Source organism: Nuphar pumila, chromosome 10, assembly GCF_984573655.1.
Source record: "Nuphar pumila chromosome 10, dmNupPumi1.hap1.1, whole genome shotgun sequence".
Taxonomy (NCBI): Eukaryota; Viridiplantae; Streptophyta; class Magnoliopsida; order Nymphaeales; family Nymphaeaceae; genus Nuphar; species Nuphar pumila.
This window is the reverse complement of record NC_143258.1, coordinates 109,992,597-110,134,039: the sequence shown is the minus strand read 5'-3', so window position 1 is coordinate 110,134,039 and position 141,443 is coordinate 109,992,597. Positions and strand designations below refer to the sequence as shown.

The following is a 141,443-nucleotide window of genomic DNA, read 5'->3' as shown; positions in this document are numbered from 1 at the left end:
GTCTACATTTTTCAAGATTCGGGATTTGAACCCGCCACCCCTAAAACAAAAGGTACAAGCAACAAAAGCTATATAATACTTTACAGCTGGATTGCCCAATTGTTAAAATAGTTAGTCACGGGATTTGATCCTTCTACCTTTTGGTAAAAGGGCACAATCATGCCCATTAAGGTAAAGATACTTTTTCCTCACATAACAAACCAATATATACATACTATATACTACCTGAAAGAGCTTAATAGAGCTTCTTGAACTTAATCGAGTTCAACAATTTGATCAAGCTCGACTTGTTTAACTAAGTCGAGCCTAGTCTTATGTTCAAGCTCGAGCTAGCTCGTCTCCTTGTGAACCTTAATTGTGATTTACTCAAATTTGCTATGCCGTTTGTATGTAACGAATTGTTGCAAATCTATCATCGTAAAGCTTATGAATGAATGAACAATCATGATCCAAAGTTCACTTTTCATGAATGAATGAACAATCATAAATCTATCATAGTTTGTATGCCTCAATTTTGTATAAAAAAATTTCAAGAATTTTTTATTTTAAAACACAATGCAATACCATAAGTGAAAACTGATACATCTTTAGGTGGGTTACTATAAAACAACCACACACATTGTGTTTAAAGCACTTAATTAAAAGAATTAACACACTGCAACCCTTAATTAAAATGAGAGTTTATACTACATATAAAAATTCAACTCAAGCAAAACATTCTAAAAGAAAGCTGGACTTCCTCGAGAAAGAAGAAAGATGATGATCCATCTGGCGTCATCGAGCAACTAACCATCACTCCAATTTATGCATTATCTATAAAATATTAAAGTAGAGGTATTAATCCACAATCTCAATAGGTTACACCAAAACGCATAAACACATATAATTCAATCACAAAAGATAAGCATTCACATTTTCATATGAACGACTAAATTATGCAACACACTATATCGAAATAAACATAATCTAAAATTACACAATCAATCATGCTTTCATTCAGATTTTCAAAACATATATGCAACAATGCATCATTCCAAAGTAACAACAATTCATGCACAAACTAAAATAATGCAATGATTACATTCTTGATCTTTTGTTTCTCTTTTCCTATCTTGAAGGTACACTCTCAGGTTCCTAATTTCGATTCAATCAATCTAATGAGGTATCTGTTATACCATATATTTTATTAGCCTCATCAATTGAAAGAATCTACAAATTTCTATGAAGTTTTCACTGAAGTGGTCCATGATCGAGAGAATCTCCTAGTGATCTATATGAAATCAATTCTCACTTTACAAAGATTTGGAACATACCACCTAGGCTACACGGTAGTCTAGCCCCCTTACGTTCGAAGGTTGGGAACCAACGGAGATCCCTCGCTCTCCAAAAGCAACAATGGTTAATTGTAAACCACTACCCTCTCCAAAGTGACCCAGGTTTAAATGAGTCACGAGTGTTATTTAATTATTAAGCTCATAAATTAATTTCATGTGCTCTCAGCACACGCACACGAGCTTACTAGCCTAATCTCTATACGAGGAGATTCTATAACACAAGGTTGTTCTAACCCATTCAAACAGCTCGTAGTTCACAATCCATCACTGGGTGACCTTGAGCACGGCTTCTTCGAGGCAATTATATGATTATGTGCATAGATATTCAATCTTTTCTTTCCTTGGTGCTCCACAGACACTCATAGGTTTTACCAAACCTAAGCTCACTCCTGAGCTGTATTTGCTCATATCACATATTCATTATCATCACACATACACCATATCATATGCTCACATGTATACATAAAGGTTGCACACACAATATAATCATGATCATGCTTAAATAAGCAAAACAACATGTGTAACTATTTATTTTTTCACTGACAATGCCTTATGATGCATAATGCTCATTAACATAGATGTCGTAGGTAGCTAGAGTTCCTCAAGGATTATAAATTTACCATCGCTTACCATTCGGGTAAAGCGAATGTGGTGGCTGATACACTTAATAGAAAGACTTTGGTTTCGGTTGCCAGCTTGATTGGGTGAAGTTGGGATTTACTTGAGGAATTTGTCAAGTGGTAGCCGTTTTCAGATGAAACCTGACACATCCATTGTACAGGAATGAAAGTGCGACCCGAGATCATAGATCACACTCAGGCATTATATTAAAATGATTCAGACTTTGAGAAGTTGTGTGAGAATGTTCGGAAGATGAATGCATAGTTTCATCATGAGGAATATTGTACTATTATGTTTGATAATAGATGGTGGGTTTTGAAGGCTCTTCAAGAGGAGTTGATGAGTGAGGCCCACAGATCAAAGTATTTCGTTCATCCTGGTAGCTCCAAGGTGTTCAAAAACTTATAGCAGACTTACTAGTAGAATATGATGAAACAAGACATGACAACGTTTGTGTCTCGTTGTCTTACTTGCCAGCAAGTTAAGATCGAGCACTAGAGGCCTGGTGGATTGCTGCAGCCGTTGCACATCCTCGAGTAGAAGTGGAACGACATATCGATGGACTTCATAGTGGGATTACTGAGGACCCATCATCAGCATGATGCTATCTGGGTGATAGTGGACTGACTAATGAAGTGTGCACACTTTCTACCGATTAAGGTGAGTCAAACCTTGAAAAGCTTGGTTGATTTGTATATCGATGAGACCGCCAGGTTACACAGAGTACCACTTTCAATTATGTCAAATGAAGATTCTTGTTTTACATCACATTTTTTGCGCCAGTTGTAGAAAGCTTTGGGTACCAAATTGAAGTTCAACACATTTTTTTCATCCGCAGATCGATAGACATCGAACATATGATCCAAACTCTTGAGGACACGCTGAGAGCATACACGCTGAGAGCATACACGCTGGTTGGGCAGGAGACTAGGATACGCATGTGAAGCTTGCAGAGTTTTCATACAACAATATCTATCACTCTAGTATTAGTATGGCCCTGTATAAAAATTTGTGTGGTAGACCTAACAGATCCCCGATATGTTGGGATGAGGTTGGCATTAGATCAATTGAATCTCCAAAGGCGATCCAACACTATTCAGATTAGGTACGGATGATTTGCCAGTAGTTGATTGTTGCACAAAGCTGACAGTAGAGACACACCGATCAGTGATGCAGAAAGCTCAATTTTATAATGGGTGAGCATGTGTTTGTTCGGATATCACCGACGAAGAGAATTTTCATGTTCAGAAAAAGGGAAACCTTAGTATTCGGTACGTGAGACCTTTTGAGATTTTTGAGCAGATTGGTGAGTTGGTGTATCGAGTGACACTTTCGCCTTAGTTTTCCTAGATCAACAATGTTCTCTATGTTTTAATGTTGAGAATGTATATACCAGACCCCTCACATGTTATCCAATATATGGCAGTCGAAGTGCAACCTGACTTGATGACGAAGGAGAGACTAATGAAGATTGTGGATCGTTAGGATTGAGTACTTTAGAGCAAGATGATTATGTTCGTGAAAGTGCGGTGGCAACATCACGGACTAGACGAGTGCACCTAGGAGCCTAAAAATGATATGCGTGAGCAATACCCATATTTATTTGGTACATTATAATTTTGTGAACGAAATTCTTTTAAGAGAGTAAGGATGTAATATCTCACACTTTTTCATTATTTTTAAATTTAATAAATAAAATTTTTACTTAAATAATGATATTTTTTATGTCAAAAAATAAAACAATATATAATATATATTAATAAATAGTGGTTGACGTTAATTAGATCTTGATATGAATCTTGGGCCTGTTGCCAAGATCCATAATCCAGTTATAATATGGATCTTGGACCCGTTATCAAGATCCATGATCTATTTGTAATATGGATCTTAGACTCATGGCCAAGATCCATAATCCATTTATGACAAAGTAAATTAATTTTCTTTTTAAAAACTAAATTATATTAATGATAGAATAATAACTATATATATAGGAGTCTTGGTTTAGAAAGACTTCTATTTTCTTATAGGTTTTCTATTCCAAAACAAGATGAGATGTCCCCTCTAAGGAGTCCCTCTTGCTTTATAAAACCCATATCAGCCCTCTCTCAATACCGATTTTGAGAGAGAGGGAGAGGGTTGAACTGAAAAAAAAAAAGCGGAGAACCGTGAGAGAGAGAGGTGAGACGTTGCAGCAAGCTTCTTCTCTGCCTCCTCCTTGAGGGTCTCTTCCTTTTTTAATCACACAAGGTACGAGATTCTCTCTAATAATTTGATAGATGAGAATGGTGCATGGGCCAAATCCAACATGGGTTTAAGAGAATAGGGACTTGAAACCCAAATCTGCATTTGAATGAAAGGCTATGCCATTTGAAATTTCAAAATTTTTGTTGGTTACATCAAGAGTAGATCCATGCATATTTTATTTTCTTTGGATTTAATAACATGTCCAGATCTATGTGACATGATCTGAGCACTCGGTATGTGTATGGTGACACAGCAAGCACGAGCAGATTTGTGATTGGTTGTTGAATCCTGATATTTATAGTATATTGAGACTTATTAACATGTACGAAAATTCTTAGGAGTGGATTTTGTCCAGATAATTTTTATGGCGTGTTATCGTGCCTCGTTTTCTTTTTGTTGATATTTTATATGTATCAGTTCAGATGAAGGATAAGTGAACATTTTTTTTTGCAGGTATCCTTAGAATAGTTGTTGATGTATCGTATGATGTTCACACATACTAATTTTGATATTGAACTTTTGCCCATGTGTTTGTTTTGTGTGATAAAAAGGTATTAATACAATATGATTTTCTTTACTAGTGTTAGTTTTAATAAAAGATCTCAGTTTTTCCTTATTTGGTTGGTAAAATCTGGAATTTGATTTAATAACATCTGGATTTGTTATTGATTTAAAAAAAAAAGAAAGAGAAACGGTAAGACTGGTGTGTTGGGTGTTCAGTTGGACTAACATCTGAACCAGTTCGAGGGCTCGAGTTGGACTGAACCTCAAATCAGTTTGGAGGGTACAGGTCAGCCTGCAACATTTTCAATTAAAAAGAAAAAATGAGCAATGTGCCCAATTGAGTTTTTTTAGTAAATTTAACAAGTTTTTAGAAAAGAGCTTTTGAAAAAGGGTGTCTTTTGAAATTTTATGAAAATTGAGGAGTCTTTTAGAATTTTTTCATAAAATAGTTTAACCCTAATAATTTTTATAAATAGAGGCATTAAAAGAGATGGGGGCCGTCTTTCTCATATTGGATCTCATGCACCCCCCCCCCCCCCCATATCTCTATCTCACCTCTCTCTTCCCTCTCTCCCTGTCAGTTTCTTTCCCTCCTCTCTTCTACCTTCTTCTTCCTTCTCGTCTTTCTTCTATCTGTTTTCTTCGCTAGCATCTTCTTTCTCTTTTGTCAGGGAGGTGTAACGTGATGAGCACACATTGAAAGGTTGCTCTTTTCTCAACTCGTTCGTCGGAGACGGACCCGTAGGTACGTCTCTTCCTCCCCCTTCTCTTTACATACGATTGCATGCAGCAGTTTTCGTTGTTTTTGTTTTTATTTTTATTTTTTGCTGCATAATAAAATCCTTGCTCAGCTTAATTTTCTTTAGTATAGGTAGTTTGCTTTCAGTTGTTTAAATCGAAAAGAAAAAAAATATATTATGCCAGATACATGTTTGATCGTTGGATTGGCCGATCTGATCATTTAATCAGATTGACCAGATCTGGTCAAATCAACTACTAGTAGCAGGCGAACTAACTTGCATACATTCGGCTAGGGTAACTCTGTTGCCAGTCTGCGTTAACAAGGTTCAGATCCAACCTGATTCGATCAGCTGGACCAATCAGGTTGGACTCACTCGGTTTGCCCCAGTTAATCAACGGTGCAGACGTGCTGACAACCGAGTCCAGGTCTATGGCAATTTTCAATTAAATTTTTGGCAATACCCGGCCAGCCGAGTAGCTTGAGGTTGACAGTCTGTTGTTGGACAACAAGTGCAAACTACCCAGGTCAACGCAGACTTCATCATAACATGTGTGATCAAAGTTTTGAGCGAATCTTCTTTTAGGCCCCGCCTGCACGTGTGAGTTCCAACACTTCATCCAGATCACGTTGATCGACTTTCAATCTTGCACAGATCATGTTTTTTCATGTTAACCATTTAAATTAGGCTGCACTATTTTAGATTGGTTAGTTAGAATAGTTTAGAGTCTGAGTGTAGTTAATTAGTTGATTGAGTAGTGCATCATTAGTGATTAAATTTGTTTTGCTTTTGATTCTTTTCAGTTAGTAGGTTAGATCAGAATTTTATCTTGCTTCATGTTATTAATTAGATAAATTGATTTCTGTTTATTTTGTTAGTTGTTAAGTTAGAATTACATAGTTAAATTGTTAGAGTGAGTATTAAATTTGTTTATAATTAGTTAGGTTCCTCTAGATTGTCTGATAGTGTTATTATTGTTGCATAGTTATTAAATTAGGTGTTATGTCATTTTTTATGTTATAGGATAGTGATGCATTTTAACGATTTTTCCATAGTTAGCAGTTAAGGTTTTAAAATTCATTAGTAGATCTGATTTGTTCTTTTAGTTTAAATTAGTTAGCTTGAGTTGGTTTTGATGTGTGAGTAGTTAGAATCGTTTAGTTGATCACATTATAGTTAGTTTGTTAAATCTTGTTTGTTAGTTAGTTTCAATTTAGTTAAATTTTAATTCTTGTTCTTGTTTATTTATGTATAACTAACATTTCTTTTTAGAAATTGTGCCGTGCAATTCATTTTCTTTGTTTTGTGTTTTGCAGGAGGGCTCACATTGAAGGATAAAGTGTGCTAGAGAAGGGTCGTGCATGCTTTACAAAATGAAAGCTAGATTGTAAGGAAAAGAAGCCCTACAATTTTTCTTTGCTTTATTTTTATATTTATTTATTTATTTTGCCAGAGGGCCATTTAATTAAGTTAAATTTGTAATAAGGCCTTTTATTTGTTTGATCCCTCTTTAGAGGGTAACTCTTTAATTAGTTAATTATTCTTTTTATTTAATTGAAGGCAATAAATATTGTAATTGTTTAGGGTACAAAAGTTGATAAACTCATTTCCTGAGTTTGACCCAAACTTCATCACTTATGTGAGCCAATTTTTATAATTTGATGCATGGTTTACATAAGCAATTTTATTAAAAATTATCTTTTAAAAATACTCTATTGAAAAAGTTACATAAACTCTTGAAGACGTTCTGGGGAAGGTGGAGGACTTCTACTTTCCCGTTGACTTCATCATATTGAATATGGAGGGAGTGGATGATGTGAGGCAAACACCCATCATATTCGACCCTTCTTAGTTACGTCCAATGTGTGCATCAATTGCAGCATAGGTATGATGGATGTTTCGTTTGGCAATAGAAAGATGTGGTTTAACATTTTTAACGTTGTGATGGGGCCTACAGGTGAGGATGCTTCCTTCCAGGTTGATTTAATTATGGACCTTGTCGGAGCAGAGTCGATATAGACGTTGAGTGATCCACCTCAGGAAGAGGATGATGAATAACTCGAGGGAGGTAGTCTTGGATTGATTGATATACGGTCAAGTGAACTAAATTAGACCTGGCACTTCGAGCTCATCCCAGATTTGGCAGACCAGCTTGCCAAACCTTCTATTGAGAGCTTTCCTGAACTTGAGCTAAAGCCTTTCCCAACTTTGCTCAAGTACGCTTTCTTAGGAAATGATCAAACTCTATATGTCATCATTTCAATAGACCTGATTGGCACTCAGGAGTGCCATCTTCTGCAGGTTTTGCATGAGCATAGGGAGGCGATCGGTTGGCTTGTGGCGGATCTCAAGGTGATCGACTCTTTCTTTTTGCATGCCTCAGATCATCATGAAAGAGGGCGCCAAACCCTCTAGAGAAATGCAAAGGAGGCTGAATCCCCACATGAAAGAGGTAGTGAAGAAGTTGGTAGTCAAGTGGCTGGACGCAGTGATCATCTATCCCATCTTCGACAGTCAGTGGGTGAGTCCCACACAGGTTGTTCCCAAGAAGTTTGGGCTCACCATTACGGTTAATGAGAAAGGAGAGAGTGTCACCATGAGGGCTACCACGGGGTGGCAAGTATGCATTGGTTATCAGAAGTTGAACAATGCAACATGAAAGGATCACTTCTCGTTGTCGTTTATTGATTAGATTTTAGAGAGACTCGCAGACCATCATTATTTTTGTTTCCTAGATGGTTATTCAGGATATAATCAAGTGGTTGTTCACCCTTTTTGTTTAGGAGAATGTCGTTCGAGCTCTGTAATGCCCCAACATTATTTCAGAGGTACATGATGGTGATTTTCTCCCATATGATAGATGACGTCCTTGAGATCTTCATAGACAACTGCTTAAACAATGTATGAAGACAAATCTTATACTTAGCTGAGAAAAGAGTCATTTTATGGTGCAACAGAGGATTGTTCTTGGACATATAGTGTTCGAGAAGGGGATTGAGGTCGACAAGACTAAAGTGGAGTCCATAGCTAAACTTTCTCTACTGACCTCAATATGACAGATGCGTTTATTCTTAGGGCATGCGGGTTTCTATCGACGGTTCATCAAAGATTTCAACAAAATCTCTAGACCGTTATGTAACTTACTCTCTAAAGATCAGTCATTTTGTTTTAATGATGCCTGTCTGAAGGCATTCTTATCTCTGAAGGAGACCCTGACCACAACTTCTATTCATCGATCTCTCAATTGGTCAGTACCCTTCGAAATCATGTGTGATGCTTTGATTACGCGGTATGAGTCATTCTTGGCCAAAAGATTGAGGAAAGATCTCACATCATTTACTATGCTAGCAGCACTTTTTCTGAGGCCCAAATGAATTATACTACTATTGAGAAGGAGTTGTTAGCTGTAGTGTTTGCTTTAGAGAAGCTTTATTCATATTTGTTGGGCTCCAAGGTTATCGTTTATTCGGATCATGTCGCTCTGTGGTATCTGATGAGTAAAATGGATACCAAACCGTGTCTCATTCATTGAATTCTTCTGTTACAAGAATTTGATCTTGAGATTCGAGATAAGAGTGGATGTGAGAACCTTGTAGCTGATCATTTGTCTAGACTAACTGTGGAGTTATCCACTGATCAGGGACAGATTGATGATTCATTCACGGATGACCAGCTTCTCCATGTGAAGCATCTGCCCTGGTTCGTGGACATTATCAATTACCTGGTGACTGGAAGGTTCCCTATGCATTGGAACAAGAATGAGAGATCGTTTTGTGGCACAGATGAAACACTACTTCTGAGAGGATCAAAAGTTGTTTAGGTTATGTCCCAACTAGATGATTTGGAGGTGTATCCTCGAAGAGGAGTTCGAGTCCATTTTAGATTTATGTCATTCCTTGGCATGTGAAAGCCACTTTTCTAGTCAAAAGACCATTGCGAAGGTCCTCCAATCTGGATTCTGGTGGCCGACATTGCATCGAGATTCTCATGAGTTTTGTAGGAGATGCTTATGTTGTCAGTAAACGGGGAGTATTTTCAAGTGCAATATGACACTGCCAATCCATATTCTTGTAGCTGAGATTTTTTTACGTTTGGGGCATCGATTTTATGGGTCCCTTCTTGCCATCGTTCGGTTATGTTTATATTTTGGTGGCGGTCAATTATGTGTCTAAGTGGGTCAAGGTCATGGCCACCCAAACCAATAATCACAGAGAGGTTCTCAGATTTATCAAGCACAACATATTTAGTAGGTTTGGTGTCCTGAGATCCATGATTAGTGATGGAGATAAGCACTTCAAGAATGTGCATGTTGATTCCTTACTCAAGAAGTATTCTATACATCATCAGATTGCTACGCCATATCATCCACATGCGAGTTGTCAGGTCGAGGTCTCCAACAGGGAGATCAAACGGATTCTTGAAAAGATAGTCCGACCAGATCAAAATGGTTGGTCCCAGCACCTAGACGATGCATTATGGGCATATAAGACTGCTTTCAAGACTCTTATTGGCATGTTTCATTATCAATTGGTTTTTAGAAAGCCATGTCATCTCCTTGTTGAATTGAAACATAGAGTGTATTGGGCGATTAAGAAGTTTAATTTTGATATGGCTCAAGATGGCGCAGAGCACAAACTGCAATTAAGTGAACTTGAGGATCTACGAAACGATGCGTATGAGAATGCCAAAATCTACAAGGCTCGAACTAAGCATTTTCATGACAAGCAAATTTTGAGGAAACGGTTCGAGTCTGGTCAGAAAGTTTGGCTTTTCAATTCGCGACTCCAGCTATTTCCAGAGAAGTTGAAGTCTAGATGGGATGGCCCGTTTATAGTTCAGGAGGTATTCCCGCATGATGTTGTTGATATTTTGGACCCACGAATGGACAATAATTTCAAGGTCAATGGGCAATGGCTGAAGCCCTACATTTCTGACGTTGTTACTAGTCAAGACATCGAGGTTATTAACCTCGTAGATGTGTGAGGCAGTGCACAGTGTATGTATGGTGTATCATTACTAGTCAGCTTTAGTTATTTCATAGTTTTCGTAGTTGTTGCATTTTTCTTTCTTTTTGGTTCATGTGCATGAAAGATAGATCATGTATGCATTGAATTTTTGTGAATTATTATGAGTTGCAGACAGAAATACAAGTTGAAAACTTTGTAGAGCCAGTACAATGTTATATCAGGTGAGATTCCACAACATAGATAAGGTGATTTCTACTCCTTCTCTTGTCTGTCTTTTGTTCTATATTGTACATCCATTTAGTTTCATGTAAGCATGGGAGAGTGTCACTCAGGACAGTGTCATTCAAGCATGGGGGAGGGTGTAGTTTGCACACCCAAATTTTTTTGTTCATGTATCTGTATGATGATGAAAAGTCATAAAAAATTAGGCTTTAAAGGAATGAGTTTGACCTTATATGAATGCCTTATAATTAACATTTTAGAAAATTTTTTAATCCCCATAATTTTTTTTATCTGACACTAATCGAGAAAAATGTGGTCATTTATGTAGATTTCAAGGAAATGAGGATAGATGCATGTTAGAGTTTTATTTTGAATCATAAGTATGAATATGCACAGTTTATTTTAGAAAAAACTAAGCAAATGAACAACATAAAAAATAAGAGCTCAAAAGTGAAAAAGAACATACATTTAGTAGTTTGATCTCTTTGTATTTCCTAGTAGCAGGGCTCAGACACAGGTTAAAGTGTTTGATTCCCATGTCAAACAGGATAACGAAGGAAATTACTTCTTTGTCTAAGTCAATATCTGTGACCTATTTTGTTCAAGAATGTAGAGCCGGAGGGGTGTTTACATATTGTGCCCTAAAGCCATCTGGTTTGGGAGCCACTGGCCCGAAAGTCTGTTACATGGACTTTAAAGAGACCCTAATAGATGTTGACGTTGCATATAACAAAAAGCAAGCTATATGTAAAACTATGAAAATTAAAGGTCTAGTGACTCGAGCAATTAAGTCCAAGGGATGCTTTGTATCTACTGACCTAAGATCGTCTGGCCTGGAAGTCACTGGCCCAAAGCTCGTTACACAGGTCACAAAAACCTAAAAATTTGATATAGTGATTAACTAAAAAAATAAGAAAAAATGTGAAAAAGAAAAAGAAAGAAAATCAAGAGCATAAAGATAAAGTTCACTGCTTAGGAATAATTTTTGAGAAACCTGTACAGAAAACATATAAGTGAGGAGAAATTAGCAATGACATATGTGTCTAATTTTTTGAGAATAAAGCATAAATGATTAAGATTTTTTGAGAATAAAGCATAAATGATTAAGATTTTTAGAGAAAGGAAAAAGTTTTACTTTGTAGTGGCATGTCAAGACTCTAATTATGTTTTGAAAGTGTACTGACATGAAATATTTGTTTGGACAACCTCCTTAAATGCCTAATGCTTCTTGAATTTGAATCTTATGCATACATAATAGAGATGTTTATGGGTAGCATCACTGCAAACCCTCACGAGACCTTACTTGTCCACTAGGGTAACACGAGGATTTAATTGTTGCATATGCTAAATGCAACCGTGATTCTTACGAAAGTAAGTTAATTTTTTTTTTGTTAGGGACGGTTTGTTTGAGGACTAGCAAACGATCAGCAAGGGAGAATTTGATCATGCATAATTTTATGCATATTCTTTACATGTTTATGTGTATGATTAAGTTTGAAAAGCGACTAATAATGCTTGTTTGTTAAGAGATTTATTGATTTCAATTAAAAAGAAAAAAATGAGCAAATTTGTGCCCAATTGAGTTTTTTTAGTAAAGTTTAGCAAGTTTTTAGAAAAGAGCTTTTGAAAAAGGGTGCCTTTTGAAGTTTCTTGAAATTTGAGGAGTCTTTTAGAAAATTTTCATAAAATAGTTTAACCCTATTAATTTTTATAAATAGAGGCATTAGAAGAGATGGTGGGTGTCTTTCTTATATTGGATCTCACCCCCACCCGCCCTTCTCTTTATCTCTCTTCTCTCTCTCTCTTTCCTCTCTCCTTGCGGGTTTCTTTCCCTCCTCTCTTCTACTTTCTTCCTCATCTTCTTTCTTCTTGTTTTTTTCTTCATCGACATCTTCTTCCTCTTTCGTCAAGGAGGTGTAACGTGACAAGCACACATTGAAATGCCGCTCTTTTTCTCAACTCGTTCGTCAGAGACGGACCCATAGGTATGTCTCTTCCTCCCCCTTCTCTTTACGTACGATTGCATGCAATAGTTTTTGTTGTTTTTATTTTTATTTTTTTGCTGCATAATGAAATCCTTGCTCAATTTAATTTTCGTTAGTATAGGTAGTTTGCTTTCAGTTGTTTAAATAGAAAAGAAATATATATAGTGTATCGGATGCGTGTTTGATCGTTGGATTGGATGATCTGATCATTTAATCAGATTGACCAGATCTAGTCAAATCAACTATTGGTAGCAGGCGAACTAGCTTGCATACGTTCATCTAGGGTAACTCAATTGTCAGTCTGCGTTAACAAGGTTCAGATCCAACTTGATTCGATTAGCTAGACCAATCAGGTTGGACTCACTTGGTTTGCCCCCACTTAATCAACGGCGAAGACATGCTGACAGCCGAGTTTGGGTTTGTGGTGATTTTCAATTAAATTTTTGGCAGTACACGGCCATTCGAGTAGCCTGAGTTGAACAGTCTGCGGTTGGACAACAACTGCGAAATACCCAGGTCAGTGCAGACTGCATCATAACGTGCGTGATCGAAGTTTTGAGCAAATCTTCTTTTAGGCCACACCTACACGTGTGAGTTCTGACACTTCAGCCAAATCACGTTGATCGACTTTCAAGCCTCCACAGATCAAATGTCTTGCGTCAGTTAGTTAGTACATGTTAAACTTTTATCATGCTAATCATTTAAATTAGGCTGCACTGTTTTAGATTAGTTAGATAGAATAGTTTGGAGTCTGAGTGTAGTTAATTATTTGATTGAGTAGTGTATCATTAGTGATTAAATTTGCTTTGCTTTTGATTCTTTCCAGTTAGTAGATTAGATCAAAATTTTGTCTTACTTCATTTTATCAATTAGATAGATTCATTTTCATTTGTTTTGTTAGTTGTTAACTCAAAATTGCATAGTTAAACTGTTAGAGTGAGTATTGATTTTGTTTATAATCAGTTAGGTTCCTCTAGATTGTCTGGCAGTGTTATTCTTGTTGCATAGTTATTAAATTAGGTGTTATGTCACTGTTTTATGTTATAGGATAGTGATGCATTTTAACAATTTTCCATAATTATTTGTTAATATTTTAGAATTCATTAGTATATCTGATTTGTTCTTTTAGTTTAAATTAGTTAGCTTGAGTTGGTTTTGATGTGTGAGTAGTAAGAATCGTTTAGTTGATCACATTATAGTTAGTTTGTTAAATCATGTTAGTTAGTTAGTTTCAATTTAGTTAATTTTTAATTCTTGTTCTTGTTTATTTATGTATAACTAACATTTGTTTTTAGAAATTGTGTTTTGCAGTTTGTTTTCTTTGTTTTGTGTTTTGCAGGAGGGCTCACATTGATGGATAATGAAGGGCTATGCACACTTTACGAAAAGAAAGTTAGATCATGAGAAAAAGAAGCCCTGCTATTTTTCTTATTTTTCTTTTTCTTTTTATTTTTTTGGGGTCAGAGGGCTGTTTAATTAAGTTAAATTTATAATAAGGCCTTTTTATTCTTTGAGCCCTCTTCAGAGGGTAACTCTTTAATTAGTTAATTACTCTTTTTACTTAATTGAAGGCAATAAAGATTATAATTGTTTGGGGTACAAAAGTTGATAAACTTTTTCTCTGAGTTCGACCCGAACTTCACCACTTGTGTGAGCCAGTTTTTATAATTTGATGCATGATTTACACAAGCAATTTTTTCGAAAATTATCTTTTAAAAATACTTTAATGAAAAAGTTGCATCAAGTGGCTTGGGTGGCTCCATCTTCATTATGGGTGTTAGTAGTCATGCTCTCATGTCATACGAGGTTTTAAAGGCTCAACAGCCTCATACTCCCCTCAAGGTAGTATGTCATAACAAGGTCTATGCCCAGCTCAAATGGCGTGCTCCTTCGAAAAGCACCTTATGAGTGGCGACGATAACATCATATTTAATGTGTGGGATTTAGTACAAGTAGTGAGACTTCATCTCACGGGGTGCAGTCACCCAGCTCTCACCAGAGCACTTATTGCTATTTATAATTATTTCATTTCACACACATGTCAGATGCTCATCATGCCTTAACACATCAATAATTAGCATACTTAGTTAAGTGTACAACATTTGAAAAGGCATCATGTATGAAAGTATGAACATCAATATCATTGACCTATATGCAATATGTGCTACTTGTGCATTTCATTTGTCATGTACACCTTTTCTTGCCTAACCCTTTTATGTTTGTAGGCATCATACATTATCACATGATATTTGGCTTTAATCATGTAATTCAAGCATAAGTTGTATGCCTAAGCCAATGCACATTCATCATATTTATAAGCACACGTATGTATTTTTCACATGCAACTTTGTTGTACTATTGTCTAGCCATTGGCTTGAGTTCATAGTGTATCTTTGCATATGTGAACTTTCAACATTCGGCTATAGTCTAAGTATAGACAAACCTAGTATTCTCAAGGCAACAATATTTGTGAATCGTATGGCGATTGAAATTGTGATAGCTTAAATATTGGATTTAAGCTTCTTGGTAGCCTCAATTCTTTGAGTATAACACCCTCAATGTGCATGGTATCACATCGAATCCATTCTAAGGATTTGCATAAGACTTATATTACCACAAGATTTCTTTGATAGAATATTTTTGATATTTTCCTAAGGTGTGGTTAGGTGAATATGAATTCTTTGAAATTCGTTATGTAATTGTCAATTTACAAAGCTTCTATTAAATGAATCCAAGTTCATTTGAGTTGATTCAAATTCAAGATCCAATTGAGAGGATCCAAAGCTATTTGGGTAAAACCAAATCCTTTTGAGAAAATTCATATCCTATTTGAGTTTAACCAAATCCAAGATCCAATTGAGATGATCCAAAACAAGATCCATCTAAATCTAAGATCCATTTAAGAAAATCCAAATCCATTTCTATAAGGATCCGAATCTGAGATCCATTTGAGAAAATCCAAATCCAAATCAATTTGGGGTTGAACCAAATCCAAGATCCAATTGAGAAAATCTAAATCTAAATCCATTTTAGAAGGATCCAAGATCCAATTGATAAAATCCAAATCCATTTGAGAAGGATCCAAGATCCATTTGAGAAAATCCAAATTCAAATTTATTTTAAGAAGGATCCAAATTCATTTTGAGAATTATCAATATCCAAGATCCATTTTTTGAAAATCCAATTAGAAAAGAAACCCAATTTAGGGAGAACTCAATTAGATGAAACAATTATGGAGACTTCAATTAGAAAAAAAACAATTCGAAACAATTACAGAGAATTCAATTTAGAGAAAATTCATTTAGAGAGAATTCAATTAGTGAAAACTAATTAGAAAGAATTCAATTAAAAAAAAATCCAAATTCAACAATCTAATTAGAGAAAATCCAAATCCAAGAATCTATTTGTTCAAAAACCCTATATTCATTCCAAAATCTGATTTTTTTTATTAGAAGAGATAAAAAATCTTCTTTTTAATTAGATGAACCATAACTATCTGAATTACTTTGCTTTGGGCATGATTCTAGAGTTCATGGTTGCACAAATTTCTCAAAAATTGATTTGAATACCATACAAATTTTGAGCATTCATTCTCCCATACTCACATGATTCAAATTCAAGAATTCAAGTAGGATCAAGACATATCCTTTCACACAAATTTTTAAGAGTATAATTTTCCCCTTGTTATTAGCATATGGATTTCAAAAATCTTTTAAATTTTGAATAAAACATGGCTTGCATGATTCTAAAATGCATGAATGCATATATCAAGAAATTTCTTCTTAATACCAATTAAACATTTCCATGGTAATGAACTATCATTAGGACATAAAATTCATTTTTTTCACATGAACATAATAAAGAAAATCGTGTATCTTGAAAAGGGATAAAAACAAAATGAAAAGTATAATGACAACTCATTTCCTAACATGTGTTATGAAAATATTTGCCTATATGGATGAGAATAGGGATTATGAGAGATAATAGAAATTGAATAATATCAATATGCATAACAGATAACTTCACTTACCTTAACTTGGGACCTAGACTTGGACTTCTTTTTGCTTGGATTCTTTCAAGGCACTAAGAGAAAGAGTTCCTAGAGAGGCACCCTTCACTATTCTTAAGTGAAGAAAGAAGGAAAACTCAAAAATTAAAATGAGAGAATAAAACAAGAAAGAGAATGAAGCGAGAAGCTCTTGGATGCTTGAAACTCTCAATTTGATGAGATATTTATAGGGAGAGAGTAATGATTACTTTCTAAATGGGGGGTTGAGATGAATTATAAGGAATAAAGGGTTGAGATTAAACCATCTCAATTCTTCAACATTTTTCTTCCAAACATAACCCTTGACCCTATTAGGAAGACCTATTAAGCTAGATATTTTAGCTCTTTAGAAGATATTTTTAGAGTTAATACATATTTTATATATTTTATTGGATTTAAAAAATCCAATCTAATCATTAGGCAAAATCGCCCACCTCTAGTGTACTTGCCTCTAGTTTGAATCAAATTGATAATTTCTACCTAATGTGTACTTTTTAGTTAATTTATTTTTTTTATTATTTTTTTAATTAGATTCTAACTATTTAGTTGATTTTTCTATTTATGTTAACTATGTACTTTTTATTTCTTAGAATATTCTTATTCACTTTATGAAAATCTCATATTGAATCTTGCATTTTCTAAAATACAATTACAATGCTATACTTTCAAAAATTCATTTACAAGGTTATATTTTTCAAAATTCATATACAAGGTTATATTTTTTCAAAATTTAAATACAAGCTTATATTTTTCCAAAATTCAAATATAAGGCTATGTTTTTTCAAAATTCATATACATGGTTATATTTTTTTTAAAATTCAAATACATGGTTATATTTTTTCAAAATTCAAATACAAGGTTATATTTTTTCAAAATTCAAATACAAGGTTATATTTTTCCAAATTTTAAATACAAGGTTATATTTTTTCAAATTTTAAATATAATGTTATATTTTTTTAAATTCAAATACAAGGTTACATTTTTCAAAAATTTATTTATGACTAATTATTCTAGGTTTAATTAATTCTACTAATTTCTTATTCTAGATTTTAGAAATATAAATCATAAATAAGATGGATATAAGAAAAATACCTAAAAATTTTGTGGGTCTTACATGTAGGCTATGATCAGTATGCATGAGCATACTTTGGAGTTTAGAGGCTGATATTAGAGCCTCATATCAGTTCTAAAGTTGTTACGATGGATATGGGTTTTGATGTCTCAAATACCTGAAATCGATTTTGAGAAAAACCATGTTTTTGTTAAAAAGATAAGGTTTTTCCCAAAAACAATTTTGAAAAAAAATAGTATACTTAATTTTATCAGTCATAAACCTCATTTATTTGAACCATATTAGTCCTTACGATCTTAGGACAAATCAATTCATGAAATATATATATATATATATATATATATATATATATATATATATATATATATATATATGCTTTCAATGTAAATTTTTGGATAGGGCATTTTTTTGGAACGTGTTTGCGAAACTAACTTGAGAGACTGATCCACAAGTGGATCAATCATGCATATTTTTTGGGAATGGTCCATATCAGTCCCTAACTGAGCAAGGACTGGTCAGTTTTAAAAATAATAATAATTTGGGTGCGATAAGAAGTCGTATATGCACTAGATATAGAAATTGAGCCTATGCAATTAGTCATTTTTTTTGGAATCGGATGTGAGTAGGATCAATGGCTATTATGCTCATAGATCAGATTTTATCAGACTCCATGTACGGACCAAATCAGTCCTAAGATGGGTTGGGTCGGTTCTCTTACGAAGAAAATTTATGTGTGTTCTTTGTGTGTGGAAAAAGGAAAAGAAAAGAATTTGAAAATGTCGTCAATGTGTAATCGGGTATAGGTATTTGGCATTGTTTGTGTTTATGGTTATGATGCAAGGGGCTAGACCATTCTTAGGTTAGTCATAAGCACTTCCTTGATATGAACCAGACAAGACCAACCCTCCCTAGTTCATGTTAGGATTCATTCATTTCAAATATATATATATATATATATATATATATATATATATATATATATATATATATATATATATAAACTCTTGTGCGCATGAAAAATAAAGTAGATAACGATGCATGTTTCTTACCAAACTTGTGTGTGTGATGAACATAGTTTTGTTCTATGATAGAGGGATGAACCCCTTGTGGTTCAGTCATGTTTGAGTTCTTTATGCATTCAAATATGTTGTTCACGCTTTATCATGTTTTGTTTGATTTGTATTCGGTAATGTAAATTAGTTTGTTTTGAAATGCCTAATATTGCATGCATTGTAAATCCTGATCATGCACTGCTTTTGATAATTTTTTTACATAAAGGTAGTGCATATATGATGTTATATCAGTAAAGGACTTTCTATTATATTGGTAATGGCTGAAGAAAAATAGAACTATGCCTAATGCATGACACGGTCTGACTCTTTCACCTGCTCGAGCAAACCTGTCATTATGTTTTGTTACTAACCACTACTCGGTAAGGCATTCATATCTCCCTCGTCCGGAGCAATTTTTGCTAACTGTTTATAACATAAAAAAGCTGATAAAATTTTATATGTTTTGTAGAAAATTGAGCTATGTTCTTTGTCTATGTAAAGAACAGTGATTGTCAGAACAACAAAGCAGATTCTTGCCTTACCGGGTCCTAAACCAAGGATAGACCGACTAAGTTGTGCAAAGTGTTAATTCTATATATGAATACATGTATATAAATGTGCATACAACATGAGTTGTGAACATGTGCATATGTATGCCTTAAAGTTTGAATGAGCATGACATATGATGAATCATCTTGCATGTTTATGATCAAAGAGACACTACTATTGAATTGCATGTGCATGTGCATGTGTAGTATAATGTAGCATGTGATTATGTATGGATGAATATTATTAATAATGTTCAATGCCTATGAATGAATGCATATGTGGAAAGAGAATATATTATAATTATCATGCATGACATGAAAGTGTTGTTGGCATTGAATCATGCATCTCTATGCCCAAACTGGAGGCCCGAATCTTATTGACAGATTTAAAAACAATAGAGTTAATGTAATTGAAAGATTATGTTGTGAACATTAATTCTATTGAGGCTTACAATTTGAGGGTAAGCAGTACTCTAAACTTCGTGGAACCAAGTTTTTTATCATGAAAGTTTGTTCATCCTCAACCACGGAGATAGAGGAAGCTTCTACATTGGCCGCAAGGTGGCAGGTTAAGAAACTCATGAGTGAAGTCTGATGCATCAGGATAGAGGTGTTGGAAGATCTCTCTCAATTAGGTCATCTCTCACTCGGGACCAGTGAAAGGTGAACGAGCAGGGTTAAGTCATAACTTGTTTAAATATACTCCTCTTGTGTCATGATCCTGATCCAAGTTAATTCTGTGTAGTACCCACAAAGCTAAAAAGCGAAACACTAAATATTGTGCATCTATATAGTCATGGCATGCATCACATAAAAGTACTTAAATAAAGGCAATTAAAGTCATTCATGCATGAAAGAACAATTATTCTTCAAGGGTAAGTGCATGCATTATCTATCTGCCCATACATAAAGTTGGTATTTGCCTATGAATTGATTTGTGCTATTCAAGTGTGATCATGCATTAATTTAGTATTTATTTCTAAATCAATTTGTGATATACAATGTGTTGAAAGTATGTGTAAAATGATTGTCTGCCTAAATGATTGGTTGTAAAGTGAATGAAGCATGTTTAGGTATATTGATTTGGTTTACCTGCATTGGTATTCTCTACCAAGCTTTCATGAGTCTAATTCATTTTATGGATTTCCAAGTGAAGTATGTTGTATAATTGCAGAGCGGATGTGGGATGCTGAGGCGGAGTCAAGCACTAGTCTTTTCCTTTGTCGGGGATATTTTTGAAAAAATATTTATTGTTATTTTAGACTAAAAACACTCTGATATGAATTTTAAATTATTAGGACTGAATTAAATTTTAATAGCGAATGTTATTTGTATTTTAATTTAGTTATGATGATTTTTTTTTATAACCTACCCAGAATGTTTAACTCAAAGAAAAAGGTTGTTTTCGCTGATTTTAAAAAAATATGATTTTTTTAAGTTAAAATTTTGGGGTGTTACATATATATTTTTGCGATTAAGTGAAATATATGTGAAAGAGTAGGATATTTGTGATTTTAGTGGTTTCAGACTTATCGAGATTTCACAAATAAATTTATGTGAGTTCATGAGGTCTAAATTCGCATAAAAAAACTTGTGATTCCATATTTAAGTGGGTGTTGGATATATTCGATGAACGGTATACTTTTATTGCAAAAAAAACTAAATTCATAGTTGTGAAGGGTAAAAGTTCCCTAACAATGTCATATATTTGTGATTTTAGTCATCAGGAGAATATCAAAAATTACGGGATTCTTAGAAAATCGAGTCAAATTACCCGTATAGTACGGTTATTTTTCATTTACTTAAAGAAGGTTTGCATGATATCTGCGCAAGGGTCGTGATGTCTACAAATATGTGACACAAACCTATTGAGCTCGAATTAGAAAAACATGTGAAGTTTAGGGACATTCGCAATACAGATTCGTGAAATTGGACATATGTTTTGACTTTAAGCAAGTTTTTAGTTAAGAAGTTCGCATAACGTCTGCATGAATGTATGAAGCGAACTTGCTAAGCAAAAACATTTCAATTCTAGAAGGTTCACAAAGGCTTGCGAACCTCAGAACATGCACACATTTGATATGTGAAATTCTTTTGTTGGGATTCAACTTGTTTAGGTTTGCAAATTTTTTATGCAAATTTCATCAAGTCCATGAAATGTTCATGCAAATCTTTTTTTTATTGAGATATTGCGAATTTCGGATGACGTACATATCTATCGCACGAACATCAACAGCTTCGCTTGTTTGAAAGGTAAAAATATCCTACAAAAGTTGAGAATCAAACATTTTAAACATGGGGAGTATTTTAGCAAATTGTGAAGCATTTCAGATAACAGGCTATTTTACAAGGACAGTACAATCATTTTCCATTATTATAAGAACTCATATATGGTTTATGAAATTTTATACCAGACGACTTAACAACACTTTCGATTGTCTCTCTCAAAAAAAACAATATTTTCAATTGCGAACCACATCATTGCAATTTAAGAAGTATAAACGAATTAATAGTTTTTTGCAAAGTAGTTCCCATCTTATCAGCAATTTGCAAAAACATTCCCACCTTATCTCATTTTGCAACAACCTACTTTGTTCAAGGTTAGCGCAAAGAGGTCCTTTGTGTTAGGAGCGTGTTAAGTTAGTTATGGTTAGATAGCAATCGTGGTCTGGAGGCAATGTAAACTGATTGTTTTGTCCTTGTCAATTAAAATTAATGTAACTTGATGTTTTGCAAAAAACCCTTTTAACGAGTAACATGACCATTTTACAAGTATACAAAGTTGCTACATGCGGAAGCGATTTTATGTGTTACATGTGTCTCTAATACTTTTGTAAAGTACTCAAGCCGATCACCTAACCACACCTCGCTTAATAATTACACAACTGCACTCATGGGTATTGAAATCATGACGACAACGTCTTAGCACATGGAATGTTCACAATCCCCTCCAACCGTATGAGCAGAGCCCTAGTGGGGTAGCTAACGTCGTCGGCGTGGCTGCACGTAGAGCCAGTGAACAGGAGAATGATTTCCTTGCACCCACATAACTGATGAGGAAATCCAATTGAGCTCTCTGACAGTATTCAGCCAACTATTCGGAGAATGTTTTTCTGCTAAACAAACGCTGCTATACACACACCCTCACCCCTTCTTCAGGTTTTGTGAACCAACAACACGGATCCCATTCATGAAAATCTCAGCAAGGAAATCTCCAATAAATTGAAAAACCTGTTTTTCAAGGAAATCTTGGGGAAGTAATGGCACATAAAATTATTAGAAATGCTTAAACTGATGTTTTAAAATTGATACTATTTTGAAATATCACATTTTTCAGGATTTATCACCTTAAGAAACTATCACAATAAGATTGCATGGAACATGGTTGTGAACAATGGCGTAGTCATTTAGAAAATTACTGCGAAGTGTGGTATGACAAAATCTTAGGTGCTCATGGAAAACTTCGACAGATTATTGAACATGTGAGCGCAGAAGGTGCCTGCAATGGAAGAACATATTAGCCAGCCCAAACAAAAGCAGATTTTGTGTTGCCTTAAGCCTATTATGAGAGATTTCTTCCTATAAAGAAAAAACCTAGTAGAGTTCATATTCTCAACTATACTTGGATTTCCTATCCCATAAAGATCCAAACAGCTTCAGCTTGATAACTAACTTATTCAAGTCAAGGATTAAACCGCATCACAAACTAATGAAATGTCATCAACAGAAAACTCAGTTCATGAAAATATTCATGGTGCGAGCAAAATCTAACAGTATTAGACAAAGAATGAATGAGGTCTAAAACTCCATTGGCAAATATCCACATCTAGTTTTCTTGAATTATTTGCCAGTTGTTGACATTAAGATTGTAACAAGAAATCCTTGTATTGGAATCAAGCAGTAAAGCCAGATTGCTGAATGACACCAGCTAACATCATCCTTTACCCCAGGCTACAAAATGCCTGGGGCAGGATGAACAACCTTTAACAAAGGGCCAGCCCCTACAAACTGAGTTTCAATTAGCGCAGAATCAAACATGAGCTGATTAACCATATACATGACACAGCCTAAATACCTAACTGTCAAGAGCACCCAGTGCCTTCATGTCTTCTAAGAATGCCATGTAGGAGTCATCAATGCTCTGCACTTTAGGCCCAGCCTTGCCAGACTGAACTTGGACTGATGACTCAGTCTTTGCAGGTGCTAACAATGGGCTTGGGGTCGCTGAAACACTAGAAGCTTTTGGTTTTGGTTTCTGGATGATCTCCCTCCTCACTCGAACTGAAGCTGGAACCTACATAGTTTGCAATAAAGTTACAAGCATCGATCAGTTACAGTATAAAACACTTTCTTCTTACAGGTTTTTAATGTTTCTGAAGAGAAACTAATGCTTGATTAACGTGTTCATGCAGACTTGTTGATCTGTGTACCTGGTCGAATCTGATAAGGACACTTTTGGAAAGTGGGAAAATGATTTTTCATATCACAATGAATCGCTTTCTCATGTAACAAGTTTACATCAAACATGGCAGTTATTATCCAAAAGTCATCACAATGAATCACTTTCACAGGACACCCTCCCCATATGGCTTCAGTTACCACAAAAACAGTGCTAACCCATAAAATGTAACTAGGTCGGACATAAAATTATCAAAATCAACCTAATCGAATCTATACAAAATAAAACCTTGATTTGGATTTGATATTGGGTCAAATACTTATTCATTGAAATACAATTAATTTTGCATCTAACACATTTAAATTTAGATTTTACCATGAACCATACCTAAATGAATAATATTAGATCCAACCCATTTGGATATGAATCAAATCCAATTCAAAAGATTAGTTGAACCTGAAACTGATTATAGCATAAAACAAACATGACAAACTGAACACAATTCATATAGGTCAGAACCAGTGTTGTTAAAATCGCGCCTCAAGGCGCAAAAAGTGCACCTCGCCTTGAGGCACATGTCTGAGGCGTAAATGACAAAAAAATTAAAAAAAATGCATTTTCAAAACATAAAAATGTATTATTTACTATTATTTTAATAAAATGCATTTTTTAACATTAAAATAACAAAAAAATAGTTTTTTATTAATTAAAAACTTCAAAAAAATTGTGTCCTCATATCTTATTTTTCAAAACATTTTCAAACTTACAAGTCGAACCTGCTCATGCGTCCTCATGTTGACGCGTCTTTCTGACATACATTGAGATGGATGGTCATCAGCAGTGGAGCTGTATGCTAAGCGAATCTGAGTCCAATCTGAATGCATGTTTGGATCTTACTTGAATGATGCAAATATGGAAATAATATGCCAGACTTGGATTGGATATTTGACAGTATCAGATCCATTTGGTAAGTCTAAAACCAAACTAGCATTGATGGTAGAGAAGATAGTTAGGGTAATGAATATCCTGTGTAGTTTTTCTCGTGGAACTCATTTAGAAAATAAAAACCAATAATTTTTTGTATAATTATGTGTTAGGAAAAAGTAATTATGTATAATAATTTTTTTGGTATTTATTTGAGATTTTATATCTTATTGGTTGTTCTTTTATCAATAAAGCAATTTTTAATTTGTATTTTTAGATATTTTTTAAAGTATTTTTTAAGTTTTCAAAAAAAAAATTGAGGCTTACGCTTTACGCCTCGAGGGCTATGCCTCGCCTCAGTTTTTGGTGGAGCGCTTCACTACGCCTCAATGCTTTTCACAACATTGGCCAGAACAAACATAAGAAGCTGATACACAGCTTCACAAAAATGAAATGATTCATTTTCATGTGATTTACTTTCATATGTGAAAATAAATTCCTTTTTACTAATGCCCTAAAGGATGGTAACATCTTAATTAGCAGTATATGGATATTGAAAACATCTTCATTTTTTCACACAAAATGGCACTACATAGTTTTTGTCAGATCATGCCGGGAGACTTGAGAAAAAAATTGCAAAAACAATTGACAAATGTTTAGAATTTAAAACATTACTTAGAGGGACTTGTGGATCTTGGGTAGAGAGGTGGAGTTGTTTTTTAATTATTCTGAAAAGCATGCACACATGAACACATTCATTCATGAAGACATGCATATACACTCAAGAAAGGAGGAGGGAAGGATGGAAGGAAAAAAACAGAGGCCAAAACCACATTCCAGAATACCATAGCAATCCCACTTATGTGTAACATGCTGTAACCAGATTATTATAGGGTAGCATGAAATGGAGCCTAATCAGCAAATACAGGTTGTGCAACCTTACCATAGCTGTAAGTTCAGGAGTATGTTGTGCAAGAGGCCTTTTCACCACAGTGGACACTGCTGATTTAACATAGGAAGGTTTTGGAGGAACAGGAGGCCTGGCAGAAGAGTGATCATCTTCTTGAAGAGGAGGTGCTGCAACCATGAGTGGTGGTCTCAACATAGTAGGTGGGGCAAAAGGCATCTGAGGAAACGGAGGGGGTGGTCCAGGTGGCATCATTCCAGGAACAGCAGCTCGAATAGGTAGTGGAGAAGGCAATGTTGGCCTCAAATCTGGCGGTGGTGGCGGTGGTGGGAAGTGTGACACACCAGGTGGCAAAACATCAGTTTGCATGGGATGGAGTAGAGGCAGGCGTGGTGGAGGTGGTGGTGGTGGAAGCTTCCTAGAAAGATCTTTTACTCCAGCAATATTGGCTTCAGAACCAGGGGTTGCACCTAATGTTTGAGGTTTTGCGACTGTTGGTGGCAATCCAGGTGGGGGTGGGGGTGGGGGTGGAGGAAGTACAGCTGCAGCCTGCAATAGTGAAAGCCACTATGAGATGACCATACATCAACATGTTCCATAAACAATGAGTACTTCATATTAAAATGGTCTAAAGAGAAATTTATGAAAATTTCTAAAACATACTTTATGAAAAATGAACAGAACCATGAATGAAACTACAAGATAAACCTGTATGACTAGTGAATTGATTTATTTCATGGCTACCTTTCACAGCATTGAGTGAAATTCAAGTAGCCAGACATAACAACAAAAATATAAGACAAAAAAGCTATTAATCCAAAACAGGAATTATACTAAGTAGATCTTCCAACAAAACTAAAATTCTTTTCCTATTCGCAGGAAATACACAACCAGCCTAGTGACAACAGAGACTTGCTACAAACGCCAGTTAGCAAAGACTGTGACATGGATGGCTGTAAAATAAAAAACTTAAAAAATACATAAAATAAAACTAAAGGCAAGGAAAGCAGCTTTGAGTAGCACAGGTATAACAAGAGAAGCCTGTATGTTTAGCAGGACAAAGTACAACAAATCCCCAAAGGATTCCTGAAAACAACTATACTAAAATATCAGTAGAAGTTAATAAAAAACAAGTTGAAGAAAATGAGAGGGATTACGTGAAAATACCAGGTTGACAAGGAAAAAGGAAAAAAAATCATACCAGAGAAAAAATTAAATCGCAGTGTAACATCACAAAAATGACAATCATGTGAACATTGTACATATGAAAAAGTGCCACATAGAATCACTTATAACTGCACAAAAATAACAAAACATGGTCATATATGAAACACATACTGACCCGATCAGACTCTTTGGCATTTCGGCCATCTGATAGGGAATTTTGATCTTTCTCCTTGACATTTTCTACAGTTCCTGGTGGAGGTGGTTGTGTAGGTCTAGGTGGTGGTGGTGGTGGTGGTGGTGGTGGCGGCGGTGGCAGTAGCATGGTGCAGACAGGAAGTGGATCTTTGGGTGGGGGCCCTGGTGGAGGTGGTGGTGGAAGCAATACTGGACCCGAATCACCAATTGGCTTTGGTGGAGCTGGGGGATGCGGGGGTAAAGGTAGTGAGGCAGGAAGAGAAGCATCTTCAGTGGGGGCTGCTTCACCAACATTTGGCAATCGAGGTGATGGTGGAGGTGGAACAGAAGGAACATCCAAAACAGGATCTTCCAACTCCGATTTTGATGTTGATGCTTCTCCACTTGATGAACCTGACAAGGGAATCCTGGGACCTGCAATTGACAAGAAACATGATGACAAACTCATCAGTTTTGAGAGAGAGAGATTATGAATGGCACAAACACCAAAGCATACCTATTGATGATTTGTACATTGGAGGTTTTCCAGGTGGTGGTGCACCAGTAGGATTCAGAGTTGGATGGTAATAAACAGAGTCCTGCACATGAAAATAATAGATATGACCAGATATAATCAGACAGGGAATTGAAAAGAAAAAACTGAGTACAAAAACAAGGGGCCATATGTAAAACCCGCAAAATTTTAATGAATTGTTAAATCAATAAAGGAGATTTCTTTTTATTCAATTTTTGGAATCTAAATTTTGATAAATAGTTGTTGAAGAAAATGAAATTTTGAAATAAATTTTTATACTCAAATGAAATTAAAGGTTCGAGGAATTCAACCCGAAATTGGAATTCTACAATTTAAATTGTTGGATCTAGTATTTGGATGTGGATCTCTGGTAGATCCAAAACCCATTATGGAAGTGGATTGGATCCAATCCAATTACATTGGATTTGGTGTTTGGATGCTGGATCTTGGATAGATTCAAAATCCATTCTAGAATTGGATTTGAATTTTAATTGACCCAAATTGAATGCAATCCAAATAATATTCAAAACCAAATAGGAAACCTAAATCATAAATCTGATTAGGATGTCAAAGAATTAAATATAGTTTTTAAAATAGTAGAGGATAAGGTGGCTCGACCCTGATGAGGCCCACCTACCCAAGAGGCTAGGGTCGATCCTCCTCCTCTCTCTCTTGGTGGCATGTGTCACCCAATTCAAAAATAATAAATATATATACCAGGGTTACCGGAAGCACCATAGGACATGGGGAAGCACACTTCCCCGAATCGCATTTCGAAAGCATGAAACGTGGCACTTTCGAAACGTGCTGAGAAGCGCCAAAAAATTTTGTGAAGCTCGATTCCCCTCGCTTCCCCTTCTTTTTCATTTTTTTGTGCTTTTATTTTTTTTCTCTCTCTCTCTCTCTCTCTTTTCGCCTCCCCTCACTTCCTAGGTCGCTTCTGATTCGCTTTCGAGACGATTCCCAATCGGCTTCTAAATTGTCTCATGTTTCCCGCTTCCTATAATTTTGTAAGTGCCTCACTTCCCGCTTCCTCTTTCTGAATCGCTTCCCGCTCCCACTTCCCCGACTGGCAACTCTGATATATACTATAGAAAGAAGAAAAACATATATACATTAGGCAAGTGAGGGGCATTCCTCCTAAATGGGGCATCTTACTTAAATAACACAAAATCCACCTTATGTGGACTTAACATGTATGAAAGCTAGAAAGAAGAAGAGTGGGTCGACCTCCCCTCTTTTCTCTATGGTAATGAATAAACAAAGAAAAGAAAGAAATAAATAAAGGAAAGACAAGAAGAAAGAAACAAAGAGAAAGAATTTTGAAAGAAATACTTACCTTTGAGTGAGAGCCTCAAATGGGCAAGAAGGGGGGTGTGGCCCCTCATCTTTCCATATTAGATGTGAGGCCCACTAGGGAAGGGAGTCTCACACGCCCAACCTTTCTATATCTCTCATTCTCTCTATCGAATTCTCTCTTTTCTCTTTATCATTTTCTCTATCTCTCAACTCCTCTCTCTTCCCTCTCATCTCTTCCACACGATTTGTGTGAAGAGCCCAGTAGCGGAGAGGTGTTGATCAGTGCTCGTAGGCGCACATTAGATCGTTGGGTTGATCATTCTCGTACATGTGTTTCTATTCAATCGACAGCAAGGTAGGGTACTTCAACCAAATCACGTAGATGGTGGACAAGCATAGAGAACTATGTTGGACACACGTCAAATATGTGTATCGATCCACTTTGATTTGATGAGATCAATGGCACCATTGGTGCAACTCAAAACCCCTAGTGTTATGTATAGGTTTTGATTAAAGAATGATAATGATATAGATTTTTTATCTTGAAATCCAAATAGCTAACGTTATGCATGGGTTTTGATTAAAGAATGATAATAATATAGATTTTTATTGTGAAATCCAAATAGTTAATGTTAAGCATGATCTATGATTTTAGATTTTTAAATTTTGGTGTTCGATTTAATTATTCTTTTAGGTATAGCGGTTTTTATTAAATATGATTTAAGAATCTTAGTATGTTTGGTACCTTGTTATTATTTTACAACGTTAAATGATACATGTAAATTGATTATTTCTTGTTAGATGAAATGATTTAAAGTTTAAGAAAGTAAATAGGAGATTTCTTTGGATTAGGAAAATAAGATGATATTACAGTTTATTTCTTTTTACCATTAATGTCATTAGGAAAATCTGATCACTTGTTCCAGATCTGCGTATAAGATTGTATTCCCAATTCATTTATGTTGTTAGTTGAATCACTTGTTTCAAATCTGCTTGCTTACATGTACCTGCACATAGAAAAAAAAATTATAAAACTCTGGCAGACCAGCTGGGGTCTGCCAAGCCTCAGCCGGCTACTACCTTGTGGATGACGGGACGCTGCACCCTGATGAACAGGGCAGATTCGGTCTGCTGTGTTGAGCAGGGTGGGCAGCAGCTGCTGCACCTGTTTAGGTGCAGCAGGCTGGGTTCAATCGAACCAACCTGCATATCAAAAAAAAAGTTGGGAGGCAGCCTGCTGAAGATCTCAGAACAGGTAAGATAAATATATATATAGGGGTGTTTGGAAATGAGTACATATATATATGTGTGTGTGTGAAAGACATATATGAAATCATACATATGTATGTATGAGAATACATATGTACATTAAATCAAATGTTTACATTTCACGAGTATATCATTTACTTTTGTTAAATGGATACTTGTAGGAATAATTGTTCCTTATTGAAACTGCGATGAAAGTAAGATTCTTTACGGTCCTACCCATCATTTTATGTGAACATAAAGCCGCTATCGTACAAGTTACAATTTCTATCACTTGTGCAAGAAAAGATTTATACTTCTTTCTTGAACTTTGCGAAAACACGTGATATGGGGTAGGCTTTTATTTTTTGCATTAAATTATATTTGTTTCGCATATGAATATCATGACCATTGTCCCGAACATGAAAGCATGTCATTGCAAGCATGTGTTTGATAATTTCTATAGTTGTGGGCATTTACATGGTTTATGAATGTGCAAAAACTCAGAGCGGGTTCAACAGAACCTCGATAGTGCCACACGAGCACTTGGAATGTGTTTGTGTGTCATGCCAACACTATGTTGTAATGGTGTCCTAAGTGCACCTGTGTGATCACCTACGAATGGACCAACGAGGTACTCCACGTACGCCCAGATAGTATTAATGAATAAAGTGCATAAACATTAACATAAATCAAGGCTTGGCCGGTTTCGTACCGGGGCTTGTTTCCGAACCTCGTTGTTGTTCCGACACCATGAGTACACTGGATGGGTGATCATAATGTATCATAAAATAAGGAATTTACTACCACACTGGTGTAGTTGGTGTTCTTACCATGATGGCAGACACATTTTGTACCTTTGTGCGGTACATGGGATCTCGAAGCCCTGGTTTCACAATGAGACAGGTACAACAATGTCATAAACATTAAACTAATAAGATTAATACCCATCTAGTTTTGGGGTTACCTTGAAGAGGGTAGATGGTACAGACTCTAGTGTGCTGGTGATGTATGCCCAAACTTCCTACCAGTGGCAATAGCTTGATGGTTCATCGACCCAAAGAGTTAGGGAACCTAGTCTACTACTTTTGTCCTAGTGGGGTAGATCCTACAACTTCTTCAGAAGTCAAATGCATCCTGCAATTTTAGCTTTTAAGGGAGTCCTCTCGGTCATTACACCATCCTTTTAAGAATCTGTTTCAAATAGTCATTCAGAGTATTAAATCATTTAAGCATAAATACTCCCAAATGGTTTTATCTATCTCAACATAATCGAACTGCGTGTACCCGCAAGGGGTTAATTATGAAACATAAAAGATAATTGTTCAGCTTTACTTTTCTGAATATAATTGACTTTACATATTGAATCATGTGGATGCACTACGGTTAGTTATATGATGTACTTTGAGATATATTAATGAATGTTATGATGTATGTTCTTTGATTTGCACTAAGATTAACTTTGGTATATACCTTGAACATGTCATTTCTGAGTATTCAACATTTAGATCATCATAATGCACGCTCTTATATGTCTGGTACATTGTTTGCGTGCTTAGGAACAAGTTTCCCTACTGAAACAAGTGTAGTCTGATTGGCATTTTGCCAAAAATCTACAGGTTAGGAATGATGATGTGGGAGCTGTTGATGCGGGAGCTGTTGTGGGATGTTGCGGATGCGGGAGTGATTCACACAATCTCTAGGGATCCTGGCCATTGTTTATTTAATTGAACCATTTATCATTTTTTTAATAAATTTCTTGTAATAATTCATTTAAATATTTTTAAGTGATAAACCGCTAATTTTATTTGCTTTAATCAATGTCATGTTTGGCTAGTAACACCTATAAAAAAAATTATCGAAAAATTGAGTGAAATTTTGGGGCGTTACACCATACCTCCGGTTTTGGATGCTTTTCTCTTTCCTCTTCAGCAGTTGTTCGTCGACGAGGAAGACCCAAGTGACTGGAACAACAACCAAAATGCTAACACCAAATGAAGAGAGGAAAAGAATAAAACCAAAGATCGAAACCAAAATCAAATAGTAATTTACCTAAACATAACTGGTGCCTCTCCTTTGTCATGCACTTTTTCTTCATACTCCTGTTAAATTGATCCAAAGGCCAAGATATAAATGCACAAGAAATTCAATAGAGACAAGAAAAATCAAAATAAAATGTACATAAAAGTCACAAAGTTGCAAAGTAGCACTACATACTAAACAGTTAACTAGTAAGCAACTTAATCAAGCTTGGGAAGAAGGTCCAAAAGTTATTTTCAACCAAGAAAATGGCACAAATGCTTGAAATCTTGAAACCACAACACCACTCGGTAACAACATAATAGACAAGTTAACTTCCAATATGAATAGACGAATCCCCAGAGATAGGTGAAACCAATGGATGATGTTACAGATTTTGAGGCTAAAGATTTAAGAATAAGAAGCAACAGGTCAAAGGAAACTTGACAAATTCTAACATACAATGCCCGGAAGCAGTATTAAACTATTAATAAAGTCATCAGATGAAGAAAGGCCTAGCTTCCTGCTGCAAAGGTGCCTATATATGTATATATGCATGTGCAATATGTATCCAGGGACGTGCTTGTCATTTTGTTTTATGTATAGGCTTTTTTTATCTTTTTGTTTATTTCACTCCTCAGTAATATGTAACTATTTCAGAGGGCATTTTGATTATCTTTAATTCCTTGTTTTGTTCTCAGGGGGATCATGGGTTTACGTATGTATACTGGACCCTAAAGAAATGAATATTAATTTCACCCCACATTATTTCTCCCCCTTTCCAATCCTCCAGCTTGTAAGACGGCATCAAGATCCTTTAGAAACTAGGGAGAGTAATTTGTTTCAAGCTTGAAGGGTGAAATAGAAGCTAAATGATTGATCAAAAGTGAGGGATATCTGTTCTTGTTGCTGAGCATGATCTTCACAGATGATGCCACTTCCACCTTGAACAGCTATTCAAAATCAAACATGCTTGATGATGGAATTGTTCGCATCTGCTAGAGCACCTCAAGACACAATTGGAAAAATCAGTTCCCAGGTCATATGGACCGATATTGAGTGGATTTTGAAAACTTTTAGGGATTTTCAGTTTTTACCAAGGAAAACTTGGCCTGCTTGGAAATATCAGACTTTCTGTTTCAACAAGGACGTTGCTGCTTGTTCTTGCTTTTATTTGGACTGTTTTTTATAATAAAAGAAAGCTAGAATAGGTTTTAGAGGTTTTCTAAAAGGGGTGGCAACTGGGTTTCAGGCCTACTGTGTAATATTGCAGCCTGTTGCACTATTTTTGGCTTGATAGCAGTACATATGACTCCATTCATGTGCTTTTTGGGTTTGCAGAGGTGGATTGGCTAGTTCTTATTGAAATGTGAGAAACTGGCACTTTATTATTTTGTTGGTTGGCAAGCGTGGAGATCATTTCAACGTCATAAAGGTAATGATGAAGGTGAGGGAAGAATTTCAAAGCAAGGATAACTAGATTGTATACCTGTCTCGCTACTGACTTGCCTAAAAATTTGACTTTCACCGCATTCAAGGTCCACTTGTTACTTTGTTGGCTATTTTTACTCCTTTGGCTAATAGATAATTGCCTTGTGTTATGTGACAAGAAACCAGTCTATACTCGTTAATAATGTTCCATTTCAGCTTCAATTTTCACAACTGATTGTAATATCTTGCATATCATAAAATTTTGATACAATTACTTAATCCTTCTGGTAGATTGTCAATTCCAATATTTGCCTTGTTCTTGGTTTAGCTATGAGTCTTATATTGGTTGGTCATGCTATCAACTTTAATTGCAAAATTCTTGTGTATGAGACTTCTCAAGAAAATTGATGGGATCTGGTCATAGAAAATGTTGTCTCTACTATCTAAGTAGTTTGAATTTACTGTCATCTTTTGTCCATTCTTATGCTATAGTCATTAGTGACCTATAAAAAATGTGGCCTTTTCAACTGTCATATATCATCCTCAGGACTTTGGCAAATAATATCCTTTGGAAGCTAGAACCAAGTTTAAAGATTTCTAATAGGATCACATTTTAATCATACACCTTTGGAAGGTCAACACATTGCCCTTTAGCAGGAGTGAGCCCCTCTTTACTGTTAAAACATATGTAATAATACCATAATACCCGATAGGGGTATTATGGTCATTTCACAAAGTACCCCATAGGGGTACTTATTTTGTTTCTCGTATTTCACTATTTTTTATTTTTATTTTTAATTTTATTTTTGTATTTTTTGGATACCGAAAAGGGGCCCCACAATGGAGTCGTTGGGGCCCCCAACGGTCACATATGTGACCGTTGGGGGCTCCCAACGACTCTATTGGGAGCCCCTTTGGTCTCCTCTTCTTATAAATAGGGGGAACCCCCCATGTATGTTGTATTGCTCTTGAGAGCTCCTCTTCAATAATAGTGATATTATTTTTCATGTGTGTAGCCTTTTTATAAGGCCCTTTGTATATCCCTTAGTGGATTTTCTCTCTTGTGCTTGTTGCACTTGTCCGTGTGGGACATAGTGAATGCTTTAGCATTCTTGGTTACTTCCGCTTATTTCATTACATGGTATCAAAGCCATAAGATCTTCTAAAGGTAAAATCTTGTCTCTCTCTACTTCCTTTCTTTCTCACATCTTCCTTGTGTAGCAATGGAAGTCAAGATCGATCTATCATTCAAACTCAATGGAAAAAATTACATGATGTGGGCATCCGCAATGGAGAATAATCTCAAAGGCAAGAAGCTTTGGGGTTATGTAATGGGAACCGTTCCGGAACCCCAACTTAAGCTCACAAAGATGGAAGGAGATCAAGAGAAAGCACTTGAAGGCGATGCTCGTCTCAAGGCCATTGAAGATTATAATCATCAAATGGAAGATTGGGAGAGCAACCATGCAAAAATCCTAGCATGGTTTATGAATAATGTCGAACTTAAGGTATGTGCAAATATTGCAAAATTCCGCCGGGCAAATGAAGCTTGGTTTTTTATGAAGGGTATGTTTACCCAAAAGGATCTTGCAAGAGCTTATTTCTTGCAAGAAAAAGTAAGAACCACAAAACAAGGAGACATGAGCATACAAGATTACTATAGTGCTCTAAATCCTTTGTGGGATGAATTGGCTCTTTTAGAGCCTAAATGGGTATCTATGGAGGATGTGGTTCTAAGACAAAAACAAATGGAACAAGATAGATTGTTTCAATTTTTATTTGGGCTTCGTCCCGAATTTGAACAAGTGAGATCCTCACTTCTCCATAGATCCACGTTTCCTCCCTTAGAAGAAGCTATTGCCGAGATTACTCAAGAAGAGACTAGGCATAGCATGGGTAAAAGCATAGAGGAAGTTCTTGCCGTATCTAAACCCGGCAATCATGTTAAAACATACAAACCACCTCATTTTGGTAAGCAAGGGAGTGGTGGAAGAAAAATGATTATATGTCACCATTGTTATGAGCCGGGACATATTAAACCCGTTTGCCCAAAGCTAAATGGAGCATTCAAGCCAAAGGTGGCTTCCGTTGAAGAATCCACCACCAAAGAAGATGACGGCAAGAACGGGGATCTCAAAGATACTCTTGGACAAATCTCCTTGGCTCTTCAACAAATTTTAAAGGTCACTTCTTCCACCTCCGGTGCCGCCATTGCCTCATCATCACCTCTCGGTACGTACTCTTGGATTTTAGATTCCGGAGCTTCTTTTCACATGACCCCTCATGAAAATGCATTAACCAATGTGCACACCAATTCAAAAATGTCTTGTGTCTCTACGGCCGATGGAACTTTTCTCAAAATAAATGGTGTTGGAACTCTTGATTCTAAAAATGTTCAAAATTTCCTTGTTCCAAAAGTTAGAATAGTTCCAAATTTAAATCTTAACCTCTTTTCCGTTTCTCAAATAGCCGACCATGGATGTGAAATATCTTTCTCATCCCAAGGGTGCTTTGTGCAGGATCTCCGGTCCGGGAAGCGGATTGGGCAAGGCCATAGGAAGGGCGACCTTTATTTTATGGATAATTTAATACTTCCAAATACCTCATTTTGTACTTATGTCCAAGACAAAAATATTGAAACTTGGCATAAAAGGCTTGGACATCCAAGTTACTCTAAAATGTATCTTTTTCCTTTTGGACACAAGTTTTGTAAAGAAAAAGATATCAATTGCAAAGATTGCATTTTTGGCAAAATGAAGTCTACTCCTTTTCCTATTAGATCCTTTGTGACAACAAGACCTTTTGAATTGGTGCATTCCGATGTTTGGGGGTCATCTCCGGTTCTATCTAAAGGTGGTTATTCATATTATGTTACTTTTATTGATGATTATACTAGATATGTATGGATTTATTTTCTTAACTTTAAATCGGAAGTTTTTAACTTCTTTAAAGAATTCCATGCAAAAATTCAAAATCAATTTCAAAGTCAAATATCCATTCTTAGATCCGATTCGGGTGGAGAGTACTTATCAAATGATTTTCAAGCATATCTAAAACAACATGGCATTTGTCATCAAAAATCTTGCCCAAGAACTCCTCAACAAAACGGTCTAGCGGAAAGAAAACATAGGCATATTTTGGAAACCACTAGATCCTTACTCATTTCTAAAAATATTCCTAAAAATTTTTGGGCCGAAGCCGTGTTAACCTCCACCTATTTAATCAATAGGATGCCATCTTCAAAATTGAATAATATCTCTCCTTATGAAAAACTTTTTAATATGACACCCGACTACAATCGTCTTCGGATTTTTGGGTGTAAATGCTTTGTTCTTTTACATAAAAGAGATAAATTGTCACCTAAAGCAATAGAATGTGTATTTTTAGGATATGGTGAAAATCAAAAAGGCTATAGATGCTTTGATCATAAAAACAATAAGTTATTTGTCTCCAAAGATGTAACCTTTTTAGAAGATGAAAATGGATTTGACATATTGGAAAAATCAAATGAAATTGATTATATGTTTATCAATGATCTTTTAGAAGATTCAAATGATGACTCTTTGAGTCATCCGGAAATTTTAGAAAATACTCATGATTCTCATGATGATGATGTATCACCAACTAATGGTGACAATCTCCAAGTATACACTCGGCGTGAGGAAGCCCAACCTATTAGTGCTTTAGAAAAATTCTTGCGGCTTAATGAACCCCTAGAAGAAACCTCCCTTAGGCGTTCTTCTAGAGAATCAATTCCACCTAATAGGTTTGTCTCATATGAAACTCTTTCACCTAAATATAGAGCTTGTCTAATAGCCTTGCATTCTTACTATGAACCCTCCCATTATAATCAAGCAAAAAGTATACCTCATTGGGTTGAAGCAATGAAAGTTGAACTAGATGCTTTAAATAAAGCTAAAACTTGGGAAATAGTTCACCTTCCTCCAAATAAGAAAGCTATAGGATGTCGATGGGTCTACAAAGTCAAAACAAAAAGTGATGGTTCCCTAGAGCGCTATAAAGTTAGATTAGTTGCTAAGGGATACTCACAAGAATATGGCATCGATTATGAGGAGACTTTTGCTCCCGTGGCTCGCATGACAAGCGTTAGAACTTTAATTGCGGTAGCATCATCTAAGAAATGGCCTATATTCCAATTAGATGTTAAAAATGATTTTCTTAATGGTCAGTTGAATGAAGAAGTATATATGGACCCTCCGCCGGGAATCAGTGTTAATCAAGGTCAAACCCTTCGGTTATTAAAAGTCTTATATGGTCTTAAACAAGCCCCTAAGGCTTGGTATGATAGATTTAGTGCTATCATGTTACAATTGGGATTTCGCTCATGTTATACTGACACTGCTCTTTTTGTTAAAAATACAGGTAATAGTATCATCATCCTTCTGCTTTATGTTGATGATATGATCATCACTGGCAATGATGAAAGCGGTATTCTTAAAGTTAAAAATATGTTAAAACATAATTTTGATATGTCTGATCTGGGTTTTCTCAGGTACTTTCTTGGTATAGAAGTTGCATACTCTCCTTGAGGGTATATACTGTCACAGATGAAGCTTGCTGCCGACATATGTTCCAAATCTGGGATTTCAGATGATAAAAAGGTGGAGACTCCTGAGGTTATCAATGCTAAACTACGACTGGAGGATGGAGTTCTGCTGGACGATCATACGCCCTACAGGCAACTCATAGGCTCCCTCACCTATCTGACTATCACCAGGCCCGATATTGCTCGTGTTGTGCACTCTGCAAGCCAATTTCAGCATGCTCCTACATTTGTGCATATGAGTGTTGTGCTCCGGATCATTCGATATATTAAAAATACTTTGACTAAAGGGCTATTCCTATCCTCAATCTCTTCCTTAGATTTACTAGCTTATACTGATGCTGACTGGGGAGGAAACCCAAATGATCGAATCTCAACTACTGGCTTTTGTGTGTTCCTAGGAGATTCGCTAATTGCTTAGAGGTGCAAGAAACAGCAGAAAGACTCATTGTCTTCTACTGAAGCAGAATACAGGGCTATGGCAACCACTACAATGGAGCTGGTGTGGCTTCGAAGTCTTCTTCAAGATATGGGAGTCGAAATTACCGGGGCTTCGAAGCTTTGTTGCGACAACAAAAGTGCTATCTACATTGCCAGCAACCACACTTTCCATGAGAGGACGAAACATATTGAAATGGACTGTCATTATGTACGTGATGAATATCTTCGTGGGACAGTAACACTGCCATATGTCACTTCAGAATATCAACTTGCCGATTTCTTCACCAAAGCCCTGCCTGCTCCTCGCTTCTTGTTCCTCCTTGGCAAACTTTCGGTCATTCCCCCGTAAAGTTTGAGGGGGGGTGTTAAAACATATGTAATAATACCATAATACCCGATAGGGGTATTATGGTCATTTCACAAAGTACCCCATAGGGGTACTTATTTTGTTTCTCGTATTTCACTATTTTTTATTTTTATTTTTAATTTTATTTTTGTATTTTTTGGATACCGAAAAGGGGCCCCACAATGGAGTCGTTGGGGCCCCCAACGGTCACATATGTGACCGTTGGGGGCTCCCAACGACTCTATTGGGAGCCCCTTTGGTCTCCTCTTCTTATAAATAGGGGGAACCCCCCATGTATGTTGTATTGCTCTTGAGAGCTCCTCTTCAATAATAGTGATATTATTTTTCATGTTGTAGCCTTTTTATAAGGCCCTTTGTATATCCCTTAGTGGATTTTCTCTCTTGTGCTTGTTGCACTTGTCCGTGTGGGACATAGTGAATGCTTTAGCATTCTTGGTTACTTCCGCTTATTTCATTACATTTACATCCCCTTTTGATATTGTCCACTCAAAGCATAGAGATCTGCATCTATTACCTTAAATACAGGATCATGGCATTTTGTGATTTTTGTGGTTGACTATTCTACGTAGAGGTAAAAGAAGTGAGTTGCATGATACGTTAACTCACTACAATGGTTATATAGGGACACACTTTAACACAGTTTTGTTGAAAGAAACAGTTTAATACAAGATTGCTATAAATGGGAAGCAAAATCAAATAGTGGCGTGGGAAGCAGAAGAGAAAAGTGAGGGTATATCAAGTCCATGTGAAAAGAAAAACGAGAATGAATTTACTATAAAGTATAAGGACTTAATTAAGAAGCATTTTAGAATAATAACTTAAATAGAAGAAAAAAGTTATTTATTAATATGATAATAAATAATAAGCAGCAAATAACATATGAAATTTAGCATGAGATATCTATGAATTATAGGCACAGATATGAAATAGTGTACATGTCCTTATAATGAGAATAATTTTTTGAATGCTTTTGCCTTGGGATTATTCTTTTAAATGGACAACCTAAAACATCTTTGACTCAAAGAAGAGTAAGCTTTGTCATTTATGGTTTAGATTTGATTTAATCCAATTAAATCAGATCAACTATTTTTCCTTATAAGAATCACAATTCATTAACTGTAGCTTTTGAATGGATATGCAATTTGTATGTCAAAACCCTATGTCATTGAAACTGTTCTATGCATCACATAGTAAACGAGTTTCAAAAGTGCATAGTTTTCAGCTTCTGAAGCGGCTTTCCAAGAAGCAAGCTTCCAAAAATATGTGAAAAACTTCTACAAGCATGGTTTAATACAAGAATAAAGATGCATCATTTTGACTCTAGTGGAGATTATATGAGTGGACATTTGTAGGATTTTTTAATCAAAATTTGTGATTCACCAGAGATCCTGACCATATACACCAAAACAACATGGTGCTGCAAGATGAAAGAATAGTCATATCCTTCAGACCATGCAAGCTAAGTTTATTTCAGCTTTATTTCTTAGCGGTTTTCGTAAAGGCAATTTGCCACAAGTATACGTAATTAATAGGTCACCATATGTTGCCTTGTCTAGATACGCACCATTTGAATGGTTATATCCTCTTTAACTAGATTATTCTTCTCTTCGGGTCTTTACTTGTACTTGTTTCATTTTTCTTCCCATGAATGAAAGAGATGAATTACAATATTTGTCTTGCATATGTTCACGGCTGTAGATATGGTGATACAGCATTTTTATATAGTTATTCAATAGAATTAGAATATAATGTTACATGGTACAGAAATAAAGCTGAAGCATTCTGTTAAAAGCTCCATCTATCCAAGCATCTTCTTTTTAATGATCATTTACTGTTTTTCATAATAATCCAAGTAATAAAGAGCATTTGTTTGACAACTCTTTTCTTATTCCTCTTTGCAATGAGAGTAGCCTGTTGCTTCATCCTTTGTTGATGTATTTAGACTTATAATAACAAAAATCTGAAATGTGCTCAAACTTCTCTACACTGGATGGTAGACAAGAATTGTAATGTAGTAAAAGCCAGAGCCTGATCATTTTTACTAATATACAAATTCTACACATCACACACATCTTATGTTTCAATTTCACCATCCAGATTAGGCTTTTACAAGTGTTTCTCCTAAACATGGAGCTTTTCCAGCCTAGTACATTATACTGAGCTTCACACTTACCAAGAAGCATAGTCACAGATATCGGTGATATTTTCAAAATATCGAGATATTATCGCTGTAAAATCAGCAAACGATAATATAGGTAAAATATCGCAATATTTTGAAAATATCACCAATTTGATCATATCACAATATTATCACGAGAATATCGCAATATTCTCATGATATTATCAATTATTTTACTGCTTTTATTTATTTTTTTACATTTTAAATATGTTTTTCTTCTTTCTTTTACATGTTTACTTATTTCTTTTATTATTTATGTAGTTTTTGTCTAAACATGATATTTTCTTACTTATTTTTGTTATTTTGTATATTTTTTAAGCCCCGAGATTTATCACCAAACCTATAATATTGCGAGAAATAGCCTCCCCGAGATATAGCTAACACCGATATTTGTGACTATGCCCAGAAGCAGCAAGCCACTTTGACTGGAAACAAGCAATAGAGAAGGAAATCATTGTACTCAATGCGTGCATGAGATCAAGATAAAGACAAAAGAAGATGGTTTGACTAGCCCTACAAAGTAAACCTACAGCTGAAGTGCATAGTCAGCAGTTTAAGATAGATTATGCAGAGACTTTTACTCCAGTTGTACATGTGATCACTTCTTGCAACTGCATCCTATCAGGCAATGGCACCTATCCCAACTTGATGCTAGAAATGCTTTCATGAATAGAGATTTGGAAGTTCACATGCAGCTCTGTTCAGATAATTCAACTCCTATTGGTCAACTTTGCAAGATTTATCGACCTCTCTATTTAGAAAAAAAGAATACACCCCCTCCCCCCTAAGGCGTAATTTGAGAAATTCTATATAAAGTTGTTGATTCCCTTAGTTTTCAATATAGCTCACATGATCCAATTATGTTTCCTCTGCTTCAAAAGGTCGTATTATTTTATTGTTTTACGTGCATGACACGATCATCACTACTCATAATTTCAACACCATTATATTGATTAAGCGAAAAATTTAAAGTTATCTAGAAAGAAAACTTTAAGGATTATTTGATGTTTTTTTTCCTAGAAGTTTGCTTATTCACAGCGTAGTTACTTGCTGTCACAATATAAGTATGTAGTTGATGAGTAATGGGTAGGTGCTAAATGAAATATGCTAAATGAAACGTGCTAAATGAGTTTTTCAGGTTTTTTCATTTTATTTTTAAATTCTGACCGTACAGATGTGATCAATGTACTTGATTTTATAGGGATCAGCTCTTGAAGTGTTCGATTCTGACACATGAGTGGGTTTTTATAACGTCTGAAAAATCAACGTTCCAAAATCTTTGTAAATTTTCAAGGCTCCCAATATCTTTTTTTCATCGAAAATGCATGATCCAGGTGTGGAAAACTCCTAAATTGACCATGCCCAACACATTTATGGGGTCGGAACTGCAAAAAAAAAACACTGGAAGAGAAGAAAAACCCATTTAGCACGTTTCATTTAGCATATTTCATTTAGCACCTACCCATTACTCTGTAGTTGATTTGCTATCTCAAGCTAAACATGTTCATGACAAGAAAAAAGTGAAGACATCACCTGAAATGAATGTTAAGCTGCAACCTAATGGCGAACCACTGCATAACCCTATCATATATAACTATACAAGCAGTTGGTTGGAGGCTTGATCTACTTGACTATTTGTAGACCAAATATTTCCCTTGTTGTTCATCTAGAGGAGCCTCCATTCACTAGCACAGACTACAAGTACTCTCGGAACCATGCTGGATAGTAACCCATCACACGGCTCTCTAACCCAACCCATGGTGGATCCCAGGGATAGTCAAAGCACTTGATCCTTTACCCCAACCCTTGATGAGATGCTCCTCCCTGTCAATCAAGCAGCAATGCAGCTCGTGATAGGCTTCTTTAACGGCTTAGAAAAGCAAGAACTAGCAAACAACATTCTTTAATAATGACGCAAAATACATGGTTATGGCTTAAAATAATACCAAAATTGCTTGACTTCAACAAACCTTTGAATGACATGAGGATTGCCAATTCTGGACCTACTCCCATGCATTTATCAGACAATGAAATTTCATGAGAGGATGAAAACGCATTGCGATAGACTACCAATATGTTCATCAAGAGTACTTAACTGGAGCCATCTCTTGACCCTCTCTCACTTATATTGAAAAATGGCAGATTGTCCACAAAGTATCATCCTTTTCCACTTTTTTCTCCAAATTCTCATTAAATTTTGTTGGAACATTTCAAGATGTACTTATATATGCACAATGTGTCCAAGGAAGTGTTTGTTTTTTATTCATATTCAAAGGTATTTTAGTTGTTTGCTCTAAGAGTATGTTGATCATTTTTTATTATTCTTCACTTTGTATTGTGAGGGTTGTGGGTTCATGTGTGTATATTGAACCCCCAATAGAACAAATAATGTTATGACCCCAAATTATCTCGATTCGTTTTAATCAACCATGTCATAAGACCTATCATGGGTGATAACCTAAGTCACAGGGATTCGGCTAGCAGGGTGCCGCACCCGCGTCGACGCGACTCGACGTGGGTGCGGCATCGGGTGCGGTCAACCCAACCCTGGGTGAGTTGACCGCACTTAGGGTCATTTCGGTCCATTTTTTGGATTTTTTTTTTTAAATTTGCCCTATGAAATGGGCTGCAGAATTTAAAAAAAAATCTTTGGGCGGTGGGGTGGGGGGGGGGGGGGGCCGCCCGCGCCAGGGGGAGCCCCCGAACCCCCTTCCTGCAAGGGCAAAAACTATGAATCAGGCTCCACAACTCACCATGGACATGATCTTCTCTTTGAGAAAGAAATCTTTGACCGCCTCAGAAATGTCTTTAGATACAATAGACCAGAATGAAGTAAAGAAGCTATTTGGGTACCCATCTAAGCTTGGGGCGCTATCTCCATCAAGAATAAAGACCACCTTAACCACCTCCTCTTCCAACCCCACGGATCTGGACAACCTTTAAAAGGGTTACGATTGATGTAGCCCCTGACAAATAACTTGAAGAAATAATTTGAGGCCTCTCAAAAAATACTCTCTTCCCACCATATAGGATTTGTCCTCCCTCTGAAGTTAGTTCATTTGTTTAAGCTACGTATTGCGGTTTGTCATAAGGTGGAAGAGTTGGGATGATCTGAACATCCAATGGTCATTAACGAAGCAGCGAGCGATCGATCCTACTGGCGCAATAGTTAGGACCAACTTGCTTGTTATGCCAAGTAAAACAGGAAGACCCATAATCAATCTCTATCGGTCCTGCTAAGTCTATGAAATCATTGAATTCATTGGCACCCATATGATAGGTAGTCAAATCCTAACATTTAGAAATATGTTTGGTAACCTTCTCAGCACTAATGAGCAATCATGGATGCGGGACCCCCCTTCAATATATATATATATATATTTTTTTTTTGCCCTTGCCACACCCCCGCACCCAAGGTTTTTGAAAGTGCCGCACCCATGTGACATAGGTGATAACATAGAAAACCTATAGCATGCAGAGGCTAAAGGTATGCCAAGGACAAGAACCACAGAATGCAGAGGCTAAAAGTACCAAGTAGCACAGTTCTAGAAATAAGTCTTTAGGGCAATGCAGAGTATTAAAATTAGAGCAGAGGAAATAAAGACCATGTGTTTGCCTTGATCATGAATAGAAGTGTTTTATATGCTAATTGTTAACTAATGCAATTCAAGAGGAGAAATAGGCAGTGTGTGTAACCTTTCAAGGTAAGTTGATTGATTGCTAAACAGTACATCTTAACAAGGTAACAAACATGCATCACATGTTCAGAGAATGTTAGGAGTAAGATTTCACCACACCACAAAAGAAAGGAATTACATGAATTAGCAGAGGATTCAAGTCATTTTGCCTGCCACAAGTAATATGCAAATAGAGATCCAATAAGACAATAAGTATAACATGTAAATGCTCTAGAATCAAGACACGTACATGTTGAGCGTACAAGCATTAGTAATAAGATATTTCATAAAGCCTATTACCATATTTTAACTAAAATCAGCATCTAGAACCCTTGAAATGTTGTCTAATCTCCATTGTGCAGAAACTGAGGACATACAAACCACTACACTACTACAGGTATGTGGATATCACTAGGCTAAAATATATGAATGAATATTCTAAATTTTAAATTTCTTATTTCTGTGGTGAAAACATTATAACTTGTAGTAACCATAATGTGATACTATTATACTTTGCCTGACGGGAAAAAGAGAGAAAGAATTACTTCCTATTTTTACTCAAGGAAAAAGAGGAAACTAAGTTAATATTTTTAAATCGTGTTGTAGATTCTAGCCCTACATTACAAAGATTTAATATTTCTACATTGGAAAAAGCTTACCTTTATGACATATAGTAGCATATAAATAAAAGCAGCCATAATGCCAAAATTAGAAAAAAATGAAAAGGCGGCATTGAAATGTCACCAATATTGCAAAATATAGCAATAACAAGGTTTATTGAAATGTTTTCTAAAAGATTTATTTGAATGGGTCCCAACTCTCTCTCAACACTCCTTGTATTCCCAAATTAGCAATAACAGGTTTTGTTGAAATGTTCTCTAAAAGATTTATTTGATTTGAGTATAAACTTGGTATGCCAAAAGATGGATATTTACTCTCTCTCTCTCCCACCCTCCCACACGAAAAAAAATGGCACCCCAGAAGCAGTATACTTCCATTACTTGATGTTAAGTTCACATAAATTTTTGCCTTCAACAAATTTTAGAATATCATATATTGGTGTCTGACATCACTTCCCAGCATCGATAGGAATTTAATAAGTTCATAAATTAACGCTCCTTGTATTCCCAAAGGAGAACTCATAAGTCATAAATGTGTCATGCACTTTTTAAAAATTTGCTTAATTATTATAGTGGTGGCAACTAAAGATTTGTTAGGGTAAAATTTTACGTGAACATATAAGAATCATCAGAAGTGGTGAGCATCAACAAAGCTAAAGAATATCATACAGAAATTACACACGCCCCACCCCCTCCCCCCAAAAAAAATAGCAAGTATGGCCGATTTAATAAGCTAACAATCCAAGAAAGGTCTATAATCCAAATTAAGAAAGAAAAGAAAAAAATACATGTAAGAAATAGGCAAACAATAACTGTGATGAATGCAATTAAAATGACCAGACCAACCTTTCTTTTTTTCAGTACAAGCTTAAGTGTATCCTCAAGTTGTCTCTTTTTGTGCTTTCTTGCCTTGTCAAGAGCACCATCAGCCTCTGCACCAACAAACAGCTTATACATGTTAAAATTGCTAAAGAGAAATGGAAAATCTGCACAGAACTTCAGTAAGTGACAGCAATAATTTATAAAAGTTTCTCATACCAAGAGAACAACTATAACTGGATTTAAGGGCAGCTGAAGTGGGAGATTGATAAGTGAACATGTTTCTTAGAAACACCAAATTGAAAAAGGGATTGGAACATAGCATGTTTAAAATAAAACTTGATACAAATATTGCATAAAGAGATAGAAAGAACTTCAGCGGTTGCAGTTTCCTCATTCTTACTGCATGGGATGCAAGGAGAAAAGGTTAGTTAAAAGTTAAAACACTCGACAAAATAGGCGACCTTTTCTGGAAATGTATTTGTTTATGACTCCAGAATCTTTCCTTAGACATATTTCAGATGCATTCATTTCAAGGATTAGCCTTGAAAGACTCAAAGATGGAGTGGAATATAAAAAAAGTTTGATGCTTCTCCACCTAGATGTGTATCTGACGCAATGATGCTCGAAAACACATGCTTATCTACATGGGGTGTTTCATTTAAAGTATGTCATGGCCTCTAAAATTGCCTAGAATAGAAAAGAGATGAAAGTTTCATGGATAAGATAATAACTACTCCCAATACTCCAACTCTATGGTGGTCTCGGAGTCACTTGATTCTGGCAGTATGGGACCTATGTGCACTGAGAGACAAGTTAATGAATGAGGGCATGATAGCTCAATTTTGGGGGACGCAATGTTGATTGCTACCTACCTTGCTAATAGAATGCCTTCAAGTATTCAGGAATGGAAATCTCCTTTTAAATTTTTAGGTCCTAACTCAACTATGTTCCACGCTAGTGTGCATCCTTTTCCAACATTCATATACTAACTAGGGACAAGTTGGACCCTAAAACTACCAAGTGTATCTCTGTTGGATATCCTACAATTCAAAGGTTTATGTTGGCATGATTACATAGCCATGAGAAAGATGGTACATAAAGAGATAATAGAAAACATCTCTAAATCCCAAGAATAAAAGGGAGTGGGAGAAGGAGAATGAAATATCTTTAGATTTACCATATCTTCTAATCGCCCTTGATGATCCTCACCCTTCGTCCATTAATGAGGAACCCAAGGAACTAAAGATGCATACCCATGGAAAGAGGAATGTTGTCATGTCTCAAAATTCTATGTACACAAATGACGGCTTATCAAAGTCAGACAATCCTGAAGCTCAAGTGAAATAAACAACCAAAACAAGACAATGATAGTTCCATATTGAATGCCTATTGCCATGAGGGAATTGTACCACTTATACATTATGTCATTTTATTTTATATCAATCTATGTCAAAAGTCTTACAGGACATTCCCTGCTAACTACAACCCAATTCCAATTTATAAGCATATAGAAAGAGGCAATAAATAATTCAAGCAGAGAGAAGCAATGGAAAATGAGGTAGGGACCCTGAAGAAAAATGAGATGTGGCAAGTTGCAACTCTGTTTCCTAATAGGAAAGTGGTTGGCTGCAAGTAATACAGCCAAATGGATCTATTGAAAAATACAAAACAAAGCTAGCAATAAGGTTAGACTCAGACTTATGATTGATTGTCAAGATACCTTTGTTCCTACATCTAAACTCAACCAGATTACAGTGATGCAGTCCCTAGCAGTGGACAACTGTTGGACTTTACATCAGCTGGACATAAAATTTGTCTTTCTCCATGGACGTTAAAGAAGTTTACATGGCACTACCCAAACAGTCAAACAAACAAAGTGTGTAAAATAGAGAAAGTTACATATTGTTGAAGCAATTTCCAAGAGCATGGTTCAAAAAGTTCAACACTATATGTTTCTAATCTCTATTGGAGAAAACTAGAATTTTAGGGTGTAAAGCAGTGGATACACCTACCAAGCAGATTAAAGGAGAGCTAGTTGAGGATTTTGGTACATAGTGATAATGAGTTGAGAAATTTAGTTAATCATTACTAGATCTGATATCTCCTGCATTGTGGAAGTAAAGATTATTATTTTTAATAGAACTGTATGTACAGTAACAGACAGTCATTAAACAATAAATAATAAATTTCACAAAACATGGCATTTCATGAAAGATCTAAATAGATTGACATAGATTGTCACTTGTACATAAGATTTAGAAAAAAAAAAATCACAACTCCCTAAGTCAAGAAATTAGTTAGATAACACCTTCACCAAGGCAGTTGGGAGATTAAGACTTGTTGAGATTTTCAACAAGTTGGGGATGATAGAAGCACTTGCCCCAATTTGAGAGGGGAGAGTTAAGAGAGTCGAGCCTATTTTTTGTCCAGTCTATGGTTGACCTCTCTATGGAGGTTTGACAAAGGAGTTTAGGACCTGTTGTCTTTCTGTAACATCTAAAGGGTATTTCAATCAATCACATGATACAAGTAGAAGTAGGATATCATGCCCTAATGTAGACCATAATCCCTACTCTTTTCTTTCCTCTTCTTTTGTCTGCAACATCTAAAGGGTAAATCCAATCAATATCATCTCCATCAAATGTTGACATAACACATCCATGTTATCTAAACACTCCTATGGGTCCATAGTATTGGTATTTAATCATGTCCGACACTGACACCACAACACACTCTTTGACATGGTTCTGCCATGGCTATTTCAATTTTCAAGATGTCTGACACTGTTGGACATGCTGAACACTGTTTGCCAAGTGTTACACACTCCACGTGTAGTCTAGGGAAACAAAAAACCCAAGAATGTTACATTTTTTCCTTTTCCTTTTCCTTTTCCAAGTATCTATTATATCATGAACAGTGTTGATCTCTAGCGCCAAAAAATAGCCGAGTTTTATTTTCTAATTTTCCTAGTCATGCAATCACATTTTCTTATTCTTCCCTTCACTTGCTCCTCTCCTCCTCTCGTCTCCCATCTATTCTCTCCTCCATTTTCCTTTTATATAATCCCACAATGTCTGCAACACTTCGTATTCATGTCCAACACCAATGCTCATAAAAGTATCCAAGTAACATAGATAATAATGCAATTATTAAGGCATAATGTTAGCTGATTAAATGGTGAAGCATCAATTACTGGAAAAATCTTTAAATTATCAGAAGGTTGCAACTGTAAAAAGATAAAAATAAGAAGATTATGAACCTATAAAATATATTGAACACTACATCAGTAGCAGGTCATCAAAATCAATTAGAGACAAGAAACTTTTTAAATAATAAGTATGCTTATAGACAGCATGTTGAATAAATACCAGCACAGCAAATTTTTGGATGGAGGAGAGTCCAATTATAAAAAAGAATGTAGAAAGGCAGAAACACGCACTCATCATCTCTAGCTTATCAATTTGCTCCTTTATGGTCCCAGGATCCTTCTTAAGAATCCCAACTTCTCGCACTTTTTTCCTTTCCTTCTTATTCTGTAGTAAGCAGCCAACAAGAACAAAAATAATTATAAATCATGAAAGGATAAAATTAACTTTATAAACAAAACAACATGGAACACTGTAATATAGAAATGAATAAAAAATAAAAAATATTTAGGCATATCACACACAAAGCTTCATCCACAGTGTGGCTTGAAAAACAATTAAATACAACTTAACTCATTAATGTCTAGCAAACCGGATTCATGCTTAACAAAATCAACAGTGACACCATCAAGTTTATTAAGTTTTGCACTGCTGGGAAGCTTAGAAACAGATCCATGCACCAGAATAAGTATATAGTCCAAAATAATTAGTGTTGTTCAAATTCTCTAGATGCTGACTAGATCAGCATAAATCATTTATCATCTTCAAAAAATGGCATGTCAAACAAAAGAACATAGAGAATCGCCATATTTTGAGCACTAAACATGATGCAGCCAGTTTATCTTCATTCTTGCTACTCAATAGGACCCACATAAGGATTTATGTGACAGTTTATTTAGTTTATTTTCCACCATATAACTATGACATAAAATTCTCACCATATTGATTAAATATGATAAGAACTTTGTAACAAGAACATGCTTTAGGATTTGTGACAAGTTACTTATTCTCTTTTCTGCCTTACGAGATAAATTGCTTACCAGATTGACATAATGTGATAAGAACTTGGTAACAAGAACATGCTATGCAGACATACTAACACAATAAATATGCATAATGGGACAATTAGGGCTGGTAAATGAGCTGAATAAACCAAGCTTGATGTTCAATCTTGGATCGTGCTTGTCACAAGTTGAAGCCAAGTGCAACCTCATGACAATCTCAAGTTAAACTGGCTGAGCTCAAGTTGGCACACACACACACACACACACACACACACACACACACACACACACATATGTGTGTGTGTGTAGGGTAATACATCCGTGCTAAATATGGCACTGTGCTAAATGAATAATTTTATTGAATTTCTGGTGCTTTTTCAAAATTCTGACCACGCAGATTTGTTCAGCATGATTGATTTACTAGAAATCAACACTTGGATCATGAATTTTGGATGGAAAAAATGGTATTTGGAGCCTCAAAAATTTATGAAAATTGTAGGTCGTTGATTTTTGAAACCTTATAAAAACCTATCCATGCTTCGGAATCAAATGCACCAAGAACTGATTCCTACAAAAACAAGCATATAGATCACATTTGTACGGTCAGAATTCCGGAAAAAAAAAAGAAAATCCAATAGCATGTTTCATTTAGTGCCCATTGTTAAAAGTTGTAATCTCATAGACAATCTCATATGTAAATATCCTATCATATGTAATCTTTTATTTGTTTTCTAGTTTAGTTACATTAGGACAAATAGTGAGTTTTATTTTTTTGGTTTTTGGACTAGTGTAAGCTTATGCTTTTTGACCAAGTCAAAAAGCAAAAAGCAAGTAACTTTGGACATCCTTTAGACTTTTGCTTTTAGACTAAGTCAAAAAGCAAAAGCATGTAAGAGCTGTTGGACTCTCCAACGGCTCTAATAGAGCTGTTGGAGGGTCCAACAGCTCTTTCTAGCCCCTTCTTTCATGTATAAATATGGGGCCATACCCCATGAATTATGTATTCTTTTTGGAGTGGGTTTTCCCCACATGAGTGATATATTTATCCTCTTTTCCTTCTTGGTGTATATACTCTTTTGAGTATTTTTTTGTGGTTCTTGTGAGTATATTGAATGAACTCTTGTGTTCATTAAGAGATCCTTTGTGAGCTTGTCTTCGGAGTTGCTTTTGAAGTTCTATTTCCTTACACCCATTTAGCGTGGATGTATTACCCTATATATATATATATATATATATATATATATATATATATATCAAAGTAGAAGTGATAGGGTTTAGACCTTTTGACCGGAGCTCAATATGGATTGTTTACACCAAAACAAAAGATCATTGTTTCAAAGTTGAAAGCAATAGGATTTTGAGTATAAACCTATTGCTTGCAAGCCAAATGCTTTAAGTCTTCAACCATTTGTCCTACACTACACTATGTGATGTAAAATATATCTGAAACATATTCATTACTACTTAATGAGCCTATACAAGTTCCAAGCCAAACATATTTCATTCTTGTTGACAAGCCTATTTTATGAGTTCAAACCATAGTCATCTATATATCGTTCAAGGTATTTTCTAGGCGAGGGTATTTCTCGGAGAGATTTGCAAAAGTAGGAAAATCTTGGGGAAACCTTAAAAAAATCTTGGGAATTTTAGAAATACAAAAAATGTGAAAATTAATAAGAAATATAAAAATATAATAGGTATTGGAAAAAATAAGGAAATAACTTTGAAAAGCTTTTAAAATACAAAAAAGAAACCAAAAAATACAAAAGTTGGGCTAAAAATATATAAGACAAGATAATTTTTTAAAATACCACTATAATATCACAATATTATTGTGATATTTTGCCGATATTATCGGCTGACCTGGATTTGCTGATAATATCGCAATATTTTCAAAATATTGGCGATATTGGTGACACTGTTTCAAACAAGCTCTTTATGACCCAAAACATGAGCAGCTTGTCTCGTTTCCCAGCCCTAAATATTAGGGCATATAAAAAAGCTCTAGACACTAGGAAAAAACCAAAGTAGATTGTAGACAGAGTGTGTGCAAGTATGATACAGGGTTTCACAATTAGAAAAGACCAAAAAGAAAGAGAGAGAGAGAGAGAGAGAGAATTTCAACTAAGGGTTTACCAAAGGCACTTTGATAATCTTTTGCAGTTTTGGACAAGGTCAAACTAGGACTGGTTCAACAGATTTTATAATGTACGAACAAGAGAAAAATACAAGCTTGTAAATAAAAGGCTCAAGAAGGTAGAAGCCTACCGACCCTCAAGCTGAAACAATAAAATAGCAAAAAACAGTGTGATTCCAATAGCAGTCTATCTATAAATCTGGTGCCTCAACCAGCACCATAGATATCTAAGAAACTCCTTTTTCCGTTTGGATAACCAAGCTAGAGGATAGGCTTTATGAGATTTGAATTTGAGACCCTTTGGTTACAATAATGCAACTAATCATCCAGCTATCGCAATTGACTCAGCTCAGTAGAAAGGTAGACACTAATTGAACTATTGCAAGGTCATCTGCTAACGCAGCTTACCACTGGATTATGTTTTTGCAAAGTGAGTGACTGATGGCTAAGGTAATGGATTTGGAGCCAATTTAAAGAATCTAAAAGAAGGCGGATTCATTCCTTGTCCATTTTGCTTTCTTAGTTTTATAGCAAGATAAAGTCAATTAGATTTATATACATTTTCATCTTCTTATGTCATCAGTAGGACACAAGGCATGGTTTTTTGTCCATTCAATGTTGTGTTCATGTCTCTAACTGTGTACACCTTAGTTGTCAAAAGTTGTGCCTAGGCTCCACCTAGGCGTAAGGCCACCGCCTAGGCTTATAGATCTAGGCGGTAGGCCCATGTTTTTCGACCTAGGCTGCCTAGGCAGTGCTTAGGTTGTCCCCGCCTAGGTTGCAGGGGCATAGTTGTCATGTTTTTTAGTTTTTTTTGTGTCCTTTCCTTTTTTTTTTCTTCCTCCCGTCCCAAAAGCTTTCTTTTTTTATTCTCTTATTTTCTTTTGCTTTTCTTTTTCTTCTTCATCCTCCTTTCATCCCTCAGGCTTCCCTTTTTCTTTCTCTTCTTCTTCTTTTCATTCTTTCTTTTTCCTTTTTTTTCTTATTTTTTCCTTTTTTCTTTATCCTCCTCTCATCCCTCCACTCTCTTCTTCTTTTTTCTCCTTTTTTAGCTTTTTTTCTTCTTTTTTATTTTTGTTGTTTACATGTATGCATGTGTTTTTGACACACACACACACATATATATATAAAATCTGTTTTTTCAGCTCTCTCTCTCTCTCTCTCTCTCTCTCTCTCTCTCTCTCTCTCTCTCTCTCTCTCTCTCTCTCTCTCTCTCTCTCTCTCTCTCTATATATATATATATATATATATATATATATATGAGAACAGGGTTCATCCTATCCCCTTTTTCTTTACGTCACCGTTAAGACCCTCCAAATATCAAAGTTTCAGGTGTTTTATGCTAAATTTAAACCATTAGATGTTTTTATCAATACTTATTTATTGAGAAATAAGCTTTGTTTCAAATTGATTTGATGTAAAAAATGTGAACATTTTATCATGAAATTTTAGTAAGATATCAACCGATGATTTTTTTTTACGTCTAAAATACACATCTGAGCATAAAGATGCTTAATCAATTACATGTTTTTCATTCAACAACAATCATAAACACATCTAACGGTTCAGATTGAGTATAAAACATCTAAAAACTATGATTTCTTAAGGATCCTAAAGACCTAACAAAACAAGGGCAGGATAATCCCCATTCTCTCCCCTTATTTATTTATATATATATATAGAGAGAGAGAGAGAGAGATTAGTCGGATGGTGTACCCCAAGTTTTGGTGTATGGTCAATATTATGCAATTTCATGAATTTTGTGACATGTTACACTTAATTACACATTTCATCCATAGTTACAATCATATGTTTGTTATAAATTTAACCATTTATTGTAATATTTTTGTTTTCCGTGATATTTTATTTTTTTTTTTGTCCCACCTAGGATGACTAGTCCCGTGCCTATTCCTTTTAGGTGTCTTCCGACTAGCGCTTTTGACAACTAAGGTGTACACACATTCTCCTGCATGTGTGAAGACACACATTGTCACAAAATCAACAATATTTAGAAAAAACACACAATATCATCAAGATACTATCAACATATTTTTAGAGCTTCTTTTATTTTTCTATACTCTATATGCAAATTTTTTTATTCATCTTTTAAAAATTGAAAAATTACCACCTTTTCTACAAATTTTTTAATTGTTCGTGAAACTATATCTTTCTTAATTTTTATTATTTTCATATTTTTTCTAAATGCCAAGATTCCCAATACTTACCAAAAATGCCTATGATATCTCGAGATTTTGACTTGTCAATATACAGTAGGATGTTGAGATAAGAAGGATGTTTGATGTTTGATGTTTGATGTTTGATGTTTGATGTTTGATGTTTGATGTTTGATGTTTGATGTTTGATGTTTGATGTTTGATGTTTGATGTTTGATGTTTGATGTTTGATGTTTGAAGTTTGAAGGAATGGATCAGAAATTGCAGTAATCCATTAGTGTTATTTGATATTTTCAGAATTATGCTTCACTTATGTTGGAAAATATTTGTATCTGTCATGCTTTACAAATTACTTACAGTGGCATGGAATATGGATGTAAAAAAAATGTCTATATTGCACAAAGTTCTCACCTTGAATTTTATTACAAACAGCATAGCATTGTTGGAGTTTTTTAGCTAGCATTAATATAAGGGTACTTTCAGTTCTTAATTAATGAACCCTCCATAAAAGAATGCAACAAGGGGATTGATTAAGTGAAGAATTTGTTTCGTTCCACAAGTTACATTTCAGTGAAAAGCTTAAGTTTGATCAGGTTGAGAAGTCAACTATTAAGATTCATTGAGATGTCTTGACCATTTTCAATTCGAAAAGTTTCGTTGAAGCCAGAAGCTTAAGCTTGTCAGGTTGAGAAATCGATTATTAGAATTCATTGGGGAGTCTTGACCATTCAAATTCCACAGGCCGAGGAGTCTCAAATGTCTTCCATTGACGAAGTTGGCAAAAATCATCAACAACTATTGAGTCTGCACAGTTTTTGGCACTCAAGAATATTACCAATTGTTCTCATTGAACCATCTTTAGACAGATCCTGAACAGTTTATGCTTTATACATTCTTTCTACAAAATCTTGTAGCTTACTGCTGATTATTATTTTTCTACAGTATCAATTTGTCAAACAGCTTATCCAATGTATATTTGTATTAGATTTCATTTCAATCTTAAACGCATGTGCTAACACACAAAGAGGAGGGTGGTCATCTATCCCCCTGTCCAAGACAGTTTGACAATCTTAATTCATTGTTGACTCACATTTGAAGAGTTAAAATCCCTCGCTACAAAACTATCATGGAGATCCCATAAGAGGTAAAATTGAACAAAATTTTAAAACAAAAGAGAGAGAGCAACAATGAAGCACATGTAAGCATAAGTCAGATAGATTTTTTTTTCCACAAACTACCCAACCCATCATGGACACCTGTGACCACCAGCACCAATGTTCCTAGATTCTTTTAGAAAAGTTGTATTTAAATGTAAACAGTTAATTGCATGTTTTCTTGATTCCTTAACATTCTTCCTTTCATATCATTGTACATGTGGATGTGAATGTGCATTTCTTAGCATAGCTCAAAGAAAATATAACACTCAATGGACCTGTTTACGCATGGCAGAAGCCAACACTTATCTATAACCAGCATGATAGAGAATCATGAGCATTTGTGGAGTTTCTCCACTGGTGGAAATTAGGGATAAAAAGAAGAATAAGAAGTAGAGACAAAAGGGTCATTGAGTTCTTATTTGCATCATAATGAAAGAATCACATGACGAGGAAGGTTTATGATCATCACATGGCTAATAAGGTACAAAAACAAAGCTTGAAGGCAGAAGCTGCAACTGCAAGATAATGCTGTCAGTCAAAAGAACTAGCTGCTGCTTATCTGAGAGGCCATTAAATGCCTAGGCAAAAAATTAGGCGATGACTAGGCCAAAGGTGATCAAGCAATTCCCCTAAATAAAAGATACATCATAAAATAAGGTGATGCATAGGCAAGTGGTCGGGAAGATATGTCCTAGGTCGACTACCACACCTAGGCACTCCAAGAACGCTAGCACTTAGGATGGGAGCATCTAGACATGCTCTCGACTACATAGTTATTGAAATTGTGCATTGTGCAAGAGAATGAGAGAGCTGAAGTGAGACAATGAGATCAACCATCAGGAAAGTTTACGATTTTCACGTGGTTAGTATTCAGTAACCTACGTATATCCTCTTCCCAATAGAAACCTACAAGTAACGGGACAGAAACTTGAATCTGCTGGAAAATGTCTACGGTACAAGGAAAATCCTATCCAAACTTCATTCTTTCCGATTCAGACACGCTATTTCCGGAAACAAAAAGACCATATCAGATCAATTCAAGCACGCAACCTACGGAATACCACAGATTCTCACACAGGACGATCGATTCTAGACCGAACCTAGGCTTCGACAACCCGAGGAAATAGCTCAAACTCGTGAAGGAACCAGACGCGGAAGCCAAATAAAAAACTCTCTTTTTCCCCATACCGATGAAAAAAAAATCACATAGGGAATAAAACCCTGGAAACATCGATAAACGACGGCAACAAACGATGACGTGAAATCCCCATCTCCCAAGTGAAAGAAACAATCAAGCGCATGTAGACAAACGGAGGAAAAAACAGGGTTTGAGATTGGCAATGCGAATGCGTACCCTCTTCAATTCCTTCCTCCTGAGCTCCTTCCGATACGCATCGGTAGGATTCATGACCTTCCCTCCCTTTGTCGTCTTCATGATTAACGACGATGGGCGCCCTCTCCCCCTTCTTCTTCTTCTTCTTCTTTTTCTTCTTCTTCTCTCTCTCTCTCTCTCTCTCTCTCTCTCTCTGTAATTGGGGAAGGCTCCTATTCCTGATCTTCAGGCTTCGATAGAACCCATTTTCCGTGTCGCTCTCTTGTGTGTCGTCTTAGTGATTTAATGAAATTTTTAGTATTATTTCAAGAAAAACGCCTTTTGGGTACTAAAATATCAAAATAGTTTCTTATTGATTAATACCACAACCACCGCTTGTTTGGTAGGAATAGTTAGTTAGTTAGTGCATGTCACCTTGTGTTGAGGACGTAGCAAGTTCGATACCCAATGGTGGGGTTGTATAACCGATGGGTCTGCCTCTAACCCCAGCTTGCCTATAAAAATTTTAAAAAATGGTGTGGCCTTGTTTCCGATTTTCTAAAAATAATTCAATCTTGTGAGTCCAACATGCAAAGAAATAGTAGTTAGGTTGAAGTTATGGTGGGTCAAGAAAATGAAACCTCAAATTGGACCCATGTCTAGGTTCGATTGGGTTCCTACCTTTTGTATGGTCCTAAGCTATTTGGTACTTAACAGTATATCCTGGCATGGATCTTCTGTCATGATTGGATATTTATGACACCTTGTAAGTAAAGGGTTTTTTCTTTTGGCTTAAGGCATGCCACCGTGTAAGTGGTAAGCCAAGCTAACTGGATTTGGGCTAACTAGATTAAAACCAAATGAGTTTGGGCTAACTGAATATGGGTTAATCAGATTAGGACCAAACGAGTTTATGCATAACCATTTTCGTGTCTAATCAACTAAACATCTTTCATGTCAAATTTAGATTAAAAAAAACTTTTTATAATATTTAAGCATTATACATTATTACTTATGACTAACATGTCATTCACAAAGAGACAAATAATTATAACATGACTATTTTCTACTTTGTTATATATATTCATCAAATTTATCAAAGTCATGAAATGACATAATTAAACTATCATAATTGAAAAGATTCATAAATTTCAATTACAATACATGTAGGAGCATTTTCTCATAAATAGGGTATTCCAACACCATAATCATAGCAATCAAACTCACATTTATCTCTATCATGAACATTTATATCAGATCTAATATGATTCAAAACTGAATTCATGAAAAGTTTAGAAAAAATATCAAAATATAATTAAAGTCATAAACCTAACTTTCTCGATAAGAGTTCCCATAAACCCTTACCCAGCAATTTGATCTTAGCCCAATTTATATCTTGACTTTTTAGTTCTCAAATCATACCAGACCTAAATAGAATATTCATGATAACATACAAATTAAATAACTCACTACAACTAACCTATAACAAAAAATACATAAGTCATTTTCCTCGATCCAGGCCCTATAAGCCTAAACCGTAAAGGCTTACATATTTCTAATTACATTCGGTTGTAATCATGCTTAATAAAATAAATACACAACTTAATTAAGTTTGTGCTGCACAAAGCTTGTAAATATCACATCTCAACAACATACGCATTTAGAAGAATCAAAATCTAAGAAAGAACTCAAAACCCTAAATCGATTTATGATAAAATGAGGTTTTGATTATCTAAACCACAACTCATACAATTTTCATTAAGTCAATCATAAATTCATATATTAAACAAGATAAATATGTTGAATATGATCATATAAACAAATATACTCTTTGTTAGAAATAAATAAAATAATCGATTAATAAGATAATCAAGATTTTGTGATATATATCAATTTAAACCTGCATAGATTATTGTTTAGATTCTTTCTAGATGTTTAGCCCTTTATTTATGATTCAATAAGGTTTATAAATACTAATAATATACAATATATGTTCTAACATAGTTTAATTCCAAAATCTATAATCTGCAAGATTTTTATTAGATTAATGCATCTCTTTGAATTTATATAGAACATTTTTATCAAACCTATTTTACAATATTTGTTATTATGTGTTAATATTTATCCAATTTTTTTATAAAATATTTGAAGTCATTTCTATTGGGAGTTTATATCTTTTATCAGAGATGTTTCTTCTTCAATACGAATCCAAAACACGCAAAACAATATTTTAAATTAAAGATCAAGATGCGTAGATCATCATAGTAATTTTATTTAGATTTTTTAGACTGATATTCGAAGAGATATCAGTTTGTTTTTAAAATTGGTCGGGAATAACATGCAATCATCACAGATTTAGATTTCTCAAATAATATTTTTGTAAAAACTCTTTTTAAGATCATAAAACCTTTGAAATCTTATTATTTTTGTAATGCCTCAAAAATTCCAACTTAAAAACTTAGAATTTTAATCTTTTTTTTTTTAATTGCACAATAGGAGTAATTTGAGTTTTGAAAGAGTCAGACGATTTCGATGGGTTACAAAAATGAGAAACATATTTGAAACAAAGTTCCATTGCACAATAATAAAAAATTAAAACCATTTCATACATTATAAATAAACCAAGTTATCAAAGTTTATAAAAAAATATCACATTCCTTCATTTAATATCTATGTAGTCAAAAGCGTCGACTAGGTGCCTAGTCGGGCTAGGAGACTAAAAACCTAGGAATAGACCAGATTCCTAGGTATAAGAACAAAAAGTTTTTTTTCCTAAGTGTTGACTCAACGCCTAACTTGCCCTCGCCTAGGTGTGAGGGCAAGAAACAACTTTTTTTAATATTAAAACACAGAAGGGGAAGAGGAGGGTTATAACTTGTAAACACTTTTTCCTCCCTTTTTTTTTTTCTCCTTGGCTCACTCTCGCTCTTCTCTCTCACATGCTCGCCCACCCTCTGTCATCACCTTCACCCACCCTTCGTCATTGCCCTCACCCACCATCATCGTCCTCCACATCTAGGTACGCTTCTCTCCCACTCCTTATTCTTATCTCCCCCTACCTCCCTCTCCTCTTCCTCTTCATCTACCTCCTCTTCTTTTTCTTTTTTTTTTATATGTTGCTTATTGTTGATTTGTATACATGTTTGCTATTAATTTTTGCAATTTGTTGTTCTTCTTCTCTCACCCATCTTCTTCTTCTTCTTTTTTTTCTGAAAGCTACAGAGACACCCGTGAGCAGTTGGCAATGGAACCCTAGGTATCTCGTTCTCTTTTTTTCTCTTCTTCTTCCTTTCTCCCCTCTTCTTATACTTTTATTTCATTCTTCCTCCTTTTTTTCTCTTGTCTCCCCTTTTCTTCTTTCCTTCTTTGTTGTTCTTCTTTTCATTTTCTTTTTCTTCTTTTAAAAGCTATGGAGACACCCGTGCATAGTTGGACCTTAGGTATGCCTCTCTCTCTCTTCCTTTTTCCTCCTATCTTCTTCATCTTATTCCTTTTCTTCCCTTTTTCTCTTTTTTTTTGTTCTCCTCTCGTTTCCCTTCTTTTTCTTCTTCCCTTCTCCCTTGGTTTATATTTTCCTGTTTTTTTAATGTGTGTTTTAAAAACATGCTTTTATTAAGGTGTGTTATAAAATTTGTGTTAGTATATGTTTTTTTTTAAAGTACGAAGGCATGATTTTTATTTTATTTTGTGGTTGTATCAAAGCATGTTATGTATTTTGTATTAGTATATGATTTCCTATTTTAAATATTTATATATCATGTTTCTCAAATGTTTCTTTGAATGCACATGATTCAGTTAAAATTCTTGATGGTTACTTTCTTTAGTTGATGTATTATATATACATCCTAATATAAGATGATATTGTTATTTATATGTAGATCATATGTTTGATTATTTATATATTTTAATTTCTAGAATGTTTCTTTGAATGCATGATCTTTGTTTTACATTGTTTGACATGTTTTTTTTTTCTATTTCTTATTGTTGATTTGTATGCATATTTGCTATTATTTTTTGTAGTTTGTTTATATATGTTATGTATTTTTTATTTTTATATATTCTTTATTGGTGTACCGTCTAGTCTGCCCAGTCATCAACTAGTCTTTTTAGTGGCTCGTTGCCTAAGCGTTGCCTACCACTTTTGGCTACATAGTTTAGTATACTTGCAGAAGTGAAGCGCGCAATATCTCATAAATTTTCCTATATTTTCAAGAGTTTAAATATATTATTTAATTAAATAATTATATATTATATTCCTAACTTTTAAAATAATATATATATTATTATATATAGACTAACGTCAATATGAGTACAAGATCCATATATATATAGATATATATATATAGGTTGACGTCAATATGGATCTATATATGGTTCAAGATCAATATTGACTAAAGACCCATGTATATATATACATATATAGGGGGCTAACATCAATATGGATCTGGACATGGTTCATGATTCATATTAACTAATACTCACGAATATAAATATAAAAATTATATATATAGACTAAAATTCAGATGGATTTGGGTCATGGGTCCAGCCAAGACCCATAATCCATTCATACACTTTTAAAAATAAAGAATGAATTTAAAACTTTATATATATATATATATATATATATATATATATATATTAAATAAGAAGTTCAAATTTGGGAAGAGTTCTACTTATAGTATAACTCTATCCCAAACAATATACTAGAAGGGGGGAGTCACCCCCTAGAACGCCCCTTCTTCTATAAAGTAAGCCTCCCTCTCTAAAAAACGTTGCAAAGAAAAACAAGAGAAATAGATGATTGAGCTGAAAAGAGAGGAATAAAGAAAGAAAGAGCGAGAGAGAGAAAGAGAGGGAAACCGTGTTCTTTACTTGCTTTGACATCGTTCTACCTTATTTCTCTTTTTGCATATTTACAAGAATAAGGTACGAGTTCTTTTTTTTTTGATAGACGAGGGTTTAACATGACTTAAATCATGTCTGACAAATTTTGCATGTATAATGCATGCATTTTTATCATTCTTGATGCTTAAATTCAATTTACTGATTTCTAATAATGTCTGCAAAATTTTGCATTTATACCATGTATATTTGTAGCGTTCTTGATGTTTAAATTATTATTTTTTTGCATCCCAATCATGTCTACAAATTTTTGCATACATACCGTGTATATTTTTAGCGTCATTGATGCTTAAATTCAATTTCCTGCATCCCTAGTCATATATGCAAATTTCTGCATGCAAACCATGTATATTTTTAGCGCTCTTAATGCTTAAATTCAATTTTCTGCATTCCTAGTCATGTCTACAAATTTCTGCATGCATATCATATTTATTTTTAGCACTATTGATATTTAAATTTGATTTTCTATATCCCTGGATATGTTTGCAAATTTTTATATGTATATCCCATATATTTTTTAGTGTTCTTGATGCTTAAATATGATTTTTTGTATTCTTTAACATGTCTGTAAAATTTTTCATGTATATCTTATGTATTTTTAGTGTTTTTTGATGCTTAAATCTGACTTTATGCATTCCTAAACATGTTTAAAATTTTTTGTTTGCATATATCATGTATTTTGATTGTTTTTGATGCTCAAATCTAATTTTTTGAATTTATAAACATGTTTGCAATTTAACATGTATTTTCACCATTCTTGATATTTTTCTTGATTTCCAGCATGCTTGCTATTTTCTGCATATATGGTTTTTGTGTTCTGGATAGATTTCAACAGTGTATATATATTCTATTTACATTATGTTGTCATACATATGCTGTTTGTACATGCTGTCCGCATATTTTGTTTGTATATGTTGTCCATGTTGTTTACACATGCTATTTACCATATGTTGTTTGCATTATGCTGTCTACATTATACTGTTTGCAGTATGATGTTCGCATTATATTCTGTGTGTGCTGCCGGCGTTCTTGTGCAATTCCATAGCCTAAAATATATATACATTTATGCTAATTGCTTTTGAATAGATTTACAACATAATATATATATATATATATTGATTACTCTTGAACATATTCAAAACATAATATATATATATATATATGCTGTCTGTGTTGGAACATGAAATTTTGATTAATCATGTGTGATTCATGTTAATTGAAAAAAATCTTGCAATGCTAATTTATTGTGGTAACGTCTAATTCATTGACGGACCATTGAAAGCCTTGAGCATGTATTACTTACCTTACGAAATATTAAATTGCGATATTTGCATTAAAAAATATTTTTGTCAAAAAAATTGGGTTTTTTGAATTAATTACGCTATTGAACAATTGTGATAAAGCAACGACAACTCTCATGCGCTAGTGGGATTCAATTCTGTGCCTTCAGCTTGACACAGGACCCCACTGACCTCATCTCTTGTTCGAGTTCAACCCAAATCCGACCCGTTTATTAAACGGGTTGGCTGTGGCAAATATTTTATGAAATTTTTATTAAAACGTATCCAATTAATGGGATTTAGTTCTGTTCCATTTTATATCTCTAAGTGGAGCCAATTCCACTGAGGCAGGGTTCCTAGCCTCAGAGTTTTATGTGGATGAGTAAGACAGGCTGAGCCACCACGATCAGGTCTTTTTGCTGGTGCTGTTTATTCAGTTTTTTTAAAAAAAGTAGAGCCAATTCCAACTCAATCGGAGTTTATACCTTAGGTCCTAAGCGGGTTGGCGTGTCAGCATACCTCAACCCGAACCCGACCCGTTTATTAAACGGGTTGGCTGTGGCAAACACTAACCCGACCCATTTAATAAACGGGTAACCCGACATGACCCGCCAACCCGTTTAATAAATGGGTTGGGTTAGGAAAACGGGTTGGTGGGTAGCGGGCGGGTTAGCGGGTCAGGTTGGTGGGCGGGTTGGTGGGTCAGGTCACGGGTCGGGTTGGCGGGTTGACCTAACCCGTTTATTAAACGGGTCAGCCGGGTTGGCCTACCCCAACCCGAACCCGACCCGTTTAATAAAGGGGTTAGGTTGGTCGACCCGTTTATTAAACGGGTTGGCTTAAGCCCAACCCGAACCCGCCTAAGAGGCGGGTTGGCGGGTCGGGTCAGGTTTTGCCACCCCATACCATGTTGGTAGGTGAGGGTGACACCTTTCTTCGTCTGCAAGTTTCAGGTTTAGGCAATAAACAAAGGGTTTTCTAAAAATACCTACAAAGACGGGGGTGTGTATGAAAAAACCAAAAAGGATTTTTTTACTTTTTCTTTAGATTTCAGGATCTCATTTGTAGGTGTTGTTGGTGTGTGAGTTTACGAGAGCACGCATTCGCGAAACGAAGCTGCAATTTCTCAGAAAAAAAAAGAAAATAAAAAAGAACAGTGCTTTGGGTTCCTTCTAGGGTTCCGCCTCTCTCTCTCTCTCCCCTAATATGTCGGTCGGCCGAGTTGAACTACGGAGGACTGGTTGATTATTCTGTTTTGCAGCCACTAATGGTATTTTCTCTTCACTTTCTTCGTCTCTTCCCCTCTTTTTCTTGCCCCATGTTTGACTAGGGATTTGATATGCGTTTTGTTTTGTTTGTTCCTTTTTGATGTGTTAGGGCTTCTGAAGTGTCGGAGAAGCGATTAAAGGTTGCACTGTGATATGCGCTGTTCGTGGGAATTCTTGTTCTAGCAAGGTTAGTTTTTTTTTTTTTTGCCTTTTTTTTGGGAACCTTGAGTTCGTTTTTTGTGCTTTTTCGGCAGAAGTGTTTGCTGTTTGCACGTTTGGATTTTAGGTTGTACGTTTTTTTCTTTTTTTTTGAGCGATATAAGAAGAAAAGAGAAGAGAAGGGAAAACGAAAGAAGCTTGTCGGTATTTTCAATTATGCGAACATCCTGGGCGGATTCTGTGGCGAATTCGGCTGCTGAAAATGTAGCCGCCGCGCCTCCTGCCGCTGCCGCGGGTGCTTCTCGAGCCACTCCGCGCTCGTCGTACGTCCCTCCCCATCTGCGTAACCGGCCGGCAGCTGCTGATCCTGTTCCGAAGTCGGTTGATGCCTCTTCTGGGTTTAGATCTGGTGGTGGGGTTGGTGGTGGCGGAAGCGGTGGTTTTGGTGGTCCCTCCGGCGGCCGTTGGGGTGGTCGGGATTTGGGGAGGTCGGGATATGGTGGCGGCAGCAGCAGCGGTGGCGGTGGCGGCGGCCGTGGTGGAGGCGGATGGAACAAAGGTGGTGGTGGATGGGACAGGGGGAGGGAGCGAGAGGTGAATCCGTTTGAGAACGATGAAGCGACCGAGCTTGCGTTCGGTGAACAGGAGAATACTGGGATTAACTTTGATGCGTACGAGGACATACCGGTCGAGACCAGCGGGGAGAATGTCCCTCCTCCCGTGAATACTTTTGCGGAGATTGACCTTGGTGATGCCCTCAACGAGAACATTCGGCGGTGCAAGTATGTGAAGCCGACGCCTGTGCAGCGACATGCCATCCCAATCCTGCTCGCAGGCCGGGACCTTATGGCGTGTGCGCAGACCGGATCGGGGAAGACGGCTGCTTTCTGTTTCCCTATCATCAGTGGGATTATGAAGGGCCAGCCCCCTCAGAGACCACCACGAGGTGCAAGGACTGTCTATCCCCTCGCCCTCATCCTTTCTCCTACGAGGGAGCTCTCCTGTCAGGTCTCTCTCTCTCATGGTTCTATCGCTTTATAGCTTTCACTTTCTACATCGAAGCATTTTCTATCCTGTCCCTGAGAGATCATTGGTCATTGATCATGCAACGTAGATACATGAGGAGGCAAAAAAGTTCTCGTATCAAACGGGTGTCAGAGTTGTTGTGGCATATGGAGGAGCTCCAATAAATCAACAGGTTTCCATGACCCTCAATCTCTCTCTCTCTATGTTTGAACAACTTTGTTTGTTTCTGAATAATCGTGACGTTGATCGTCTTACATGATGGAGTATTTATAATCGGTGTTTTGGCAGTCCAATAGCAAGAATTTGACAATGCACACTGGCTGGTGATGATGTGGTGTTCTTTGCCCTAACTCAACGTGAAGTCGCATGTTTAGATCAATATGCCTAAACTGAATGTTTTATCGCTAGCTAATGTTGCAAACATTGGTTTTCTATTGCATGGATGCTTTTGCTTGAATGCATTTGTTACCTGAATTTTTTTTCTTTTGAGAAATCAGATGGAATATCCTATTGCATGTAAGGGCGTGATAGCAATGTTGTAAAATATAATGTGGTTTATCCTCCAGCTTGCCTATGGACAAGAAACAAGGTGTGCTGGAGGGGTCTGACATACAATTTATCATTACAGAAATCAAGAAAAATTAGAAAAAAAGAAACATATGATTTTTTTTTTGTTCATCTAGCTATATATTCAAACAACACTGGAAGCCTGAATATGGAATTGATGAAACATGGACCATTCAATGATATGGCAATCATATGTAACAATCAACAAATAATTCATAACATTAAAAATAAAAAACAGCTATAATTAGCAAATATGGTGAAAGGGCTAAGCTGCTAAAAGAAAACTATAGTATCGAGGACTGTCCATGGCATTGGAAGGAGATTTGGAGAGGATGAGCGAAGTATCTTAATCACTTCGTTGACAAACTTCATGTGTTGATAGATGCTGGTAAAGCTGTATCTTTTTTGGAAAGGCTGATGGCTTCACAAATCAGCTTTGTGCAAACAATTCCCTCTACTATACAATATTGTCAGATATAGAGATAGAATAGTTTCAGACTGCTGGTCTAACACTAGGGACCGAGCGATTGTTTTGAGAAGACAACCCAATGATCAGAAATTTAGGGAATGGACAGCTACTATACAATATTTTGGCCTGTAGTACATGTGCATAGGAGTTCTCTGTATTTTGCTCCTATTTTCTAGCTGACCTAGTTGTGGGATTTGTATAAAGAACAATGTAGATAAGCTGAGGCTATGTATTTGTTATGAACGTTACACTTGCCTCAACAAACAGTTTCTTGTAGCAAGTTAACTTGCATATTTTACTCAATGTGGTCATCTCTAGCCACAATATTGATACAAGTGGTCGTATGCTTGACAAATATGCAAATTATATCAGTCTTCATATAGTTAAATTCAAGGTTTTTTTAGTGGAATAACACCTGTCCTCATGGATGATTGAAAAACAGATAATGTAGGGATGGATCTGGAAACCATTCATAAGATAGGGAAATTTTGGAAATCAATATAAGGCAGGGATAATTTTGAGAATCGTTTATAAGGTGGTGTCCTGAAAATGAGATTAAGATAGGGATGGATTTGGGAATCTTGCATAAGGTATGGATGATTATGGAAAATTTTGTTAAAAGAACCTATACTCTCTCTCTCTCTCACCCAATTTTGGTTCATATCAGCAAGGGACATGCATCCGTAGTCTTATTGAACAACCATAAAATGTTGCCAAATTACCAAAATATTTTTTTTGTGATATTTCTTTTGAAAAAATCCCAGTATCTATTACATTGAGTCCCCTATATAATTTGCAAGGTTTCAGGCCGTCCAAGTCATATTTAATTAAGTACTAGACAACCCTAAATTCAAACTGCAAGTTGATTATTTTGATCTGGCTGTATCTCGTCAAAATTTTGTCCATCAACAGATCTATGCTTGAACTTCTATATTTCAGATCATTTCTCTGAATTCTAGAGTGTCAAATCAGGTTATAAAATCATAAGTGCAAATGTGTTTTGTTCTTAGTAAGCATATTTCTCCAGCTGACTGAAAAAGCAAATTAGATGTACTCCCATGTACCATTTGCATGTTGCTTGTGTTTCTGAGCCTACTTTAGACTCTAGAGAGAGAGAGAGAGAGAGAGAGAGAGAGAGATGAATTGAAAATCAGAAAAAGGCTTACCGCCTCCACTCTACTTGATCATCCAACTCCTTACAGTCAAGTAACACTCTTATAGGCAAGAGTATCTGTACAAAAATAAACTCTGGTTCCAGCACCCCCTTTGGGATCTCAATATCTAACCACCCAAGAATTTATCCACCTCTGCATTAACTGACCAAGACAAGAACTTCATGCAAATTGGTGGCTTCACCTCTTCTACATAGTTTATGGGCCTCTTAATGCCTCCACTCATACAAATTATTTTCTTCTTGACAAGAGTAGCTAGAGGAACAGCATTTAAAAGTTGATTGAATCGAGTCCATGCGCATACTCCATCATTCTCATTCAAACAAATTTAGAAACTGCAAGGTTCGTTACTTGACAAGGTTAGGATATGAATGCCATTAAGATACTAATTGTCCTTACTATCTTCTCAATGGCTTGTGGTTGTGACCCTCACCTTCAATAGAAGGATCCCTCTATCGATGAGTCACATCTTCCTCTTCTTTTGAGTTTTGTTGGCAGCTACTTAAGGGCAGTGTTTCGGTTCTCCTCCCACCTATTGACTCTTGGTATGACAGATCTAAGCACCAAATGCACAACAAAGGAGGGTGCCAACCGGAGAGAGAGAGAGAGAGAGAGAGAGAGAGAGAGAGAGAGAGAGAGAGAGAGAGAGAGAGAGAGAGAGAGAGAGAGAGAGAGAGAGAGAGCTGCCATAAAAAACTATCACCAGAGAGGAGCAACTGATGGATCCCTTAGAGAGGAGGCACTCATCGGAAAGGTGTGTCAGAGAACAGAAGGAGCTTGCCAGACTTTGTGTTAGAATTCGTCCACCAGTGTTCGGTTGATGCAGAAGAAGGAGAAGATTGTGAGAGAGAGGGGCGGCTGCAACAGATGGTACGATCCTTCATGCTAAGATCGTGCCCTATATGTTATATATATATTGTAAACTAGATTGAGTATGGATATTACACTATATTACATCGATTCCAGACCCGATATAAAGAATACAGAGGAGTTTGGATTAATACATAGGTTTCAGGTTTGGGTCCAGATCCAAACCCATAAACACACAGAATAAATAAACATGGGTAAAACAACCCAGTCTCAATACCCTCCCTCAAGTTGTGCATGGTCGTGCACCATGGACAACTTGCTCTTCAAGAACCAAAATCGTATGCTGGTAAGACCTTTAGTGAACAAATTCGCCACCTGATCAGCCGTTCGAATATAGACTGGTTCAACTTCCCTGTCTTATACCTTTTGCCGAATAAAATGCTGATCAATCCCAATATGTTTTGTACGACTGTGATAAATAAGGTTGAAAGTAATCTAGATGGCACTCTGAATATCACATAAAAGGGTAGTGGATAGAATAGTTTCTCCTAATTCTATCAAAAGATGCCTCAGCCATGTAACCTCTGTTGTAGCTGTCGCCGTAGACTGATACTCGGCCTCAGTACTAGATCGTGCAACTGCACACTTGCTACTCCATGCTATTAAGTTTTCATCAATAAAAACACAATACCCAGAAACCGACCTTCTGTCATCTGTATCTCCAGCCCAATCAACATCTGCTTATACAACTAGCCGAAGTTGCTCGCCTTTAGTCGTAGATTGATGATAGACTAAGCCATCCTCAAGAGTACCCTTTAAGTATCGAAGGATTCTCTTGACAACATTCATATGCTACGATCCTTCATGCTAGAATCGTGCCCTATATGTTATATATATGTTGTAAACTAGATTGAGTCTGGATATTACACTATATTACATCAATTTCAGACCCGATATAAAGAATACATAGGAGTTTGGATTAATACATAGGTTTCGGGTCTGGGTCCAGGTCCAAACCCGTAAACACACAGAATAAATAAACATGGGTAAAACAACCCAGTCTCAATACCCTCCCTCAAGTTGTGCATGGTCATGCACCATGGACAACTTGCTCTTCTAGAACCAAAATCGTATGCTGGTAAGACCTTTAGTGAACAAATCCGCCACCTGATCAACCATTCAAATATAGACTGGTTCAACTTCCCTGTCTTCTACCTTTTGTCGAATAAAATACTGATCAATCCCTATATGTTTTGTACGACTGTGATGAATAAAGTTGAAAGTAATCTAGATGGCACTTTGAATATCACATAAAAGGGTAGTGGGTAGAATAGTTTCTCCTGATTCTATCAAAAGATGCCCCAGCCATGTAACCTCTGTTGTAGCTGCCACTATAGACCGATACTCGACCTCAGTACTAGATCGTTCAACTGCACGCTTGCTACTCCATGCTATTAAGTTTTCATCAATAAAAACACAATACACAGAAACCGACCTTCTGTCATCTGGATCTCCAGCCCAATCAGCATCTGCTTATACAACTAGTCGAAGTTGCTCGCCTTTAGTCGTAGATTGATGATAGACTAAGCCATCCCCAAGAGTACCCTTTAAGTATCGAAGGATTCTCTTGACAACATTCATATGCTCTGTGCGCGGATCATGCATGAATTGCTAGACTTGATTTACTGCATACACAATGTCTGGTCTAGTGAAAGTGAGATATTGAAGCATACCCACAAGACTGCAATATTGTCTGGGATCTCCATATGCCTCCCCATCCTGTGCACTGAGCTTATGATTCAATACACTAGGAGTGGATAGAGGTTTGCAATCCTTCGTACTTGCCTTATCCAATAAATCCAAGGTATATTTGTATTTAGTTAATGAAAGATATCTATCCCGCCGGTCTACCTCAACCCCCAAGAAATAACGTAGAACCCCCAAATCTTTCATCTTAAACTTTCGACTCAATAAAACTTTTGTAGCTTCTATATGTTTATCAGAATTCCCAGTAATGATAATATCATCTACATATATGAGAAGTAAAATACTGACCTGACGATCTCGAAAGATAAATAGAGAATGATCGAGGTGAGATCGAATGAACCCATGTTGTTGAACTTCGACAAAGAAGCTATCAAACCAAGAACGAGAGGCTTGCTTTAACCCATAGATGGCTCTTCGTAATTTACAGACATGGGTGTTGGGACTGTGTTCTGCATAACCAGGGGGCTGCTCTATATACACTTCTTCTTTCTGACTGCCATGCAAAAATGCATTTTTAACATCAAGTTGACTGAGAGTCCATCCATACTTAACCGACAAAGATAGAATTAATCGAATGATTCCCATTTTGACCACAGGGCTAAACGTCTCATCATAGTCTTGCCCGTATTCTTGAGTAAAGCCTTTGGCTACAAGTCTCGCCTTGTAGCGTTCAATGGATCCATCAAGTTTATACTTGATTTTATAGACACATTTAAAACCTACAACATTTTTGTCTGAGGGTCTAAGAACAATCTCTCAAGTTTCACATTCATGCAAAGCTTCCATCTCCTCATTCATAGCTTCAACTCACTTGACTGACATGTATGCATGTGAGAAACTGATGAGTTCATCTTGCTTTTCAATCTGAGAAACGAATAATTGTAGGTTCGTAGAAAAGTTATTATAACTGACCCATCTCTCAATAGGGTGGCGAATTCTTTCAATCTGCCTGGGCTGCACATCGATTTGCTGAGCATTATTCTTGTTTCGTCGTACATAGATGACTCCTTGAAATTTTGCGGCATTTGAAGTAGGCATGATAGGAGCCTGCATATTTCTCAACTCTTCCATCTGAGGCTCTACATAATTCTCACTCCGTTCAACAGGTAATGTGTGGCATGAGGAAACATCATGCGTCTCTATCTGTTTCAGTAACTCAATAGCAAGCCATGGTTGATACCACTCAACGTCCCTATTGTGCCCATCTATACTTCCTGAGTCCTTAACAATGGTTTCATCAAATAGAACATTTCGCGAGACTTTGATGCGATGAGTGGTAGGGTTATAGCATCGATACCCTTTGTATTGATCGGCATATCCAACAAACTTGTACCTGCATGCTTTGTCTTGAAACTTATCACGTTGAGAGCTATCAATATGAACATAACATATGCAACAAACACTCGTAATTCATTATAATCAGGTTGAATCCCGAAAAGTGCGAAATAAAGAGATTGGTTTTCTAGCAATCTCATGGGTAGACGATTTATGATATATACAGCTGAGTGGAAGGCTTCCGTCAAAAAACTCACGAGAATGTGAGTGTCATGCAATATACTCAAGGCACTTTTCACAATATGCCGATGTTTTCTTTTTGCCATACCATTTTGTTGTGGTGTATGTGGGTAATATATACGACGACTTATTTCATTATCTTGGAGAAATTCAATAAATTCCTTTGATAAATACTCACCCCCGTCACACTGAAAATGTTGAATTTTAGACGAGAATCGATTACAAACTAAAGCGTAAAATAAGCAAAAGAGCTTGAATACCTCAGATTTATGTCTCATAAAATAAATCCAAGTATATCTAGAATAACTATCAATAAAAGTAACGTAATAGCGACTGCCAGATAAAGAAGATTGTGGGACAGGTCCCCAGACATCAGAATAAACAATTTCAAATGGCACAAAAGCTCTTTGATTTATTGAATTAAAAGGAAGAACATGACTCTTACATAATTGATAGCTAAAACAAAGTGAAATATCAGACTCAACACTCAAACTAGATTCTAGAACAAGTCCACTCAACACAAGTTTCTTAATAAATGAACCATTACAATGACCCAAACGACGATGCCAAATCTCTGGCTTATTACACTAAGATAAACTAAAACAATCTTTGGACGACACTAGCTGAACTGGCTGAATGACCGACGAATTTGATGAAGCACTACGAACAGAAGAAAAAGATTCCTTGAGGACATACACGTTTTCTGTCGTTCTCCTTCAACGAGCATCTTCTTCGTGAGAAGATCCTTGACACATACAGAAGGAGTAAATTCGACGAAAGAATTAGTATCATCAATAAGTTTAGAGGCAAAAACAATATTCTTGACGATACTGGAAGAATGATAGACATTGGACAAATTTAAGGAAGAATTAGGGAGTGAAAGGTTAACATTTTTGGTATGAGATATAGAGTGAAGAGTACCATCTCCAGTTTTAATACGAAATTTTCTACGATAAGGAATAGGTTTCAAAATCTTGCCGACATCACCTGTTACATGTGCTGCAGCCCCAGAATCAATGTACCAGGTTCCTTGCTCATTTTGCTTGAAATTTAAACCTGAAAGAGCAGATATCAAAAGATTCTTCACATTATTCTTTTCATCATCCTTCGAGTCTTCTCCTATTCTTCCTCTGTGAGAGGATCCTGCACCATTAAATTTTCCTTTGTTTTGTGGGTTGTACCATCATTAGCTTTGATGTGCCCCCTTTTATTGCATTGAAAACATGTTGGTATATTCTTGGAGCTCTGGTTCCCTGGGAAAGAGTTGGGTGACATGTTGGGCATGGGCAACAAGCCTCGTCCTCCTTGACTATTCCTTCCCTATCCACGTCCACCTCGAAAGCCTCCACGTCCTCTTCCTGACATCATCCTTGTAACCAATACATCATGGTTGCTGGAGTTCAGGGTCATCTTCTCTCCTCTAATGGTAACTTCATACTGCAATAACTTCGCGCAAAGATCTTCAAAACTTGGCAATGAAGGGAGACATAAGAGGGAGGTGACCAACATGTGATAATTGGATCCAAGACCATTCAATGCTTGTTGAACCTTTTCTTTGTCAGGAATTTCACAACCCACTATGGCCAGTTGATCAGTGATGGTGTTGACTTTGTTCATGTACTCTGTAACTGATAAGTTTTCTTTCTTCAAGAGTCGGAATTCTCTTTTTAAATGTATGATTCTGGCCTCTGAAATTTGTGAATAAGTCTGCGCCAACCTCTGTCATAACTCCATAGCTGAGCATTCATCGAGAATGCCCACTAAGACCTCTTGAGAAAGGGTAGAGGTGATGTAAGCAACGATTGCTTGATCTTTTCTCCTCCATGTCCCAAATTCTGGATTGCGAGTCAATTTGTCGGAAACCTCCCCTTTATCATCTCGCTCCTCCTGCATCACAAACTCTGGCGGTGCATGAACGGTCCCAGCGAGGTGTCCAGAGAGATCCAAGCTCCTGGTAAAAGGCAAATCTGCCTCTTCCAGGTCAAGTAATTCGAGTTGTTCAGTTTCTCAGAGATGAGTTGACCAAGAAAACTTGACAGTAGAGAAGGAGAATGAATCCATGACGAAAGAAGAAGATAAGAAGAAAGATCAATACAAAATGCCAAGTGCAGTAAGTGCAGCAATACTAGGAAGCAATCAGTGCAGCAGTATCAGAGATTTCAACAAGCTCGTCCCCCTTTTTTTTTTAGGACAAGCTAGATGTAGACAATCAAAAGATTCCCAACTATGTTGATGCAACCTAGAATTCTGGAAAGGCCAAATAAGACAACATTCTGATTTAATTAAAACCAAACCAGATGTGCTGCTGACGTCAAGATTGGTCAAGCATCCAGGAATAGAAGTAACGTCAAAAATAGGGTAAAGAATTCGGATCGGGCAAAGTGCAGAACAGAAGACACAGATCTGATAATCAAAACAGATCTGACATTAATAAAGGGGCTGATGCAGCGTGAACAGGTTTCAATCTGTTTCACGTGTGCACATGTGTTGGAGAAGAACGACTTCAAGAAATAAAAATCGGGTATGGTAACGCCAGATCTGATGCAGCGCAAAACAAAGACTCCAAGAAATAAAATCAGGTATGGTAACGCTAGATCTGATGCAGCGCGAAACAGATTTCAATCTGTTTCACGTGTGCACAGATGTTATAAAAGATTGACGTTCAGGTATGGAGGAGAAGGACGACGATTTCAAGAAATAAAAATCTGCCCCCCTTTTTTTTTTTAGCCTGAAGAGAAAGGAACGTCAACAAGGAAGGAGGAAGAGATATTTGAAATCAGAACAAAAAAAACTTGATTCACAATCAGAGAAGGATCGAGGTTGAGAGATAGGGAAGAATCACGGTGACCTGTTAAAGCATTGGATCTCGCAGGACACACCTTCTGGAACCAGTTTCGTGCACATCGGGCGGTGATCAGAATCGAGCCTGCTCTGATACCATGTTAGAATTCGTCCACCAGTGTGCGGTTGATGCAGAAGAAGGAGAAGATTGTGAGAGAGAGGGGCGGCTGCAACAGATGGTATGATCCTTCATGCTAGGATCGTGCCCTATATGTTATATATATATATTGTAAACTGGATTGGGTCTGGATATTACACTATATTACATCAGTTCCAGACCCGATATAAAGAATACAGAGGAGTTTGGATTAATACATAGGTTTCGGGTCTGGGTTCAGATCCAAACCCGTAAACACAAAGAATAAATAAACATGGGTAAAACAACCCAGTCTCAATACTTTGCTGCATGAAGAAGGGGAATTCATAAAGGGTGAGCTGGGTCAACTCAAGACATAAGGACATTTTTTACTTTTCACAGCCATTTAACCATGGTCACTCATTGCTCATGGTTAACTTAACTCTCAGTTAACAGAATGATAAACTTGTCCTAACGTGCCAAAAGGCAGGGATGATAGGTATTGACCATAAGGTAGGGATGCACTTATCAGTTGCTCATATGTTAGGGATGGATATGGAAAAAACCCTAAATTTAAATATTTAAAATGTTTAGTTCTATTAGGCCTTTTTATGGTTTGCTCACAATTCTGTTGAATAATAAGCGGAATGGCATGCATTTCCAAATTGAGAAATGTTCCAAGTAAAGTTGAATAAAAGTTTGGATGCCCTTTATGGATCCTTATGTAAAGAAGGCAAAGGGTGCTGGAGGTTACCTGAAATGTAGGGGCGCATGACATGAGAAAAAGAAAAAAGCCAAAAGAGAGGTAAGAACAGCAGTGAAAATCAGCTATGAGCCACATATAATGACTTAAAAGCATTAGCAAATTACATCCAAGCCAGCTCAACTGCTCAGGTCATCCCATGGCCACGGCTCCCTAGCAAACAGAAAAGGACAGAGGCTTCCACACATGCATCTACCAATAAGTGTACTCTTCATTTGTCTGCACGGAAATCATAATTTAACTGCACCTTTTTCTGGAACACTTCTTTAGATGGCAATCCTTAAGATGGAAAAAGTTTTGTGGCTCACCATGTCTGTTAGTTATCACCTATGTAGTCAAAAGCGCTAGGCGGTGCCTAGTCGGTAGACCCCTAAAAAGACTAGTCGAGGACTAGGAGGGACTAGTCGGTACCCCAATTAAAATAGAAAAAGTACACAAAATATACATAAAAATATGTTTAATTCTTTTACTAATAAGATGCTTTCATTATACAAGTACAAAATTACACATGCTTTCACAAAATATATTAATATACGTAACTAGAATATACATATATATATAATTGTACACCAACACACACATATATATATATTTCAATTATTTATAACATATTCAGTATAATCAACAAAATATGACAGAAGCACAATAACACATACATATATAAATAACATATTACATAATTCATAATACTAAACATGCTTTCAGGATTTTATAGAAAAATTCACCAGAAACAAACACACACATATATAAAAAACATAATCAATTAAAATTAATTGTGCATGCTTTCAATGTTTCACAAAAAAAATTCAAAAGCAAAGCAGCGCCCACACACACACACACACACACGTATATAATTATATATATACAAAAAAATAACAATATATATAAGAATAATTGGCTAAACTGCCCTCGTGCCTAGGCATCTTAGTCGCCGACTAGGCGCCTTAGTCGGCAAAATTGGTACCTGTTAAGGTACCCCACCTAGGAATTGCAAACCCTAGGCATTTTACTTACGTATGGCCTACTAGGCGGACTATTAGGTGCCTAGTCGGGACTTTTGACTACATAGGTTATCATGTGTTGATATCTTGATTATACATGAACACAATTTATTTTTGTTACGTAGTTTCTTATCTTCTGATCCTGTGCAAGTAATGTTCTTGTTTCACATCTGAATTTTAGCCTGCTCACTTTGAAAACTCATAGTAAGATTTCATACTTAGCTTATCATGATGTTCTCTTTTCAGCTAAGGGATCTGGAGAGGGGTGTTGATATTCTTGTTGCAACCCCAGGCCGTTTGGTAGATTTGCTGGAGAGGGCAAGAGTCTCCTTACAAATGGTGAGGTACTTAGCTCTTGATGAGGCTGACCGGATGCTGGATATGGGTTTTGAGCCTCAAATTAGGAAAATAGTTGAGCAAATGGATATGCCACAACGTGGTATGAGACAAACATTGCTATTCAGTGCTACATTTCCTAAGGAGATACAGGTACTATAATGTTTATCCCCAATCCCGCCCCCTATTTTTGCAACCATATCATCTTCTCATTTATTGTTCTGCATTTTATTTTCTCCAAAGGTTTACTAAATATATTATATTTGATGGGTTTTTCCTTGACATTTATTATTTTCATTTCCTCGACATTTATTATTTCCTGTCTCATGTGTTTCCTTGAGTTAAAAGCTCTTACATGCTTCTCTATGTGGCTGTGCATTCAGAGATTGGCTTCTGATTTCCTTTCAAACTACATATTCCTAGCTGTGGGAAGGGTTGGTTCAAGCACTGATTTGATTGTTCAAAGAGTGGAATTTGTTCTCGAGTCTGACAAAAGGAGCCACCTAATGGACCTCCTTCATGCCCAAAGAGCAAATGGAACCCATGGCAAGGTAATGTTGGTATGGACGGGTTTCTCATATGTCTGACTTGTGAGTCATGCCCGGTTTGTTTGTAATATGGCAGAGCAATAGCGTACACATTTTTTTCTGTATGTTATGAGATTTTATGTTGCTGTCATTCTGGTCATGTAATTGAAATCCTATTTCTGAAGCAGTATCAGAAGCTAGTCTAGTTAATAATTCTAGTTTTTTTCTATGCAAACTGCAGCAAGCGCTAACTTTAGTTTTTGTGGAGACAAAGAAAGGGGCTGATTCATTGGAACACTGGCTGTGCATGAATGGATTTCCAGCAACTACAATTCATGGTGATAGGACACAGCAGGTATGTTCTAATGGCATATCAATATTCAAAGAGAAATGCAATTTCCAGTCATAATCCATTTTGAGAACCATTGTTCTGTGTGTGCATGAGGTTTTTCCTAACTCATTTATGTGGGTAGTGTGAAATATGTGATCAGCAATCCAATTATCTTGTGCTACTTGCAGCCATTTCTGTTTTTTGTTGGTTGAAAACTAGCAGATCATACCAAGAAAATAAAATTTTGTAGACAGATCTATATAAATGATGATCAGTCTTTTGGATGATTTTCCTATATTATAACTGAATAAATTAAAAAGTTACCCTTTGCTTAAAGAGATGGAGTATTCACTTTTTTATTCTGGTTTATATCAGCTAAAATCAATGATGGTGAACAAATATTATGTTATGAGTTTTAACTGTGAAGACATGCCTCCTTTTGTAGTTGACTTTTCTTTTTAACCTCTGTAATGTGCAGTAGGTCCATTTTTTGTTTGAGAGAATGCTTAATTTTTTTAAAACCTTTAGCATATATGTGAAGAGGTTGGTCAGTCGTACCTGTTGGTAAACTTTGATATATGACTACTTAACAGACGGGTTGTGATCATAAAGCTAACTATGAAGGTTGCTTTAATATTTACATGAATTTATTACTTGCCATTGGGAAACCATAGTCACAGATATCGTTCTCTGGAATTTCTAGGCAAGGGAAAATTTCAGGATATTTTGAAAAAAATTGTTTTCTCAGAAAAATATCAGGACAATCTTGGCAAAAATTAAAAAAAAGGAAAAAATAATAAAAATATGAAAAATAGAAAATGAGAAAAACATATTATTTTACACTTCTGAGCTCTAAAAATTATTAACAACAATATACAAATGAGCCAAGTATAAAAGAAAAAAATCAAATAACAACTATCCACTGTCAAGCAACAATTTATAAATTAAGAACCACAACATCTAAAATAACAAATGAACTAATCTTTAAGGAATTTTCACCAACTATCAAGCAACAATTATAAATTAAAAACCACAATATCTAAAATGTCCAAATCAAACCACATCTAAAGTGTCCAAATCAAGATTACAAACCATAAAATTATGAGTCCATCATCAAAGTTTTCAAAAAGAAATTACAACACATAATTTTGAATCATGCAAAAAGTAGAAGTCTTCATTCAACAATCCATCACCATTCTCTAAATTGTCTTCTTCTTCACTTTCAATGAATGAAAAAATTCCACATTGTCCACCATCTTCACCTTCTTCGATTACTTCTTCAAATGAAATAAAGCCATCAAAGTTAATAGTAGCTTTAGAAGTTTTTTGTATAAACTCTTGAGTGGTCTTCCTCACATGCATATTCATTCTCACATACACTAAATCACTCAATTTAGTTGGACTTAATTTGTTTCTCTTCTTCGTATAGACGGCTTCAAAAGCATTCCAATTTTGCTCACATGTGGAAGCACTACAAGGATGACTTAGGCATTTTATTGCCAACTTTTGCAATATAGGCACACTTCCTCCAAACATCTCCCACCAAAGTCCTACATATACACACAAAATATAAAAAAAACACATGGATAAATAAAATAAATTAAAAACACATTATATAAGAAAAAATGACAAATACTTACGTGGATGCACTTCCCGAAGAAGATGCATGTTCAGCCCATCTGGTTCAAACATTTTCGGATCCCTTGAATGATGCTTCATTAGCTCTGATTCTAATTGCTTAGCCTCATCTTTATCCGGAATCAACTTTTTCATCACAGAATCACGATAAGTGACATCTCTATCTGTATCATAAAAAAGTCGAGGATTCAAGTATGATGCCACTACATATAGAGGGCTACAAAGATTTCTTGCCCATCTATTATCAATGATTTTCCAATATGTTTTATACTTTTCCCGACGATTTTGATGAAAAGATCTAATTGTTTCTTTTATGGCATCACATAAATAGCCTATTGTTGCACCTTCTCCATCTACCAATTTCCATTCTTCCAAAACTCATCATCTTGGATTAGTCGAGTTACTTCTTTTCCATTCTCTTTGTTTACAACTTCCAAATTTCTCCACTCAGGAGATGCAACCATGTACCTCAACTCTTTTTCAAGTCTCAATACAGAATGTAGGCAAATAAAATGAGATGCAAACCTAGTGACCCCAGACCTTGAGCGTTCCTTCCCTTTTGTGTGAGCTCTCATTACTTGCAAAGCTGCTTGCTTCATGTAAAAAAGTTTTGCAATCTTTCTTGCAGTATTCATTACTAATACATGACTCAATTTATCAATATCTTCTAACATAAGATCAATGCAATGAGCAGCACATGCAGTTTTAAACAACAGGGTATCTAAGTTCAAGTATTGCCCCTGCTAATACATAATTGGACCCATTGTCATTTATGAGTTGAACAACATTTTCAGGTCCAATTTCATCAATAACACAAGATAATAAGTTAGCAATGAATTCTCCAATTTTTTCAACTCCTCCTGGAATACCAGAAACGCACTCTGCTTTCAAAAATATAGTGCCCTTAACTGAACTTGCTAAGACATTTATATATAACCTTTTCTTTAGTATCTGTCCATATGTTGACATGTGTGCAACTTGTCATAGATCATGATGATTTGACATCTAAAATATATGTAAATAACGACTAGTTTGTGGGTCTGGATCAAGCTTGAATTATGAATAAATTGATATTTGAACAAAAATGTAAGGGAGGATATTTTGGGTAAAAATAAGGGGCGGGCTGATATTTTGAGAAAGAAAAGAGAGGGAGGGAAGGAAATGGGGAAAGAGAGGTGGACGAAGAAGATAAAGAAGAAAAAAGGTAGAAGATGAAGCAGTACTTTCCCACCCTACCCTGCTCTCTCTCTCTCTCTCTATATATATATATATATATATATATATATATATATATGTATATGGGAAAGGAGGGAGGGTTTTTTGAGTAGGCCCGCACAATGGACCGAGCTAGCTTGTCTCGTTCGTAAACTTAAATGAGCCGAGCCTAGGCCTTCAGCAGAGCTTGATCATTCTAAAGAGCCCGTTTAGGCTCTCAATTAAGCTCGAATTATAAATAAATATATACTATAGTATATGATGCATATTAAAGCTAAACCATTGATCTTAAATCAAGCGATGGTTCGTATCTCATTTACATAAAGAAAAAAATGTAAGGGATTAAGGTTTGAATCATCTCATTCCCCTTTGACTCTCTCCCTTACAATCCCTCTCAGGCTTTCCCCCTTCCCTCTCGCATGGTCTCTCTGTAGGCAACGACAACATGTTGGTGGCAAGCATCCTAGCAGCCCAACAATGGCAGATGGTGATTTCGTCCTCCTGCTCCTATGTTCCCTTTACTCGCTTGATCTGAAGAAGAATAAAGCTCTCTCTCTGTCTGTTTTACACCTGCCCTGTCTCCCATGCTGCAGATCACAACCTTGTTGTCTTTTCCTTCAATTGATTGAAGTAGTTCGGGGTGTCTTATGTTCCATTCGATGATGTAGTTTTTCGGTATTTTTCCTTGTCTACTTTTTCCTTTTTCTAATAACATATGGGTTTGCATATGTGCAATTTTGTAGAATGATGCCTATGCGATGTGTTACAGTTGTTTTGTTGTCATTGTGGATAGATTTTAATTTTTTTATGAAGTGTTTGGTAGACGTTATTGATTTGGTTGATAGTCTTGCTGATATATTTATTTAGTAATATAGTATGAAAGCTTATATCTTTATATAGTAATATAGTATGAATCTATCCTGCCAAACCTTAATTTGATCACTGAAGTGAACAAGCTCGAATGTGTCATTGTCCTTGTTTTGTATGCATCTGTTAGAATTCTAAATTGGTCTGAAATTATGTATCCAAAATGTTTGGAACATGATAATCTAATTTTGATGTTCTGATGGGCCTTTGTTGAATGATCTGAATATGAATTTGAACATAAATCATATCTTATTGTTTGTCTTTCTTTTCCTTACTACATGAAGGAAACATTGCCAAGAGTGGTAGCTTGTTGCTTGAAATATGCTCATGGCTAGAAAATGAACCATGTACTCTATGTCCTGACTGTCATAAAGAATATGCTAGATGCTGAATTTAGCTAAAAATGAATGATATATAGCAAAAAAAATTCTTTTATGTTTATTATTGGTTAGGTTATTTAATTTTCATAGTATAAAACTATAATTGAAATGTTTGTTATCTATTTATAATAAAATAAATAAAAAACTGTGACTCCCTCAAGTCATCCCACCTGAATCACAGCGTTGCAAATGGCCGATCCCAGACCAATTCAGAGTACCATAGACCAAAGTAGATCTAGGAAGATCTAGATCTTAGAATATATTGGGCTACTCAAGTCTGATTACCTATGTCACATGGGTACGGGTATGAGTGCGGATACATGGAAAATCCAAAAAAATGGGTACATATATATAAGTAACATTTTTAATGAAATAAGAGAACATGAGGGTAAATGAATCTGACATTTTAAATATAAGAAAAGAAAAAGGGGGTTTGAGATTTTTTCCTTTTTAATAAAAGGGCAAGAGGGTACATCGTAACCTCTCTCTCTTCCTTCTTCCTCTTTCTGCTCCGCTTCTTCTCCCGCTGCCGAGGTTGGGAAGCGGGAGGGTTTTGACAGGATGAGCAAACAATGTAAACAAAAAAAAGAAAAAAAAAACAAGAGAAAGAGAGAGCTGGGATTACCCTACCCAACCCAAGCCCATCACGTACTTGTGTTACACCTGGTACATGGGCTCTTTTGCCGTGTCTGTGTATCATAGCTGATAACTCAATGTGTCTTTCACCTCAGATCCAAGTAGACACATTTTATTGGATCTTATGATTAGTTGACAAGAGAATAGAGATGAAGACGAAGGAAAGGTTGGGTTAATGAAGTAAAGAGAAAGAATGATAAAATCAAAAATGGAAAAAAGAGAGACAAAAACAAGGTGAATAAGAAGAAAGACGCCATATTAGAGAGACAAAAGATGAGAGTATCTGCATTCAAGATGGTTTTGATTCCATCTAAAATGTTGAGGACAGACAGAACACCAAGATCGCACATTAGCTTGCATCTGAGAAGTTGAGGATAGAGGTACAATACCAAGAGCACACATTAGACATGGAAAAAGAACAGCCTCAATAACTCATATGTCATAGTCCTTTCATGTTACTTAAAATAGAACCCCATGCAAGGTCAATACAAAATAATAATATTTAGAGACATTTTTACAACAATGACGCCAATAGGTGGTGTCAACTTGTGTTGAAATTTACATAAGTCCACCAACAGGTAGTGTCAACTTGTGTTGAAATTTACATAAGTCCACCGACAGGTGGTGTCAAACTCATTGACATAATTGCACTATTTCCACTTGCAAGTGGTGACTATTGTTTAATAAATATAATTCCTAACAGAAAGTGCTTAGAGTCTCAACCTTTAATATGGGATAGCTAGGGACCCTTTAACCAATCAAGCAAATACAAGGTTTCTTTTTTACACCAAAAGGTCTTCCTTTTTAGTGCCCTCATAGGGACTTCCACTTGACCGCTTCAACCAACCCATTTTTTCGAGTCCCATAAAAGGGTTGTTTGATCCTCCTCTTGCATCCATGTGGCTGAGCACCCTCATAGCCCAAGCCCAATAACACAATCATCATGGGTTTGATCTAGCATCGAGCTTTTCACAAAGCTTTTTATTTGTCACTTGCTTTTCTTTTTTTTACCGATGCAAATAACCTTTTTGGTTTTGTATAGTAGTTAGAGAGGGGAAAATCTAGCTCACTATTTAGAAAATGAAAATTTAGTTGTGATTCCCCTGCACCCACCTTCCCAACCATCCTCTTTTGGTGTTCCTTTACTCACTCCTTTTCATTTACTAATGTTATTCCTCTTCACTACCTGAAGATAATGGCTATGAGTAAGGTGCTTCCCGTGTTTGTAATTCATTTTCTTTTCTAGTTAATGACATGCAAGCAAAATGTCCCTCTAGACATGAAAACCTTCATCCTCCTCACTACAAGTTAATAGCTACCTGTAAGGTGCTTCATATGTTTTCTGTAGGCACTCATTTTTATTTACTAATGTTCCGCTTTATTACCTAAAGGTAATGGCTATCAGTAAGATGCTTCCCATGTTTCAAATTCATTTCCTTTTCTATTTAGTGACACAAGCAAAGTTGTCCACTCATACTCTTCATTACCTGAAGTTAATGGCTACCAGTATGCTGTTCTTCTATTTTAGTCACACACAAATAAAGTTTTCTTAAATATGAAAACCTTTGGCCTCATCCTTTTCTCATTTGCTTCAAATTTTCCCTTATTTTTCTTATGCGCTTAAAAGAATCTAATGGCAATTCCCCTTTTCTTTTTCCTTCTCTTCTTCATCAATGCATGTGACACACACTTGCGTGCACACGCACACAGAGAGAAAGGATATCTTCCTCATAACCTATGTACAATGCATAGGGGGTTGGAACCCGAGTAGGTTCAGGTCTAACCTAATTCATACCGGATGATACCAAAAACATTTTTTGTTTTGAAGGTCAAAAGCCACCCAAGTCACTGACCTCCTACCCTTTCTTCCCAACTAGGGGTGCACGCAAACTGAGTTCAAAGAGCTAGACTTGGCCCAACTACTAGGTGCTTAAGCAAGGTTTGAGCTTGATGAGCTCCTGCTCTAGTCCGGCTCGAGTATGCTATTGAGTTTGGCTAGTGTGCAACGAATAGACCACCATCTCAGAAAAAAACAAATAAGAGAGAGAGAGAGAGAGAGAGAGAGAGAGAGAGAGAGAGAGAGAGAGAGAGAGAGAGAGAGAGAGAGAGAGAGAGAGCTTCCCACCAATGGTGATAGTGGAGGTTTAATGTGTTTGGTACGCTACAACAACTTACCTTGAGGGAGATTTTGGAGACCCACTAGAACCCTCATTGGCCTGACATCACCAGAGAGAGAGAGCTTTCTACTGATGGCGATAGTGGATGTTTAATGTGTTCAGTTGGCTACAACAACTTGCCTTGACTACTTGAGATTTTGGACCCACCAAAACCCTCACTAGCCTGAACCCCCACCCCCCCACCCCCCCACACACACAGGCCTATAGCTGAGTCAAGTAAGTCATCCCTGACTCGAGACTTAGCAGATTCAATAAAAGTTTAACATTTTCCTGATCGATTTTAGAACGGTTATTTTAATTTTAAGAAAATTGTCAAGTCATTTGAGTTGCACATGAAACTTTGGCTGATTCCAATCTATTATCAAGTAATAGCCAGATCCAAGTTCAATGCAGTTGAGTCACGAGATGACTCACCTAGTTTGCCAACCATGTTTACTTTGAACTGATAAACAAGTGCAGATTGTGTCAAGCTTAACATACAAAGCAATTAATGTAGACAAATGAATGAAAGATATCGCTCGCCATTAACATGACCTTTTAGCACATCTTGCCATAGAGGCATCTACCAAATGAAGGCTTGTGTTGATTTCTTGAGATCTCTCAATCCAGCCATCATTGTTGAAAAATTGCATAAACAAAAAAAATTTGTCAACACAAAATGTGTGTTTTTGTGTGATATATATATATACACACACACACAAATGAGGCATAATGAATGATTTAAGAAAAGAGAGAAACACAGGTAGTTAAGAAAGGTTTACATAGAAAAAAGGGAGGAGTTGGTTTTTCATAAAATTCAAATGAGGACATGTGTATTTACCATATAGTTACGTGGGCTGAAACAATGTATGTGTATACTTGTACGACACGACACTTGGACACTTTACGAACACAATACAACACTTTATCGACATAGTCAAACCAATTTCACGCACAATCAATATTATGTCATTCACTTTATCTATTTTCTTTTATGATCTTATTTACTTATTTCATATTCACTTGAGTTGTTTTTCTTTTAAAATGTGCCATCAATTATATTATATTTCAATTTCAACTTAGTTTCACTATTTGAAGTTCTTAAATGTAGTGATTCAAAATTGTTTTACACACATGCATCTATGTGACACACATGCATCTATGTGTGTGTATAGAGGTTGTAGTAGAATTGAGCAGCATCAAGTAAATCAACCCAATTTCTTTGATTGACACTAACAAAGTGCCACAGATATTCTTCCAGCATGCCATTGATTTTTTCTATTTACCCGTTGGTTTGTGGGTGAAAACTTGTGCTGAAACGCAAGTTTGTCTCAATCAAGCGAAATACTTCTCGCCAAAATTTGTCAGTGAAGAGGGCATCATGATCACTGACGATGTTCTCGGTGATTCCCCAATATTTGATCACATTTCGCACAAACTTTGCGATATTGGCAGTTGAGCATGTGTCAGGAGCAGGTACAAAGATAACATACTTTGAAAACCTGTCCACAACCACATAGATAGAACTGCAGCCCTGAACTTTTGGCAAGCTCACGATGAAGTCTATGGTTATGCACTCCCATGGACGGCTTGGCACTGGTAGGGGCTCCAGTAGTCCACTAGGTCTTTTGTTTATGAGCTTATCTTGCTGGCAGATCAAGCAAGTCCGTACATAAGCGTCCACATTGTTGCGCATCTGCAGCCAATAGAACGCACATTCTAACAACGCCAAAGTTCTCTGTTGTCCTGGGTGACCTACCCAGGTAGTATCAATGCACTCATGCATCAAGCGCCTTCGTAAAGTATCCTGTCGATCGCCTGTGGAGCAGAGCAAATCGTCCTCCAACCAAAATCTCTGCATCCTTCCTTCTTTTACCAATGGGATCAGTTGTTGGGCCATTGGATCATTCTTTAAAGCTTCTCGAACCTGCTCAAGAAGATCACTTGTTGGTTGGTTAACATTGCCATCCCAAGCGAGCAAAGCTGCAAGTTCTGCCTTTCGACTCAAAGTGTCAGCAACAACATTGGTCCTGTCAGGCTTGTACTTTAGGACCATATCAAATTCCGTCAGAAAATCTGACCAGTGAGCTTGTCTTGGACTCAACTTCTGAGTCTGAAAGTAGCTCGTCGCAACGTTGTCAGTGTGCATAACGAATTGTGACCCCAAAAGATAGTGTCTCCATGTGCGGAGATAATGCACGACTGCCTACATCTCGTGCTCGTGCACAGTGTATCGCCCTTTGGCGTCATTTAGCTTTCGACTCTCAAATGCAATGGGATGTCTTTCCTGAAGCAACACCCTCAAATTGCGAAGTCAGACACACGTCATTCTGCACTTCAAACGGCAGGTGACAATCGAGCAACTTTAGCATTGATTGTTCTGTATTGGCGCACTTTAACTCATTAAAAGCTTTTTGACATGCATCAGACCATAGCCATAGTCTGTCTTTCTTCAACAGATCAGTGAGTGATGCAACGATCTATATCCCTTGATGAATCACCAATATTAATTGGCAAATCCCAAGAAAGAACGTAATTCAGGAACCTTAGCAGGCGGTTCCCAAGCTTGAATAGCTTCAATCTTTTTGTGGTCTATTTTCAATGTGCCTCCTCCCACAATATGGCCAAGGAAGTGAACTTTTTTCTGCCCAAATAGGCACTTCTTTCGCTTAACATACAACTCGTGGTCCTTAAGAGCCTGAAACACAATCTGAAGGTGTTGAATATGTTGCTCGGTAAAGTCGTTGTACACCACTATGTAGTTCAAGTACACGGCGACAAACTTATCAAGGTGCTAGTAGAATTTTTTTTTCATCAGGGTTGAGAAGGTTGCGAGTGCGTTCGTCAGGCCGAATGGCATAATAAGGAATTCAAACCCCCCATATCGCGTTACACATGTGGTTTTTGGTTCATCCCTTTTAGCAACTCTGACTTGCCAATAGCCTTATCTCAAGTCCAACTTAGAGAAGACCTTTGTTTTTTCCAAGCTGATCAAACAAGTCTGCGATTAAAGGAAACAAATACTTGTTCTTCACAGTCATTTTATTTAGTGGCCTGTAATCGACGCACAGACCCATCGACCCATCATGCTTTGCCTGAAATAGCACGGGCGCTCCAAAGGGAGCTTTGGATGGTTGGATGATTCCAGCTTCGAGCATGTCGTCCAATTGTCATGTCATCCAATTGCTTGCGTAATTCCTGCAGCTCAAGAATCGTCATACGATAGGGAGTCATTGCGGGTGGCCGTGCACCTGACACTAACTCAATCTTGTGATCTACCTCATGCCTCGAAGATAGTTTCTTCGGTAGTTCGGCAGACATAACATCACCAAACTCCTTCAATACGGGCACTAAGGCCCTTGGGATATCAACGACTTCTCCCACTTCATCTGTTGCACGAATCGTGACGAGAAAAGTCTCATCACCACTTTTCATACCTCTCTTCAGCTACAACGTAGACACTAAGCGCTCACAAGGCTTTACCATTATCGTGGTAACCATGCAGGGTTGATTCTCACCATCAAAGCTAACAACGTTAAGGTGAGGCATTAACACTGCCTTGTTACTTCTCAAAAATTTCATCCCAAGGATGACTTTGAAATCATCCATAGGTGCGACTGAAAACGTGATCCTTCCTTACTAGTTATGGATCCGCACTGGCGCATCACGAACAACATCGCAAATGGTTCTTGCTTCAGAGTTAACCGCTTTCATGCAACTCTCCTTTTTCCACTGCAATCCCAACCGTTCTGCCTTTTCGCTCGAGATGAAATTATGCGTGACACATGTGTCTACCAATGCCTTGGTGAGTCTTTCGTTGAGTAGAAGTTTCAAGTACATCAGTTTTTTGCATACGATTGGTTCTGCAATATCTGTCACCTTCACTGCATTCATTATCTGCATTGCTCCAACAGTTGACGCCTCTGCAGGTTGATGAATTTTCTTACCCTGAACGGCATTCGCAGCTCGGGGCACATGATTATCTCTATTTCTGTTGGGACACGTATTGGCCCAATGATCATCGTGGCAGATATGACAATCACGACGACGATAGTTGCCGCTCTGAAAGTTATTCATATTCTAATTGTTATTTTGGCCATCCTGTCGGCCCTGATTTTGCTAGTTCCCACGACCAACATTCTACGCATTATCATTTGTAATGACTCCAACTCGTACCCATGAAAAAGTGACATTTTTTTAAACACGTGCGAAAACATTCCCAGAAACCTGGGGCCCTTACAATTAAAAACAACCACCACCACAAGTGATTTTATACTCATCTTTCAAACCGTACCAAACCCAAACTTTATTTATTAAAATGCATAGAGTCTAAGACATAAAGCAAATAAAATGTAAATAAAGCAAAAAGAAGAGTCACGTTCTCCAAAAGAAGCTGCCAAACAATTGTGTAATCCCCTTGTAGCTCCTCGCAAAGCAAGTCGCCTCACTGGGCATCTAAGGCTGCGAAAAACACAAAAGAAAATGTGTTAGAATCCAAAGAATTTTTAGTACAAATCCCTCTAATGAAACAAATAAGCAAAAATAACATAAATAAGATTCATGCAATATTTCAGAGGGATGCAATTATAACAAATTCATAACTCAATTAACTATTTATGCAATCAGATACAATTATTAAGCATGAGAGAACAATTGATAAATAACAGATATTGCAAATTAAGTAATACAAACATTTAACATGCATTAGGGAACCAACATCATCATTCACCCATATATCACAATTAAGAGAATAAGTAAATATGTATGATCTAATTCACAGCAGGAATATGCATGATTTCAGTGCAATGCATGAATAAATTATTATCTTTTGTATGAGTTTTCTTTTTATATGAATATCCCTATTAAATGCACACAATTTAAGTTCCTTTTTTTAATTATCATTGCTCGCAGATACTCTAAACGGGTAAAAATTCTCGAGGTCAATTAGAGTTCTTAGGGTAACTTAGCACACAAATTATATTTTATTACTGGGTTCTAAGGTTATCCCTCGACCAAAACAGTCTTCAGAACATTAGACATCTAAATCTAATGTCGGGACATCAGAGACATCCTAATTCATAAGTGTCACTTTCTTGAAATACCAAAACAACAACTTTGTCTACACACCAACCCAGACAAAGTGGCAGACTCTTCCTAAAACCATGGACAAGAGAAGAACTTCAATATCGGCTTCAGGGGCAACAACAACATACATGGAGTTTTAGTATCCTCACGGTTCTCCAAAATCGCAATGTCCAAGATTTTCATGCTGTAAAAGGGACATCAAGAAAGCGTAGATTACACATTTCTTTAATTTCTTTTATCTTGTTACTAGTTCATCTCTTTTACTTTGCAATTTAACATGCAGAATTAATAATACAAGTTCGCACATTCACATGCGAAAATCTTCACGAGACCATAGCCCATGACAACTAGGGGTGGCAATTGGGTCGGGTTGGCGGGTCGGGTCGGTGGGTCAGCATACCTCAACACGAACCCTACCCGTTTATTAAACGGGTCGGCTGTGGCAAGCACGAACCCGACCCATTTATTAAACGGGTAACCCGACACGACACCACACGGTTAACCCGTTTAATAAACGGGTCGGGTCGGGTAAACGGGTTGGCGGGTTAGTGGGCGGGTTGACGGGTCAGGTTCGGGTAAACGGGTTGGTGGGTCGGGTTTAGGTAAACGGGTTGACCCGCCTGCCTAACCCGTTTATTAAACGGGTCAGCCGGGTTGGCATACCCCTAACACGAACCCGCCCCGTTTAATAAACGGGTTAGGCAGGTTGACCCGTTTACGACAGAGACCCGTTTAAGCCAAACCCGAACCCAGCTAAGAAGCGGATTGGCGGGTCGTGTCAGATTTTGCCACCCCTATTGACAACATAAAACAATGCAATTAAAACAATAATATTACATTTGATTTTTGCAATGCATAACATCTCAAAAAAAGAGCAATACATGCTCAAGGCTCACACAACCCATGATGATCCATTTTAATCATCGATGCATTCATAAGCAAAAATCATAAATATCATGCCACTATGTGTTCCTTTATAAATGCTTCTCAATGCACATTTATCAAATACATGCTTTCATTCGATTTACATATTCATGTCAAAGACACGCTTTCATTCATGAATCTTTTCAATTAAAACATTTGAATATTCATGCAATTACTTATATGCAAAACACATCCATCTCATGTATGCACATGCACATAAAACAACATTGCAATAATATTTTCATTCAGCATAATATATCAAGTCTAAACATGTGAACTTTTCGTTCTTTTGCATGCATAAGGTTAAATCTAATATAAATAACAAATTCTGGAAATCAACATGCATAACTGAATTTTGTTCCAAAATTGCATTAATCACATAGAATGAGCATAAACTGAGCATACAACCACAAATACAATTTGAATGTATTTCACACATGTACTCAAACATTCTCTTCGTAAGAAGATGCTTTTTCAAACACATGATAACTTTATGTATATATGTTTTTTTTTCTAAAAACCTGTCGGCTGGGCCTAGCAGGCTCGACAGGCCTGGCGTTAGGTCTGGCCAGGCCTGGCCAGCCGAGCCGAGCTCGGTTGGTCTTCTGACTAGACCGCACTAAAACTTTTTAATAAAATATTTACCTTTTTTTTTCAGTGTGCCAGCCCAGCCGATGGGTCAGCTGGGTCTGGACTATACCAGACTTCAGGCCAGCCAAAAACTGCCAGGCCTGCACTAGCTAGCAGAATAGCTGGCCTGGTAGACCGTGGCTTGCCCGATCGAGCCAGGCAAGACTCCGAAAACAGAGAAAAGAAGACATAAATAATGAACAAAATTTTATCGGTATGCATGCATATGAGTAGTAAACATTTAAGTATGCATGCACAAACAGTTTCACATGCAGATTTGTCTACATATACAGAGTCTCAGTCGAGCAAGCGTGCTTATGCTGGTTTCACAGTCAAATTGGTAGGTTTAGACATATTTAAAACCAAGTATACGTGCTTGTGCAGTCTTTACATTCAGTTTTTGCATGACATGCTTTGCCATAAAACATGCAAATATAAACCAAAATCAAAACACAATTTCTGGATTAACATGTATGTAAGCACACAGAGAAATTGTTGTGACAACATGCAAATCACAATACATGTTTTTCTTTTTGAACATTAGCACACTAGATCTGCGACACTTTAAAAAATATATATATATATATACTTATACGTATATTTTTTTTCAAAAATAAATTTTGAAAAAGGAGAAAAACATTAATTTTCACCATGAATCTTAGAGTAAATATTCAGATTTACTCTTTTCTCATGGGTTTCACTAAAATCTTGCGTAGAATACAAATCCATGCTCTTTTTCTCATTTGAAACAAGAGAAAGACCCGTACCTTACGTGAAGATCGAAATAAAACAAGAACACAATGGTGAAAATGACAGATGATTAGTGAAGAAGCTCCCTTCTTCCTCTCTTTTCTCTTTTTTTTTTCTCTCTTTTTTCCTTCTCTTTCTCTTTCTTTTTTTTTTCTTTCTTAATAGCCTATTTATATGCATAGGGGGTGACGCCCCCACTCTCTCCGGCCCCTTCTAGAATGGGCTGGAGAGAGAGACCCTTCTCCTTATGAGACTCCCTTCCCAAGTTTTCGACATTTTCAAAATTCATTGCTTTTTCCAATTTGAGTGTTTTTTAAGGCATGAACAAAGGCGCTATAAAGAGTCCTAAAACCTCTAAAAATAAGTCTCGGAATTAATTAAAATTAATTAATTAATTATCATTTAGTAATGAATAAATACCTAGAAGTTTTCAAAAGTTATTTTATTGAACTAGGACACTTCTTAAGTGATTTTACATGGGTTTAAGGGCTCTACTTAGAGCTTTAAACCAAAACTCGAATCAAATTTCAAAATTGAAATTAATTAATTAATTATTAATTGTTTACTAATTAATAAATATCTAGAAATTTCCAAAGGTTATTTTAATAACATAGAAGACTTCTTAACACTAAATAACCCCAATTTAAAGCTATCTAATGAATTTAAAGTTGGAAATATCGTTGGGCATAGATTTGGCTCAGGATCCGGATCCAAGATCCAAATCTATCTCAAAAATCCAAATGGGTCTTGAGCTGGATCAATACTAGATTAACATGGGTCTTGGATAGAGTCCAGATCCATATTAATTTGGATCAAAATCCATTTGATTCTGTCCGATCCAAATCCGGATTAGAATCGACAAACTGCTCAATTTTTTGAAAAAATGCGATTTTCGGGCCAACCGTAGCTCGAACAAACAAAAAAAACAAAATATCGTTACGCTCAGAATTTCTAGACACATCCAACGATATATAACTCGAATTTCTCATTCGAAATTCGCCCGAAAATTACTCGAATTTCGCTTGAATTTAAAGGTAAAAAATAAAACATTTTCTCACATTTTAAGTGGCTCGCTTAGGCCTTGACAATGAGACTTGGGCCAAGCCCATACTCCAAAGCATCGGCCTAAAATCGAGAACCTATCGATTTTTCTTCTATACTTACCCAAAATTTTGAAAATCTCAAATTCAACTAAGTGTGAAAATACGTGATATTACATCATTCCTTCGATTGTACCTTGAATTGCTGTGTTGTTCCTATCAAGCTCGGGAAGCTTCTCCGCAATAACAAGCGTTGCAGCGAGAGTTGGAGGATCATGCCGAATGAGTTATGTGGCTGACCTTCCTTGCAACCCGTGACTAAAGTAGAACAACTGATCTTCATCATCCATTCTTTCGATGTTCAACATTATCGAGCAGAATGCCTTGAGATAGTCATGAACTGACTCTGTCTGCTTCAATGCCAACAACCTATTGCAGGTCAATTTTTCTTGATTCCTGGGCAAAAAATAGTCGCATAACTCTTTCTTGAATTCCTCCCATGAGACTATCGCGACCAGCCCACGACGAACATCATTTAAGTGACATCTCTACCAAAGAGTCGCTTCATCCGCAAAATACATTGTTGCGGTGCGCAGCCTATTTGCGTCTTCCTCTATCCCAGCAGCTTCAAGAAACTGCTCCATCTCATAAATAAAGTTCTTGAGGTCCCTCGAGTTTCGAGTGCCATTATACTTTGTGGGCTCAGGTAGCTTGAAACGCGACCTAATAGTCCTCAATTGTTGCTTCAACTGATCATTTTTTCGTCGAACAACATCCATTTTCGCAGCCACGATGTTGAACCGACCCGGCAGATCATCCACCGAATCTCCAAATCTAGTGGCAAGACTTTACACATAGTCTCACACCCCCTCTATTGCTGTCTTGATCTCCCTGTTGAGATCCGTAAAAGCTTCTCCACATTGGTCACTGTCTCAATTGGCTCAGCAACATCACGCGTAATAGCAGATACACGACCATACTGCTTGAAAGAGTCATGACATTTTTATTTGGGGCCATTGTCAATCCCAATGTTGACAAGGCTCTGGTACCAACTTGTCACGGGCTTAGAAGCAAAGCCCCCCGCAACGTAGCTTCGGGTAAGCACAAACACCGAAAGCAAGCCTTTTAAGCGCACAAGCAACTCACAACACACGCGTAGGAGCAAAAGAAAGAGTACGCGCATGCACAAACACAAAGAGAGCACAAAGGCAAAGATGCATAAAACTTCTTTTATAACAACTTGTAAACATATTACATAAAGAGCGGGAGAGAGGGGCCCAGTACACGGGGTTCTTAAGCCAAAAAGGCCATATCTGGCACTGAAGAGTGCCGAAGAGATATATACATCAGAAACAAAAAGGTGAAAGCATGGCAATTCAGAACAACTAGCATGATGAGATAAAAACACCACTGGTTGCATTACATGGCACATTCTTTCATCATAAAATATCAGCGAAAAATTAAGTGCAAAATGAATTTGGAAAGCTTTCCACCAAAAGTGATTGTTTACAAGCATTGATGGATAAAGACAATGAAGGTCCAATTACATGGTGATTAACATATGGATCAAAGACACCTTCTTCTTCACTGTCTTTGAGGTTACTAGCTCAACCATTACATCATCATGTTGCAAAAGAAATTTGAGCACATTAAAAAAACCATAACATTGAAGAAACTGAATAGCACGCAAGAATAAGATTTGGCGTTTGTGTATTCTAATTTTCAACTATTTTCAAGAGGCAAATATAAGAACATGTCTTGTTTCTTATTCAATGATTTGACTTATTATCAGTAAGTAATGACAGTGGGGTGCACATGCTAAGTGAAGTGTCAGTGTGGCATAGCCTTCAACAACTTAACATCAGAATGTCTATTATAAATAGCATGTGGTTGGTAACTACATAGCCAAAACACTAGGTGCTAGGCCCCTAAACGGCCTAGTAGGAACATAGCAAAGCTAGGCATTGGCTAAGGGTGAAAATAAATTTTTTATATAAATAAAAAAATATGAATGTTCTTATAAAAAACTGAGTAAAGAAGGATCAAAGTCAAACATGCTTCCATTCAACAAATACAAACTAAGTATTGAGAGAGAGAGAGAGAGAGAGAGAGAGAGAGAGAGAGAGAGAGAGAGAGAGAGAGAGAGAGAGAGAGAGAGAGACCTTCTCCCTTTTTGTCATTCTTTAGTTGTAAAGAGATTGACATGTTAACTAGTTGGTGATAACTTGTTGCTCAACTAGTCCAAATGATAGTTGCAAATATCAACCATTTTAACCGTTCTTTATTTTCTAGTGAAGTTTTCGAAAACTGATATAAACCCAAGAAAAAACACACCTATTTTGAAAATGTCGGGGTTTTTATTGTGATATTATCATGTTATTAATGTGAATATTTATATTTATATATTTTATATTTTCAATGTTTTGCTTATATTTTTCTATATTTTTAAATTTTAGATATATCGAGATTTTTGTTGAGATTTTCCCAAGAAAAAATTTCTAATTTATCTCAATATTTTCCCTTGCTGTGAAAATTCCGATAATGAGATTTGTGACTAGGCTCCTGATAGTTGAGCTCAGTCAACTGACTAAGCATCAACTAGTAGGCATGTGTCTAGCTCGACTAGGCACGTAGTCAGTTGACTAGATGCGTTTTTTATAACAAAGGTTAATAATAGTGTTTCTAGTATCTTAGTGTCATTTCTAATTTTCAATTCGTGAAAATTATTTGATTGTTCATCGCTTGTTTGTTTGCTTTTGAGGGCCAAATTCAAAAAGGAGTTCAAAATGCATGAGGGTATTCAGCCTTCAAACTCATCCTTGCCAGTCTGCACATTTGAGCATTACCAGTAATGCTTTAAACAATTTTGTCATCACCCACATTTTTACATGTATAAACAACTCTTTCAAATGCTCAGTATCCTTAAAATCCATAGGTGAAAATTGTTAGTGCATGCCTGTGAAATTGAAAATTGTTAATCCATAGGTGAAATTTGTTAATGCATCCATCAGAAACAATTGAAACTTGACTTTCATGTAGTTCTGTAAAATTCTTTTTGATCCTTTGTTTCATGATACTGTAAGTTTAACTTTTGATACTAGCTATATTCAACACTTATGTCATGTTAATCAGAAGCTCCTATAAGGTAGAAGCTAGTCAGTTTTAAAGCTTGCTTCCCATCTTAAGGGAATCATGTTCTCAGTGACATTGATTTTTGACATGATTTCTGTTAAAAGGCAACACATATTGTACAGGTAAGGTAGGTCGTGATTCTTATGAGGAAATTATAATTAACCTATTTAGTTTGATTGTAGTATAAATAAATAAAAATGAAAATGTCTTTGTTTTTAATAAACCTAATTTAAGTTATCCCTTTGGAAAATTACGTGGTACAATATTTCTCCTCATTTTATGAATAGCATTTACTCTGATATGTTCTCTTTTGCATAGAATTCATTAATATGATGCTAAATTTTGTGTATTACTTGTTACTTTTTCTTTTATAGAATCAAGCTGGGAACTTGAGTCTGTCCGTTGTACTGAAGAATTGAGTAGATTTCACATGATGGACTCTTTTGATGTAGTCCAATCAGTCTTTCTTTCCAACGGAGATTATGCCCTTTGGAACCTATAGGATCATACTTTGAGCCATACAGAGGGGACTGGAGTGCCTGAATGCCACTTTATTCCTGTAGTTACATTTGGTATAATTTAGTTGAACTCAAGATGTTTCAATATGTTTCTTTATGCTCATCCTTGAGTCATGAACAGCATCTGAATTGTCAGTATAGATATGAGTGGTTTGCCTCTATCTTCCATACTGGTTAAGACTTCTGAGGTTTTCAACGCTTCCTTTCAAGAGGCCCACATCTCTCTTCTGTTGTGCCTAATAGTACAGGAGAGATTATCACATCTTATTTCTAGTGGTCAATAACTTCCATATCACTATGGGAAAAACCATGTCTCGACTGCCACCATTTCTTCAGCCATGTGTAGTGTGTTGCTAAACCATCATTTGAGCACACACACATATGGACACTGTCTATGACGAAGTTCTTTGTTCAAATTTGATAATTATTATTTCCAACATTGGATGCTGTTGTGCATGTAATTAAAAAGTGGTGGCTTGAATCTTATTCATCTTTGCAAAGGTGACAATGGTTTGGCATCTGTCAAATGCGTAGTTTGTTATCACATGCAAGATAGAAAACTCATGCAATGCCCGGGAGTGATTTGAATCATATGAGCTATTTGCATTGTTTTGATTGTTGTCTGTTCTTGATCTCATCCCATAATGTCTTTCTAGACATGGCAGTTTCTACCTTTGCCTTTTAGTGGTCTTGTTTTCTGGGGAACATAGGTTAGTTCAGTGGCGGAGCCGCATTCGGGCCAGGGTGGGCTTGTGCCCACCCTGACCTGAAAATCCCTCTATATAGGGATTCAGGTCAGGGTTGACAGTGCCCACACTGACCCAAAATACATGTTAAAGATCAGGTCAGGGTGGGCACCACCCCGTTCGGTGCCCAGCCTGACTGGACCCAATCCTCTCTCTCTCTCTGCCTAACTGCGTCGGGGCAAGCCATCCGCCGTTCGTCAGCTCTCCGGTGCACGCCCTTACATGGCTGGGTCTTCTTTGTCCTCCTCTTCATCTTCTTCTTGTTTCCATTCTTTTAATTATTCCATGAATCATGAATGAATTTAGGTTTTTTTTCAAATTATTCCATTAATCACTTGATAGGGTTTGGATTTTTTGGGTTTTATTTTTTTAAACTAACATAATGTGTGATGTTCTTGGTGTTTATGTTTTTCATTTAGTTGTTTTTAATAGCATGAATGTTTAATTGGTGTCTAGGTTCTTTTGTGTTTTTTAGGAGTTAGGGTTTTGATTTGATTTTTTAATGACATGAATGTTTAGTTATGGTTTTAGGTTTTTTGTGTTTTTTTACCAAATAGCATTAGACATGACATGAATATTTAATTAGGTATTTATGTATTTTTTTAATCAACATTAAACAGGATTCTGCATGCTTGATTTTGTTTAGAATTTTAGAGGTTTTTTTTTTCCAATTAGCATATCTACAAATGATATTTGTTAGGATTGAAGGTTTTGATTTGGTTTTCTTAATGTGAATTTGTGCCCACCCTAGTTTAGATTCCTGTCTCCGCCACTGGGTTAATGTCTTTGATTTCATTCCATCTTCAAATGAATCTGCACATCGAAATATCATCTTTGTTGTGGCTAATAGATGACCCATGCACTTTCTGACTGCCATTTACCTTTCCTGGGCATGTCCATCCTTTCAAAAACTTTTCCTGTCAGCTTGGCGGGTGTTTTTTGATGCCTTCACAGGAAAATAGATGCCAAGAGACTTAGTTTTACTCTCACATGAGAGGTAAAGGGAAAGACTGATTTAATTCGGTGATGGTGGCTATTTGTAGTTTGGTGGGAGGTAAAGGGAACACGAACTTTCAGAGGTACATCCCTATCATGCTCTCCTAAAAAATAGTGGATATCTATGGTGTTATGTTAAACTTAAGTAGCCTCAAATGGACCTTTGATGGGGTCAAATGAGGTAGCTGGATAGTTAGGGCACACTATCATAACCAAGTGGTCTCGGGTTTTAATTCCATAGGGGTTATCCCTCAGCTTGCCTATCAGGAAAAGGAAAATGGACTGTAGGTTGGGGGTTTGGTTGTAAACTTGGAATGGAACTTGAGAACTTTAAAAAATACTTCACTAGCATGCGTTCCATAAGAAGATTAGAGGATACTATGGTCTTGCGTTAAATTTAAGTGGCCACAAATGGACCTTTCATGGATCGGTGCTTCCAGCATCCACCTTAGATCCTGATTTGTTTCTTTTCTATATTGATTTCTGTTAATTATTTACATAGTATTGTTCTTTGCACTTGTCTCATATATTCTCCTCATATTTTCTTACTCTTGAAAATTTATTTGTTTTTATTACTCAAAAATGCGTTGCCTGTGGAGAACTGAGTCTAAATGGGTGGTCTAGTTGATCGCCATATTTTGTTGTATGTTAGCATATTATCATATTTATATTACTATTTTACAATTCAGTGCTGAATGGTAGTTGCTTGTACTGCAGGAAAGAGAACAAGCATTGAGATCCTTCAAGAGTGGTGTCACTCCAATCATGGTTGCCACAGATGTTGCTGCACGTGGGCTCGACATACCTCATGTTGCCCATGTAGTTAACTTTGATCTGCCTAATGATATTGATGACTATGTTCATCGCATTGGGCGAACTGGTCGAGCGGGCAAAACTGGTTTGGCAACTGCATTCTTCAATGAGAATAATTCATCGTTGGCGAGGGCACTGGCTGAGCTGATGCAAGAATCAAACCAGGAGGTTCCTGCTTGGCTTTCACGTTATGCAGCTAGATCATCCTATGGTGGTGGTGGAAGGAATCGCCGGTCAGGAGGTAGGTTTGGTGGTCGTGACTTCCGTAGGGACGGCTCCTTTTCTAAAGGTGGTGGTGGCAGTGGTTCGGCTGATTACTATGGTGGCGGCAATACCGGTGGTGCTTATGGGTCTTCCCATGCCTATGCTGGTGGATATGGGGCTGGTTCCACCAGTGCTTGGGATTGACCTGCTCGCCAAGGAGCGGGATTGGGTTTCAGCCATTGTTATTTTGCATGTGGGACTGACATGCCCCTCAAGGAGTCTCTCTCTCTCTCTCCAACACTTAATTTATAATTTTGATAGGGATACTGTTTTTCTTAGGATGAACGTTTCTCCTGTTTTTATTTTTATTTTTATTTTTCGGTCAATCCGGGGGCCTACCGCCGCAATGGCATCGGAGTCGTGGAGCTGATGGACTGACAAAATTTTACCTGTTTTTTGGTTTGTGTAATTTTGGTGATGTTGGGGTGAGATGTAGAATGTGGTGGTGAGGTGGAGGTGGTGGTACTCCAAACATGATCTCATCTTCCTCTGAATGGTGGGGTATATATTATAGCATAGGTAATTGTTGAGGTCATTCTGTGTTACATTAAATGTGGTTGTTGTGACTGGATATCTTCAGGGAAATGAGTCCCCAGTGCACTTAAAGATCTTTTTCTTTTATTTTTGCGTTGCTTTTGATCTCTTTAACGGATGCAGGTGCATTACGATATATTCAATCAGGAAGCCTACAAACGTTAAACTGCTGTCTTAATTTATGTGAATGGCGGTTGCTTAAGCTATAAGTTTTGGAATATTCTAAGGGGCTGGCATGATGTGAGAAAACCTACAAACGTTAAACTGCTGTCTTAATTTATGTGAATGGCGATCTAGTTCTATGTTCAAGTCCATATCATACTTGTGCCTTAGCAGTAACTCTTTGAGTTATGGTATTAGATCAGCATTTGAGCCAAACAAAAGGTGTCATATTATGAAACCTCATACTAAAGATTACCGAACACCTGACTGCAGCCGCAGCTGAACTTTGAAAGTTTTAGCTAGCCATATGCAACAACCAATTTAGCATCAGCTGTAAACTATAATACCCAACATACACACACACATGTAGAGAGAGAGAGAGAGAGAGAGAGAGAGAGAGAGAGAGGTGCACCTCCCACCTTAAACTGCCTAATGAAATGGTGGATGTTTTAAAAAAAAATTATAGATATGATCTACATGGTCTGTTTAATAGACCTAGTTTTGGATTATATCATTGTGTATAATAAGGATCTTTAAAAGTGCCAATAATTTATGGTCCACAATGTACCAACACTTCATTACTCGAAAAAAAAACATGATTTTATTTGGAAATAGCATGATCCAATGAGTGATTTAATTTCTAACCAACCGATCATGTTTAACACAGGTTTGATCCATTGAGGGAGATGTTTTTTACCATGATGCACGTTAGTGCACCAACACCACTCATTTGATTTATCTCCTTTCCTGGCAACAAGACTTCATTTTTTTTCTTTGAAGAATTACCAATACCGCTTGTTTGATTCATAAACACTTCCGGTATCAGCTAACAAAAATTTTCACTTCAGCAAATGTTGGTTTTTTTCAATCAAGCCTGTTAAATCGGTCAAGAAGGCAGTGTTGTCACTAACTCATAAAGTTAAATAAGTGATATTATAATCTCATTACATTTTGAATTTTCATGTACTTACTCAATTCATCAAACAACTTTTTGGCCTAATGAAGATATTGGTAAATAGAAAGTTTATCATGCCTTACGGTGAGAATCTCATTCGCTACAAATTATAACCTTGACTCGTTCTTATTACCGAAAAAGTTTATAAAATGTTCCAAGATTCCTAGTAAATTCCTTTCAATATTTGTGGAACCCCTTTATAGTTTACTTGGATCGCAACCAGAGGCTTTCCCAATTTGCTTCTCCACTTTCTTCTTGTCTCGGCATGTTTTTACATCATTGCTTAGTTGTGTACAAGACTTCCAATATGAGTAGTTATTTCCATTAGATGTCTCCCCCAAATCCTCAACACCAATTAGACTAAATTTTCAGTTTAAACAATCAATACCATAATACTATTGCCATTTGGTCGAGAACACCACATGATTCAATTCAAATAACCAGCGAATTGTGAATCCGAATCACAATAGCAACTTTTAAAAACTGGTACATAAAATTTGAAAGGCCAAACAATAGAGTATGTGCTTCATTATGCGAAATTGAGGTTCTGATAGCTCAAATCTTCAAGCCTCAGAATTTACCAAGTCAACCAATCTCCAGACCATAACAAATGAATGTCACAAAGATATATATATATATATATATATATATATATATATATATATATATATATATATATATATATATATATATATATATATAGAGAGAGAGAGAGAGAGAGAGAGAGAGAGAGAGAGAGAGAGAGAGAGAGAGAGAGAGACCCCTCGAGTAAGCGTGGAAGCTTTCCAAATTCTCACGGTGCATGTGACCCACCACTTCCATCAAGAAGCATTAGTGATCGACCAGGACCCGTGTCCAATAAGTGGTATCGGGGCTCGTGACCCACACATCCAACAAGTAGTATCAGAGCTTGACCCAGATCCAACACCTTGGACCTGATTTGCTTTCTCTACATGCCCATATTAGTCATTGACAAGATGTTCGTAATTGACCTATTCCAATTTCCAAGACCTGAGGTCCGCAAGAGTTAAGAACGTGGTGTCATTCACTTTTGGGTGCTTCTGTAAAAAGAAAAAAAAAAACTTGGTTTGATTAAATTGCACACATGAAGAATGTATACATCTATAATGATTAAAATTGACAGTATTGATTGAACGTGCTATCTGAAACTGCAGCTTGATGAGGACTGAATTTCCCCAAAATAATAAAGAATAAGAAATAAAAGAGGAAATGTTGCATGGTTGAAGGTGGGTGTACCCGTGGTTAGGTAGGTAGGGTTTTTATCAATCGGAGGCTTCCAATGTGCCGCCAGTGATTTTTGGGGGGCGAAAAAATAGGAAATAAAAAGGAGAAAGTGGTGATCCGCAACTAAGCACAGATGAACATGTACTTCAACTAAAAATGTGCTGGATTTGTTGCTAAGGAATTGTCAAGGGACGTTGCAAGTTCGAATCCCAATGATATATGGTTGTATAACTGGTAGGGTTCTGCCTACTCAAACCAAGGTCACACATGCTGGATTTGTTCTTTTGGCAAATTTTTCTGGAACAAGAAAGATGGTTGTATGCAAAATTCAACCATTAACAATATCGGCTTCATACTACAAAAAAGATGGGGACATTAACAGTCTCCGTCTTCATAAACAATGAAAATCTACCGAAAGAACAAATCCTTGGCAACAAATCCAGCACTTATATAAACAAGTTGGTAGCTGGGCACTCGTTACCTACTCAAACCGAGGTCACACATGCTGGCCGTTGATTTGTTCTTTTGGTAGATTTTCATTCTTTATGAAGACGGAGACTGTTAATGTCCCCATCTTTTTTGTAGTATGAAGGCGATAATGTTAATGGTTGATTTTTGCATACAACCATCTTTCTTGTTCCAGAAAATTTTTCTTCATTTGATTTACTTCATCCCTTGCCATATACATAGTTGTATCATCTTGCCAAATGAATCAGATTAAACTTGCATCGATTTTTAATGTGGACTGTATAGAAGCTGAACAGAACCGTTGCAGATTCTTGAGAAATTTTGGGGTCTGTGTGGAACCCCATATGCTCTTCTTCTTCTTCTTCTTCAGTGTGTGCGCGCGTGCTTGTGTGTTTGCATGTATGCATGTGTGTGAACATGTATATTAAATATTGTTGATTTCTAATGGAAATTGAAAGGAGAAAAAGAAAAGGAAAAAAAATTGTCCTTTGTATGGTAAGAAAAGAGCCAAGAGCTGTCGAAGGATTGAACCAAGAGAACAGGGAGGGGAGAAACGGGTAAAATCATCCTAAAAAATCAAAATTGGGCGGGGCATGTGATCAGGGGGATTATGATGGTTTTGCACCGCCTGTAACTTTAGATATGTTTGAATAAAAAATAATATTGTGATTGATGCTTTTAAGGCAAATATTAATTTTGGTCTCATGAGAAAATTTTCTTATATTTTTACAGATCTAACTACTGATGTATTGTCATATGCTATGCCTTTTTCTACCAAACCTATTTCTAAATTCTAGTTTCCTTTTGTCATGTTTTAAATTGTTCTTAAGTTACTCCTTGTGCATTTGATGTGAAGTTAACCAATGTTGTTAACATCTTCATTTTCTTTGAGATGGTTGTCCTACTAAATTTGTCTTGTTTTGTTTTTTTTTGTTTTTTATAATATACACTTTTTTCCTTTTTGTAATCTGAATGGATCCAAACCCCTAAATAACATTGTTTCTTCGATTGCATTTCCCCTAAATAACATTTATGATATTAAGGCAATTGCATAGCATATGGCTTTAGTTTTGAGGATCATCAAAAATTCTGTTTCTATGTTGCCCGAGATAATATTATGATGCTTGCTCAATTAGTTTCAAGCTGAAGAAGTTGTTAGGTCTGTAGCAAAGTAATTTCCTAAATTAGATGCAATGTTGATGGCATATCATAAATTTGAGACAGTTGCTAAGGGACTTTGTCATCCCTTCAGGTGTATTTGGTGAACTCTGAACTTCAGGGAGGGAAATCGTTGCTGGTGAGACAGATAAGGAGAAAAAAGTGAATTTGATGATTTTTTTTTCTTTAAGGGAAGTGGATTTATCGATTTAATCAGCATAGATATATGAGATTTTCTATATATCAGCATAGATATCCACAGATCACTACAACGTTGCAGCATTCAGATTTTGTATTCTTTTTTTTTAAATGGATGTCTTTGAGTAATTGTGTAAAATCTAATAGATGTCATTGGTACCCACAGTTGGGTCAGATATAGTAATGGATTCTAAAATCTAATTGGATTTAGATGCTGATTGGGATATGCAGGGATCTGTTTTCAACTAATAAAGGCTAAGCTGTTTTGTCGTTGGAAGGGTTTGGCTATGCAACTGTTTAGTCATAATGCTCTTTTATTGTTCTTGTATCCTGAAGTGCTGAACAAATCAGCTGATACTTTATGGCCATAGAGTTTTCTGAACTATTAAAACATGAAAGCTTATCTACAGGCAACTTCATGATTCATTATATACATCTTCTGTTTGTGGATTTTGCTGGAGCTGATTGTTAAAACTGACTGAGATTCTGTCTCATTGCAGCATGGATTGCAAGCATATATATGAAAATAAAGCAGTAATGCACTGCATTAAATCCAGCAGACAACACAAGTGTCTTGTAGCAGGTATGGTTTGTTTTATGTTTCCTTGTGCGATCTGTTTATTTGCCATGTAGTGCACTTGAATATTCTTTTGCACAGATTGTCCCAAGATTCTGGCTTCAGAAAGAGTAGTGTGTGATCCTCTTTTGCCGATAGATATTGAGGAATTGCGCTCTCGGAGCATCCAAAATTCAGGCTCCCACATGATTGAGGATTGTGCACAGCTTGATGAGGACTGATTTTAGTACATGAAGATACCTTACTAACATGAATTATCTCACTTTTGTTTATATTGAATGAAATACTGACATGTAATCTATTGCATGGTGCCATGGGGGCATTTTCAATATGGTATATCATGGCGATGCCAATTTAATGGTTGTCACTTTGGCCCTTCATTTAATTTGCATCTTTTTTGTAATTTCCTACGAAGTATTGTGGTTATAGTAGACAAACAATTTACATACTAAGTATTGTGGTTGTAATGACAAGCAGTTTATACACTAAGTATCCTGGAGTAATATGAAACTTATCAGCTTTGAGGTACCTTTCTTTTCCTAGCTACTATGTCTGGTTGGGCGGAGGTTGTTAACTTGTAAACAGGTGTGGATATGGTGTTATTCATAGCTGACATGCATCTGGTCTTCTGTAAAGTAGATCTGTATCTTGATCTAAACATACTGATCCTGACTTCATTCAGATCATGGCTTGCCTATCCAAAATCTGCTAAAATAGATCAAATGAGAAGGATCTCATCATACCTCATTGCACAAAAAAAATAGGCACGTGGGTGTTTTTCTGGGTGGTAACTGTATTGGCCAGATTTCAGTTGGATTCTGATTAGAACTGGATCCGCTTTTAACTCAAGCCTCATGTGCCTCCCCAGGTTCTCATTTATGTAGGCATATACGGGTCACCTCAACTGGTTCAAACGTACATATACGTAGAATAAATATGTACAAGAAGGATCCTATCGCTGCATATGGGTTAATTGCTAAAAATATTGAAATGGCTCCCAAACACCCAAGGGTTATGGTGGAATCCACAACACATCCTACATCCTGTTGTGTCTTGCATCTAATCATTACTCTGGCAGAAAAAAAAGAGCGATTATATGTTTCAAAAAAAAAATGTTGGTGAATAGTTGTTACGACTCAACTTTTGTCATCATGATGAGAAAGCTAAGCACTCGGATCTATCTACATGCCCTTGAATGTGAGCGTATTGTTCAGTGAATGATGTATATTCTTAAATCATCCGTCAATTTGTTGAGATGAAAGTGCGTAGAAAGGGTGGAAATCAAACAAATGCAATGCATAAACTCACATGGGCAGGCTTGTATTTACGTAGGTCTATTTCATACAAGCCAAGGAATCTCTCAGTTTTTTTTTCTCAAAGCAAGACAAACTAGGGATGAAGAATTCCTCAAAAAAACTAGGAATGAAGAATATATGTGACGCACTTTCGGATAGAATTTAATGATTTACTTGCCAAATCCTTTATGCACTGTCACCCCCAAGGTGAACATGGCAACTTTCAGTTTAAAACAATGGAATGAGATTATAAATTTGTGTGACTAGTCAATGGAATGAGCATTCTTGTAGGATCAGTGAAATAATACAACATAAATTACAGGATCCATGTATGTAGGCGGGGGAAAAATCAAGGTATGAACAGTTCTAAATGACGCTGACAGAGGTCGGCAGAGATGGAGGTACCCTGTTCTCAGCAGGGATTTCCACAAACTCAGAGAGTATGGCCCTGAACTCATCACCAGTCAGTGTCCCCTTCTCAAAAGCAGCTCTACAATTTTATCAAACACCTCGCGGTTGCTCCGGATATGATTTCGTGCCACTTCATATGCACTATCTGATATCCTTTTAACAGCTGCATCTACATCTTCTGCAAGCTTTTCTGACATTGAATTCCTTGCCATCATTCTCACGATAACATCAGTATTCTGTGCAGAGGAGTCGATCAGAGACCATGGACCAATCTCAGACATCCCAAATGTAGTTACCATTGTGAGTGCCCCTAATCAATTGGTTGAAGTGTTGAACTAAATAGCATAAAACAATGCTGCGGCAATTATTGACTGAGAATACTGAAGAGAGATGCTTGAAGGTAGATCAATCTCTCCTTCATGCGATGTCCAGCACAATCTATTATTGATCAAGCAGAAGGAATAACAGAAATGTAGAAGCTATTTCGAAGGGCTGCATTGCCTGCTTGGCCAGACTAGTGATCTGCTGCAAGTTGCCAGCAACACCTGTTGTCACCACCGGTTCACCAAAAGATTACTTCTTCAGCAGCTTGGACACCAAGGCCACCAACAATTCTTGCAAAAAGTTTCTGCTTAGATATCAATGCCAACAAAGCTATAATAAAGAACCCGATGAAAAAGAAAGCACCAAGTCAGCTTCTTACCTTTAATTACTGCCCTCCTAGTTCTAGAAAAGTGTTGCAACAGCCTCCAGCTGATATTGATTCCAATAGAAACACCTTCAAGCTTTATTTAAATATAAGACCAACAGGAAGTGTAAAGAACAGTGTTGCAAAGCACCACTTAGGACAAAGAAAATTGAAGATAAAAAAAGACAGGAAATTATGCTTCCTGAATTTAATGATGCTCAGAATGCCAAAAACCCAGCAACGCATCAACTTTTTAAGCTCTAAAATTTGAATAGAAAAAGCAAAATACATGCACACATACAAACACAAGAAATTTTGCCACAACCAAAGAACTTAGAAGTTTAAACCCATCAATCAAGTGAATCGTGAATAGCTTAGGAATTTTGAAACACAGATTAAAAAAGAAAAGTGGCACAAAGAAATGAACAGAACCGAGTGCCTCACTGACCCGCTTTGAAACACCATTCACAAGCTAAATATTCATTTTTTCCCAACCAACAATAGTTATCTGATAACCTCAATTAACTCCCCCTCACTTATGTGATTCATACAATAAACGTTTTCCACCACAAAATCTCTCTTCTTCCACATTATCATATAATTCCTGCTACCAAAATAGATATTCCATTCATATAACCTATTTAAGAAATAAATTGTAACCCACAAGAAACAAAATCAAAAGTTCCTACACCAAAATTGATAGAATGCCCATCAAATTATACCAAATCTGAATCAACACTCATCAAACTACCTCATATAGTGGTATATATTTCTTCCAAACAACCAACAATTTAGAAAAAAGAGACAAAAATTTAAAAATCTAATTCTTTGTTTTTAGCTGTAGGGTCTTTTGCTGGACGGTTTTAAAATTTTATAAAAGAAATTTAATAGGTAGGATGGGTATTGGATTTAGGACCAACCCAGTTAACCCCAGATGTGTATCCAATCCCACATATCTTGGTTCCAGACCCAACTCCTTGTAATCCTACAACCCAGACCTATACCCGATTTGGCTCCAAATGTACAATTCGGATGCCAGGAGCGTTGGATCTCCGAGGTTTAATCTTTGAATCCAAAGGTGCCAGCTTGAACTCGGTGATGGCACATGTTGGAATTTCGAAAACTTCACTTTTAACATGAAAATGAAACTACACATGATAAATCCCTCTATTGATTTTTTTCCTTTTTTTTTGCACATCCGACCCTCCAGATGTGTGATCTATATGTTTCATTGTTTCATTTAGGGCATGTTTCGTTGAGCCCCATGAGAATCACTATTTGAATTGAGAGTGAATCTCACTTGGCCCCATTTCTCATGACCAACCAAACATGAGATTTGGGGCCCATATGATTTCCAATCAAATGTGATTCGAAATCTCATGGGCATGGCTGTGATCTCCCCTTAAAAATCATGAGCTCCACTGCCCACCCAATGACTGTGCTGAAAAGTCTCTGTTTTGGTCCTCTTTTTCTTTGTTTTTGTTTTTTGCTATTTAAATTGAGAGGAAGCGCAGCAGAGGCAGGCTGATCACGGGCACATGGAGAGATTCTAGTCCTGCAGCGGCATAATGGATTTACCTACATAGAATACAAGAGGGGCAGGAGCCCTCGTTTGGCGGGAAAATTGCTAGAGCTCTGAGGGTTTTCCGGTGGGTCTGGATTCCATCTCAGGCCGGTGAAATAGAAGATCGGGAGATTAGGAGTGGACTCTGGTGGCGATGGCCAACATTTTCACTGTGTGCTGTTTTTTTTTATTTTTGTAAAGTGGAATCTCACACAAATGTGACCTCTCACTAAACAAACATGAGAAAAGGAATCACATGAGATTCCAAAACATATGATTTTAAATGTCATGAGATTCCAATTCTCATGGGGTTTCCTTTCATTTTTGAAAAGTGCAGCTACACATACCTTGGTAGAAACCAATAGCCTACAATGCACTGAATTTTCAATCTTAAAAAATTTATACTTTTACATCAAAAAATTACAACTCAAGGGTTGATTCCACTATTTTGGCCACACTGACCACATGCATGGGGTTAAATTTGGTTAAAACGATCACCAATGAGTTTAAACTAGGGGGTTTGGAACCCACGAAGAGTAGCCAGTTTTCCATTCCAATTCACTGTCAGAAATTAAAATGGCTCCGGCTTCCAGTACATCTTTCAAAAGACAAATCCACCATAAGTTTGCTTCTTCAATTTCACTAGTTTAGACAAATTAAATGCCGATGCCAGATTTGCATTAGAATGGACTTTTGGGCAGCTTGTTTCACATACATGCAGTTAGCCTCCTGCAGAGACAGCGAATGAAACAAGTAATTCATGCATCCTTAATTGATAGTTTGGCAAAGGAACCAAAATGCCAATACTTGGATTTCCTTTGCCCTGCACCATAATTTCTTTGTTTTTTCGTTTTCCAATAGACATTGTCAAACTTGGTTTACAAGGACTCCAAAAAGCAAACAAGCACTGCTCAAGCAGAACCAGAACACTCAAGGCATCGTAAGTCCAAACTATAGTCCGGATTGAGCCACAAACACACTGCATATTGACTTGTCTGATTATAAGAATTAAAGGCCTTAGTAAACTATTCGAATAATGACGCTTATTAAAATTAAGCTCATTATATGTGTTGTGCTTTGTACAAAAACTGTACTGAAAAATAAAATGTGGCAATGATTAAAGAGCGAAAATTATAGTTGCGCAAACAAGACCTGCTTGAATTTAAATAGAACATTTGTAATTTTCTATGGAACAAAAGTAGCATAGTACAGCCAGATCAATACATCCCTTCAGAGGAAGAAGCATCATAAACTAAAACGAGGGCATGGTCTACCTTCTCCCAATACCTCACTCAAAGGGTACTCTTCATCAGGTATTTTTCTACATCTCCACCAGTTACTCCATAAAGATCCTAAAACATAAAACTTGAACTTCTAAGTGCTAACATATATGTGCATACATGAAAACTTTTAAGGTATGTTCATGAATTTCGCGCTATATTGGCAACCCTTAGTAAATCCCAAAACGAGCATTGCAATACTTTTAACACTATAACAAAGCCTAACAAATAAATTTTAAAGGAATATTCCTCGAACACGTTTTTAGCATTTTGAAAATCCATCACTGAAATCAAAACTAGTAGATCTCTGCAAATTAAAGAAGTCACGAATAATTCTGCCAGGTGACCAAACAGCTCGAAAGCAAATAAAAGTGGTGTACCAAACAAAAAATGGAAAACGATGATGAGAAGGGAAGAAAGGCTTGATAAATTCATTCTGAAATAAAATCAAGGAAACAGCACGTACATAGGCCCCAATAAATTCAAAAGTTGGCATTCAAAGCCTTAACAGAATATGACACGTTAATCTGATGGTCATAGTGGAAAGAAGCAGAAGATTACCAATGAAGTCCTAAAAAAGGAGCAAAGAGACAAACAAAAAGGCTAATCGTTTAAGGAACCTAGATCCTATACAATTCCAGCCATCTTCCAAGAATAAGAGGAAAGTGATGCTACTAGAAATCCCAAAGGTTTATGCAATAGGACTGGATTACAAGTAGTCATGGACATCCTGCTATCTAAATCCCTGACAATACACAAGACACATTATCCAATGGAAACCATACAATAACTTGGTCAGTGCAAAGTGTAATTAAACCAATGAGAAAGATGAACTTTTTTACTAAAACATGCAAATCAGATTGGCCCCATTCATTTAAATGACTATAAATAAATTAAGATAAAGTAATTTCTGAACAATGGAACTTAAAACTAGCAGAGCATAATAGCAATTAGTCTTATAATATACCTTTCTTAATATAGTATGATTATGAGGTCTGGATCAAATCAGATCTCAGATTCATTTAAAACAAAATACTCTAAATAACAAAAAAGGGTAAGGAAATTTTGATCATTGTAAATAACTGAAAAAGAAAAGGAGCCACGCTAGCATGCAATGGTATTCAAAAGGTGCACAATATATAGGAGGGAAAGAAGAACAAGTACCTAGAAACTTACACCACGTTCTTAACGCCGAATTCTAGGCATGCAGCGGAATCCAGCCAGAAGGGCTATGTGATCCGAAGACCATTCTGGGGATGGCAAAGCTGTGTCTTTTCGTAAGCTCTCCTCATCCAAAAGTTCCAATAATGACTCCACTGTCAATGAGTCCGCTGTAATAGAAGCATAAGCATGGAAAACATCAACTTCCGGCAATCACATGCAGAGAGCATCTCAATTTCTAAACATAAAGTAACATGCGAAATAAAAATATAACAGGAAGAATGTAAATGTGAAACAATGATATTTATTAGGACCACATATCAATGTCCATGAAGATGACAACTTACCTGTGTAGAAAATGTAATCAAGGGTGCCAAGGAAATCTCTTGTGCAATTTGTAAACAATGGTTCATTTGTCGTTGAATCCATTCTTCTTCTTTGGTTCTCCAAATTTGCACCAACTCCCACCATTCTCGCAAAAGAAGAGTATGCACTCACCTGTAACAAGTTGTCACTCACAACTGGAACTAGGCTTCAAAATTAGGCTTTTCAGAAAGATCTGTTACCAGTGGAAGCTGATGAGTGAGCTTGCTAGCAGGGCGCAAGATCCCTAAAGGATCAATAGATAAGTCCGGATGCAACGGATCAACCTTGCCCATTGCCAGAAGCGCATGTGGAGCACTGTTATAAGTTGGAACATGTATTCCCAGAAAATAAATGAGCGCATGTAAAACGTTAGAGTAAGAGAAAAAATAAAGTGTTGAGAAAATTTAAAAAAAAAACGATTTCTGAGTAAGTGAAAGACCTTCCAGGAGTTGAATTGAAATCCCCACAAACTAGCATTGGAATATCTGCACTAACTGCAATTTTTTCCAGTCCCTTTAAAAGTGTGTGCACCTATAGTTAAGCACATAAAACAGTTATGCTTAAAGGCAATAATCAGTTTTATATAAAAAAACATGTTAATAATGAATATAAACAATTCAACCTGCCATAGCTTAACATCCTTCAGATCTTGATGGACATTGACATGTGTGTTTGCCTGCAAAACCAGATTAAGTTAACAAGAAAAGGCCCCAGAATAAACATCAAAAAATGGAGGCAGTTGTCATGTTTGTGTGCATAAAGGTGCACAGCACACATTAAGGAATGTAAAGTCAACGCTGAAAAAACAGCAGTGCCCAAGTAGACAATAAGCAGAATGCCAACTACATCACAAATGTACAGGTACGAATGGTGCAATACAAAAATTTTAGAAAGATGTGCATGGGGATATATATATATATATATATATATATATATATATATATATATATATATATATATATATATATATATATATATATTGGTTCATATCGCCGACCCCAATTGTTTTGGGATGAAGGCGTAGTAGTTGTTGTTGTTGTATATATATATTGTGGAAATGAACCACCATAACTTGAGCGTAGGCAGTTGATTTACATAGATCTGATCCCCAAAAGAAAAAACTAACCTTTGGATCATGTTTAGCATGTTTCATTTACCATCTTCATACGTTAAACTTGACTCCAATATTATTTTTTGTACCATTTTTCTTTTATCTTCCTGAATTGTGAACCGCCGATCTTTCACCATCTCAAAACTCTAATTTTGTGGTGCAATTAGATATGATAAAACTAAACATAGTTATATATATATATAGGAAAATCGGTTCCTTCTAACTGTCCATACAGCGCGGACAGTGCTGATTTTTAATGTTTTAGGCTAGGTTTCGGAAATCTAACCCTACAGATGTGTTTAGCATGATCCATTTGCTAGGAATTGATGGCTGCATCATACTTATCCGACGAAAAAATATGATTTTATGAGCTTTAAAATTTATTTAAATTTTGGATCATGTGTTGACGGGTATGAAGTATGTAGGTATGGACCCAGAGTAGATTTTGGAGTTGTGTGTGCTCGATATAAGTTTTGGTGAATTTTTCTCCCAGTATGTTCAGTCCCTAGTGAGGGAATTTATGTATGTGGGTAATGCATGTGTGATGTACCAACATGTAAACGTGGTTCGATAGTGTTTATGACATGTTAACAGGTATGCATGATGGTGTATTAGCATGGAAATAGCATACGGTTAAATGTATGCATTCATGACAAGTTAATGAGTCACACAATCCAATGAGAAACATATTATGGTAGATGCATGCATGATATGATAGTTTACATGCATGGCTCATGAGTGATGATATGCAACATGTTACGGTCTGTGCATGTTCATGATTTCTTGATTTCAACGTGTGGCATGTGATAGGTATACTTTCTTTGGTGATGTTTATGCATGCACAGGTGTTGGCTCCGGTGTGAGCATGTGGTTCAAAGAAAACCATTATGATGCTCCAAGTGCACTGGGTTATTTGTGTGGCCCGATTTGTGATTGTGCAAGAAGATATGAAAGTATGTATGCCCATGGAACGCCCACTATGGGGCTTGAAGTTATGTTAAACCCTTGGGGTGCTGCAATTTTTATCAAGAAATAAATAATTAATGAATGCACACATAACCTTATATTTGGGATTTTGTGTATTGTTTCCTAGATTCCGGTCAAGTAATAAATAAATTAATGCATGAACACATAACCTTATATTTGGGATTTTGTGTATCGTTTCCCTAGTTTTAGGATTCTGTGTATTGTTTTCTTGGTCTTTTGGTATATCTGAAAGATGATATATGTTACCAGATGCTTAGTCTACTTAGAGAGGGTAGATGGTACAAACTTCGTGGGACCGTTATGTTTTCTTGTGAGAGCTAAGTGTCTCACTCGGTCCCATGTACCCAATCCCCGAAGTTAGGGGATCAGGACTATCAATGTGAATTAGGCGGTAGATCCATGTCTTCTGCAGAAGCCTCAGGATGCATCGCATTCAGGTTTGGCCTTTGGGGATCTCTCTCTCAGTCACTGACTACCCACCTTTGGATTCAGTTTCAGTCAGTCACTTAGGTATTTAAAGTACAAAGCATAATAAACTCCATGTGTACTCTGCCTGATTTGTGGTTCTACCCTATGCGTACCTGCAGGGAAGGTTAAATAAAGAAACTTAATTGTTATAACTGGGTAGTTTACTTTTATGCTTTGAATTTGTGAATGTTGTATTATGGTTACGTTTCTACACTTTTGTGATATATTGTTTTAATTATGGCTTTTGTTTGCTTAACAATTTGATGATTATACTAGTGAAATGTGTGATTTGCATGCGTCCATGAATAACATACCCTAGTGTTTTGGAAATATGTATGTGTATTGTGTACACTTGACACATTGAATACACATATTGCTATTGTGTTTCCTACTCAGACCGATTGTAGTCTGACCCCTGTATTTTACAAATTTTCAAATAAGGAATGATAAACTCAGAGTAATTTCGGGCTTGCTGCAGGCAGTGGTGCCATGGAGTATATTTTTGTTTCCTGCGAAACTCTGTTTTGCACAATTACTCAATATTTTTAAGATTTATTGGATATGCAATTTACTTAATTGATATTTAAGACAATTTGCTTTATGGGATGAATGTTGATTTTAATTACTTGTAACTCGCTCGAAATAGTTAACCGGATTTTCATGATTTCTGCTATGACTTCAAAAATTAATTGTCACAGGGTTTTGTCAATTGGATGTCCTTTCTCGAATTTAGTTCCAAGGGGCTATTAAATGATGGTGCTTGTACATTACAATAAGCTACTTCTAGCTTCTAGAGTGACATAAGTGTAACTCAGTTAGTATCATAGTCACCTATATCATTCAAGGTAATTTCTCGGCGAGGGTATTTCTCAGAGTTTTTCAAAAGTTGAAAATCTCAAGAATATCTCGGGAGTTTTAAAAATATAAAAATTATGAAAAATAATAAGAAATATAAGAAAATAATAGGTATTCTTAAAACAATATAAGGAAATAACTTTAAAAAGTTTTAAAATACAAAAAGAAATATCGCCCATATAGGTGACACTAGTTAGTATTGGTAAGGAATGAACGCTTCGAACAAAGGCGAGCAGTATAAGCCCTTCGTAGGCCGTCAAGTGTAGTCAACTATAAGAGACTACAATTTTGATGTTGAAGCTAGGGTTTTATTCTTGGACAGAGACTATTCAGTTTTCAACTATTCTTAGACATGGAAAGTTGAATTAGCGTATTGGAGTTTCATTTGTAAGTTCGATAATTGACAAGGTTCAAAGAAAAATAACCCAAAATTTGTCCCTTTGTGATAGCACCCATTTCATTTTCATTTAGAAAAAAACGATTTCATGTCCAAACAAACCATATGCTAATCAATGGACATCGCCGAGTGGTTGGATAAAGGATTGGAAGGAACCTTCTCCTCTCTGCTTTGCTCCTCACTTGTTGGCCGAATGTTGTGAATTAACTCATGTAGCTGGATTCCATCTCTCTCCTCCCTTAACCTGCAGGAAGGCTTTGGCTAGGATAAGAGGCAAGACTGACCAGACAGATCCCCTTTGCTGTGCTTCGGGATGTTGTTGGCTTGCTCCTTGGGGAACTCTCCTCTGTTTTTTAGGGTTAACTCATTTTGCTCTCCTACCAACTTCTCTACCTGGGCAACTCACCCCATCATATAGGTGATACCTGACTATGACAAATAGGTACATATATATATATATATCCAATTGTGTAATTATACTACAATTATTTCACAAATTTCTCTATATATGAATTTATAGACTGCCAATCACGAGCTAAACGTAAAAAAAAACAAGATATATAGTTGACTAACAATTAATAATCAATAAGTATATTGTTAGCACTAAGCACTTTTAATATCGCACATTGACCACATGTTCATTGGATCATGGAACAGATAACAATGGATCACGTCAGGTCCAAAAACTCAGTTGACATGTACCAAGCATTACCAGAACTTGTACCATGATCTACAGTGTCCACACAGGTACGGAGGGTACACATCTTACATATAGCCCAGCAAATCATAAAGAGTAGTCTCAACCAAATACTTGTAAGGAAATGATTTCCTCCGAAGATACACTTAAATCACCAAAAGTGGACACTCAAAAGAGTTCCACCAAAATACCAACAAGATCACACAAAGAACCACAAATGGGCTCACTTACAAACACCCACTAAAGAGCACAAGAACAAGGAAGGAAAAAATAATATTTTTATTGATGTCAATCCATAGAAGAAGCTTACAATTGAGAGGGGGTTTCACCCCTATTTATACACAGCCAAAGGTCTCCCAAAAGAGACGTTGGGAGAGTTCCCAACAGCTCTAATAGTTGTTGGGCTCTCTCTCCAATGCCTCTTTTGGCTGAAAAGAAACTAAAAGTAAACAAAAAGAAAATTAACCTAGTTAAACTATTTACTAGTTAGATATTAACCTAATATATATATATATATATATATATATATATCTTGGCCTCCTCTTGTCTATAAATAAGGGTTTAAGGCTCCTTGTATTTGAAGCTTCTTTGAAGCACCTTGATGAATAAATTCATTATTTTTAAGTATTGTCTCTCTTTTGATATTGTATGCACTCGTATGCTTGTGTAAGCCTTAGTACTTTTTGGATTGTCCCATAGTAGACTTGTGCATGTGCAATAAGTCCTTAATGGTTTTTGTGCTTTGGACCATTTGTCGGTGTGATTTGTGCCTCTTGAGTGAGGTGTGTGAAGACTCCTTGTCTCATTACACATAGTGGTTGTAGCTATGGCTCGATAATCTGCCTCGGTTGAAGAGAGAAACTTTATGTTACTTCTTTCACCTTCATGAAATTATCGAGTCACCTAAAAATACACAAAAACCAATGGTCGAGTATCGGTTATTTGGACCACCTCCCCAGTTAGCATCAATATAAGCAAGTAAAAAGAAAAATAAGTAGACAGGAAAAATCCTCAAAAAATAGAAGTTTTGATATATTTAATAATACGCAAAATTGCTCCCATATGAAGAATGGTGGGAGCATGTTGAAATTGGCTCGTTGTGTGAACTGCATGTGCAATGACAGACCTTATGACAGTGCCCCAATAAGTCATCAGTAAGGTGTTAGGTTTTCGACTGGTTCTCCATCATGAATCTTCATTTTGATACTGACAACTTCAAAAGTGTCAACCTTCTTATCATTCGAGATACCAGACTCGGCAACAATATCTAAAGCAAATTTAGATTGAGTTAGCAGATAACCTTTAGAAAAATAAGCAACTTCTATACGAAGAAAATATTTTAAAAACCCCAAATCAGTTATTTTAAAATGTATTTTGAGCAGTGTTTTAAAACTCGCCGAGTCAACTCGTTGACTCGGCTCGGCTCGCACCTCCAGCGAGTCAACCCGGCAAGGCAAACTCGGGCTGACTCGGCCTGACTCGGGCGAGTTTTGTGATGTTTGAAATTTGTTTTTTGAGTTTCAAATTACAGTTTTTTGAGTTTTGGATGCCTATGTGAAGTTACATTTAGGTTTCATCATCCATTTGTTATGTGAACAAACATTGTACATATTCAAATATTAGTAGTCTTTTTATAGTTGTGCCATTAATATATTTCCTGCATAGTTTTATACATGAGAAAATTGCTTATTTATGTTGATATTGGGCATTCTGTAAACTTTCAATATGCACATATATCCCTGTTTTACATTTATGGATTTGTTAGAGAGAGAATTAAAACTTTTAAAACAAGCTAGCATATATGATTGGTCATTTTAGGAACCTTAGGTAGTAGCAGACTGAACTCATGGTGACCAAATCCTCTAATTCAAGTCATGAATTAGTCAAAGTGCTTGTATAGATATCAAATTCAATTATTCAAGCAAACCTCTATAGCTCTTTGCAGTTGTTTTTATATTCTTATAGACATTTGGAGACTATGTTTACTCAAAAACATGGTTTCAGACAAATTATATATTGTTTTTCTTTTAAAATCAAAAGTTAACAAAACCCGGTCTGAGTCACCGAGTTGACCCGCTGAGTCACGAGTCAATAAAGAACGAGTCGAGTTCCGAGTCACGGGTTTTAAAACCTTGATTTTGAGAAGCTCTTTAATGTGTCTAACTCCCTGTTTATCACTTCCTGTGATGATGATCATATCGTTCACGTAGAAGAGAAGGATAATAATACCTGCATAAGAAATCTTAACAAACAACATTATGTTAATCAGACAAGATTGAAATCCAACATTAAGCATAACTTGACTAAACCTGTCATACCAAGCCTTCGGTGCTTGTTTAAGACCATACAGGGTCTTATCTAAACGAAAAGATTTTTCTTTAAGAATAATTATACCATGTGGTGTTTCGATATACACTTTTTCAATCAAGTTTCAATTAAGAAATGCATTCTTAACATCCATTTGATATATAGGTCATTTCTTCACAAAGGTAAGAGCTACTAAGGTTCTAAGAGTGGTCATTCCGGTAACTGGTGCAAAGGTTTTCTCGTAATCTATTCTATACTCTTGAGAGTATACCTTGGCAATTAATCTCGCTTTATACCTTTCCAGAACTCCATCACTCTTGGTTTTAATCTTATATATCCATCGACACCCTATAGGTTTCTTTCTTGGGAGAATATCTTAGAAAGTCCAAGTATTTTCTTTTTCTAAGCCGTCTAATTATACTATAATTGCTTTTATCCATTCAAGATGTTCCTACTTAGGTGAAAAAGACTGATAAGACACAAATTTTACAGGGAGTTTATGTTTTTCATCATTGGTATATTTTCCAAAAGTACATGGATGTTCAAAATGACTACGCTTGGAATATTGGATCTAACCTTGATCCTTATGAGATGGTTCTTTACTCATATTATGAGGTTCTTCTTCACTAATCTTGTGATCTACATCAATATCACAATCATCAATCTTAGGAATTAGATCCAACAAAAAAGAATAATCATTTATTTCCTTAGTTTTCTCAATTTCAAAGAAACTTTTTTTTTCTAAAAAGAACACATTTCTTGAAACATGTAGCATTTTATTTTTAGCATTAAACATCTAGAACCTTTTTTATTATTTGTATACCTTAAAAAGAGACAAAGAATAGCATGGGAAGAGAGTTTGTCATTTTTATCAGTAAGAACAAAACATTTACACCCAAAGACTTAGAATCTAAAGTGACGGCATTTTGTTAATAAGATAAACCGCAATTAATATAGCTTCATCTAAAAATTCTATGGGTATTTGATTTTTAATAAGCAAAGTTCTTGTTGTTTTTATAATATGCCTATGCTTTCTTTCAGCCAAGTGATTTCATTGAAGGGTATAAGGACAATAATTTTTTTTACGTGTGATACAATTTCAATTTAGGTAATCTTTAAATTCTTTTGATAAAAACTCTCTTTGTGAAAGATGAAAATATCATTCTTGAATTAGTTTTTAACCAAATTATGAAATATTTGAAAATGTAAGAAAACTACATATTTGTGTTTAAGGAAATAAATCCAAGTGTGTCTCATGAAATCATCCATAAAAATTATATAATACATAAAACCATCCTTAGATGTAACAAGTGTTGAGCCCCAAACATCCGAATGTATTAACTCAAGTGGTTGAGAAGAAACAGATGTTCTTTCTTGAAATGGTAATCTCTTCATTTTGCCAATAATATAATTTTCACATATAAAATTTTCATAATTACAAAAAATTAATAATTTTGAAAAAAACTTAATCTTGGATATACTAGGGTGGCCAATCTTCTTATGCAACAAATCCAAATCTAATTTTTAAACATTGCAACAAAAGGTATTCTTGGTTATTTCCAAAAAATCCATGTAGTATAAGCCTCCTTCTCTATGGCCTTCGCCAATCAGCTTCCCTAATTGGCGATTCTGCACTCGACAACCATGAGAGAGGGAAATATTATACCTATGATCAGATAATTGAGAAATAGATAAAAGATTTAAATTTAATTTAAGAATATATCTAATTTTTTGAATAAAAATCTTTTTGAGTTTTGAGAAATGTTTTCAAATTTTCCTATTTATTTTATCTTAAGAGATGTTTCATTAGAAGTAAATACATTTGATCCACTTGAGTTATGACATTCAGATAACATATCACCATTCAGTGTCTCATATGAAAAGAGGCACCAGAATCAAGAAGCCAAAGAGATTTACCGAAATCGAAGAAGCCATAAGAAAAAAGTGTGGCTCCAGTTGATTAGGATGCTCCTTTAATTAGAGGTTGAAGAGCTTTCACTAATTGTGTCAAGGACATATTTCCAATGGATGGATATTGTGAGATTTGTGTATCACTTGACTCTTGTGGAAGTTCAACAAGGCAACCTTCTTCTCATAAATTTTTTTTAATTTAGGACAATATGTTTTCACATGTCTCCGTTCATGACAATAATAGCAAATAACTTTCTTTCTCTCATTCTCATTGTCTTGCTTTATTCATCATTTGGCCTCCCATAGTGTGGTGGCTTATAGGTACGAACATAGTTTCTCAATCTAGATATGGCTAGAACCGAGTTAACATCACTCTTAGAGATACGCTTTTTAAGCCTATTATCTTCCATACTGAATTCTTCTATGGTGTCTTATATTGAGGAAACTTTCCCTCGATGGAAAAGAACGGATTCAGTGGATTGAAAATCCAATCTCAAACCGTTGACAAATTGGTAAAAATGTTTCATGCTTAACTGATTTTGGCAGAGTTCAATATCTTCAGGACAATGCCACTTTGGTTCAAAAAGAGTCAACTTTTTCCATAATTCGGACAATTCATTATAGTATTCTCTAATACTCTTGTGTCCTTGAGTCATATTTTGTATCTTGTCTTCCAAGTTGCACACATGTGCAATATCTTTAAGAAAATACATTATCTTAAGGTAATCTCATGCATTGTTTGCATGTTCAAATTTAGCAATACCAGAACACTTCTTAATGTCTACACTACTAATTAGTCAAAGACATAATCTTGGCATGCCCCATTCTCCATTTCCTCTACTTCTTCTCATAAGTGGTTATTGCCTTATTTTTCTCACCCTCCGTAAGAGGTACTCCTTTCTCTCCTTCTATTTTGGTGAAGATTAACTTGGGTTCTGAATCGGTCCCATCTACGAGTCCCCAAAATCATTTTTTCATTTTGAGTTGTTGGGCTCTCTCTCCAATGCCTCTTTTGACCGAAAAGAAACTAAAAGTCTAAAAGTAAACTAACCTAGTTAGACTATTTTCTAGTTAGATACTAACCTAATATATATATATATAAATGTAATATCGCGTATTTTTCCATGATTTTTAAATTTGAAAAAAATATAATTTTTAAAATATATATTTAATTAAATCGATAAAATTGTAGGAAAATATCATATTTTATAGGTGATGTTAACTGGGTCTGGGTGTGGCCCAAAGCCCACTGACAAGACCTGGTTAAGCCAATTATGATTTGAGGAATTTTTTGTTTTTAACGTTTAAATTCGAGAGAAAATTGAGGGAAATCCAGGTTAAATTTAGGCGAAATTAAGGTAAGTACACCTTTAGGTACGCCTCGAAATACTAATAACGTTGGTGGCTTGTTTTTTCAAATTCGGATTACGGTTAGCTCGAAAATCATATTTTTAAAAAATGACATGCCTCTATTTTTTGTCTTTTTTTGGATTGGATTGGACTAGATATGTTCCATTTGGTTCAAGTTAATATGGATCTAGACCCAATCCAAGATCCATATTGACTAGAATCTGGTCTAGGTAGGATCCATAAAGAGTTAGATATGGATTTGGACATTGGATCTATATATGGATTTGGACATTGGATCTAGATATGGATTCGAAATCCATATATAGCCAATTTAAAACTTTAAAATCACCTTATATAAAAGAGGATAAGGTAAAGTTCTACCTGGGTAGAACTCTACCTCATAAAGGTCTTCCAGAGGGGGGGCAACACTCTCTAGAATATTCTATAAATTATTAAATAAAATAATTAATAAATAATTTAATAAAAATATTAACTAAAAAGGATATTAACTAGCATAGGCAAAGTTCTACACTAAGTAGAACTCTACTCTCTAAAGTACTCTAGAGGGACGTCACCCTTTCTAGATTAGATTTACTTAAAAAAATAAGAAAATAAAAGGTGAGATAAAATATTATAAAAGGGGTGCATCTCTCTCTCTCTAGAAAACTGTGTTCTAGAGAGAGTGTGTGTGAGAGTGTGAGATAGAGAAAAGAGAGAAGAAACAACAAACTCGCGTGTGAGAGAGAAAAAAAAAGAAGAAAAAAAGGAGAAAAGAAAGAAAAGAGGAAGGAGAAGAAAAAAAATGTTTTCTTCATCCATCCATCGATTTTTTGGTCTTTTTCTAAATTTCGATAAAGGTATGGGTTTCTCTCTAAGTTCTTCCAGGAAGAAATAGGTATAAATCTGATTTTTATGTATAAATATTAGATGGAAAAAGGAGAAATCTGATTCTTTATGTATATATAAATACATAGTGGAGAATATATATATATAGAGAGAGAGAGAGTTATTGTTTTTGTAGATGGCGATTTCCCTTATGAATCAAATTAAAAAAAAAATATGTATTTATCGATCTATTGATTCATGCATCTGAATATATACAGATTTGGTCGATTTTTCAGTTAGATAGGCATGTCGATTTCCTATTTCATGGCTTATGCATAGCAAAAAAAAAATGTAAGATGCATGAAAATCAGATTTAGTAATTTTTATTGTTCATACCATGGAATATATATATGGTTTTATAGATGTTCAGATTTTTGGTCATGCATTGAGGCAGATATATTGGCTTTATTAATCGGGCATTTATGCATGAAATTTTAGATTGGCGATTTTTGATATTCATAAAGTTGAACACACACACACACACACACACATATATATATATATATTAGTCCTATCGACCTTGCTATGTGATGAATTTTTAGCATGTTCTAGAAATATTTATCGAATCAGATTTGTTTTGTGAGCAATTTGATCAAACTTGCTGATTTCTGTATGTCAGCAATTTGATCGAACTTGCCAAGTTCCTTTGTGGGGCACATCTAATGTTACATGTTCACTAAAATTTTGCAAAAGATGCATAAATCACTTTTGAGGTATTGTGCTTTGATGTGAACTATTGTGGGCCGTGTAGGCCAGAAGCATGTGTTACTCCACTTGTTGATTTTATTTATGCATTACAAAAAATTATTTCTGAAAATTAATGGTTTTTCAAAATTAATTATAGTGTTAAATTGTGTGAGTCAGGGCCCGAGATTGGTTTTACATGTAGATTTGCAAAATGGCTCTTGTGTAAAGAACTTGAAATTATTTGAAAAGGTAAAAAAACCAAACAATGTAATTAATTTCTTCCTTGATATCCCTTTTACAGTGTAAGAATTTTGGATAACGATCTTGGAGGACAGTGAGGATACTAAAACTCCATGTGCAATTGCACCCCTAAACCCGATGTGATGGTTCACCACCTATGCCACAGGGATTCGGCTAGCAGGGTGCCGCACCCGCGTCGACGCGACTCGACGCGGGTGCAAGTGCGGCACCGGGTGTGGTCAACACGACCATGGGTGCGTTGACCGCACCCAGGGTCATTTCGGTCTACTTTTTGGATTTTTTTTAAAATTGCCCTATGAAATGGGATGTGGAATTTAAAAAAGATAGCAAAGACCAAGTACCTCAAAAAATAAAACAAATAAATTTGTTGATCGAAGTAATATACAAGAAAATCACTAGAAATGCACGAACAAAGATATACAAAGAGAGAAATATTGAGCATTTTCTTGCTTCCATATTTGTGAAGTCCCAAACAACTTCACAAATATAATATATGGAGAGAGAGATATTACTTGTTCGTCGCGACTCTCGACCATCTCTCGCTAGAATGAACGAGCGATAGAGCCGGAGAGAGACAGAGAAAGTTTATCTCTCATGGCGCTTTGATATTGGCTAATTTTTCACGGAGAGCATTGTTCCTGTACAGGGAATGCTTGTGAAACGACTTGTACGGGTAGATCTGCAACACATGATTCCTGGATGGACAGTGTAAGGTCATAATTGCTTGAGCGTTGTGCTTTCTCATGATGGGGTGAGTATCAGATTTGATATCTGGTACAGCTTCTACAGGAAATAGGGAGAGAGAGAGAGAGAAGTACACAATGGCTGGGGCGGCACTCTGTTGCTCGACCTCCAAAACCCTAAACATTATAAAGTAAAAACATGTTCAATGATATTACAAGAATGCCATTAATGAGGTTATATGAGCATGTGTTTCATTTAACATGCGTATGGATCTGGATCCAGATCCATACGCAAACTGTATTTTAACACCCTCCCTCAAGTTGTACGTGATTTTGAAGCATGTACAACTTGCTCTTCAATAGCCAAAATTGACATCATGTTAATCCCTTGGTAAACAGGTCTGCCACTTGATCTTTTGTTCGAACATGACGTAGTTGTATCTCCTTCATCTCGACTTTCTGTCGTATAAAATGTTGATCAATCTCAATGTGCTTCGTTCTGCTATGCTGGATAGGATTACATGCAATGTTTATTGCGCTTTGATTGTCACATAAAAGAAATGATCGAATAATTCTCCCCAAGATCACTCAATAAGTGTCTAATCCATGTGGCTTCTGTCGTGCCTGCAGTCATCAATCTGTATTCAGCCTCTGTACTCGATCGTGCCACTGCCTTTTGTTTTCTGCTGCTCCAGGACACTAAATTGTGCCCAATATATACACAATATCCAGATACAGATCGTCTCTCATCTGGATCCCTTGCCCAATCTGCGTCTGTATAAGTGATGAGTTCATGTCCTCTATGCAGATTATCGTTCTTGCGATAAACAAGTTTGTCTCCTATAGTTCCTTTTAAATAACGTAGAATGCGCTTCACAGCTTCCATATGACCCTCCGTTGGAGCATGCATAAACTGGGATACCTGATTGACAGCATAAACTATATCAGGTCTGGTAAAGGTCAAGTATTGTAACATCCCCACGAGACTTCTATACGTTGTAGGGTTGACACAAAGATGACCATCTTTGGAGCTCAGCCTTTGATGTAATACACTATGAGTGGTGACTGATTTGCAATTCGTCATCCTGACTCTTTCCAGAAGGTCAAGAGTGTATTTTTATTGCATGAGTGTCAATGTGTTTTGTTGTCAGTCAACTTCCACACCAAGAAAGTACCTCAACTCCCCTAAATCTTTCATCTTGAAAGTTTTCATTAAAAATTGTTTCACGTCTTGCACATGATTATCTGAGCTTCCAGTGATCACAATGTCATCAACATATATAAGAAGTATAACAATGTCTGCCTTTTGGTAAATAAAGAGTGAGTGATCCAGAGAGCATCTTCTAAAACCATAACTCTGAATTTGCATAGAGAAACTTTCAAACCAGGAATGGGACGCCTGTTTCAACCCATACAGAGATTTCCATAGTTTGCACACCCAGGCAGTAGGATCCTTCTCGGCATAACCAGGTGGTTGCTCCATATACACTTCTTCCTTTAAAGTTTCATGCAAAAAAACATTTTTAACATCCATCTGGCTAAGGCTTCAACCTTGATCAACTGTTAGGGATATGATGATACGAATAGTACCCATTTTGACTACCGGACTAAAAGTTTCATCGTAGTCTTCACCATATTGTTGTGTGAATCCTCGAGCAACAAGTCGCGCCTTATATCTGTCAATACTTCCTTCAGGCTTATACTTTATTTTATAAACCCATTTTGAGCCAACTACATTCTTTTCTTCTGGCCGAGGGACTATTACTCAAGTCTGACATTCATGAAGAGCTTCCATTTCTTCATTCATAGCTTCAGTCCAATGACGGGATTGAAGAGCTTGATTGAAACAAGTGGGTTCATCCTGTTTTGTGAGCTGAGACATAAACAACTGAAAATCAAGGGAGAAGGTCTCATAACTCACCCATCGTTGAATAGGATGCTTAATGTGTGACGGCCTTTGAGCCGAATCATTGGTGATGCTTTCCACATTCCTCGGCTCTGTATTTTTGTCCCGTCTAGTGTATATTTGTCCAGAGAAACGTTCTACTGGGGGTGGCTCAACTGGAGATAATTCAACGTGCATTTGTGAGTCATTCAACTCCCTACTCAAGCCGAAGGAAGGACAATTTGTTTGACATGTTTCTCCTGTATTAGCAAAAAGATCTGCACTCATCCATGGATCATATACTTCTAATTCTTGAGGTGGCAACGCTGCAGAGTCATTGGCCTGAAAATTTTGTTCGTCAAAAACAACATTTCTGGAGGTCCTAATACGTTTTGTAGTAGGGTCATAGCATCGATAACCTTTGTCTTCATCTGCATACCCAACAAATCTGCACTTGACGAAGAGTAATCCATATCAGTGGAATAATGAATAAGCAAACAAGATAAATGAAAAGAAATAAACAGATTTGAGATCACTTAATCAATCAGTAAAACTGTAATAAGGCATATATCTGTACTACCAAAAGTGTTGCACAAAGAACACTAAAGCAGCAATGAAGGAAAGGAAAGGAAACTTGTGGAATCAAAAACTGGTTTGAAATATGCCTGTACTACCAAAAGTGTTGCGCAAAGAACACTAAAGCAGCAATGAAGGAAAGGAAAGGAAACTTGTGGAATCAAAAACTGGTTTGAAATAAAAAAGGGAACAACAGTCGGTGATGTTTAGGAAAAAAATGGAACCAACACAGACGATAGAATGAACGAGAATAACAAAAATGAACGAGAATAACAAAAAAAAATGAGTAACAGAAAAGAAAGGATCGATGAGCATGTTGTTCACGCTGAAAGGAAAAAGAAAGGTACCAACTTTCAGAAGATGAGATTTCAGAGGATGAGATTTCAAAGGTTGTTGTTCACGCTGATCAAGGGTTTCAGAAGATGAGATTTCAGAAGATGAGACATCAAAGAGTGTTGTTCACGATCTGCTGTTCACGCAGTGCTGCTGTTCACGATCTACTGTTCACGATCTGTTGTTTTCGATGAACACGTTGTTCACGCTGAAACCATGGAGGAGGATCGAGCACGTTGTTCACGCTGAAAGGAGGTTGTTGTTCACGATCTGCTGTTTCAGAACTTCTTCACGCAGAGGATGGCTAAAGCTCTGATACCATATTAGATTTGATATCTGGTACAGCTTCCACAGGAAACAGGGAGAGAGAGAGAGAGAGAGAAATACACAATGGCTGGGGCGGCACTCTGTTGCTCGACCTCCAAAACCCTAAACATTATAAAGTAAAAACATGTACAATGATATTACAAGAATGCCATTAATGAGGTTATATGAGCATGTGTTTCATTTAACATGCGTATGGATCTGGATCCAGATCCATACGCAAACTGTATTTTAACAGTGAGCCACACCTTTTTCTTGCGTAATGAGAACCGTCCATCTTTTCGACGTGGTGGGGATCGTGACAGTCTCGCGTTCGACGAGGGATGGTGGCAGGGCCATCATTGGTGCGTTCTTCATCGTTCATCTTGTTACGTGTTGGCGCAATCTGACGCTGCCTTTTTGGAACGCGGGAATATAATGGGCATGGTGCAGTGACAAGTTTGGATTGGATTTTATTCATAAGTTCTTGCCCTGTTCTGAGCATGCTGACACCAAACTCGTACTCTAGTTTTGTTGGACTGGCCTGTCGTATTATGGGCATCCCATGTCCAAAGATCCCAATTTTGGTCTAGACCCGCACCAGGGGGAACCCCTAGACCCCCCTTATTTATTTATATATATATATATATATATATATATATATATATATATACATTTTTGCCCATGCCGCACCAAGGTTTTTTGGAAGTGTCGAATCCCCGTACCCGCACCCATGTGACATAGTTCACAACCCGGTCACAATTTTAGAGAGATTTCAGCAACTTTGCCTAGGGTTGGTGTTGTTCACTCGGTAGTTTTAATATACCAAGAAAGTGGCGTCAATGTTTGAGAATTTTCATAGATATTTCGACATTAGGTGAGGATTCCTAATGTTCCGATGGAAGTTGAGGATTTCTGATATAGGTCAAGGAACAAGTGAGGAACCCAGTAATAAAATAAAAAATGTGTATTAAGCTATAACTGGAAATCTAATTTGGACTTCAGGAATTTGTGCCCATTTTGAGTATTCACAGGTTTAAGGAAAAGTGAAAATTAAGTTTGTGTGTATTTAATAGAGACATGCATAAAAAAACAACTCTAATAAATAACTTAATAAGTTATTCATGCATGTGCATCGAATCATAATCATGCATCTTTACTGTTTAACATTAGTTCAGGAAAAGTGAAAATTAAACTTGTGTGCATTTAATAAGGACATGCATGCAAAAGCAATTCTAATAAATAACTTAATAAATTATTCATGCATGTGTATTGAATCATGCCTCTTTACTATTCAGCATTAGTTCATGCATTCATGCTTATTTTGTTTCACATGATATTTGGTTAAATGCTTGAACGGTAAGTTGATTGTGGTAAATTGTTCTTGTGATATTCTTCTGAAATTTATGCATGAATTTGGTTTATGTTATTCTTTTACTGTTTGGATTTTTAGAAGAATTCACACAAAGGACTTTGGTTCTTACCCGTTTTCTTAAAATTGTTTTACAAGCTCGGATGCTCAGTGATGTTGAATGCTCAATGATGTCCTTACTGGTTGGCTAGAGACTGCGAGCCTAGTGACTGGTTTCTGGTTTTCTGTCAGATTGACTCATGACTTCTTAGCTTAGTTTATTTGACATTATTTATTCTTCATTTGATTCAATGCACAGTTTGATTTGGGGTTTGGTATATTAAATATGTGAGGCCCCAAATCCTTGGGTTAGTTTCCGCAATTGTTTTAAAAAAAATCCACTATTGAGGGTCGGTTGGAATCGTTATATATATATATATATATATATATATATATATATATATATATATATATATTAACAATACTCACATAAATAAGTGGAATGAAAAAATGGCAGCCATATTTCTTTCATTGTAAATGAAAAGCATCATCAGATTGAGAATTCATGCTGACATGCAACACATCAATTTTCTAGAAGAGGCAGAGAAGAGACATTAAAGGTTCCAAGTGTAGCTCTTACCACACAGAGTAGCTGCCGTTTCCCAGGAGTATCCACTACATGACTGCTAAATTTTGCCTCTAAAACTACAATTAGAGCAACATTATCCTAGAAAGAATCATCACAAGAGTCAACATCTTCATAAAGATATCTTATGCCAGATATGAACATATTAAAAAAAATGCCATGTAGTATCAAAACACCTTAAGCAACCGACTAAGAGCAGTTTTCTTTTGAGCAATTGGAACCAAGGCATCAGTTAAAGACTGTGCGGCCTTATTGAACTCAACCTGCACAAGTACTATAAGTTAATGCAAAATGCAGTGTGCAGACAGACCAAAAACTTCATATCGACCAAACACATGCCTCATATTTCTTGACTAATGAAAACCGATCCCTGCGAAAAAAAGTTGCACAACCATCAATTGCACGTCCATTGGCATTGAAAACCTGCGATCCATAAAAGACCATATTAAACAATGCATCCCTTGGGATAAGAATTTCCAGAGATCCATCAAGGTATGCCTAACCTCTGATGTCTTTCTCTTATAGACAGCTATATAGCCATGCTTTTCAAGTTCAGGTGCAAAGAAATCCTCAAAGTGGTCACTCTGTATCTGTAAACACAAATTGCAAGCATGCAGATGCAATATGGTTAAACAACTGTAACAAAGACTTCATACTGCCTTGAATAGGCCAGTACTGGCACCCCAGGTTGCAGACCAAGACCCCTACTTTTTTAACACTTTGATCATTTTTCATATTTTGTGACATTTTACCAGTGAATTTAAGAACTCAGGAACTGCATGGAAAACAATACCTCTTGAAGACAGAGGATATCTGCATGATACCCTATGATTTCTCGTAATAAATTCTGCCTCCGATATGGCCATGAAAGGGCCCATGATGGGCAGTAGCTGTATGTTTCATTTGTAGCATATGCATCCGATAAAATATTGTAAGAGAGAACAGTAAAGGTTCCTGAAGATACAATTCGACCATCTGAATCCAAGGGACCTACAATATCAGCTCCATTTACTGGAATCAAACGTCTAGGAGTAGGAGATGGTGCAGGAATAACACGTGAGGTCATAAGGGTACTGACAGGACCCACAGGTATTCTGGTATCCAAATCAACTACCACACACTCAAACTTCAGCACATGCCCAATATCATCAGCTGTCGGTGTATAAGTTCTAGACCGTCCCACTTCAAACCATGTTTCACCACCACTCCTTTCTGTAACAGGTACAGGATATACAGGAGCAGAACCATTGTTCAGGCTTGGGCTCTGGACAGCAACTGATGCTGAAGCAGTCAATCCCCCAGCTGCACTAAGAACTCCTGAGCCGCTACTAATTCTCCCAAACATATCATCCTCTTCTGTTCCATTTTCATTTACAGCACTTGTAGCACGATCATGTAAAGCACGATGATGCTGCCATGCATCAGAGAAACATTTTGCAGTACAGTGATAACTTTTGGCAACTGGTATTTTTGCCTTCAGACAACCTAAGCATTGCAAAGTTGCTTGTTCGGAAGGATGTACACTGCATACTGCAACTCTTTTGTCACTCTGTATACGATACCTACAAGGACAATCAGCAATAGGAACTGTCATATCTTGGGAATGTTACAAAATACTAACCATAAGGATGAATAAAAAATAATTAGCAGGAAGCCTGGATTCATGATGCAAGAAAAACGTCAGTTTTTTGGATATGCACCGCAGCACACAAATGTCTCATAGAGTAGCCCGTGACATGGCATATCAATATAAAGATAGCATCAAGTTGGCACTTGGTTAGAACTAACAGCAGTGCAGATGAGACAAGTGAATGTGATCATCAGTATTCGAGAATGAAGAACCAAACCAGGAACAAAGATGTGGCTACAATCAACCAAAGGAAGACAGCATGAGTATCGAAACCGCACACAAAGAACTGGTAAAGTGTGTGTATGCAAGCATTGCATCAACATGTACTGGTCTCAGCTATATCTCGGCAGGTTTATTTGCAACTACAGGTTTTTCAATAAATCTAAAAAAATAACTGACGTGCATTTAAGAAAAGAAAATTGCAAAAAAAACAAATATGAAGAACAAGATAGGTTTTACCAATATTATTTTGCAAAAAAGGTTATAGAAAAGGAAGAGAGGTTCTTAAACAAAAAAAACAATGAGAAAAATTCATATTAAAATTATAGTAAATAGAAAATAAAAAAATTTAACTAAAGTAATAATAGAGCAATATTTTCAAAATCACACCTATTCCTTTTTTTTTTGAGAGGAAAGATATAAGTTTCATCATAAGGCAAAAGAGGTGACAAGAGATCCTCCATAAAACAATACGGGAAAAAAAAACAAATTAAAAAAAGTAACCCTAGTCACAAAAGATCTTATTCTATTGCATCCAACCCAGTCTACATCTGAAATTATACATTTACCCCTGGCAAAGCGGAAACTAATAACAATCTTGTCCTCAAAGATTCTCGTATTTCCTTCCCTCCATATATGCCACTGCAAATAAGATCCACCATTTCCAAATAATCTTTCATTTCTTCCCCTGTCTCCATGCCTATGATGCCAAAAAAAATTGTCGGGATGACTTGCACACCATTGCTTTGGCTTCTGCTCAGGGCATGCTAAACAAAGAGTTCTAAAAGGTTGGCACTCCCAAAACAGGTGCCACCAGATTCCTACTTGATACAGCACCTGGGAGATGAGCTTGCAAGGGATGGCTGTCTTGAGCTAAATCAGTTCACATCAGGGCTTTGTCAACAGATAGCATCCATTCGAAGGACATGGCCATGGGATTCGGGTGGGGAACCCAGATTGTTTTCTTAAAAAAGGGAGCCGTCATGAGTTGTAATAGGGGCATATAAAATAATTTAGTGGTGAAATCTGAGTGTAGAATGTCCTCCAAGGCATTAACAACATAAACCTTAAGAAATTATTAAGGGCCAGCAAATCTTCAATCTCATTCAGAGTCAAGTTTAAGTGGGATGTGATACCCTAATTCCCAAACTCTTCCACCCAAATAATGATAGGCAATCTAGAATGTCCTCCAAGGTATTAACAACACAAACCTCAAGTTCCTTATTAAGGACCAGCAAATCCTCAATCTCATTCAGAGTCAAATTTCTGTGGAATGTGATATTCCAAACTCCTCCACCCAAATAATGGTAGGCAATCTAGCACTCCTTTTCCAAAGCCAAATCAAAAAGGTTCCCATATTTAGAGAGAGTAACATATGCCACTATATGTCTGGCTAAAACCGGATTGACTTCCCACACACACACACCTATATTCTTAAATTAGCAAGTCCTGTCCTGAAGTTTTAAGGCAATCTTCTATGTATCAGTTTTTGGGTTGAACAAGATAGTAGGACTGCCGCTTCACATTATTATAACCAATTGGTCTTGGGATTCAAAACTCAGCAAGGGCATCCCCCAGCTTGGCTGAAAAGCAAAAGGTTATAGTGTTTGAAACCCACCCCCCTTGGATGGTTATGCCAATAACTTCTAAAGAACTACCAAACTTGCCTCACTTTCACATAACTTGAGTTCAACCCATTCAGGCATAAAAAGGGGTAGCCCATCTCCAAAAATTGCTAATTCTGAGACTTAGTAGAACACACCTATCGGAAATATCCTAGATCTCGCTGATAATGAGTGAGACCAAATGGTTCGAATGGAGTAGTGACTGAACTGTTTGACACATGGTTCCAGCAACAACAAATGCTGCATCCCCTAAAACTGGTGAATCAACGGCAAGTTTTGGCATGATGGTAGACATCATTATTATCAAGCACAATGATATTTGTGGGTAAAAGAGTAATTGACATGAGACTGCAAGCAAGTATTCTTCTCTTACCCAGGATCTGACTATCGATCTTAGTCCTCCCAAACAGTACTAGGACGCACATCTAACATGGATGCATTAGAATAGGATGCTCCAAGGAAGACACAAGAACAATAGAAAGATTTGGCTGAGAATAACATGTATGCAACAGGATGGTGGTACATGAAGGATTGCAGAATTACAGATAAGGGGGAACACACAAGGAGATACGATAAACATGGGAATAAGAGAAGAGCATGGAATTGGAACAGAGCAAGACAGCAAGTGGTGGTGATCGTAGGAAAGATAGGAGGATGAAGTGCATGAAGCTTACATGATGAAACACTATCAATTCTTATTGCCAATTTCCTATTTGTCTAATTCAATAATAACCCATTCACCTATTGACCTAACAAAGTTCATCCTATAGGGTAAATTTCTAACTCACAAGCCTATTAACTTCACATCTGTCTTCTTAAAGCACAACACATTTCCAGCACCTCGATATCCCACAGCATTTATACAAGTAATGTCACCTTCTTTTTTAACTCATTTTCTAGCTGGAAGAACCAATGAGAACTTATATTTCTACCTACCCATTCAGGTATATATATATATATATATGTGTGTGTGTGTGTGTGTGTGTGTGTGTGTGTGTGTGCACCATAATATGTTGTAAGTTTGTAACTTTAGATTCTTGATAAACGTACACACCAAATACAATTAAAAAATACACTATGTCAGTTGACAAAAGGCCTTTCTTACTTCTACTCTTCCAATCTGTTATTCAGAAGTTTAGCAAGCTCATGTCTACACCATAAAATCTTCTCTACAAGTTCATTAAACCAAGGCAGAGCCTTCTTCTCCTAAGCATACAATTTTGACAATCAAATCCACTTAGTTCTAAAGCAAACAAATATGAATGGTGTCAAGAGAGCATCAGTCTTATTAACAGGAAACAGGAAATTCTAACAAACCTGCTCTCAGTAACATGTTTTTTTATAATTGGCATTCAGCTATCACTCTCCATACCAATGTTGTAAGTATCGTACCGGATCGTACAATACAATACGTATCATAACTATGGCCTAAATCGATACGATACACGCTTGTATCATGATATGAGTGTGTATTGTATCCATATCAATTGTATCATACGATATAAGGTGTATCGTACAATACGTGTATGGCGAAAACCGAAACTCGACTTTTTAGTTTTGGGTTTTAAAAACCTCCCTAGGGCCAATTCTCTCATTTGTGTAGAGGCCTTTAGAGGACAACGGATAACCCATGCACCCTAAGAGGCATGAGAGTGATTTGGGGGCCACTTCGTGTGCAAGAGAGAGGACTTTTGCTCATTTCTCACGTAAGAGTGCATTTTCATCCTTTTTCACTCAAGAGAGTGGATTAAGGTAACAAGTCTATATTCTTTGCTTCACATTGAATTTTTTGGGAGAAGATGGCATCAAATCATCCAGCATAGCAATGGAGCACTCAAACAGCGAGTGAATTATCGTCATCATATTGTTTTGGGTGATATCTCTCAATTAAAGCATCATTTAGTTGAGTCACATCACAATGTTGTCCCCTACATGTCAAAAGATTTGTCGAATGCCGTGAAATGGCAATGCCAGTGATTACTCGTTGCTCTGAGAGAAAAAAAAAACAAAAAAGAATGAGGCAGAAATGAAGTATGTGCAGCCCTGGGAGGTTGTGTATGAGGAAGATGAGCTCCCTACTTCTGATCATATAGTCCCTGGCATAACATCAAGAGAAAAAAAAAGAAGATAATGATGATGATGATAATGATTGAGGTTATATTTTTAAAAAACTTAGTTATTTAACACTTAAGTGTTCTTAAAATTGGTTATTTTGTTTTTGTTTTTGTAATATGAAAGCATGAGTCTTATGGCATGTTCTTAATTGCAAGATATTTAATATTTTGCATTGTTCTTGTCAGATATGCATGCAATATTATCTATATTAGTTTATGTTTGATAATGTCTTATTCAGCTCATACAGACATAAATGCTGCATATGTGATCTTGTGATTGCATTTTGTGCAATTCATCAATGTTTCATGTGTTATGTTTTTTATTTTTGCTAATTTTATATGAATTTTCTTTGTTTTTTGAGATCTTTGAAAAAATTATTAAAATTTATGATTTTTTATAATACGCTACGAAACTTTAGGCCCAACCGATATGAGTAATGTTACGCTACTTACAACCATGCTCCATACCATAGTTTATTCAATGACTTCATTGCACTACCTTAAAACACCATTAACTAAGTGAGAATAAAATAGAATATTACGGTTTTCTATAACACATATGAATAGCAATGTCACCTACAGAAAAACCATGACCAACGTACCTAAGGATGGCAACAGATTTAACGTGATTGAAACTCAGGCACACCAAGATTGAAACTTTGTGAACAGGGGCACGATTGATGGATGGGATTTGGCCTGAATCTAACCATATCTGGCATATCTAGAAGTGTCAGATCATGGAATCTTGATCCCAGTTGATATGAACTTGAACTCATATAAGACAGGGTGTGATCTTTTGGATTTGAAACATATACGGTGCTATTAGATAACCCAAAGGTCTGACTCAGCTCATATAAACCCCTCATGTGAATAGAGGGTTTCAAAACCATGGGCTACAGCCATTAATGTCTGAGGAGTCCAAGTTGTTGCCCACCCCAATAACAGCTTTATTGAAAAGAAACCAACTATATATTTGAAAATGTTTCAGATTACAAACACATAAAATAAACTTCTTTAATTCACAGATAGAGGAGGATGAGGAGCTCTTCCTTCACATAGGAAGGGCTCTGTCACCATGGCACCCTCGTGGCATCTATTTGATTGTATTGAAAGGCCCAAAGAAATTGGGATTTGCCTATCGGTTCAGGTCATTTTGAGGCAATCGATACATCTATCATAAGGTGGATAAGGTGGATGAGCTTCAAGAGAATGATTAGGAGTTCTTGCAGAAGTGGAACTTAGTACCATAGACAACCTAGTGAAAAATGAATACCTAGGAGTCCCCAGTACACATAGGTAGGTTTTCAAGAAGAATCATGTAAACCAAATAAAAGTAATTAATGTGAAGATTGAAGAGTGTATTCAAGTTTATAAATGAAAGTCTTTCTTTGGGGAAGCATATCAGCACCAGAAGCATCTAAGTTGATATTCTTTAAAAAGAAAAAAATATATTCATAATGTGATGTGCTGGAGTACACTTAATGTTAGCAGCACATGTTATGATATCAGAAATAAATAAAAATGAAAAGACTGACAACAATGTCGACGACAATACCATTGTTGCCGTAATCAGATAGAAATACTCATGATAAAGTCTCGAAGCAAATAGCAAAACCTTCGTCAAAGGTAAACGGGTAAAAGACTACCTAGAATCATTTCTTACACTAGAAATATTCTAAGAGGGCGAAAGTTTATAATGAAATAGATGTGCACCAGAAAAATACTCCCACCATGTGTTGGGTCGTTTGTACTTCCAACTATGCTACCTCCTAATACTCACAAACTCCATGAGCTAACAGCGTTTACGACAAGCGTGCCCTGTATGTAATTCCTACAAGCTTGGATCTCAAAAAAAACAAATCTCCGCTACCATCATTTTACTTTCACAAATCATTCATTTGGGGAAAAGATAACAGAAAAGAAAAAACAATTGGATCGTAGGGCACATTCTCCAGCAAAGAGTGCACAAATCAAATGGAAACAACAGTAGAAACCCAAGCAGGAAATGAACAGAAACGCAGGCGTAGTGTTCAACAACAAGAACAACAAACAAACTAACCACTTGTATCTGACGAAGCAACCGTCGAGGGGGGCGGAATCGGACACATCGTCGTTGATGACGGTGTTATCGGGCCGGCGCAGGAGGACGTATGGGATGAGCTCGCATCCTACGATGGGGATGTCGGAAGGGAGGTGCAGACGAAGCACGCTCAGCATAGTTCCTTCTCCGGCGGCGATCCAAATCCCTCTTCTTCCACTCGCAGGCGCCGCTCACTCCTCCTCCGAAAGCTTCTCCTGATGGATGCGTACGTAGAGGCCGGGCGGAAACCAGGCGGATCCGCCATCAGCCGGACACTGAATCCGCCAGCCTTGGTTGTTGATCCGTAGTTGCGATTTAAGGAGGAGAACGACGGAGCAGAAGGAGGATTTGGAGAAAGGGAAAGAAGGCGGCACTGAAAGCCCCAACCAAATGGGCAGGGCAGTATCTTTCTTTATTCGAAGAAGAGGATGAAGATGGTGACAAAGAAACGTTTAATGAAAGGGCTAGAGGCCCTAAACCAATAAAAAGGGGAGCGGGAGTGAAAGGAAAAGGGGGATTTTGACGTGGGATCTTGTCTGAGTGGGAAAGGAAACTGTAGAGACGAGTGAAATGGAATTGAATACAATAAAAGAAGAAGAAGAAGAAGGGGGCGGGCGCAAAACGGGAGGGAGACGAAAGCAGATCGCACAGGAAATGCTAAACCCTCGCTTTTTCCGATATAAATATATAGATATGAGAACTAGAAATATGAGCCTTTCCAACACTTTTTTTTTAAATCCAACCAGTGCCGGGCATAAAAATCAATAAAATGGAACATTTATTTCCGGCAAAAAAAATATAATTTTTAATAAGATTATAAGCTATTGATCTTAAAGTCTTAAAAAAATTGGCCTATGCATCAGAATCCAATAGATCACAGGCCCTATAGTTAGATTCAACAGAAAATATCAAAAATTCTTGAAAATTGTGGTTCACATCAGTTTTATCTTTCTATTTCCTAGTAAATATATATATGTATATATATACAACTACAACTTCATCCCAAAACAATTGGGGTCGGCGATATTAACCAAATCATTCTGGATCTTCCATTGTTATGGCCTAACGTAGCCTAGCTAAATATGAGTTTAAATTTTGTATATTCTGGCATAGATCCCAAATCAAAGTTAGAAATCTTGAAGAAAGCATAAAGATAAGGGTTTAGCCCCTCAGTTTAGGCATCTAAAATTCTAACTACCTACTTCAATGCGAGTCCAAGCCTATTATTGTATGATGTGCCCTGAGACAGAGCCGTACCTGTGTTTTATGGGGCCTGAGGCCGAGGGAAAAAATGAGCCCCCTATTAATAGTAGGAGTTCGGGGGCAGCGCCTCTAATTTTTTTTTAAAGAATCAAAATAACAATAAAATGAGTCCCTAAAATTTTTATGGGGAGCTCGGGCCTTAATAATGGGCCCCTAATTTTTTTTTGGGCCCAGGGGCCCAAGCCTCATTGGCCTCTTTACAGGTCCGGCTCTGCCCTGAGGCCCTGTTGGAGTCTTGGCTCTAGCCTAGGTCTACATCCTTGTCGCATTCACACATTGTCACCCTTAGCTCTTTGAAAGCCCATGCCTAGCCCAGGTTTTGCTGAATTGTTTGTGCACTCGTCATCCTAAAAGGGCTACTTAATCTCGAGGTGAGTATTTTGTTTTTCTAATTTTCATATTTATTTGTTTATTTTTCATTGCTCCAGATTTTTTCTAACATCTATCATGGTCCTTTGCTTTTTGTGATGTTTTAGTGTCAGTGCTACTTCCTACTATAATACCATTGGGATTTGAACTTGCAACGTCCCATCACAAGGTGTCGTGCACTAATTGGTCCTGCCAGACAAGTGAAGCCCCCCCCCCTAAAGCTGTTGGAGACTTGATAGAAGTATTGTGTACTTGAATATATGTGGAAGATTCAAATTGAGGAGTTGTGATCCAGTTGGAGTTGATGCCTCATTGTTTGAAGGTAAAAGGTGATCAACTTTCATGCCAAATCTAATTTTAAAATACTTTTTTATTTTTAAAAACATTTGTTTACACAATTTATCATCTATAGTGTATTAAAGGGATCGAAGAACTGACCCCTTATGTTGATTTGTATTAAAGTTCTAAAACTTTCTTAATCTTATTAGAGTTTTTTCATTTCTTAATGTAACTTTTGCTGTTCTAGCATTACTTCCAAAATGATCAGTTTTTTTCTTTATATGTTATTGCCTCTCTTCACATGTACACAAACACACGTAGAGAGCAAGGGTTTTCTAGACTATTGACTATTTATTCTCGATTGCTTGGCATTATTACTTGCTCATGGCTCTTGATTCAAATGATGGAAAAAACACATATAACAATTATAGTCTACTAACACAATGAAATTTATGTATTTGCTAAGTAAGCCTATATCATGCATTGTGTCACTATTGTAATTAACTAAAAATTTGACCATTTTAAATCATGTGGATTTTTTTTTACTAATAGAATAGGAAGAGTCCCTTTATTAATATAACACATTGTAAAAAACCTATACATGACTATAATTACAATTTAATCATCATAAAACAAATAAAAACAACAGGAAAACACAAATATCAGGTAAAGCCCTTTAGTCCTACATCCTAGTCACATTGTTGGGAGTGCCACTCTCTTCTCTCTCTCTTGCACAAAGGGATTACCAACAAATTACACACATCTTCAGCAGGTTGGATACTCAAAACTAGAGTCACTAGAATGTGAGAACTAATGTAATACGTGAACTAAGATTCTCATGGATTTCTTTTCTTTTCTCTTGCATCTAACCGTACTGATGAGATCTAGATGCGTGATTCAATGAAGATAGGCAAAAAACAATATAAAACAAACAAAAAGGCATAACTGCATATGTTTTAGTATGTCGAATATGCTTTTATTGCACTTTTGAAACAAAAAAACATGAACCCTATAGGGATTTCAATTTGTATTCAAAATAAAAAAGTTACATGCATGTGTCTCAGCTTTACAACGACAATAAAACTCAGGTTTTCTACGTTGGATTAAAGAGATACATATCAGATAACAACATATATTTAGGAAGTCCACATGTAAGAAGGGTAAAAATGATTTTTTAAAATTTGATATTTGAGATTTTGAACATGAGGAGAATAGCAAATTTTTTGAGGCATTTCAGAAGAATGTGTCAAATTAGTCGTGAACAGTGACGTAGCTAGGATTCGTGTGTGTGGGGGTGGGGGGGGGCAAAAATGAGTGTAGCAAAAAAAAAATGTGGTGTGATAGTCGGGGGGTCTGGAGCAGCGCCCTCAAAAAAAAAAATAGATAAAATAAAAAATAGCTACAATTATTAATAAAAAACTTTTTCATATGGACAAATCAAACTATTTGTTGTAGTCAAGGTTGGGCTAGGACTGGGCCGGGCTAAAAAAATGGATAAAAATCTATTTCATATGGAATCAAGGCTAGGCTAGGACTGGGCTTTAAAAAAAAACAACTGTTTCGGGAGGCAGGACTCGGCTACAACCCAGTTGAGAAAAGTAGTCATGAATCCAAATCTGAATCCAATACAGGGTTGACAGTTGAGAAAAAAAGGTCTTTAACTTGGATCCATTATTAAAATGATAAACTATATTATCATCTAATGAATTGAATTCATATACATCTTTAAGGGATCTTATGGTGGATCTGCAATTTGGATCCACTGGTGGACCAAAAAATTATAAAACTATATATGGATCCATTTGTATGGATATCAATTTAGAAAATTAGATCTAGATCCAAATTCTGTTTCACTTGTAATAAAAATTGGGTATGGGTCTATAATTGAGGTTCCAAAGATTCATTTTGACAATAAATATTGTTTTGGCCATAACTTTTGATCAAGTTTGATCCAAACAATTTTTTGCTTGTCTAAGAGTTTGTGATCTTTACCTTAAATATTCTTTTGTGTAAAAACTTAAAATATTATTTTATATACTACAATAATGTACTTAAATTAGATCCAACTAGTTTCAATTCAGAATATGGTTGTTTAAAGAAAAACATCTTGCATCTAATTCTTTTAATTATGGCTGGTCAAAATTGGCGGGTGTAAATAACACACACCTTTTTTCTAAGCTTATTTTTTATAATGAAAAAGAAAATAAACTTGCATGTATACACACAAACACATACATATTTTTGTGTTATTGAAGTCACAAACTATTATGCTGGAAATCATAAGTTGAAGCTTTATCAACTTGCTATGATCCATGTAGATGTGTTAATCATGGTTTTTTAGATAAGGATTAAACCTTGGATCATATTACTTCGGTTTAAAAATATGACATTTGAGTCATGAAAATTTTGTGCATTGTAGGCCGTTCATTTTTGAAGTCCTTTAAAAACTTGCCTATATGTCACAATCACTTG

The 141,443-nt window shown here is 36.4% G+C and overlaps 3 protein-coding genes across 8 annotated transcripts; 1 reads left to right on the top strand and 2 right to left on the bottom strand.

The window, feature by feature from the left end:
* Window positions 1-23,146: 23,146 nt before the first annotated feature.
* On the bottom strand, window positions 23,147-57,311 carry LOC149827880 (protein EARLY FLOWERING 5-like). Of its 2 annotated transcripts, XM_090018281.1 has the most exons (9): window positions 57,080-57,311; window positions 49,547-49,640; window positions 46,132-46,217; window positions 32,040-32,089; window positions 31,885-31,951; window positions 27,426-27,507; window positions 26,910-27,343; window positions 25,604-26,116; window positions 23,147-23,631 (listed from the first exon to the last, which is right to left on the bottom strand). In XM_090018281.1, the coding sequence occupies exons 1-9, from the start codon at window positions 57,158-57,160 to the stop codon at window positions 23,413-23,415; spliced, it is 1,626 nt and encodes a 541-aa protein (XP_089874407.1). In that variant the 5' UTR covers window positions 57,161-57,311; the 3' UTR covers window positions 23,147-23,412. The 2 variants fall into 2 exon arrangements, with proteins under 2 accessions (XP_089874407.1, XP_089874408.1); XM_090018282.1 differs by lacking the exons at window positions 31,885-31,951; window positions 32,040-32,089; window positions 46,132-46,217; window positions 49,547-49,640; window positions 57,080-57,311 and adding exons at window positions 29,631-29,749; window positions 29,823-29,847.
* Window positions 57,312-64,285: 6,974 nt separating this feature from the next.
* Window positions 64,286-100,238, top strand: LOC149827879 (DEAD-box ATP-dependent RNA helicase 37-like). 4 transcript variants are annotated; one of them, XM_090019711.1, is made up of 8 exons: window positions 64,286-64,489; window positions 64,597-64,674; window positions 64,814-65,654; window positions 65,761-65,844; window positions 76,900-77,142; window positions 77,373-77,540; window positions 77,758-77,871; window positions 99,278-100,238. In XM_090019711.1, exons 3-8 carry the CDS (start codon window positions 64,863-64,865, stop codon window positions 99,779-99,781), a joined length of 1,905 nt encoding a protein of 634 aa, XP_089875837.1. In that variant the 5' UTR covers window positions 64,286-64,489; window positions 64,597-64,674; window positions 64,814-64,862; the 3' UTR covers window positions 99,782-100,238. The 4 variants fall into 4 exon arrangements, with proteins under 4 accessions (XP_089875837.1, XP_089875835.1, XP_089875836.1 ...); XM_090019709.1 differs by having other exon boundaries at window positions 64,811-65,654; XM_090019710.1 differs by having other exon boundaries at window positions 64,774-65,654.
* Window positions 100,239-110,048: 9,810 nt separating this feature from the next.
* Window positions 110,049-137,739, bottom strand: LOC149827878 (carbon catabolite repressor protein 4 homolog 1-like). Of its 2 annotated transcripts, none has more exons than XM_090018279.1 (12): window positions 137,040-137,739; window positions 130,186-130,954; window positions 129,896-129,982; window positions 129,732-129,815; window positions 129,569-129,655; window positions 129,387-129,473; window positions 112,322-112,375; window positions 112,139-112,230; window positions 111,900-112,014; window positions 111,681-111,831; window positions 111,337-111,503; window positions 110,049-110,244 (listed from the first exon to the last, which is right to left on the bottom strand). In XM_090018279.1, exons 1-11 carry the CDS (start codon window positions 137,195-137,197, stop codon window positions 111,358-111,360), a joined length of 1,830 nt encoding a protein of 609 aa, XP_089874405.1. In that variant the 5' UTR covers window positions 137,198-137,739; the 3' UTR covers window positions 110,049-110,244; window positions 111,337-111,357. The 2 variants fall into 2 exon arrangements, with proteins under 2 accessions (XP_089874405.1, XP_089874406.1); XM_090018280.1 differs by having other exon boundaries at window positions 111,349-111,503.
* Between the last annotated feature and the right edge of the window lie 3,704 nt (window positions 137,740-141,443).

Bases quoted from the DNA above. Each gene is read 5' to 3' on its own strand.
- LOC149827879 (XM_090019711.1), top strand. From the start codon at position 64,863: ATGCGAACATCCTGGGCGGATTCTGTGGCGAATTCGGCTGCTGAAAAT. The intron at 77,143-77,372 runs GTACTATAATGT...CTGTGCATTCAG, and splicing joins CATTTCCTAAGGAGATACAG to AGATTGGCTTCTGATTTCCT. The intron at 77,872-99,277 runs GTATGTTCTAAT...CTTGTACTGCAG, and splicing joins ATGGTGATAGGACACAGCAG to GAAAGAGAACAAGCATTGAG.
- LOC149827880 (XM_090018281.1), bottom strand. From the start codon at position 57,160: ATGAAGACGACAAAGGGAGGGAAGGTCATGAATCCTACCGATGCGTAT. The intron at 32,090-46,131 runs GTTGGTCTGGTC...TCAATTTAACAG, and splicing joins TTGTACTGAAAAAAAGAAAG to GAGTATGAAGAAAAAGTGCA. The intron at 27,344-27,425 runs GTATGCTTTGGT...TGTCAATTGCAG, and splicing joins AATGTACAAATCATCAATAG to GTCCCAGGATTCCCTTGTCA.
- LOC149827878 (XM_090018279.1), bottom strand. From the start codon at position 137,197: ATGCTGAGCGTGCTTCGTCTGCACCTCCCTTCCGACATCCCCATCGTA. The intron at 130,955-137,039 runs GTTAGTTTGTTT...TTGTCCTTGTAG, and splicing joins TGCTTCGTCAGATACAAGTG to GTATCGTATACAGAGTGACA. The intron at 129,983-130,185 runs GTATTGTTTTCC...TTGTGTTTACAG, and splicing joins ATATCCTCTGTCTTCAAGAG to ATACAGAGTGACCACTTTGA.